Source organism: Anolis sagrei, chromosome 1 (genome assembly GCF_037176765.1).
Source record: "Anolis sagrei isolate rAnoSag1 chromosome 1, rAnoSag1.mat, whole genome shotgun sequence".
Lineage (NCBI taxonomy): Eukaryota > Metazoa > Chordata > Lepidosauria > Squamata > Dactyloidae > Anolis > Anolis sagrei.
This window is the reverse complement of record NC_090021.1, coordinates 126207830-126330439: the sequence shown is the minus strand read 5'-3', so window position 1 is coordinate 126330439 and position 122610 is coordinate 126207830. Positions and strand designations below refer to the sequence as shown.

General features: G+C 39.3%; 1 protein-coding gene across 1 annotated transcript; it reads right to left on the bottom strand.

The window, feature by feature from the left end:
- Positions 1–14328: 14328 nt before the first annotated feature.
- FAM83B (family with sequence similarity 83 member B) lies at positions 14329–77886 on the bottom strand. Its single transcript, XM_060788133.2, has 5 exons — positions 77591–77886; positions 54594–55097; positions 29179–29343; positions 20466–20590; positions 14329–17150 (listed from the first exon to the last, which is right to left on the bottom strand). The coding sequence occupies exons 2-5, from the start codon at positions 55035–55037 to the stop codon at positions 14693–14695; spliced, it is 3192 nt and encodes a 1063-aa protein (XP_060644116.2). The 5' UTR covers positions 55038–55097; positions 77591–77886; the 3' UTR covers positions 14329–14692.
- Positions 77887–122610: the final 44724 nt, after the last annotated feature.

The following is a 122610-nucleotide window of genomic DNA, read 5'->3' as shown; positions in this document are numbered from 1 at the left end:
TTGATTCAGAAACTGTGGTAAAGCTTCTATTTATTTATATCTACTCCCCCCCCCCCCCCCCCACACACACACAGAATCTGTCCATTGCCATCTCCAGTACATTTGGTGCTGGACTTTCAACCATTGGCATAGATTCAGAAACATCAAAATGTATGTTAATAAAGACAGTTCTGCATCTGATAAAAAAAAGATAATTGCAGTGTCATTACAAGGCATTACTGGTTGCCTGAAATGGCCATCAAGGAAGCACGCAGACACACAGGAGACAAATGCTTGTTTATGGCCACCCAGTCATAAAACAAACCCACACGAATTTGCAGTTATATTACAGAGTTGTTAAGCCTCCTAATACTGGAGAAGATGGAAAGAAAGGCAGAACACAGGAGGGAAAGTTCACACTCACTCCTGGATCACAGGGAAGTGAGCATGAAGGAATTATCTCTTTCTCAGTGTGACAAACAAAATAATACTCTGGAAGCCACGTTGCTGTTGTCTCTGCTGGTGGTTAGGAAAAGTGGTAATTGCTAGGAATTCAAGTATTTGCCACATGATCCCAATGGTGTATTTTTCTAGTAAAAAAGTGGTCTTTTAATAGTGCTTTTTTAAAGGGTGTGTGAACACCATTTTGATAATCTTTATAAAATCTGGCAATTAATATTGACTTGGACCCAGATTACAATTGTGGATGGCATGGTTTTAATAATAGATGTAATGTTTTTAACTGTTTTAATGTGTATTAATTTTAATCTTAATTTAAATGTTTATTTTAATGATATGTTGTTTTTAAGACATTTATTAGTTGCCTATGTGTAAAGCCGCCTTGAGTCCCCTTCAGAGATGAGGAGGGCATGATATAAATATGGCAAATCTATATAAATAAAAATGTAATGTTCATTTGTGGGAGTAACATAACTCAAAAACCACCGGAGGAATTGACACAAAATTTGGACACAATACCCCTAACAGACCAACGGGTGACCATCACTCATAAACTCACCCCCCCCCCTAAAAAACAACGGAAAGTATGTAAAAACCCAAAAAAGCTAAATGATGAAAAGCTAAATGACGATACAGAAAAAAGGGAAGGAAGAGGAGAAAGAAAGAAAGAAAGAAAGAAAGAAAGAAAGAAAGAAAGAAAGAAAGAAAGGGGGTGGTAAAGAAAGAAGGAAACATGGAAGCAAAGAGCGAAGGAAGGAAGGAAAGAGATAAAAAAGGAAGAAAGGAGGGAAAGAATAAGGAAAAGAAAAGGGGAAGGAAGAAAAGATGTAGAGAAGGAAGGAAGGAGAGAAGGAAAGAAAACAAGGGAAGGAAGGAAAGGGGTAGAGAAGGAAGAAAGGAGAGAAAGGGAGGGAAAGAAAGAGAGAGAGAAGGATGGAAGCAAAAAGTGAAGGAAGGAAAGAAAGAGGTAGAGAAGGAAGAAAGGAAAGAAAGAAGAAGGAAAAGAAAAAAGGGGGAAGGAAGGAAAGAAGTAGAGAAGAAAGGAAGGAAAGAAGAAGAAAGAGGGAGCAAAGGAAGGAGAGAAAGAGATTAATGCCATTAATATGGCATTAATCCCTTATCTGGAGACCTGAGTGGTGCAGTGGGTTAAACCCTTGTGCCAGCAGGACTGAAGACCATCATGTTGGAGGGAAGGTTGGCCACCGCAGTGTGTGGTGGGTACAGCTAGCAAATAAATAAATAAATAAATAAAATAAAAAATAAAAAATAAAATCTTTTAGGCAAGTCAACAGCTTCATTATCATGAATACCACATTATGAGACAGAGACAAGAGATGGATAAGACTGAATATGCAACCTTTCTGTATAAATTAACTTGCAAGCTCATCATTGAGATCAGATCTGAAGTGCTGGTAATGTCCAATGTCTCACATTCTTAGCAATGACACTGTACACTCAATTGAATTGTTCCAAAAACACTAATATAAGATAATTTCAGAGGTGTCCAATTTTTTTTGTCGTGTCAGGAGAAACCGCTCCTGTTGTGAGAGAATTGGCCGTCTGCAAGGACGGCCAATTAATATGATGTCCATTAATATGGCATTAATCCCTTATCTGGAGCTCTGAGTGGTGCAATGGGTTAAACCCTTATGCCAGCAGGACTGAAGACCATCAGGTTGGAGGTTCGAATCCAGGGAGAGTATGGATGAGCTCCCTCTGTCAGCTCCAGCTCCCCATACAGGGAGATGAGAGAAGCCTTCCACAAGGATGGTAAAATATCAAAACATACTGGCATCCCCTGGGCAATGTCCTTGCAGACAGCCAATTCTCTCACACCAGAAGTGACTTGCAGTTTCTCAAGTTGCTCCTGACATGGAAAAAAAATTCCTTATCTGCCTAGATTAACTTTCTGCTTTGGGACACCACATAGCCATTTAGTGGCCAAAGTACAGAAGTGGCCAGCCAATGCATCCAGCCCTCAGAGAGGTTCTTTGGAGGTCCAGAAGAATTATGTGGGCTTTATATATCCGACAGCAGAAATATAACTGGATGATGCTGAAATTCAGGTGGATACTACAGAAAATAATTATAATAAAACTATTGTTTTCAAAGAGACAAATGATGGAGATACTGAAGAGTGAGTGTAACTTGTACAAGAGGCCCTATGCAAAACTGCATATGTGAGTTCCACAGATATGGGAGTTGTACTGTAAGTATAAATAAGAGCCAGGGCTAAAGAAAGTTGTGGCTGAATGTTATGGTGAACAATTCAAAACGATGCAATTCAAAACTTTCTTCATTATTCATTCTGAGAATGCTCTGCAACGTGATTGTATGTTGTAAGGATTTAAATTAATTTTTGTTACTGAGGAACTTATTATACAATTAAACAAAGAGAGACTGGATAAAGCAATCACCTTTTGACTGTCTTTCATCCGACGCGGTGTACCATGTAATGAACTGATCAAAATATTTCTTTTTACAAAGCTGGCGGAGAGACAGAATAGCATATTTTGTGCTCTTTTGTAAGGAAAGAATGATATATGTTGGATTTTGCACTGATGCATATGCAGAAAAAAAACTAGATTAAAAGTCTTCCCTTGAGTTCATCATAATCTACAGTGCATCTGTTGTCCAGACATAGTTGTGCAACTTTTTATTTTAAGGTGAATTACAGAATGAAACTTAGTGTATAGTAGAACATTTCTAAGCTGGTTCACATTCCGGTGAGAACATGCCAGCTCTTTTGCAAGTCGTATTTTCAGATGACTCAGCAGGGAGTTTTCTCAGCTTCATAAACAGGAGCCTTGGTTCATAGGTGCCTTAGCCAGTATGGGTGAGGCATTAACAAAAGCCCTTTTTTTGATGTGTAACAGGGTGGGGATCATGTGGTTGCAATGAAAGCAATTTTCTATTGCTCCTTTCCTGAGAGAGAAACTTGGTTGGATGTCTAACAAATTTTCCTTCCGTTACGGAAGCCCGGTTTTTATAGTCAGTCTTCCCAAGAGTCTCTCTTAAGAGCATTTAATTAGTCATCAGTCAGATAGAACAGTGATTTCATCCAACTATTCTTAAGTTTGTGAAGGCTCATCAGAAAGATTATTTCTGCATTTTGGGGGTTATTTCAATTTATTATTACTTATTTATTTACAGTATTTATATTCTGTCCTTCTCACCCTGCAGGGGACTCGGGGCGGATTATAATGTATATAGACATGGAAAACATTCAGTTAAACATACAACATATATAGACAGATGCATAGGCAATTTAACATTCCAGCTGTGCCCAAGCTTTTTGGGTTTCATGAGGATATGCTAGATTCTGGCTCAATTCCGGCCACAGGAGGAGCTGCCACTTTACTGTCCATTGTGACACCAAGTCCTTTGATGGAGTACTTCCTCGTTCTTCTGCACACTGCTGGAAGGTTTTATGGTGCCGTAAGTTAGTTAAATTAGCCTCCCCGCATAAAGCGGTACCTAAATTCCCTACTTGACAGATGCAACTGTCTTCCAGGCTGCATAGGTCAACAGCAAGCATATAGGGAGGGACAATTTATTACCAGTACTGCACAAATTGGTGTCATCTGCCTATCTGCAGAAAGTTTCTACAAAATAAAGAAATAATTGTAATAAATGGACATCAATATGATATTGCTTCCTGGTATATTGGAGATGACAGTGAGGATCATCCAGCCAGCAGAATGTGTTGCCATAATAGCCACTGTCTGTCTCCATGATGCATGAGAACTTACAGGGACTGTCTGGCTTTAACCTGACCTTAGCTCACTTTGCGCAAAATAAGAGGATTTACAGAAAAGTCCAGAACATCCCAGCACCCCTCCCCCCTTTATTCTGATCATGTCGGTGGTCCATTCTAAGATAAGCAGGTGCAACAGGTGAAGTCATGGAGTTCTGTGACTGGCAGGGAGCAATTTCAGCAGCATGAAAGATGAGATGTTGTACCAGCAGAGTTGATACAATAGTGGTCCTGTTGGAAATGGGACACCTATGTGCTGGACCTGGAGCTGCTCCGGGACAGAAAAACAATGGTTTAACCTGCAAAAATGGTATTTTAAAATAGAAATGTAGTTAAATTGTGTTTTAACTTTTGATTTACGAGCTTTTAAAATTGTTTTGTACTTTTAAATCATTGTTTGCCTCCTTGGATTCTGTGCTCGGGCAAATAAATAACATAAATACATCATAAACCTCTAAGGTGGGTCCATAGTCTTACTAAAAGTGAGACTTGGGTGTAACTTTATGACTGGGCCTTGCACCATCATACACCTGACATGTCGCCATTTGCTGCACATCACTATCCCAGGAAGTTATTATTAAGAAGGTATCATATGTATATATAACCTTCCTTACGCCTTTAGGATAAGATGAGGGATATCATAGAATCATAGAATCAAAGAGTTGGAAGAGACCTCATGGGCCATCCAGTCCAACCCCCTGCCAAGAAGCAGGAATATTGCATTCAAATCACCCCTGACAGATGGCCATCCAGTCCCTGTTTAAAAGCTTCCAAAGAAGGAGCCTCCACCACACTCCGGGGCAGAGAGTTCCACTGCTGAACGGCTCTCACAGTCAGGAAGTTCTTCCTCATGTTCAAATGGAATCTCCTCTCTTGTAGTTTGAAGCCATTGTTCCGCGTCCTAGTCTCCAAGGAAGCAGAAAACAAGCTTGCTTCCTCCTCCCTGTGGCTTCCTCTCACATATTTATACATGGCTATCATATCTCCTCTCAGCCTTCTCTTCTTCAGGCTAAACATGCCCAGCTCCTTAAGCCGCTCCTCATAGGGCTTGTTCTCCAGACTCTTGATCATTTTAGTCGCCCTCCTCTGGACACATTCCAGCTTGTCAATATCTCTCTTGAATTGTGGTGCCCAGAATTGGACACAATATTCCAGGTGTGGTCTAACCAGAGCAGAATAGAGGTAGCATTACTTCCCTAGATCTAGACACTAGGCTCCTATTAATGCAGGCCAAAATCCCATTCGCTTTTTTTGCCGCCACATCACATTGTTGGCTCATGTTTAACTTGTTGTCCACGAGGACTCCAAGATCTTTTTCACACGTACTGCTCTCGAGCCAGGCACCCCCCATTCTATATCTTTGCATTTAGTTTTTCCTGCCAAAGTGGAGTATCTTGCATTTGTCACTGTTAAACTTCATTTTGAAATGCTGACTCAGATATTGTAATCAATTTAATTCAACCTTTTTATCTAATGCTTTAGGGAAAATGTAATGTTGGTGAACAGGAAAAGAGATTTAAAGATGGGCTCAAAGCCAACCTTAAAAACTGTGGCATAGACACAGAGAACTGGGAAACCCTGGCCCTTGAGTGCTCTAGCTGGAGGTCAGCTGTGATCACCAGTGCTGTGGAATTTGAAGAAGTGTGAATGGAGGGCAAAAGGGAGAAATGTGCCAAGAGGAATGCACGTCAAACCAACCCTGTCCAGGACCTCCTTCCACCTGGAAACCGATGCCCTCACCTATGTACCCACCACCAGGACACCTAAGTAAATAAGTAAGTTTAGGGAAAGCTATTGCCACTGAATAATAAAATCAACTACTGCTAGTGCTGGCTTTCAAATACACACACCTTTATGAAAAATGTGTTCTTATCAGCAGTAGCATTTATCAACTGACAATTCTGGGAGAAGAAAATAAGGAACTGCTTGAGGTGCCTGTAATCATCTATCCCATTTATTTTCATTACAATTTGATTTTGGGATGCTTCATTAAGCACTGCAATCAAGATGGTTCCAGTCAGTTAAGTTGCGTACTCATCCTTATAATACCAAACTTCGAAGTAACCTGTTTTTCAAATAGCACCATGATATAGTTTGAAAAACTGTTTTGGGATCACAAGTTCCAGAACCTCAAAGCTAGTGTGGCAAGTGTGGTTGTAATTTTACTGGGGTGGGCTTATGGAGGCACTGTCTTACAGTTTTTCCATTCCGATCTATAGGACCAGTTCCAGATAATAGCACTGGCAATTCCTGTTTGGTCCCATGCTTATTAAACTATAGTGTAAGATTCAATCTCATTCCCCTGCTGTGCAATAACCACATGAAACCAATGGCTGAGATCATCAGATGCTTTGAAACTGGAAGCTATCAGTATGTCAATGACACTCAATTCCATTTCTCTATTGGAGTCTGCTAGTGCAAGTAGCAGTATAAGTCTAGTATCTGGATGTTGTAATGAACTGGATGATATATAGATGGTTTGTATTAGAGCCAAGGACTGGGAAACAGTCTGTCCTGGATAGATTTGTTCTCCACCTGAAAGATTAAGATGCTATCTTTGTCACTCAAGGCCTAGGAGACTTTATGGCTCAAAATGTTTGGCACCAGCTTTGAGTACAGCATAATAATGCCCTTTCTTGGAAAGAGGCAAACTAGACACAGTAGTTCACACATTAGTAACCCAATTTACCAGCTGTAATGTGCTTTACATGGAGTGTCCACGAAGATGACTCTGAAGATGTACCTAGTGCAAATGCAGTGGCACAACTGCTAACTGGAATACCAAACAGATGGGACCACTCAGTGGTGCAATGGGTTTAACCCTTGTGCTTGCAGGACTGAAGACTGACAGGTCAAACGTTTGAATCTGGGGAGAGAGCGTATGAGCTCCCTCTGTTGGCTCCAGCTCCCCATGTGGGGACATGAGAGAAGGCTCCCACAAGGATGGTAAAACATCGAAAACATCCAGGCGACCCCTGGGCAATGTCCTTGCAGATGGCCAACTCTCTCACACTAGAAGTGACTTGCAGTTTCTTCAAAACAGAAGGCTTAAAATAAGGGCACTGGCTGCCAATGTGCTTTAAGTCTGAATTCAAGGTGTTTGTGATTACATTGAAAGCCCCGTGTTTCTCCTATGTGGCCCATAAGTGAGATTTGTATAAGGATATGAGTGTGGCCTTATCAGCCATGGCATCCCAATTGTAAAATGTTCACTGCTTGAAAACCCAACATGTACCCAAATTGCTTGCATTTCAGTGACTAATAATATGGCTGCTTCTGAGCATTTCAGAGCCTAATTGGTTGCCTTCTAAATGGTAATGCTCATGATTTTAAAATATATTTTATCTTCTAAACTCTATCTTGTCAATAGTTTCTAGACTACTTAAATTATTTGTATTGATTTAAATTATTTAAACTCATTTGCATTAATTGTAATTGTATGCTGCCTGCAGAATAGAGTTATCCCAATAAAGCAAACATTCAAAGTTGCATTTCCAAGCTGTACTTAAGTCCTGTAACTGCAGTTCAACAAATTGGATGCAGTTCATGAGTTGTGTACTGACACTCCCCCATGGCTTTATGCAGCCTAGTAGCCATGTGTCAGATTAGTCCATTGAAAATCTTTCATTCATTTTTAAAAGTTACCTATTTCAAACAAAACTATTTCCAAAAACCCACATGTGGTAAGCAACATGAAAAATAGTAACAAATGCCATTTCATGTATATCTGAATGGGCTTGCTCATATCCATGTTGTTTTAGCATTGTTTAATAACAATATATATGAGGGTTATCTGGAAAGCAAGATTACAAGCTTTCTAAAATGCAAAGAATGAATATATTTTAATAAAACTTACATGGATTGTAGCATAGGTATTACACTATTTTTCCACATAATCACCATTCAGTTCAATACATTTTGTCATCCATGGGATGGGTTTTTGATGCCTGTGTCAAAGAATTTTCCCACCACCTTTTTCAGCCAGTTCGTAACTTCAATTTTCACCTCTTCATTGTCAGAAAAGTGTTTTCCACCCAGTTGTTCCTTTAATTTAATGAACAGATGATAGACCCTGGGTGCAAGATTGGGGCTGTGAGAGGGGTAGCTTAAAACACCCCAACCAAATGAAGTCAACAACTCTTGTGTTGCATGAGCGGTGTGCGGATGCACACTGTCATGAAGGAGACAGACTCCTGCTGTCAGCATCCCACAATGTTTGTTTTGGATGGCTCTGCAAAGTTTCTTCATGGTCTCACAATGTACTGTATTCTGTACCCATTTTCTCACATGCTGTCTTGACATAAACTGAAATGATTTTGCGATAAATCGCAGCGGCGTTCATGCCCTTAGCATTTAGAAAGCATATTACAGCATGAACTTCACACTTGGAAAGAAATGGAATGAGGACGCTCATCTCTAACGTTCACAATGCCAGTCAATGAGCTACTGAAGACTGGCACTGCTTGTTCACTTCTACTAGCTTCCCTCTACACACCAATTTCCCCTGTGAAAATTCCCCATGAGAGAGCTACATGCCTTGTAACCTTAATTTTCAGATAAACCTCTTAAATTACCAGGGTTGGAAATGAGCCTCATAGCAATTGTTTGCAGAAATGCTTTATAGATTAGTATTCAATTCATCATGCGATTCTCTACTCTTCCTTCTTTCAGGTGGATGAAGTATATAATCCTGACAATTACTCATAAAGGTTTTTTTATTACCAAACTTACAACGAAATGATAATTTTTTTGCAGTACAATTTTAAAATATATTCTATCACAGTTTTGCAAGGTGTGATCAGTACCATTTTTCACAGATACTCCTTTGTTTAAAATGTAGGTTTTCACCTAAAAGAGCATTAATATAATGTAATACATTTTATAGCTAAAGAAGCTGTAATTTCAGAGTCCTATAAGGACTTGTCTGCAATGTACAATGTGCACGTCAGACAGTAATAGCTTATTATGCCTTGTTTGCCATAAGAAGACAAATGAGTACAAGACTGGGTATAGTAAAATATAATTTCTTAAATGCTTTCTTTTAACCCACTTCAAAAATGGAAAGAAACAAGTCACAGTACAATTCTGTACATTGCTACTCAGAAGAAAGCTTAAAAGCGTTTAATTGGGCTTTCTCCCAGGTAAGTGGGTAGAGCTGAACTTAAATCATATGTTTTAATGAATCACTAAAGCAATAGCATGTGCTTGAAAAACTTCTGAAGGAATGTCATTTCTTCACTGAGCATTCACTCAGAATATGGATTGACCGAATGACTGAAAGGTCATGAGTTCGAAGCCAGCCCGGTCAGAGTGAGCTTCCGGCCAATTTGTGTAGCTTGTTATCGACCTTTGCAACCCGAAAGACAGTTGCATCTGTCAAGTAGGAAATTTAGGTACCACTTATGTGTGGGGAGGCTAATTTAACAAATTTGCGAGGCCATAAAAAATCTCCAGCAAAAGCATGTGGGGAATGCGGAAAGTACTTCATCGTTGTCACAGATGGACGATGAAGCGACAGCTCCCCGGTGGCCAGAAAATTGGAATGTTAAATAGCCTCTGACCGTCTGTCTATATGTGTTGTGTGTATATGGAATTGAATGTTTGCCATGTATGTGTACATTTTAATCCGCCCTGAGTCCCCTGTGGGATGAGAAGGGTGGAATATAAATACTGTAAATAAATAAATAAATAAATATGTGCAAAGACCATCAAAACCAACCAATCTGCTTTCTATAACAAATTGTTTGCACTTAAAAAAATGGAAAACTGAGCATGATATCTTTTGCTGTAATAAGCAGAAAAGTGAAACTTTAGCTGTGATTGAGATATTTTTGTGTATGAAGAACATTTTAATGCTGTGTACAAGGATTTCCTCTATTGAACTGGTGGGGATCATGCATCTTGTTAAGTCTCCTCTTCCATCATCCCTCATTCTTGACATTGCTAACTAGATATGACCAGAATTATAATCCATGAGCATCTGGATGACCACTGGTACCCTAGCCTTAGGCCCTGGTGTCAGGTTGGGGGCATGGAGAAGGCAGAACATCTGTTTTGCATGCTGGTGGTCCCCAGCTGTTATCACTGGCATCCCCAGCTGCTGCACTGCAGTGCAGATACAAGTAAATGAGATAGGGTTCATAATCTGATATAGAAAAAATATATATAGTTACCTAGTCCTCCACTCTACCACTCCCCAGTTCTAGTCACTACTGGCAGCTTTGCAAGTTCTCATCCACCTTTTGTTATCTTTGGAAAGCTGTAGAATTGATTGATGTACCATATATACTCGAGTATAAGCTGAGAATACCATAGTGATAACAATCCATTATCCAGTAGAAGTGAATTGTGAATGTCAAAATAAATCTATACTGCTTTGAATATTGGATAGATGAATCAAATCATTTCTCTATACTGTGCAATAAAAACCAGAAGACCTTGAGAGAATCACAGAAATCGGAGTTGGTGGGTACAAACACAGATTTCAATGGAAAATGGTAGGCAATGGAGAATGATGAAATGGGAGTGCAGTTATGTTATCTTGCGCTCTTGTGTTTTCTTGATGTACAAGAATGTACTATGTATTGTACAATGCATGCTATTATTGAGTTAGTAGCCCAAAAACTCTGATTTCTGTGGTTCTCCAGTTTCTGTGGTTGTTATTGTACAGCATAGAGAAATGATTTGATTCATCTATCCAGTATACAAAGGAGGAAAGATTTAGTTTGACATTCACAATTCACTTCTACTGGCTGTGATAATGGACTGTTATTGCTATGACATTCTCAACCAGTATATCTGAACATTATGCTTATCCAGAAAATGATACTCCCAACTGTTTTTGTTTTGACCTACTGCGAACATTTTTGATCAAATGCTATTGCTAATGTTCATGGTTTTCAAAATTAATATAGGAGAAGGCTAGAAGTGTGATCTAGCTATATGTACCTTTAATGCTGGTTGATTTTCCAAGACTTAGGGTGCTATGCATCCAAGCATAAACACAATGAAGTCACACCAGTGCAAAAAGGATCCTGTGTTTATATCCATGTGATGTCAAAATGTGTAAATACGCTTCCATGTTGTATATGCTAACTATACAATATCCAATTTTGCAATATCAGGAATATAAAAGAAAAGGCATTAGGCATAATACAGGGCATCTGAAGTCAAGTTATGCATGGATTTTTCAACTCATAGGCTGGATCTATGCTGCCAAATAATCTAGTTTAAACTGCATTACATGGTCAGTGTGGGCACATATAATGCAGAATGAGCTGCATTGAACTGGATATATGCCGTATAATTCTGGAATTGCATTATATGGCAGTGGGGATCCAGCCAGAGTTTGCAGACTTGAGCTTGTATGTTCTTTCCCTTTGCTTGAGGATCTTCTCCACTTTCCCTACTCTTCATAACCATACTTTGCTGTCATTTCAAATTTAGTGGCATTTGAGATTAATCACTTGCCTCTACACCAAGATTTGAAACAACAGTTTGTAGTAGATTAGTAATCCATGATTGGGAGGTGACAACTTGGGTGTCCATGTGTACATTAGGATCAGATAGATGTGAAAACCTCAATAATTATTTCTGATTTGTTCCGAGGTACAAGAATCCTCTTAAATCTGAGTACAGAGAAGTTACAGGCATGCCTGGTTGAAATAAATGCATATATGTGTGATTGTTGAACACAAGTTCATTATAAGGTGTGATCCCTAACATGAAATTGTTCCTACAGGAAATTTGGAAGGGGATAATGTGTGGGTAAATTCTGAAGGAGAAGTGAGGAAAGAGAAGAGAGTCAAAAAGCCCAAGAGAAGAGTATAAAAGACTGTGTTAGCAACTCCAACGCAACCTTTGTCTGACTGTAGCTTTGAATGTGGATAATGGTGGGATAAGATCTATTTCTGTGCACGCCAGCAAAGAAATGTGTAGCAGCAGACAAGTCTCGAATCCTAAACAGGCACAGGATTTCTGTTTTGTTTGAGACTTAAAATGTATTGTTCTCTAATCTGTTTACTTTTTGCTCCTCTACTTTCCCCTTGTCATTAACTAAATACTTTTCAGAAAATAATTTTGACTTGCATTAGCATTTTAATTTTGTTTTATAACTGTGTTTTCGGTGAGTAAATAATTCTTTTAAAAACTTGATACAAACAAATTATTTATAAGGGTTTAGATAGAACTAATCATTTTTTCCAAGAAATAGAATGCTATCGAACCCCTTTGAGATTGTGCTAAGATTTATTTCTGTGTAAAGTAGCAATACTTTTATGAATAAACTTCTTAATGAAAAAAAAGTTTCTAAAAGATTGCAAAATTCCTTATTTTTACTGCTCGTTAATCAAGATGTTTGAATATGAAAACAGCAATATAAATATAAATCTCAAAAGGAGCATCTGTACATTCTGATGAATGTGAATAATAGAAGTACATAGATCAGCAACCAGTGCATAAGGCAACAAACTCTACCTCTGCATTGAGCTGTCTGTTTACAGACAGAAACAGAATATACCCACGTTGAATCTAACCTGTGAATGTTGCTTTATACATCCTTGCAAAAAGTAGGGAGTGTAGGGAGATACACCAATGTGGAGAGACAGCAACAGTGGCAAACCTATAACAACACTCTAACTCTCACAACTAGTGTTTGTAGAATCAAGATTGTGATATCTGAACCAAATGAAAAAAAATATATTTTGTTTCATGGGGTCATACGTATCAACACTGAAATGGATACAGGTGTAGATGTAGTTCATTTTTTCAAAGTATTGGCTTGGAACAACACCCTACATGTACTCTCACACACTTTTCCACATGTACTAATGAAGCAATTTTGCTAATTCCAATTCTCCATATTGAGGGCCATGGGAGGCTTTGAATTAATAGGGAAGGAGACTGGAAGTTGAGTTCCATTTTACTTCTAAAATAAATAAAGGCCTCTCCTTGGCCTTTATTTCTGTATATATTTTAGATTTCAATATTAATGTCAAAATGCGTATTATAATTTTACATAGGAACAGTAAGCATTAGAACAGTAAAGATTAGAACAGTACAACAGAACAGTAAACATTAAATGTTAAATAACCAGAAAAATAAAAGAAACGAAGATGGGGTGGAACATTACAAAATTACCACCTCTGAGATGTGGGAATGTTTTGGACAAAAACAATTTTTTAACAAATTAAAGGTGGAAATATTCTTACAATGAAGCTGAAGTACAATATACTCCCTAATCAATGGCTGTTGCTTGCCTCGGTCAATTCATAAATCAACCTCATGTATTACTTGAAGTCTGATTTTGGGGCCAAAATCATGGATTTGGTTGCAACCCATTGTTAAGTTGAGGGTCATTCTGAAGACTGGGAGGAAAGGGCAAATGCTACCACAGGGGGCTAATCACTCCAGGTCATCACCATCGTTTTCACATCTAGGCATTCAAAAAGGCTAGAAGCCACATTGCAGTGGAGAAAGTAGAGCAGTGGTTCTCAACCTGGGGTCCCCAGATGTTTTTGGCCTACAACTCCCAAAAATCCCAGCCAGTTTACCAGCTGTTAGGACTTCTGGGAGTTGAAGGCCAAAAACATCTGGGGACCCCAGGTTGAGAACCACTGAAGTAGAGGCAGCTGGTGGTTCTTTTGGGTTCTCCAAGCTCTTGCTATTTGACATTCTACTCTGAGAAGCAGCTGGTTCCTTTTTTGTTGAATGTTAAGGTACTGTACTAACATTGATCCATGGATAGGTTTTTGGAGTCAATTTGTTTACTGAAATTTCTAGACTTGCACATGAGTATATACAGTACATTCCTTTAGTGGGGTGGTTCTTAACCTGTGGGTCTCCAGATATTTTGTCCTTCAACTCTCAGAAATCCTAACAGCTGATAAACTGGCTGAGATTTCTGGGAGTTGTAGGCCAAAACACCTAGGGACCTAGAGGTTGAGAACCACTGCTTTAGTGATTAAACATATATTAACACTGGGTGTTATGATGTACAAGTGATTGCTGCTGAAAATGGCAACCACATAGATATCCTGTGGCTAGAAAACACAAGTATTGACTTACATTGCATACAATATGAGTGTTCAAGCAATGTGAAGCACAACTTTAACAGCAAAGCATTTAGAACACAAGTATAAAATAATAACAAAAAAACATTTTATTGTGCAGGAAAATAATAATATACAAGTGTCCTGAAACATTAAAAGTAGCTGAGGTTTTAAATGCTTCCCTTGGCTTGTCCAGTCATCTTATTGAAATTCATAAAATATTCAGTCTTGAGGTGATTCTGACTATATCTCAGATACCATAAATACATATAAACATGTCCAATTCCAAAACTTATGCTGAAACATAGTTTTGGAGCAATTAATATTATACACAGGTATAGCAGTAATCTAAACCCTGCAGTAATTTTAGCTAAGCTTTACAAAAGCTGCCCATTAGTCTATACTTATCAAGTATCCACAGCACTGATATGTACACATGCCATAATTTTCATTTGTTTTTGTATATAAAATTGCCAAATCTTTGCATAATTCCTCGAAACTTGTTTTCATTTGGATGCAACGGGTGGTATACACCAGGGTTGTAATTAACTACTGGATTATTCCTTGCATAATTATTTCTTGCGGTCTTGCTACTTGCCTCTGAAAACTGAGCACTGTTGTTTTGGGTGCTGTTTACTGGCTGAGTTATTGCTGGCTGAGAAGGGCTTTCTAAGTTGCAGAATTGTTCAAAGCGACTGTAAATCCGCCTTTCACCCAGGCGAGGCCTGATGAGCTCAGCGGTAGGCTTTGTGGCAGAAGAGTGACGGGACACTGCATTGACTCTTTGCGAAGAAACTGTAACAGGAGTAGAAGGGGGTACCCGCTCACGGCTTGCGTTTGCATGCCTCTCCCTGACATCTTGGTACTGAATCTGTTCAGTGTTGAATCTGGGTGCCGATGGGTCACCTGGAGGTACTTCTAACAACCTATTTTCCAAGGGTTTCAGAGTTGGACTTCTTTTAATAGTCTCATCAGAGGGAGGTTGTAGAGATTTTGGAGATTTTGGTGACTTTGGAGGCTTGGGGGATTTGGGAGGCTTGGGAGATTTAGGGGATTTAGGGGGCTTAAGGGACTTTGGAGACACAGCAATATCCTCTTTGCTTCTATGCAGGCTCACTTGTGAATTGGATGAGGATGTTCTTTTTCTTATTGGAGAACAATCAATCTTGATTTCAGACACTTTGGGCTTTTGAATTTCTTCTCCTTCTGATACCAGAGTGTCCGAACTGCTACACATCCTGTAGAAAGCAGGAGCTTTGTTTTTTGACAAACCTTCTTTCTTGTCTGGTGAAAGATTCAGCAGTGATCTTAATTTCTGTGATCCTTTTTTCAGGAAACTTGGGGATTGTTTGCTCTCTTTTTTTGCTGAGGCATCTTTACTGGGGTCTTCTTTACTAGACTCAAATAATTCAGCCACAGAAATGGTATTGGGTGTGGTGGGGCTTTTTGGTTCATCTTTGGGGTTTGTATTGTCCTCTGGAAGATGATTGGTTACACTGTGTAAACTTTTACCATTTGTTACGTTGTCCTCTGGGCATGGCTTTATAGCTGCTGGTTGCTTTAGTCTGTTCCTGTTTAGTGTGCTATAAACATAGCTGGACACCTCTTTCGCATCTCCATTATCCAAATTAGATTTTGAATGGTCAAATATGGGAAAGCTTCTCCTTTTTAGTATGTTTTCATTCTGTTGATTCTTCAGAAATTCAACTCGTCTACTCATACTTGGAGTGGAACAGAGGAAGGGGGATGTCTCCCTATTAACGGGTGGAGTCTTGTTTGGTTTTCCATCTTCTGAAATATGATGATTCTGGCTTTTTATTACATCAGGTTCCAGTGGAACATTATTACTTGGTTCCACTTTTGTGTCATTAACCACATCCTCTAGTTTGGGAATATGATTTGGTGTTGCTTTCGGTGTTATACTACCCTCTGAACCAATGATAGTTGAGTTTGAGGAACCTGCACCGCTGTTTACTTCTTTCTGTTCAGGCAGAGTTGGCTTAAAAACAAATGAGGAGCGTAGGCGAGAATGGGTATAAAGAGCAAGGGCTTTGATATTTTCTGCTGCATCGTAGCCGTCACCTCTCTCACCTGCCCCTGAACCATTTGCATCTTCTGGAAAATCTGATTGATCATTTAAGTATGATTCAATACGCCAATTACGTAGAAACGATTTTGTGGTGCGCTCAAGAGTTGGCATTTTCTGCTGGAGAAAGCGAATGTGATTGTCTGTTCCATTGAAAGATCTCCGTACAACTGAGTTCCTATCTGCAATGTTGAGCTTTGGCTGTGAAAGACGATCAGCTAAACCCTTTTGATGCCCATTGTGACCAGTATAGCTTCCATGCAATGATGATTTCATGCTGAGACTATCAGATGGTACTTTCCAAGTATTTGGTGGTTTATTTGCCCGATTAATTGCTCTGTTGAGCAGTAAATATGGAGTCCTTTCTGGTTTCTCTCCTGCATAACTGTGTCTTTTCCAATGTTCACTTACTTCATTGGGTTGATACTGCTGGATTCTATTTTGCATATGAAAGCCTGGTGCAAACTGTGTTTTTTGAAATTGCTGGTTTCTAGTCCCAAATTTGTCATTGTCATTTAATCCATATCTGCCAGTCACTCGGCTTTTCAGAAAGTTGGGATCTATGTTATGAATCCTGTCTTGTTTCCCCAAAAGGTTATGCTGACTAGAAAGTGAAGCTAAGGAAGAATGTGAATGTTGGTATGCATCATTTTCCCATAGCATTCTGCGACTATTAATCCTAACTAATTCTGGAGCAAATGAACTGGGAATAGAAGAACGAGCATATAATGTCCTAAATTCTTCATCAAAAGATTCAACAAGTTGTCCCGTAATAATCTGGACCATGCTGAGGTTGGCTTTTTCAAATGACCACATAAAGCTGAAAGATGAAGAAAAGAACATTAACAATCCAACTCAGGAGTAAGAAAACACTTTCATTTATTATTTTTTTTAGTTATTTTTAAAACTAACAATGTGTTGCATATGATAATATATCTCTAAAGGGGGAGGAACCATTTTTCTTTGTAAACATACACTAGGAAAATAAAGCCATTATTATTTATTTTTTTAAAGTAGATTACAATAATTTTACTAAGTACATCTATACATTCAACACCACACTTATTTCTCTTAACACATTCAATGTGTCTTGGCTACCTGTAATGTTATCTAATATGAGGACATTTTTCACCAGTTGGAATTGTGTGTGCAAATGCAAACATCTCCTATATATGTGCTTCTCTTTATTATTGTCCAAACGCATCTCCCTCTATGATCCACCTCGGAGGTTAAGAACGTCTGGGGAGACCCTGCTCTTGGTCCCACCTCCTTCACAGGTGTGACTGGTGGGGATGAGACAGGGCCTTCTCAATGGTGGGCCCTCATCTATGGAACTCCTTCTCCAGTGAAATTAGATCAGCCCCCTCTCTTCTGACCTTCAGAAAAAACTTGGCTTTGGGACCAAGCCTTTGATCAGTAATTGGAGCAGTGCAATAAGTGACCACTAATGAATTTGATTGACAATTGGAAAGGTCCTGGATTATGATTTGGATTGCATGATTTTACAACCCAACTGCTTGGGTTGTAATTGTATTTGTTTTTTAAAGACTTATATATGTATGACATCTAATAACTCCCTGTTGTAAGGCATCTCTGAATCTCCTTCAGGGTGAGAAAGGTGGGATACAAATGTGATAACTAAATAAATAAAGTAAATAATTAGAAGGAACACACCACAGCACTGCAAAGGTTTAAAAAGTGACAGCTTTCCATTTTTTCAGGGCTTACACATTTTGCATTAGGATGCTATAAACTTAGAGAGCCATTGCATCTGATGAGTCTAAGAAATACAATGCTAGAAATTTCTTTTTTTCAATTACTCCCAAAGGTAATACAGGATTTTTTTTATCTCTCTTTGTGAAAACAAAAACCAAACAAAGACCAAAGGCACATCTGTGTAGAATAACTTTCTGAAGCTGCACAGAAATTTTCTTTTTTTTTTCTGCAGTAAGGAGAAATCTGTGGAAACTATCTTTTCCTGCAAGAATGGAATGCCTCCAACAACAAGTTGTGCCATCAAAATTTGTAGATTCACTGTTTTGACAGCAATCCTTAATATAATCTAATTGATTTCAATCCGCACTGCACCTTCAAATTATAATACTTTTGCAACCAAGCTCTGACGCATAAATTATGCCGAGGGACACTTTGTGTGTGAAAGCTGGAACACAGATTACCTTACCTTCAACTGTTTCATCTGAATGCAACAAAAGAAGAACCAAATTAAGAACCAGAAATCCAGAAGATTTTTACAAATGTATATCATAGACTAATTTTTAAAAACTCTGTAACCATCATTCTTACAGTAAGCAGAGGCAATCGGAATGTAGCTTTTAAGTAAATTATGGGAAGACCTTGAAGTCAGTAATCAACTGTAGTTATTATTGCCTACTACTCCACTGGCTGCCTCACCAAGACTATCAATTCTAACTATCCCGTGAGGAAAGAAAACAGCAGGCAGTGAGGTGAAGTGCCATTTTTGGTATAGTGCCCTGGCTTTATAAAGGATTGTTTTTAGCTAAATATGTTATTTTACCCATCTTCTTTGCTATTTTAGAACCCTTAATGGGAGAGAGGCAGAATATAAACTGAAAAAGCAAATATAATCTCCGTTTGTTTCTGCTGTACTGGGCTTTTCATCTCTCTTCACAAAGGCCATTTCTAGGAATGTTTATTTAGTAAGCCTCCACACTTAATAACGTGACATTCCTAGCTGCGTATTCTATTGCAACTGGCCTTCATAACACATTAAGAATTGCTCCATCTTTCTTTCTTTCAATGTCATATCATTTTACATTGTGAAACAGAAGGCAGGGATTATTCTCTTTCCATTAATGTAAATATCATTCTGGTAGCCAGCTTTTGTAAGCTGCTTGGAGGTGGGATATACATTTAAAATACAAATAAATAGAAGTCTTTCCATGTTGTAGTGTTAAAGGTTGAAAATTAGTGCTTCCCAAACTTGGATTCACTAAATCTTGTTGGCTTTATGAACTAAGAAGCTAGACCTGCGATTCTGGAATCTATAACTAAACTTTGGCAACCACTGCTCTCAATAGAAAGGTTTTTTTTAAAAAAAAAACCCAATAAATATTTATTTTTAATATTTAGTTTTATTATTATTTGCCCAAAGAGTTCCAAACTGCAAAGAATAAGGTGCATGTACAGCCCTATATGTAAGACTATGTTGTGTCCCACTCCGATCCATAAGAAGAGGCAGGTAATAAATAAAGTAGTAGTAGTATTAGTAGTAGTACAATACATGTCTAATAAGCACATGAAGGAAACTCTCTAAAGAAATACCCTAATGGAATGTAGCTGCATTACATGGGCCTTATATAATGTCCCATATAAAAGAGTTTAACTGCATGATATGGGTCTACAGTGACTAGTGCAGATTCAAACAGTATTTAAAATCCTATCCATTGTACTTGGCCTGCCATTTGGTTTAATGTCCTTCTTATTTTGTTGTACTCTGTATTTTGTATTACTCTCCTAATTTCTTTCCATATATTTTATTGTATTTTAATTTATGTATTATTTTATGATTGTATGTTGTATTCATTAGCTTTGTTGTAACTATTAGGCTCAGGCTCATGTTAGATGCCCCAAGTCCCTTTGGGGAGATGGAGGCGGGATATAAATAAAGATGATGATGATGATTATTATTATTAAAAAAGAGCATACCTACTGAAATTCCTAGGATAAATAATATAGAAATCCCAAATAAAGCAATTGATATAGCATGAGCTTTAACATCATGTTCAATGTTTCCTGTAGTCTCACTTATCTAATATAAATGGACCGGCAGAATATTAGATAAGTGAAAATGTTGAATAATAAGGAGGGAATAAGGAAAAGCCTATTGAACATCACATTACATTATGATTTTACAAATTAAGCACCAAAACATCATGTTTTACAAAAAAAAAACAACAACAGAAAAAGCAGTTCAATACACGGTAACGTTATGTAGTAATTCCTGTATTTACCAATTTAGCACCAAAACATTGCAACGTGGATCCGGGTGAAAGGCAGACTGCATTGGATAATACAAAACATTGGATGAGCCAAAGTTGGGAAAGTGAGACTCTACTGTATCTATATAGATTACCCCCTGTATGTTGGTTCTTACCTATATGTACCATACATAACTTTCTTACAGTCAACAAGAAGAAACCTCTGCTCCATTTTTCCATGGAATTTTGCCCCCGATTTAGAGAAATAATCTTGTCCTTTTACTGTCCGTACCCTCATGTTCTGAAAAAGATGGAAATGGTACAACAATTTAATATAACACATACTGAGCAACTTGTATACCTTATCTTATGCCAGGGGTCCTCACACTTTTTAAACAGAGGGCCAGGTCACAGTCCCTCAAATTGTTGGAGGGCCGGATTATAATTTGAAGAAAAAACATGAATGAATTCCTATGAACACTGCACGTATCTTATTTGTAGTGCAAAAAAAGCCACTTTAAAACAATTCAATAATTAAAATGAACATTTTAAACAAATATAAACTTATTAGTATTTCAATGGGAAGTGTGGGCCTGCTTTTGGTTGATAAGATTGTTGTTGTTTTTCTTGTTGTTGTGTGCTTTCAAGTAGTTTCAGATTTAGGTTGACACTGAGCGAGGGCTGGGTAAATGATCTTGGAGGGCCATATCCGGCACTCGGGCCTTAGTTTGAGGACCCCTGTCTTGGATTAATATGGCTTACATTACCTAAAGGCATCAGAATCTGTCTGATTTTACAAGCTGAAAAGAGTCACTCCTGGTCAGTACTTGGTTTGCCGATGAATAACAGCTGCCAGAGGCTGTATTTCAGAGGAAGGACCTAAAAAATCATCTCTAAATATTCCTTGTCTATAAAAAAATCTATGAAATGAAAGAGGTTGCCATAAATCAACAAGAAACTTGACGGTATGTATGCACACCATATGCACACATAGGATGGCCTCCTGTTGGTTAATCCAAACTAGATTAGAACAATTTATTCAATTACTGAATGGTGAATTAACACATAGACACATTCCATTAATTTAATGAGTCTATTCCAATTGAAACTAATAAGAAAATGTAGGCTATAGTGTTTCGGCAATAGGTGTTACTTGTAAACAGAAATATCTGAGACCAAGTTAGGGGCCCAGGAATCCAATTGAAATGGGAAAAGTGTAACTATAAACCCGCCACCAACATGCATGCTACAAACCACTAGCCCGCTCTAGTCATTCCCTTTTCCACCTTTTCTCCATAAAGCTTCAATCAGATTTTAAAACCCTTTCTCTCAAATCTCCTTTCATACCTTGTTCCTTCTGCTGCTTCATTTACCTGTCTTTCCATGTCCTGACAGGATGACAAGCCTACCACCTTCCTACTGCATAATCTCATTCCTGTTAGAAGGGCATGGAAGAACAGGTGGTGGGGCACCAAAATGAGAGAGGTTAGGAGATGGGTTTTTGGGAAAGGGAGTTAAAATCTGATTTAATCTTTATGGTGGGTAGGTGGTAAATGGAATGGTGAATTGGTAGTGCTAGTTGGACATGGAAGGACAAGCAGAGGGGCAGCAGAAGGAGTGGGACAAGGAAACCTATCTGAATACTCAAGTACTGTACTCAAACAAGAAACCCATAAATGAGGGGAGGGAATAAACTATATTTTTATATTTAAAAATGAAGATCTACACTATTCAGAAGTACCTCTTCAGGATTTGTGACAGGGACATTTTGTAGTCCAACCTGAACATGCTGCACCCTCTAAAGAGTGGATCACTGGTAAGATATATTAACAGGAATGAGACTCAATGGTCAAAAACAGCCACAAACTTCGCCTTATTGACCATTGGAATAAAAGCAATAAATATGCAAGGGAGCAAATGTTTAGCAACAATCAGGGGAAATGTTCTGACTTTTCTACAATGATCTAAATGTCTGTTACGAAATGCCTTCAATTTCTATACAACTCTGGCTCCTTTTTCACTTTGTCATAATTTTTCAATATGGAAAGAAAGAGTTACCAAATATTTCAAACACTATTTGCTATTTCAGTTATAAGAACCACAAACAATTATTTTATATAATAACATTACAGTAAAAGTATGTTTCTTTATTGTAATCCTATATTAACAAAGGACAGCTAACATGTTGCACATTTCTCATTTTAATTATTTTTCTGCTTTCCCGTGTCTCTTTCTGTGGATGCTATTGACTTTTTTCTTCATTTTCAGTAGTGATTTGAGAAACTGCAAGTCGCTTCTGGTGTGAGAGAATTGGCTGTCTGCAAGGATGTTGCTTAGGGGATGCCCGAGAGTTTTACCATCACAATTGGTAAGATGGGCTAAGATGAATCAAAAGCCTGACTCATCCTATGGTCTGAAGATGCCTATAGAAGGAGCTCCTCTTGAGTAATCCCATCTCCTTGTCATCTGGGTTTCTTCTGCCCAGTTACTTGCCCTGAACTTCTGAGGTCTATCCAACTCATGGTTCAGAAGGAGTCTGCAGCTAAACAGGCAAGAACCCACACTTGGTGCAGGTAGGTGGACAGGCAGTATCAACAATCAGCAAGTTCAAAGTCAGTACGTTGAGGGCAGCTAGTGTTAGTCCCAACTTTCTTCGATTTTGATCTAAGTATTCTGCATTCCCTGCTACGACTGCTATGTGTTTTCTAGTCTGAGTGTTGAGTGGTCTTTTGGCAGCAAGTGTTTCTGCCCATGAAGATGGATAGCAGCTCTTTCCCTGGAGGTCTCAAGGTGTGCTGTCAACACAATGGCCTTTTGCTTTCTAATACCATGGAGGTAGCAGACAGTAAACCTACTGAAATGTTTGAGTTGATGGTGCCATACAGTCTTTTCTGTCCATCCCAATCCCTGAAAGCGAATGTGCATACAATTATTCTTTTTTTTTTTTTTGCACTGATGTGATAGATAAAATTATTCTTTACACAGGATGTTCCTGTTTCTTTTATGAGTTTTAAAGGCCATTTTAGCATATTTATTGTATTTTAATTCTGTTTTTACCACACTGTTACTATGTAATTGTTTGTTAACTTTTGTATTGCACTTTAAGACTTGCCTATGTGGATTGTTAGCCGCCTTGGGTCCCCATGGGGGGAAAAGTACGCTATCATCATCATCATCATCATCATCATCATCATCATCATCAACAGTCCCATACAACAAAAAAGAAACTCCATGAGGCCTTTTTTGTCAGAATGACAGGCAGAGAGTTCAAAGGAGGCAGGTTGAGGTCTCACTTGCTTCTACTACCTTTCTAACATACCCAGGGTTCCTCAGACAGTCCTCAGGTTTGTATGCAACCTTTGCTCCTAGAGTTCATGAAGCTTACCCAGATACTTAGCTGGTACTCTTTGGTGAGGCTTTTCTTTCCTGTCCTTCCACTATAACTCTGCCTAGGCATTTATTTATTGCAACTGATTAGAGCTATGTCCGTATTGTAGAATTAATGCAGCTTGATATAACTTCAACTGTCAAAAATCAAATCCTGGGATTTGTAGTTTAATGAGACACTGGGACTCTTTGGCAGAGAAAGCTAAAGAATTTTAAAAATTCGCAGTTCCCATGATTCCATAGCATTGAGCCAGGACAGTTAATGTGGTGTTAAACTGTGTTAAATCTATGATGCAGATGCACCCTAAAACAGTTATATGTTAACTTCTTCAAAGTGAGTCATAGTAAAATTCCAACATGTTGTTGTTGTTCATTCGTTCAGTCGTCTCCGACTCTTCGTGACCTCATGGACCAGCCCACGCCAGAGCTCCCTGTCAGCCGTTACCACCCCCAGCTCCCTCAAGGTCAGTCCAGTCACTTCAAGGATGCCATCCATCCATCTTGCCCTTGGTCGGCCCCTCTTCCTTTTGCCTTCCACTTTCCCCAGCATAATTGTCTTCTCTAGGCTTTCCTGTCTCCTCATGATGTGGCCAAAGTACTTCAACTTTGTCTCTAGTATCTTTCCCTCCAGTGAGGAGTCGGGCTTTATTTCCTGGAGGATGGACTGGTTGGATCTTCTCGCAGTCCAAGGCACTCTCAGCACTTTCCTCCAACACCACAGCTCAAAAGCATCGATCTTCCTTCGCTCAGCCTTCCCTAAGGTCCAGCTCTCACATCCGTAGGTGACTACAGGGAATACCATGGCTTTGACTAGGCGGATCTTTGTTGCCAGTCTGATGTCTCTACTCTTTATTATTTTATCGAGACTGGACATTGCTCTCCTCCCAAGAAGTAAGCGTCTTCTGATTTCCTGGCCACAGTCTGCATCTGCAGTAATCTTTGCCCCTAGAAATACAAAGTCTGTCACGGCCTCCACGGTTTCTCCTTCTATTTTCCAGTTGTCAATCATTCTTGTTGCCATGATCTTGGTTTTTTTGACGTTTAGCTGCAACCCGGCTTTTGCGCTTTCTTCTTTCACCTTGATTAGAAGGCTCCTCAGCTCCTCCTCGCTTTCGGCCATCAGAGTGGTGTCATCTGCATATCTGAGGTTGTTAATGTTTCTTCCAGCAATTTTCACCCCAGCCTTGCATTCATCAAGCCCCGCACATCGCATGATGTGTTCTGCATACAAGTTAAAAAGGTTGGGTGAGAGGATGCAGCCTTGCCGTACACCTTTCCCAATCTTGAACCAGTCTGTTGTTCCGTGGTCAGTTCTGACTGTTGCTACTTGGTCCTTGTACAGATTCCTCAGGAGAGAGACAAGGTGGCTTGGGATGCCCATCCCACTAAGAACTTGCCACAAATTCCAACATAAAACTGGTAATTATAATAAAAGAAAAGTATCTATAGAAAAAAATTACAAAAGCAAAACCAAGAATCGGATTAACAAAATGTGTTCTGCAGTAAGGGAATGTTGACACTTGTTTTGACCAACATGGCAGTAAAAGTACGTCTATGCTGCCAGGTCAGGAGGCACAAAGAAGGTTTACAGGAAGGAGGTGGTCCCTCAAGTACAGGCAGTCCCTGAGTTCCAAACATCTGACTTACAGATGACTCATAGTTACAAATGGGATGAGACAACAGAAAGTAAGAGAAATCTACTCCTATGAAGGGAGATTCATTCCTGGAAGAGTTATCATGGGGAAAAGGTGTCTTCACTGAAGCTTTCTCACCAATCCTTGGTTCCAGAGCAAACCAATATTTTCAAAATCCAATTATCACAGGAACAGAGAGTGCAGTGAAATCTCCTGAACAGCAGCTCCAGCCAATACTCGCAGAGTGCAGGAATATCTATACACTGACAGATCACTCCATGCTAGAATACAAATTACTTTCTACAGGTCACTGACTTGATAATCTTCTGAACGTGCTGTAAGAAATATTTTCTCAATTTGAACAGCAGTCACCCATGAAAGCTCTGATATGTAGCAATGTTTCACAGATTTTTGAGACACAGAAGTGTGGCTTGCTTTGAGATGTGGTCAGCCCTGTGTATCCCACAAATTATGTATCCACAAATGCAACCCATCTATGACTTCAAAATTACTTTCTAAAAATTCCAAAAAGCAAATTTTGCAATTTTATATAAGGGACTATGCTGCTGTATATAATAGGGCTTAAGCACCCATACAGTTTGGTACCCAGTGAAATTCCTGGAATATCAAGGACCTACAGTAATATCAAGGACCTGGAATATCAAGGACCTACAGTAAATATATTTAGAATGGTTCAATGATCAGCATTCAATGGATATGGACCTAATGTAGGCTATTAAGGCTTCATTCTATGCACATTGTGTGACATCCTGTGATACATACATTTGGATGACCACAGAGATTTTGGGTGTATGTCATATAATGAAGTCAAGAACACTTATATCAGCAAGAGCACTCAGATAGCAAATTCAGTTGAGGCAAAATGCTGTGAATTAATTTGAACTAAAATAGCTCACAAAATAGACAGGTTGACTGAAAACCTGTCTATTTTACTAATATTAGCTATATTGTGCTAAGAAGCCACCACTCTCCAAGCCTTCCGTATACAGCTGAAGACATGGCTCTTTAGACAAGATTTTGATCATACCTAGAAATTCAAGGACCTACAGATTTTTCACCGTGCACTTTATGAGACTGATATTGATTGCAGTTTGTTTTGTATTCTGCAGCTATTATTGCATTTTATTGATCTTAATCAGGGGGATTTTGTTAATTGTTGTTTTCTGCACTTTTTCTATATTGTGAGTTTGCACCTTTAAGTGCTTTGTGAGCCACCCCATGTACCTCTGGGAGATGGTGGTTGGGTATAAATAAATAAGGTGGTTATTATTATTATTATTATTATTATTATTATTATTATTATTATTTCTGTGTATAGCAGCTACTATCAAGCAACAATAACTTAACACACCTACAGTACCAGCATAGGTAAAGGGAAAAGGGAAAAGTTTTCCCCTGACATTAAGTCCAATCATGTCTGACTCTGGGGGTTGGTGCTCATCTCCATTTCTAAGCTGAAGAGCCAGTGTTGTCTGTAGACACTTCCAAGGTCATGTGGCCAGCATGACTGCATGGAGCACCGTTACCTTCCTGCTGGAGCGGTACCTATTGATCTACTCACATTTGCATCTTTTCGAACTGCTAGATTGGCAGAAGCTGGGACTGACAGCGGGAGCTCACGCCACTCGCCGGATTCAAACCTGCGACCTCTCGGTCAACAAGTTCAGCAGCTCAGCGGTTTAACCCTTTGTGCTACTGGGGGCTCCTTATTATTTGCTAAAGAATTTGAGCAGGCAGTCCTTTGAAACTGAACTGGAAAATATCCTGCAATAAACTGTTTTCAAAATTTCGATTAAAAATCACAGAAAGCCAATGAAATAATAACTCAAATTGTGTTGTGTCACTACAGTAGTATAATTCTTAGGCAACACAATTCTAAACTGAGAAAATGTAAACTGATTAAAGACATTGTAAATTCTCAACAGAATGCTGACCACACAATATGCCATCAGCCTATCTGGACAGTTTCAGAAATAACATAATCTTAACTACATCACTGAAATGAGATCCGATGACGTCTTTACAGATTGTTGATTGCAATCCGATTCTTGTTGATTACCCCAACATAACTGGAGCAGGCAGAATGGGTCATCTCAATGTGCGGGGGGGGGGGGGGGGGGTAGTTACATGTGTGAAGGAGAAGAAATTGCTGCTGCTGCTGTTGTTGTTGTTGCTGCTGTCATCCTGATTTTCTTTCTTCATTGAAACCCAAAACAGCTCGACCAATATCGGAAGCTCTGCCTTGTGAGAGTGTAGGTACTTTTTGTTTAGGTACAGCCCATTGGAGACAAACAATGTATTTCCACCACATTTCTGGAAAAAATATCTAGACACTTCTGATGTCATGCTGGAGGCAACAGTCTAAGCTAAGACCCCTTTACACAGTGCAAAATTTGGGGGCAGCGACAGGTTTTTGCCTTTTCACTACAGAGCCTGCTGACTCCCATCACTCAGTAAAAGTGTTTCTTTGATGACTCTGTGGCCGAACTTGCGCAAAAATTCTGCCACCGCCAAAAAATTGCCAGTGGCGCACAACAGGAGGCCACTGGCTCGACTCATCTTTCCATTAGGAAAGATGAGTCGAGCCAAATTAAAGAAACTTCACCCCGGTGTAATGAGGTAGGGGGGAAGCAAGGATGTTGTGGGGCAACGTGTCCCCACACAACCTGGGCGGGCACTGCAGGAATCACCAAGATCCATGGTAATATTGGGCAATTCCGGCAACATTTGTGACAAGGTAGTTTTTCCTAACATACCAAAACTAACTGAGAGAAGACATGTCACACATATTCCAGTTATTAATATTTATACCCTGGCCCTTCCACAGTAACCATTTTATAACATAAAATTGCCTTAATTATTAGATCATTTCAGGACATTCTGTGGGATTTTCCAAATGCATTTGGAGTTTCAAAAAGAAATAAATGAATCAAAATTGCAGAATGTAATGCAGTGTAATCAGAAAGTCCAGACACAGTCAATGAGATTGCATCAAATTGTAATCTTGATCACATACTTCTTACACAAAATAAAATCCAGTTTATTTTAAAGGGATTTACTTGCTTGTCAGTGAGCAAAAAATTGTAGCCTCAGCAAGTGGTCCTAAACATCCTTAGTGGACAGAAAAGCCCCGCTTGGCACAGTAGGGTTTATTGCCAAGGAAATCCAGGGGGCTGTCAGTAAATCTTCCTGGCCTTGTCAGCGTCATACTGTGAAGGCAGTATTCACAATCTGGAGGTGGTAATTTAAAAACCCAGTTGAAAATTTCCCTTGTCCTACTTTGATAGTTTTACTTTACAGTTGTTTTATTTCTGAGGATTTTAAAAGTAACATTTATTGTTTTCAGTTAAAAATGTTGGTATATTGGTCATGGTTTTCTTCATTTCTGCATTCTGAGTTTAAAATGAAGGAAGCTAACTTATAGAATAAGGAAATCTATTATTTATATATTTATTTAGTTATTCATTTATTGGTCTGTCAGTTTGTTCTTATATTTTATTAAGTGTGAAAACATATACAGTAAGACACAGATGATATGTTCCCTGACTTTGTGTGGATATGCAAAACCATAGATAACAGTACTCTATTGAAATTAAAGACTTCTAACCCCAAAATACCATAGAGTTATACTGGAGGAGCTAGAAAATGTCTAGCCATTACCTATTTTGTCAGGGGTGAATACATTGAAACATAGATACTGGTCACTTATTGCATGCTATGGTAATGTGTTTAGGTTCAATTGTACATCTGTATAAAATTGTGACAAAAAATAAAATAAACATAAAATATTATTGGTTAGTTAGAAATGCTAACATTAAGTATCTCTTCCATTGAATAAGTGACTTACCCTGAGCCTCTGGACTTGGCAGCCCTGTTTCTCTGTCATCTTAAGAAAGTGGTTGAAGTTAGATTCGTCCAGTAGAAGATACACCGAAATTCCCTTGGTGGATGCTTCTACAATTTCTTTGAATATATCTACATCCGAAAAAATATCCATGACTATAGCAATGACCTGTAGAAAAGAAAAAAAAGATATAAAGGTTAGGTAAAGGTAAAGGTTTTCCCCTGACATTAAGTCCAGTTGTGTCCAACTCTGGGGAGTGGTGCTCATCTACATTTCTAAGCCAAAGAGCCGGCATTGTCCATAGACACCTCCAAGGTTATGTGGCCAGCATGACTGAATGGAGTACCGTTACCTTCCCGTTGGAGTGATACCTATTGATCTACTCACGTTTGCATGCTTTTTAACTGCTAGGTTGGCAGAAGCTGTGGCTAACAGCAGAAGCTCACACCGCTCCCCGGATTCGAACCCACAACCTTCTGGTCAACAAGCTCAGCAGCTCAGCGGTTTAACCTACTGTGCCACCATTAGGTACCTTTTAATAGAGTGATTCTAAGAATATGAAATATATGAGCTGTACGTGAGGTGGCTACTGCTCAAATGTGTTCATTACTCGTAAAAGCAAAAGCTGTTATGTCAGTCAATGAAACCTATAGTCACAGAATTACTTTATTATCAACCAACTAAAATGCCACAAAACTATGCATACAAGATTTCTAAAACCTTTTCCAAGGGACAAAAAAAAAGGGGGGGGGGAGTAGAGGAAGAAACATGATACAGTTAGCCCTCTGTATACATTGATACTGGATACTGGGAAAAACATTTTTTGAAAAATCCAAAAAACCAAACTTTGATTTTGCTACTTTATATAAAGGGCACCATTTCACTATACAATGGTATATAATAATAGGATTTGAGCACCTACAGATTTTAGTATATACAGTAGGTCCTGGAACCAAGCCCCAGTGGATAGCAACAGCCTGAAAATTTGGCTGGTTATTGCACCATTACGGCTGTTCAGTACCAAGACAGAGATGACAGATTTTCATGTGTTTATAGGCCCCTTTTGGAACATTGTATATACTTGGAAACCTACAGAACAGAACTAAGTCACAATACATGGAAGCACATAAAATCATTTTAAACAAAGGTTGGATAGCAAGGAATACAATTAATGAATGTCAATGTAAATTCTTCCAGAGAGACTTATTCATTTTCAATCTGGAAATATAAGACTTAATTAATTCACCCCAAACTTTTGATTTTAAAAAATTCACCTGAACACTGGTAGAGTTGTGGTTGCATGTCCCTCAGTGGATCACAGTGGAACAATTTATAAATTATTTCCTTGGTTTGCTGTGAGCCACCATGACTCACATTTTTGGGAGAAAGTCAGGACGTAAATCAAAAACCAGGTACTATACTGATAAAAAGACCGAAATGAAAAGAAAAGCTTATAAAATATTACATAATATTCAATACTATGGGAGATGCTATTGGCCATTTGGAGGTTAAAAGGTAATTTTTCAACCACACAAATCTGGAGCGCTGGAGATGCCGGAAATTATAAATGGGGGAGAAGGTTTAAAGATCACACAAGGAATGATGTTGCCCACATTGTTCGCTGTATGAAAAAGACTAGATACATTAGGGACAGAGGGACATGAGGCTTCAATACTTCCACTTGCTACATGTTAGTGCTGTGGAATTTGAAGGGGCACGAATGGAGGGCGAAAGGGAGAAATGTGCCAAGAGGAAGGCACATTAAGCCAACCCTGACCAGAACCATCTTCCACCTAGAAACCGATGTCCTCACTGTGGAAAAACATGTGGGTCAAGAATAGTGCTCAAAAGTCACCTATGTACGCACCACCAAAACACCACACTCGGAAGGCCATCATACTTGGACGATGAGGGATCGCCTAAGTAAGTAATAAGTACGGTAAGTATATGTTATGCTATATATTATATGTTATGCTACATATTCTAAGGACCCAAATGTGGGTCCTCAAATGTTGTTGGACTTCAATTTCACAATAACCATTGTCCATGTGGGCTGGGCTTCTAGGGGCTGAAACAAAGGCATCTGAGGACCCACTAAACTAAATTGCATTTTTCAGCTGGAGTCATTTTTTTTCTAATTCAAAATGCAAGGGAGATAATTCAGCACTTGTCAAAAGTTTTCCTTAAATTCATAATTCCAAATATATTCCAACAAAGGTTATGGCATTTCAAAAATGCAGTGAGTGAGGAGTGCTTAGCTTGGCTCATTGTTAGGACAGCTAACAGTGGAAATAAAAATGTATTCAACAAGCATCACTCAAGGTTCGTAAGGCTAAAGCGCAAAATGAGCTCAGGCTTACCAAGGAGATGAAAAACAATAAAAAGAGGTTCTTTGGTCATGTCAGTAGAAAAAGGAAGAAAAAAGAAATAGTAGGGCCTCTGCATGGAGAAGGTGAAAAAGATCTTGGAGTGGGTGATGCCTGGCTCGACAACAGTCCATGCGAGAAAGATCTTAGTGGGTAACAAACTGAACATGAGCCAGCAGTGTGATGCAGCAGCTAAAAAGCCAATGGGATTTGGGACTGCATCAAAAGGAGTATAGAGTCTAGATCGGGTGACGTCATGGTTCCTCTATATTCTGCTTTGGTCAGACCTCACCTGGAATACTGTGCTCAATTCTGGGCATCAAAAGAGGTATTAACGAACTGGAAAGTGTCCAGTGGAGGTTAACCAAACTGACCAAAGGTCTGGAGACCAGGCCCTATGAGAAGCATATTAAAGAACTGGGCATGTTTAGCCAGCAGAAGAGAAGGTTGAAAGGAGACATGATAGCTCATGTTATTATGCCTGCTGTCATATGGAAGAGGCAGCAGGCTTGTTTTCTGCTGCCCTGGAAACTAGGACTCAGAGCAATGGGTTCAAATTACAGGAAAAGAGATTCCACCTGAACATTAGGAAGAACTCCCTGACTTTGAGAGCATTTCAGCAGAAGTACTCACTGCCGCAGCATGTGATGGAAGCTCCTTTTAAACAGAGGCCGGAGGGCCATCTGTCAGAAGTACTTTGATTGTGCTTTTCCTACATAGCAGGGGGTTGGACTAGATAGCCCATGCGGTCTCGTCCAACTCTATTATTTTATGATTCTAAGCACTTCTAAGTGTGCCAGAAAATCTAAATGTGTGTATCAAAACTGAATTAAATATCTCCCCTGAATATTTTGAGAGCTAAAAAAGCATTCAGAAGAGGAGTTTGGAGGCAACTAATTATTATTTTTTTAAGTTTTATGGAAGGATGCTAGAACTTGTCAACTCTACATAATAACATATGATATATAATCCCTCTAAAATGCAATAAACTATTTGCATGTGCTAAACGCACCTAAAGGTTTCATTCAGAACTGTACAACAGCAAACATAGAAGGGGAAAATAATAAATCCATCTATTGCCAGTGATTCACTCTGTTCTGACTGCTTTTCTACCCAATCTCTGTTCTATCCCCTGATGTATTTACCTTTAGTTGCGTTAGAAGATAATTTTTAGGTGAATAAGTAAGTTGATAAATCATATTTAAGTACTAACTGAAGGCTGAAATGGGTTGACAACAACACTGTGATGATTATGAGAAGATTAGTGGTATCGAACAAGATATGTTGCATGCAAAATTTGTACAGGTTGTTTGGCACATGACATTGCTTTTTCTGATTACAAAACAATTTATTTCTATGGAAATAAATATACACATAAATGCTGTTTCCTCTGTGGGCAATTGTATAGTTGTTTTATTCCATTCACAAAATGTTGTTTCCTCTGTATTATAGTTGAATTATTTTGCGCAAAATTTGGTTGTTTTGTATAGAAAAAAACATATTTTAACATAGGAAGCAGCTTTTTCTGATTTGGAAAATGATACCTGTAGAAATATTATTTTCTATGCAAAACAAAAGTGCTGGAACCAACACAAATATGATATATGTGTATTTTATGCTTATTTATATCCTTGTAATTTGGGTTTATACAATGTGTGTTTTAATGTTTAAATGTTGGATTGTGGGACGAGGGGTTTTGTGTTATATATTATGTACCTGCTGATCTTATGCCCATTACTTTGAATCCCATTCATGGGACAAAAGTGGGATTAAATAAATAAATAAATAAATAATGTTGTTTCTGTGCAAAATCACCATATGATAATTTTACACAAAATATGTCCCAAATTCTGAATAGTGTTTAGAAACTGTTTCTTGCAGCAGGAAGAAAACTGAGAATAGCTAAGAATGACATTCCTGTCTGTAGTTGATGTGAATGTAAAAACTATTTGCCAATATTCCTTTGTAGATACTGAGATATTATGTGGAAAGAATGATCAACTGATTTTTCATATTTCAGGATGTTTTTTGTGATAATAATTTGTGTTCTGAGTGAACAATGAAGCTTTTGAGCATTTCACTCATGTGTTGTAGGAGGTATATCTGAATGATGTTTTTTGACTTTCATGTGAGGCTGCAGTAAGCCGGTCCAGATCAAGGGTATAAAAGGAATACACCAAAAGGGATCATATCTCAGCATCAAAAAAAAGCAGTCTTCCTTTCCATTATCTATAAATGATTTTCTTCCAAAGCTATGGCAGTGGGGTTTTCTTTAATGACAACTTTGAGATAAGAGTAGGAAAAAAGAACTTCTTAATGGATATGGAATAAATAGCATAGCTCTGCAGAAACTTTATAGCTTATCAAGAATTTGGATCTCGGTTTTTCCATATCTAGCAGCGCATACAACACACTGACTTTCTACTTCGTGCATCTACAACAATTTTAAGCAGTTGAATATAACTCTCATTCAAACCAATTAGACTTTTTCACTAGTTGTTAGGTTTTTGCATTAGGCATCAGAACAAGTGATGTTCAGGTAATACATTATTCTATGGATATTAATTAACTATGCAGGACTCACAGTATATTTTCCTGTCATATGCACGGATTCTGCATCCATGAGTTCAATCATTCATACCTCGAACAATTAAAAAAGTAAAAACAAATTTTGATTTTGTAATTTTATATAAGGGATACCATTTTACTATAATGGGACCTTACAATCCACAGATTTGATATCCATGGGGATCCTGGAACCAAACCCAGCAAATACCAGTTATTGAGGAGCAAACAATGAAGTCATAGAACATATTTACAGTGGAGAATTCTGTTCCCCTCCAGAAGAAATCAATGCTTACTCACACAGTTCAGTGATTATGCCTGAAATGAAAATTAAATCTTCCACTAAAATATTATGTTGAAAGAATGATCAACCGATATTTCATATCTCAGGATGTTCTTTGTGATAACTTCATTGGTGCCCACTGGTGCCCTGTTTTTGTATAAAACAAAGCACTTTGTGTAAAATCCAATGAGCTTTTCATGTTCACAAAATGCAAGTAAACATCCAGACCGGAAAAAAATTATTGAATAATTTATAGTTATGCCAAGTAGGGGAAACATTTTGAAATTCTTTCTTCCTATATGCAAGAAGAAAAGAAGTGAAAAATACCTCCCTAATGGTATTCTTAATGTATTCTTAATGCCATCATTCTACATATTCATAAGCCTATGAAGTAGGTGTTTTATAGAAGCAAATTTGGAAAGTCAGCAGACGTTACATGTCAGAAATGGGTAGGTGACAGAATATTCAAGTTTGAGTAAAGACGCATGTCAAAATTGGTAAGAAGGAAACTAAAATATCTAAAATGTAGATTACATCTTCATTTGAAACTTAGTCCAAAGAAGACAGAAGCCAGCTCAAAGTTAGGCCATGGCTCTTAATTCACTTGCCAAAGGGCAGTGTGTCATGCGTTCATCATTTTTCTTATGCTTGAAATCCTTTAAACTACTTTATGCTTTTAAGAAAGAGTTTGTTTAACTTTTAAAGTTTTGTATAATAAGATTTAATTATTTTGTACAACACCTTGGCTCACATTCCAGAAGAAACGGATAGAAATTAAATAAATGTTTTGATGTTATTTGGAACTAAATGCATTCGGACTAGTCAAAAGACACTAAAAGCATCCATCCGTTTTCAGTTCACTTCTTTGTCTTCACAAAGAATATTTATGTAAGTTTGAAAATCAAAATAAAGAACAGGCAAACATTAAAAATATGATTTGTAATGTAGGTGCAAACTTGTCAATTCTTTCTGAAAGCTGTAACTTGAAGTAGATTCACTTTGAAAATTCAACAGAAGCAATTTCTTCAAGAAATGTGGTAAGGTAAAGAAGGAGAACTGCAAGACCCGAAACCAGACTAGATGGTGGTTCCAGTTCTGAGAGAGCATCAGTAAATTGTATATAACAATCTTTATTTCTAGGGGAAGCAGGAACAGTAAGCAACTGACAATTTTCTTGTACCATATATTTATTGTTGTTGTTGTTGTTGTTGTTGTTGTTGTTGTTGTTGTTGTGTCTTCAGGTTCTAACTTGGCAATCCCAGGTGAACTTATGAGGGATTTTTCTGGGAGTTTGTGCCCTGCACAATGTCACCCAGGGGGTTTCCATGGCCAAAAGAGGGAACTGAACCCTGATCTCCAAAGTTATAATGCAATGCTCAAAGCATCGTGTATAAGTGCCTAAGTCAAATTTCTTCTGCTGCTCCTCTGTGGATTTCTCAGCCCTCCAGAGTGTGTTTTGGAAGGATGCAGGAAGATAGAATGTGAAAGGCAAATGGCTCCCCTGGTTTAAATTATTTTACGAACAGAGGTCCAGTGTGAAATGCTGCCCCAATGATGCACTCCTACAATGTGATTTCCTCCATCTGAGTCAGATCTCATGCCAAGGCAGAATCAAGATGCTCAAATCTTTTTGTCCCTGGTCTCTATAATGAGTCTGTGGGTGGATCTACACTATAGAATTAATGTAACATCACTTTAGTTGCCATCACTGACTGCTATGAAACTACAGGAGCCTTCTCTATAAAAGAAGGCTGGTGCCTCGCAAACTACAAACCCCAGGATTTCATAGCATTGAGCCATGGCAATTAAAGTGGTGTCAAATTGCGTTAATACTACAGTGTAAATGCATCCTATGTCTCAGGAAAGAACCTGAATTTATCAGCCTCTCATCTCGGTGTCCCTAGGCAGTAAGGCAATTGCTTTCAAACACTTTTGGTAGGTAGTTTGGGGAACAAAATGTTCATATAACAAAGTATTTAATCTGTGCCTCAGAAAACATATCCTGACAAACCAGAAAGAAAATAAGGGCAATTATGAGATATTAGAAATAATTGGGAGATTAGGGATAACTGAAAGACTGAAGTACAATAGTTTTCGGAGCATGATAACATAACTTGTTACTGTCTTCACTGTGAAAGGTCTAGGAGAGAGAAAATCACTTTCTTCACTGCACAAATCAGAAGATAAGATCATGAACTGAAACTCCCATCATTGCCAAGAAGCCCCTTTCATCATGTGAAGACAGTAGCTGCCCAGAGGAGTGGAAATTATGTTTACAGCTAATTTTCCCATAAGAAATTACCTTATCATCAATTAGTCGGCTTCCCTGGTAAATCCCTACTGTTTTCTTCACCTAGCATATAGTTCAAGGGATCTTAGACCTGTTACCTCAACTTCTTTTATTATCAACACCATGAATTGGAAGTGGCAAGTTCTATATTTCCAAGGAAAGGTGTGGTATGAGGCATAATGTGATTCTTGACAGTTTAGGCAGTGTATTAGAAAGTACACTGACATGATATATTGGTAAGATAGGATTTCCAGCTTGCATATTTTTACTTGTGTTCTTCCTGTTGCTATACTTTCAAAGCAAACATTTCTGACTTGCAGGTCTGGTGCTAAACTGGCTGAAGTTCTTATTTTGAGGTGAACAGTAGGGGTATTATAAATGAAACTATAAGAGCTGCAACTAGAGTTCCCTGAATATCTCATTGTCTGTCATTGTGAATTAGAACATAAAAGCACACTTAAAACAAAATACTGAGTGGACAAAATTCTGTGAGGTGATTCATACATAGATCTAAGCTACTAAGCTTGTAAGCCACCTTTATTTCAATGAGAAGTTTTAGATAAAGCCTACAATATGGGTACCAACTTGCAAAAGCACTATGAAATATTTTGAATCATTTTTCTTGCAATCGCTCCCAGTAATATGATGGATTGCTTTGCCAAAAAAATCCCAGTGACAATATTACATTCATGTGTTCATACAAGACAAGCTGTCATATGGATGTTATGATAATGCATGAAGAATTCATTCAGACAGGCCTTAACTTTCAAGAAGAAGCATATCACAAGCTGAGTGCCAAAACTCTGATGTGCCCAGTCCTGCATATACAGAACAAAATTCTGAAGCATGGTATTTGCATATAAAAACTAAGAAATAATTAGCTCTGATACATAAACAGAAAGAAGAACATAACAACTCTTACGGACACAAATGCCTTTTTTATGTCCTTCCTATCTTGCAAATGCAGCTTCTCTATTTATACACGAACATGTTCTCTTTTGATGTTTGTAAGAGTGATAGCAGGACAAAGAGGGAGTTATTTACAAGGTTACTAACTGAAAGGGAACTAGTCAGTTAGCACCAGGGAAAGACCCTAAACTTTATTATGTTGACTGTGTTTTACTCCTTTTTCTTCGGACCATAAAAGAGCAACAGACCTTTCTGGGACCCAAGCCATAACTATATTCAGGAGATGAATGACAGTGACTATTGGTTAAGTATTAAATATACTCACAAAGGCTTTTTAAATATTATTTGTTTTCTTAGACTGATAATATTTTTAAAGATGCTGATACATAATGTCCCCTATTGTAGGTCATGCCTGGCAAGGAGTTATCCTGAGATCATACAGTATCTGCAAAATGTGGTGCCCCATCAAATTACAACTTCCCAGATTCCATAGTATTGAACCACTCCAGTTAAAGTGGTGTCAAATTGCATTAATTCTAGACTATGCTCTACGCAGGAATACACACCTGTAGAGTATAGATAGGCCTGGGCAATCCATAGTTCTAAATGGTTCTAAAATACTTACAAAACTAGATGGTGCTGGTGCTTTGCTACTACAGTGTTGCTAAAGTTCTGGTGGTGAAAATTTCAGAATTCTAACCAAACTTTCAAAATTTTGTTATAAATGACAGTTCCTAATTGATTTTGTCATAGAAATCACCAATAACGAAATAATAATGAAAATTTGAAAGTTTTGTTAGAGTTCTGAAATTTAGAAGCAAAGCACCAGCGCCCCCTAGTTTTGTAAGTATTTTCGAACCATTTAGACACATGGATTGCCCATGCCTAATAGTTACCTACATGGATAGTTAACTTCCTTTTTTAAAATAAGCTTGGCTCAAATGCTGTGGCTGCTCTCTCATGTGTTCAAGTACTTCCCGTGTGTGGAAAACAAAAAGAGAAGGTCTCTAGGAGCCTGGAGTACAACTCCTGGATGTCGAAGCATACTGGGAATACAAACCTACACTAGGAGTTACTGTTCCGTGGGGCCATTGAACTCTTCCCTTTTCATTTCAAATGGGAGCCAAAAGATTTTAGCATTATACTCTTAGTCAATTTTACAAGGCAGTCAGTTTGATTAGGGCTTTCTGGATCCAAGATGCAGATTGCCAATGGTCATAATTTTGAAGTGGGTGCCATAAAGATTTTATTGATCGTACAGCAGACTTTGGAGTTGTGTTGCTTCTTATAGAGTTTATAGAGCAGTAAATATTGCATTTCCATGCGGAAGGTGTCCATTAATGCCAACCTTGATGCTTTAAAAAGAGAAAAACACTTTAAATTACTGCAGAAATCCTGAATCTCAGCACATTTACACCAAAAAGCATTTCATCACTTACAACACTTCTGTTAATTTCAATAGGCATTGTATCTGGTTCTATAAGTCTACTATTACTGCATTTTAATGCATTTTGCCATTCATCCATATTACTACCACTATACTTTCAGAAATCCAAAGGCTGTAGTTGACCATGATAAATAAAATAAAACTTCTGCCAAAGATATATTATGGTAACTCCCTTGACATGTGCTAAGTAATATCCACCTCACTTGCATTTATTTATGTCCTTAATCTATTTAGAAGCATACTTCCACTCACAATGTTCAAAGCAATCTATAATAAAATTGTAAATCAAAAATTACAATAAAAGACCAATAAACTGAATATTACAAGAAAATAGAAGAATTATTTAAAAACAATGAATGGTATTATTTCATGAATGTTGATCAGAATAATATACATTGGGCCAACTGTCGGATCAATGCTGAGGTTGACAGTGGAGTTCCACAACCAGGATGTTGCTACCAAGAGGGCTCTGTCACTTAATTCCATCTCATTTACTTTTCCAGGACACACAACAGGAGCCCACAAGCTCAAAAGCAAACACAAATATAAGGAGTTGGAATAACCAAAGGCCACAACTCGTTTACTGGTTACAATGAAAACAGAGTTGGCAGCCATGCATGAATCAAGTATCAGACAGCCAATGACCAATGCCACTTCACAACAATAGGGGTCACAAGTAATGAGCTGACCAGTTCCGGCCTGGGACACTGGTACTGCCACACCCCTACACCACCAGGACACCCCAATAAGGGGGAGAGGCATACAAACTGGATCCAGAAACCATGACATATGCCACATAAGGGAGGGGCGCCACCAACCCTGAACCATTGCAGCCCAATAAATTAGGGTGCCTGCTGCCCGGCCAAGCATGCCAATACATGCGGAGCATGGGGCTTTCTGGGTAGGAGAACCCCCAAAGAGAGGGTGGCAGGTGGGGAGCACCAGCTGTTGCAATGTCCCTGCCCAATAAGTTGGGAAGACCATTACCACAATTTATATCTATCTATCTCAGTCAAAAATGTCTGCATTGTCAACAGGGAAGAGAGAGTAAATGGATGGATGTTTTCATGCTTGAAGTTAAAAATATTTTGAACTTAATTCCCAAAGTTATTGGAACTAGATTTAGACACATTTATTGGAAATGCAGCATGCTATCTGGAAGTTGTTCTGTGGAATGGCTAGAGCAATAATTAGTGTTCAGAATAATGCAACCAAAAATAAATGTTTATGGACTGAACAGCAGCCAGTATTACACTCCTTTACGTCAATGGTATAAATGGATTGTAACAGTAAAAGGAAATGGATTGCAAATAAATTAACAGTATGAGACTGACGGATAAGTGCTAAAGAGCATTTCCATCTTTTTTCACCCTTTAGTTGTAATTATGGACAGAAGGTGTAAATCTAGCAAGGCAGCTGAACAGAGAAACACAGATCCTGAATTAATCAATTCTGTATAACATTACTTAATGCTCAAATTTAGGAGAAAGATAAGATTTAAGGTGATGAACAAACAAAATAATTAGTCATGTAAATGTGTAGAAGGAATGCACTGTGATATAAGGTGTAACTTACTGTTGGTAAAATATCAGAGAATTTGAAAGGCAACTGTTTGACAAATTCTTCTTTGAACTCAAAATAGCTCAAAAGAAAAACTAGCGCATCTTTTTAAAAAATCTAGAACTTTAAACAACTTTAAACAATGCTCGGTCACTTGAATTAAAAAAGATAACTGGCTAAATAATGTCTTGGAACAATCCCAACAATATGGTGTCATTAGATGAACACATTTAGCATGTTCACTTGGTAAAGTTTCAAGACATTGTATATAGCTTGCAGGTTGCTTTTAAAGAAATTTTCAAAATGCACAGCTAAAGAAAAGAAATGTTAAAAGCAGACACTGGTTCAAATCTAATAGTGGCCATATGCTTGTCCAGCAAGTTGTAGAAGCATTTGTGTATTTTCCAAGATTGTGTGAGGAGGCAAGTGATATCTCATTTTAGCGGAAGTACTTGCTATTTGCCCCACATGAAAAAGTGAGGGTCCTTATACACTGCCCAATATCCAGAGTGTCCAAACTGAAAATTCCCCAAAAATCCACGAAAGTGAAACATTCTGAAACTTGATGGGCTAACAGTGGTAAATGTGTTCTACCATTGCCACAAGTTTCACCCCAATAGCTCTAAAAATGAGGGCAAAAGGAGCCCCTGAAGTTTCCCCACTTGCTCAATTATTATAACAAAAAAGTAATGAAATTTTGTAACTCTCATTATAGTGATAAAAGTTTTACTAATTATACTTTAGAAACGCTTTAGAAATGAAATGCCAGCACCTCCTAATTTTGTAATTACTTTTGAAACATTTTTACTGATCACTCTAGTACAGGGGTCCTCAAACTTTTTAAACGGGGGGCCGGATTACTGTCCCCCGGGCCGTTGGAGGGCCGGACTATAGTTTTTTTAAAAAATGATGACCAAATTCCTATGCACACTGCACATGTCCAATTTTGCTACTGTTATGAATTGTAATGTAAATATCTGACATGCAGGATGTATTTTTATTGTTACAATCTGAACATAAAGCATAGTTTTAGCATTTCTGATTAAAATAGTTCCAATTAAAAAGAGGAAAACATTCTATTTTCTGTCTTTTTGAAAGTGGTTTTTGGAATATGTAAGCATGAGTCCCCTTGTGGGGGGGGGGGAGAAGGGCAGGGTATAAATATAGAAAATAAATCTATATAAATAAAAATAAAATGTTCGTTTGTGGGATTAACAGAACTCAAAAACCACTGGACACCTAACCACCCAATGTATGTCCTTCACTCAAAAAAATTGATTTTGTCATTTGGGAGTTGTAGTTGCTGGGATTTATAGTTTACCTATCAAAGAACATTCTGAACTCCATCAACGATGGAATTGAACCAAACTTGACACAGAGTTCTCCCATGACCAACAGAAAATACTGGAAGGGTTTGGAGGGGAATGTCCTTTGTTTTAGAGTTGTAGTTCACCTACATCCAGAGATCACTGTGGACTCAAATGATGGATCTGGACCAAATTTGGCACTGATACGCAATATGCCCAAATATGAACACTGGTGGCGTTTGGGGGTTGTATTTGCTGGGATTTATAGTTCACCTGCAATCAAAGAGCATTCTAAACTCCACCAATGATGGAATTGAACCAGTCTTGGTACACAGAACTCCCATGAACAACAGAAAATACTGGAAGGCGAGGAAGGTGTCTCTCCAGAAGGGCCCCACGGCGTCCCAGCTGCCACCCTCCCTCCCTCCCTCCGCCCACAGCAAGTGAGGGAGTGAGTGCGCGCGGGACCTCTGGGAGGGGAGGGGGGAAACCGTGGAACTGCGCTTCTCCCTCCACAGGAATGGTGAGGAAGGTGTCCACGAATGTTGGGAGGGAAAAGAAAGAGGGAAAGAGAGAGAGAGAGGGAAGAAGAGAAGGGGAGGAAATACCTGGCTGGCGCAGCCTGGGCCCCGTCTGTGCAGCCGCCGCGCGTGCCTTGCATTGTCCTCCTGGCTGTCAGGAGGGAAACGAGCTGGGGGAAGGAAGCGAAAGAGGGACAGAGAGAGAGAGAGAGAGGGAGGGAGGGAAGAAGGGGAGGGAAGGAAACAGCCTGGGCCTTGTCTGTGCCACCCCCGCGGCGCGTGCCTCCTCCTTCCCCTCCCTTCCTACCCCCTCCCTCTCACGCTGTGTGCGCCTGGCTCCCCGCCCCCCTCGCGCTCGGCCGTTGCTGCTCCTGCGCGCTCTCAACGGCAGCCCCCCTCCGAGCAGCAACGGCTGAGGGCGAGGGCGGCGGGAAGCCAGGCGCACGCAGCACGAGAGGGAGGGGGTAGGGAGGGGGAGGATGAGGCATGTGCCACGGCAGCGGCACAGACAAGGCCCAGGCTGTTTTCTTCCCTCCCCTTCTTCCCTCCCTCCCTCTCTCTCTCTGTCCCTCTTTCTTTTCCTTCCCCCGGCCCGTTTCCCTCCTGACAGCCAGGAGGACAATGCAATGCTGCCTTCCCACCTGGCACGGCCTCCAACATTCACGGACACCTTCCTCGCCATTCCTCGTTGCAGAGCAATGGCGTCCGCTCTGCTTCGCTCTCTGTTCTCCGCGGGAGAGCAGAGAGCACTTATCCCACCACAGGCTTCTCCCTCCCGTGTGGAGAAGCGCAGCAGTGGCGTCAGCTCTGCCGCTCCGGAGGGAGAGAGAGAGAGAAACGCTGCTGATGCAAGCGGCGAGGGGCTTTGTGCACAGCCAGGAGAGGCCGCGCGGGCCGGATAAATGGCGTTGGCAGGCCGCATGTGGCCCGCGGGCCGTAGTTTGGGGACTCCTGCTCTAGTAGCTATTATATATACCCATATACGAGAGTTGAATGAAAGTAACAAAAGTACCTTTGTTACTTGGGTTTGGATGGGAATATTTTAATAAATCAAATGCAGAAATAATCTTTAGAACGTGCTCTTTAACTACCACTATTCACTTTTCCACATAATCACCAAACAATTGGATACATTTCTGCCAACAATGAACACGTTTTCTGAAGCTGTCACAGAAGAAGCCAACACTGTTTCTGAACCCATTGTGCACAGATTTTCTGATAGCCAAGCAAAGCAATAATGTGATATGCCGATTATGCTTGAAATTTTTCTCTGAGTGATACGACGATTGTCCTGAATCAATCTGTCAACCTTTTGCTTGTGAAACTCGGTGGCTGCTATCACAGGACATCCAAATCTTTGTCATGCAAGTCAGATGTTCCCACCTCAACTCGCCCAACGATGCACAGTACTCACATCAACATAATTACCTTAAACAGCTTGCATTCTCTGATGAATCTCCTTTGGGGTGACGCCTTCTTCTGTCAAGAATTCAATGACTGCACATTGCTTAAGTCGCATTGACCGACCATCTGCGCAGGGTTCCATACTTTGCACTTTAACAACACAACTGTTCAATGCTAATGTTTCCCACCAAAATGGAACTGTAGAGGAGAGTCTACTGAACAAGCCAGTACCTGCCACATAACAGTACGGCCATCTGTTGAGGAGTTATGAAGATGGAGGCATTACTTTTCATTCAACCCTCATATAAGTTGGCTTCATGCATAAATCAAGGGCAGGTTTTGAAGCCAAAATTATGAATTTCAATATGACCCTTGGATAAGACATAGGTTATTCCACAGATAGGGCAAAATACTAGTGTTATCTCAAGGGGCCAGACACCACAATTTTCACACACTGGCATTAAAAAGACCAGAAGCAGTGCCATGGTAGAGTGAATAGTGGTAATGGTGAAGGGAAGACAAAACTTTTAACTTTTGCCACTCTACTCCCCGCTGGGGGAGATGGTGGTGGGATATAAATAAAGTTTATTATTATTATTATACTCAAAGAACAGGATGGTTCCTTTTTGATAAAAATTAAAATGCACTACTTACATTGATCTGTGGATAAGTCAACACAGGGATTTTTGGTCAATTTTTGACTAAAATATCTAGATTTATATGTGAATACATAGGGTATATGCCCACAGGGATTCTCTTTGCAAGCCTTGTTTTCTTAGGCTTTATTATAAAGTTTTGCTACACTTTCCCCACATTTCTAGCGTGTCTAAAAGGAGTTTATTCCTGCTGAATGGTGCAGGAGTCTAAAGTACATTCGAAGTCAAAAAACTACAAACTCATGACACACATTCTTTCTGGATTACTTCAAGTTTGGTCTTAATTGCTTTTCTGATAAGAGTACAAGGTCAGTACTTATGGCTTCATCCCAACACCCAAATGAAGTTTACAGATAAAGAAACTCACTAGATAACTACTTCAATAAATGAAACATCTCAGACATAGCTGGACAAGTACTATTCACTGAATGTAGAACTCTACACGTTTGCTAGCTCTCATGTATTTTCACCAAAATATACAATAGTACCCTAAATATACAGGCTAGAATTGTATTTGTGCCTACATTCAGTGCAATTATAGCTTTCCGATGACAGAACAAATTTTAGTAGAGACCAATGAAAAAAGGACAGCTATATAATAGGTATGTTTCTCAACAGGTTTCACAGAGACTTCATCGTGGATAATAGAAACAATGCAAAGTTATTCAGAATGAAATATTTCAGGAAACAGCTGTGAGTTAATCCCCACAAAAGGTCTTCGAAGCAAAACCCAATCTCAGAGGATGGCTTTTATACATTCCACTGCAATTAAATAGGTGCCGGATTGGTCCCTACATATGCCAGGAAAAAAAACCTTTATGCTTTATCACCAAATCAGTTATTGAAATGATTCAAAATAGGACAGATATTAGCTGCAATTCATCACATTTGGAATGTGTACAAGTAATGTTTAAGTCATACTGCCTTAATATGCATGCAAATCTCCATATTATTATTTTTTCCTGCAGACTGAGGACTGCATTATGAGAGCAGAGGAATTTACAGAAAGATCAATCATGCCACTAAAACTTTTATGCAGAATGCAATACTCAAAAGGGAATAATACTATTGTGGAGATTTGCATTCTTACCTATCCTTCATTATAATACCATAAAACTGATTTCAAAAAGCTAGCCAGACATTTTATCTTTAGCCGGTTTTAATTGTTTGTTCCTTCCTTAAATGTCTTTTCTCAAAGTGAAAAAGCTGAGAGAATATTTTCATGTGCTCCATTTTACTCCAGGTTTCAAGAAGGAAAAGACAGAACAGAATAATTGTAAATTTGAAAGAATCCACGAGTAAATCTTAGATAGTTACTTAGAAGAGCATCTAAGGTTGAATAAGTGGTATATATTCAGCCAAAACATAAGAATGGCATTTATATGATTTCAATATACAGGCAGCCCCCAAGTTATGAACACAATAGCTTCTGTGGATATGTTTTAATTTGAATTTGTACGTTAGCTCGAACATGTACATTTTTAGTGTAACTCCATATATATGTGTGTGTGTGTGTGTGTGTGCGCACGCGCGTGTGTATGTATGTATGTGTATACATACACACACACACCTACATACACATATTTTTATCTCTGGATAGCATCATCATCATTATTATGTTTATTATTATGTTTATTTCCCCCCCACTCTTTCTCTCCACAAGGAGACTCAAAGTGGTTAGAAGACTCAAAGCAGCTTTACATTCCTTTGGTGTTTGTTTTGCTACCTGTTGCCCTGTTCAGAAGATTTCACCCCACTTCCTGTACCTGTGATAATTGGATTTGGCTTGCTATGGAAACAAGGATTGGTGAGAAAGCTTCAGTGGAGACACCTTTTCCCCATGATAACTCTTCCAGGAGTGAATTTCCCTCTCTAGTGGTAGATTTTTCTCATTTCCTGTTGTTTCACCCCCATTCTTAAGTATGAGTAATTTATAAGTTGAATTTTTAAAACTCGGGGACTATCTGTACTGCACAAAATAGAATATATTACTAATACATAATATATAAATATATGCATTATATGTACAACATACAACTGTGATTATATATTAATATATTAATAGCATATATGCACTTAAATGTTATTAACAGCATTGATATCATTATACAAATTATCATAATATTATAATAGAACAGAAATTTCACACATCAAGAGTAACAGACCACCTGCTTCACAGACCTGTAACTGCTTATAAAACTCTTTGAAGGTTTATGGTGTAGGTTGCAAACTGCATCTTTCTGTAATATATTACAATCTGATCAAACTCATCATTCATGTAACTAATATCTGTGATTTCAATATTAAATCCATCAAGTCTATCTGAGAAAATGGACTGAAATTTGAGATAGGTGATGCCAAAATAGTTAATTAGTCATAAAGGTGTGACAGATTCCTCCTTCTCCAGCAACCTTTTGTAGTAAAGAAACTGAAAAAGATTAATACCACTGTTTCTTTGAAATAGCCATGGGATAGTGAGTATCTTACAAAGCATGAAAAATAAAGAAGATTAACTCAAATTCTTAATACAACAAAATAAATGTGACAGAAACTGTGAAACTAAAACTAGTGAGACGATTGCAATTTAGTATTAGGGAACTATAGCCTATTTCAGAGAAACAGACCAAAATATATTAAATCTATGAAAAGATCAATTACATAAATCCTGGGAGTCAAGTTGGGAGCTTCTGGGTAAAATTTAAATGGAAGAGAAACAACAGGAATGTCACTGTGGGGCCCACTACAGAAGCCCAAACTAGACCGTGGACCTGGATGAAACATTGGACCAAAATATTCAGAAAGGTTAGATTGCAACCATCCTGATATTTGCTGGAAATCAAACTCTGCCAAGAATATAAGGTATGTCAAATCCCTCAGTTGTTTTGCAGACAATGTCATTGTCCAAAAGATGGAAGAGACAATAAGGGGATTGGTGGTTTGTGAGCTGATTTTAATCAAAAGGGGTTATTTGGTTAATAGGGTGGAAATGATAGGATGCATCAATAGGTGTGATCATGTTGTCCTGGAGTTTATTTTACAATGGAAAGGGGAAACGCAGTTAGACTTTTTAAAAGGTGATTTCAACAAACCTGGGGAAATGTTGGGTATGATCCTGTGATCAGGAATACTAAAAGAAAAGGGAATTCTCAATGAATGTGAGTTTTTCAAAAGTAAGATATTGAAGGCACAATTTCAAACCGTTCAAATGAGAAAAGTGGGAGTTTTCTAAAGAAAAATGGATGGATGGCTAAAGAACTTTCAATTAGATTGGGATTTAAAAGTGTCATGTACAAAAAAAAAGGAAAATAAAGAAGAATTCTAACAAATAGCCAGCATGTGTAGGGAGAATTCTTAACACAGCAAAGTAAACGTGACAGAAGTGGTGACACTAAAAACTAGTGAGGTGATTGGAATGTAGTACAGTAGAGTCTCACTTACCCAACATAAACAGGCCGGCAGAATGTTGGATAATAAGGAGGGATTAAGAAAAAGCCTATTAAATGTCAAATTAAGCACCAAAACATCATGTTTTACAACAAATCAACAGAAAAAGCAGTTCAATACACAGTAATGTTATATAGTAATTAATGTATATACAAATTTAACACCAAAACATTACAATTTATTGAAACTGCTGTGGATCCGGGTAGGAGGCAGACTGCGTTGGATAATACAGAACGTTGCATGAGCCAAGGTTGGATAAATGAGGCTCTACTGTATTAGGGAAGAAAGGCAGAAAAATTAAAGTGCAGAATGAGCAAAAACATGCCAGAGATTATAAAAACAATTAAAAGGGGCTTGGGGTTATGTTCATAGGAAAAGAAAGTCCAAGAAAATGGGGTTTGTGTGTGTGTCAAGAGCCTCGCTTCTGGTGTGAGAGAATTGACCATCTGCAAGAACGTTGCCCAGGGGACGCCTGATTTTTTTTATGTTTTACCATCCTTGTAGGAGGCTTCTCTCATGTCCCTGCATGGGGAGCTGAAGCTGACATTGGGAGCTCATCATCGCTCTCCTCGGATTCAGTCTTCAGTCCTGCCAGCACAAGAGTTTTTAACCCATTGCGCCACCAGGGCTCCTAAGAAAATGCTAAAGCCACCACATGGAAAAGATGGTAAAGTGCTAGCAGGGGACAGAAAAAAGGCAAACCTCCTCAACAACTTCTTTCCCTCAGTCTTCTCTCAACAGGAAAATAGTATTCAAACTGAAGGGGAAAGGGACAGATTATACATTAGGGTAAATGCAGCACAGAATAAGTAAAGAAGTAGTGCAAAAATACCTTGCTACTCTAAATGAATTCAAGTCTCCAGGGTCAGATGTACTACAATTAAGGGTATTAAAAGAATTGGCCAAATCAGATGATGGAATAGAGGTAATGCTTGACAAATTTGCAAATAACATCAAATTAGGAAAGGTAGCTCAAACTGAAAAGAACGACATCAGAATTCAAAATGACTGTAACAAATTAGTCCAAAGGTAACAACATTAATTTCAACAAGGAGAAATATACATTTAGGTAGAACAGTTGGAACACACACAGGATGCGTGGCACACACATTGACACCAGTAGGGGATCTAGGAGACTTGGGTCCACACTGGCTGACAAATCCTTCTGGGTACAAAGCATTTCCTTTTAACACACATGTAAAACTTTTACGATGAGGAGTGTTTGAGTCAAACCAAACTTTTGAGTTTATAAAATAAAAGAACAAATGTCAATGAGTGGAAACTGCATTTGTGTATCAGACCTCAGAAAACTGCATACAAATCAGTTTCAAATGCAAAAGCAAACCTGCTCCCTTCATCTATTTAATTTTTAAGAGCTTTTTAAACTAGATTGTTATGCTGACACTACAATCTGATTATAAATCTACTTAGCTTAACAAAATCACAAGTAGCTTTATTCTTGCACAGACTTGCATCTCTGTCAAGTCGTATCAGAGATGGTATTTCTTTTTATGTCTGTGTACTTCTGTCATGCTTCCAAAAGTACATTTTAAAAATATTTATTTTGACAAACTGAAGGCATTTTACAGGCCCAGACTGTTTGTAAAACAGAACTGACAGTAAATAGAATTACCAACTCATGGGGGAGGGCTGCTTTTTAAAGCATGGTGCATTATTTGAATGTGTCTTCATGTCACTTGTCAACTTATGTCACTTAGCTGCCAAGATCAGATGGGATCTGTTGCAAACCTACCAGTACATAGTATCATAATGAAAAAATAGTTACAACCAGAAACATTTTTTCAGATGGGAGTGGGTATTGCAGTTATATGTTTTTTCTTACTTAACTGAAGCATTTCAAGTCCTTGCCATTAAAAAAAAACCAGTAAAAGTTGTCAGGAATCACATTTTCTTCCATTTTCCCACAAAGCCCTTTTTTACTGGAAAAAAAGAAAATAGGAAAACCAAAAAATAGCCGGGAAGAGAAAATTGAATGATTTATTTTAGAATTTTAAAGAGAAGAAACGGAGGCAAAGGAGAAAAGGAATGTGGCAACATCTTTAAGACTAATTGGCTTTATTTTAGCATGAGCATTCATGGATATAAAACCACTTCTTCAGATGTAGCATAGAGTGAAACTGATGCCTCAAATATAAAGCATGTTTATAGAAATGCACAAGTCGGATAGAATGCAACAGAATTTCTAAAAGATACATTCCTCCTAAATTGTAATTTCTTATGAATAAAATGTTTAAGACAAGGAGTGTGTATGGGCATGCAGTTATGTGCATGTGTCTTCAAGTCACTTTTTTTTTTAACTTATTGGGACCCCATGATTTTCTTAGAGTCTTCTTGGGCAAGTTATACTCAAGGATTGCCAGTACCTTTCTCTTAGGGCCCCATCATCCTGGAGTTTGTTGTTTAGGGAGGAGCCTTTAACAGTCCAACTAAACTACAAACCCCAGAATTGTGCAGGAGGCAGAAACTGGATTTTTTTCTAGTGTGATGAAGTGGCAAAACAGTGGTTCCCAACCTCTTTGCCTCTTTGCCTTGCAGAGCTCTTTTTAGAATCAATTTGTATAACAGATGCCTTGGGCCTACCCTATGTCTTACAAATTAATGATGTTTAGCAGTATTTAGTAGTGTTAAGGGGGGATGAAAAGGGGATATATAGTAAAGGGATGTAAAGTAAAGAGCTATCTAAACAATTTTATAGAATCACAGAGTGGAAAAAGACCTCGTGGGCCAGCCAGTCCAACCCCCTGCCAAGAAGCAGGAAAATCACATTCAAAGTACCCCCGACAGATAGCCATCCAGCCTCTGTTTAAAAGCTTCCATAGAAGGAGCCTCCACCACACTCCAGGGCAGAGAGTTCCACTGCTGAACCGCTCTCACAGCCAGGAAGTTCTTCCTAATATTCAGGTGGAATCTTCTCTCCTGTACTTTGAAGCCATTGTTCTGTGTCCTACTGTCCAGGTAAGCAGAAATTTTCAATATCCATGCAATGAAATTGTATTTTTAAAAAATTGAAATTCAAGTGGTGTCTTGTATTTTGGCCTTCTTAACATCCATATACCACAATGTTACAAGAAAGAAAACTAAGGCAGAATTTGAAGGTCAGGAGTATGACATGTGAACTCTCAGAACATGCAATACATCATGGAGGTTGAATACAACCACACATTTAATTAAGTACAGAAAAGCTGGAAAAATAAAATATGTTAATATTGTATTGCTGCTTCTCAAGGAAGAAAATGGCTAGAATAAGAAGTGTTCTTATAAGATAATCTTTACTTTTCTCATTGTCTTTGAGAGTGCTGGAAAGATAGAAGCAACCTTGACATATATATTATGTCTTCCCCTCCACATTTAATTTATTTCAAAGAGCTTATATTTTACACAGTCTAAAGTCTGGAAAAGTCCTAGTTTTAAAAGATCATTGGCTTTGAACTAGTATAACCTTTTTTCCAGTCCTAGCTGATATATACTCCCCAGATGGACATATTTTTTGCTTTAAGAAAAAAAAACATGGAGAAGGACTGCATCCAGGTATTTCATTTAGGACTCTGCCATACACAGATTTGCAGTATGTACTGTATCTGTAATGCTACTTGTAATGTACACAGAAATCAATACATTTTAAATCAATGGTTCTCAATCTGTGGGTCCCCAGATGTTTTGCCCTTCAACTCCCAGAAATCCTAACAGCTGGTAAACTGGCTGGGATTTCTGGGAGTTGTGGGCCAAAACACCTGGGGACCCACAGGTTGAGAACCATTGTCTAGATGCTATACACTCTAATAGTCTCTCTGCACCTTTATGTATATTAATCCAATACAAATACACCAACACGTTGAAAAGGAGCTAATAAAACTCATGTGAATATTTAATAACCGGCTATGATAAAGTCATATTACGTTGATGAAATGTCAAATTCACATGGTATATTCAATAAATGGAATAATTATTTGCAACAGTAAATAGTTATTAAAGTAGAATTTTACAACATACAGAACAAAAGGCAGGAAACTGGAATGGAACACAATTAAGATGTCAAAGGCACAGATATCAGGATGGTGTGGGATGTGAGCAAAGAATTCACGAGAAAGTGTTTTCTATGACAGAATAAGTATGGTTGTTTAAGAGAGACATGAGAAAATGCAGATGATTTTGGATGAGACAAAAAGTGGATGAGATAAATAAAATGAAGATTTTACGGACAGCTATATTTGGGCACATTTTTAAACTATGTACTTATTTAACACACTCTCTTCTCGTGAATGGAAAAATATGGATGAATATTATGGCATGTGAACATTGCAATAAGAAAATCATACTCGGAACAGTGAAAAAATACCTACAAAGAAGATCAGCTGTTAAAAACTATACGATATAGCTGAACTGGACAAACTCTCTGTTTGGATCAGAGAAAAACCATTGGTAACATGATTGAAAAACTGGGATCCCCTGATTGTCTTTTTGCAGAGAAAAAGAGTGACAGTAGTATGTGATAGTAATAAGATTTATAACTATCACAAAGAAAGGAAGAAGGGATTGTAAATTTTCTTCCTTTTGCTTTTGGGTGTATTTTTTTCTTTTTCAGTGTTTGTTTATTTCTTTTGTGTGTGGTGTGTGTATCTCTTTTTATGGAAGTTTGTGATTTCTATTCTGAAAACAGAGGCTTACAGAGAGAAATGAGTAGGAATATTGCAGCTGCCACCTCAATCACGGAAGAGATAGCTGGCAGCAAAGCTTTTAGAGATTTTGGATTTCCAGGTCACAGGAGCTCAACCTGTTTTTAGGTTTTGCCAGCTTGTTGCCTATTTTGTTTGGCTCATTTACTGAGCCCCATTTACTAAAATACCGACATTTGGCATTTCACTCCCTTCAATAATATTACAACATGACTACACAAGGATGCCCTTTGTCATCATTACTATTCAGCATATGCATAGACACCATGACAAAACAATTTAAGCAATATGAATACATTTTATGGGGTAACGCAACTATGTGAAAGTAAGTTTATGCTAGGTACATCTGATACCATGTTTACATTGAGAAATTCCAAAATATCTAAAACATTTCCAGTGGTCTCTAAAGGACATAGAAATGAAAAAGGCACATTTGTCCATAGGATATTTTGTGACACTATCCTCTAGTAAAACAATGACCATGATGATAACTGCTATCACAAGAATTATAGATCTTGATTTACAACTAAATCCACGCAGTATACTGTTAAACAATATTTCAAGCAAATAGGCATAATCTATTTTAAAAAATGATATCCTACATGTTGACCGTCTTATGTGGTAAATTCCTATAATCAATCAATAAAACTAAAGGAGGTTATGCATAATGCCAATCATGATCTATTCAATCTATTCAATTATTGGTTGAATGGGGTATATCATAGGTTGAATGGGGTATATCATAGGACAAGATATACAGCAAAAGCCATTTTTTACGCACTTTATCAGTACTTTGGATTATTATGACTGGATAGGAGTAAGCAACAGTACCTTGAGTAAGGCTTTGTAATTTTAGCAAGTTACACCCATATTTTACTGCACTTTAGCAAAACAAGCATATGGGTCTTCATATTAGTTCAGATATTTAAAGAAGCCACCATATGGTAAGGAGAAAGATCGGATATAAATTAAATAAATAAAATTGCAAAGCTAAAACTAGATAGACATTGACAGTGCAATTGTCCTATTTATAGAGCTACGTATGAGTAATATTTTGCATGACCAATCTAAATACAGTGACATTTGCTTCTTTTGTATGACGGACCAGTTTGTATGATGAATACAGCCTGCCTACTTCTTCCTGTATTACAATTTATTGCTTTCATCTTCCAACAGTAATCAAATTTATATCCGATCGATTTTGCTGCAGGAGAGGTAAACACATGCTTCCTCCACAGAAATCAAAAGGAGTTACAGGTACAGATTGGGCATCCCTAATGCAGAATGTAAACATCTAAAAGCGTTCATGTGAGTAGTTGAGATAGCGACATCTTTGCATTCTGATGGTTCAGTGTACAGAAACTTTTTTTCATGCACAGAATTATTGGAAGTATTGCATTTAAAATTAACTTGAAGCTATGTATATAAGATGTACAGTATATGAAACATATTTTTTTTATTTAGACATGGGTCCCATCTCCAAGATATGTATGTACATGCAAATACTGGTAATCCAAAATCCAAAACACTTTTGGTCCAAAGTATTTCTGATAAGCGATACACAATCTGTACTTTCATCATTCAGTCAAATAAGCAAATGTGAATCTAATTTGGAGCTGCTGTTATAACATTTGACAGCTGGTATAACATTTCCCCACCATGCTGTGGGGCATCCCACAAACTTCTCCCAAAACATTGTCTACAAAATGAAACTTATTTGGGAGCTCCAACAGAACATAAGATTTGCCCCAATATTTCTTTTGCCCCCCCTCCCCCACCTTCCTGTTACATGTCTGAATCCTTTGTATTTTTCTTTGAAAGAATGCTGGATACAAGCTCATGAGCCTTTTGCACAAATCCTCCTGATGTCTGGAAGCATTTCAAGCAAAATGGTATATAAAATATCCTATAGAATTGTTAGATTGGAATTCCCAATTACATTAAGATGGATATTATTTCCAATTATTTTTACCTTTCTTGCTTCTTTTATCATCTTTCGAATAGTTTCCTTTATTGTGTAGGGTTGTATCCGTGGAGGATGGAAGAGCAACTCAATATTTGTACCACCAGAAATCCCAGGCATCACATAAGGCCAACCCAAGTCAAGATTAGGAGCTTCCACATCTGATTCCATGGGCCAATATGTTCCCGATGAAGAGGCATCATCAACTGTATTGTCAGTAGCATAAATTGTGTTTTGGGGAATTTTCTGAACAGTACTTAGTATATAATTCATCTCATCATCTGCAAGGAACTCTGAACATCTTTCCTTGGCAAGGAATTCTTGATAAGCCTCAGAACCACCTTCAATCAGTGCATCAATGGCCAGCCTGTAACACTCCTTGTAATGTGGCTCAAGGTAGTTGTCCGATCTGCATTCATCGTGCAAAGACGACAGCAGAGATGAGGTTTCCATTTTCACAGTTCTTTAATGGCCAAGTTTGTCAGATTTCCATTCATGAGCTATGGAATATACCTAAAAAAAAAAAAGATGAATAGCAGTCAAAACATGCAATATATGAGCTGTTTTCAATATTGTTGAGAAATGTCATAAAGCAGAGAAGAAGAAAAATCTGCTGCATTACTAGCTGTTTAATACACGTTCTCAAAGTGCGCTTTGGGGAGCTCTTGGGGCTCTGCAAGAGGTGCTCAAGGGCACCATGGGGCCTCCACCTCCTCTGGGGTTTCTATTATTATTATTATTATTATTATTATTATTATTATTATTAACACAACAAGATTAGTACACAGCAAACAAGATCATTATGCTGGCTGCTGTATATTACTAGTAATATTAATATTAATTATTTCAAAGGTTGCATGGCCATCTATAGGGTGTGCTTTAATTGCGTTTTCCCTGCAAGGCAAAAGGGGGTAGGACCCTGGGGGTCTTCCACTGTCAAGTTTGTGTTTGTCAAAATTGCTCTTCATTTTAAATGTAAAAAAAATTGCACTGTTTTAATTAGTTCACACAAACACTCTCCATCCATTTGCCACTGACCCGGCCCATGCCTGATATACATTATATATAGTATAACATATAATATAAACATTTCTTGGGGCTCCACAAGAAACTTTTGCTTCAAAAAGGGTTCCATGGCTGAAAAAGGTTTGAGAACTCCTGGATAGGCAAAGCTTAAACCAATTCATTCACCTCCACATTTGTAGATTTGAGTTTTGTGGATTTGATTATCTGTGAACTTGATTAAAACATTATCTCTAGGTATATCTAGATTCTCTGCCACAATGGTTAACTTCCAGTTGAGGTTGACCATAGTTATGATGGAAGACCAAAAAGGTGCTATCTCAGTTTTTAAAAACCACAGTTTTTGTATTTACAGTTTTGCATTTTCACAGCTGCCCTCTACCTATAATCACAATGAATGTACTGCATTGTAACCCAGGCATTAAATAAGAATTTCGCCCAGGGAAGAAGTAGAATAATCCCCACATAGCATTTTTATGTCCTTGGTAATCACAACTTTCTATATGTGTATATAATGTACCTTATTTAGCTTACATCGTACATTTTTCTCCCCCCCCCTTTTAAAAACCACACATATGTGTTGTTGCTTTGAGAATGCCACTTACTTAGCCAGTAAAAAGGGAAATCTAAATGCACCAACACACTTCAGTGAGATTAGCCTTCCATTAGTTATGCTGCAAAATCCAGCCTTTCTTTTTTCTTTCTTTCTTTCTCATGGTGGAGTACATTCTGGCTATAAAAAAGATACACACCTCATCTCCAGTTACACCGAACCTGTCTGTGAGTTTATCAACCAGTTTTTCCCATGCTGATCTAATCCACTTTCTGCTTGCATCTTCAATCAACCTACACCACTTCCATGAATAATTAATACACCAACTCTGAAGAATGTTCTTCTCCCACACCTTGAATCAAATACGTAATCAGCAAAGTGATAATAGGTACCCGCCCTGTTCTTGAAAGCAGCAACTTGTATTTGTAGTGTTGCTGGTTTATTGAACAAGCATGGTTTTTTGGCTGTTGTCCAAAGATGAGGCCAGAACTTCAAAGTGGCTGAGTGCTAGGCAAGTGCTTAGATTTTTTTTATTTCTTCATGTGCAGAAAGCAGAGATTCACATTTAAAATTTGCTTTCTTTCAATTAACATTCCAACAACTAACCAATTAAGAAAATATGATTGCTTGGTTGGTTATTAGAATTGCTGTGTATCAACAACAACAAACTACTCTGGGACTTCCAAATTCAGACTGGCAGAGTTTTTGAGCACAATACGCCTGGCCTCATGATCACGTTAAAAAACAAAGTATGGTTCATTGATGTTGCAATCCCAGGCAATGGCAAGATTGAAGAGAAACAACTGGAGGGGCTGACACAAGGATTTAAAGATTGAACTCCAAAGACTCTGGCACAAGCCAGTCAAGGTGATCCTAGTGGTGATCAGCACACTGATACACACACACATACATATATTCTACAGACACCAAATGTTAACCATGGCAATTCTCCAGCTATGAAGGTTAACTTGATCATCTTACTCATCAGAATAGCCAAGATGGAAACTAAGAAGGGTGCCATATAAAGATGAGGCCTATAAAAGTTATATAATTTATGATTTATATATATTGAAAAGCTGATTGGAGACGAGGGAAGTCACAGACGAACAGCTGAGGGATGTGGCTTCCTAGATAATGTTGAACAACTTTCATCAGCCCCAGTCAATATGGATGGTAGCTGAGATGGTGGGCTGGATGTTTAAGAGAATCTGGAGGGCTACTGCTTCTTCATTCTGGTTCAGAACTACATCTAAGCCAGAGATGGCAAACTCATTTTCACTGAAGGCTTTATGGTTGACTTGATAGGGCCATTGAAACCGTAGATGAAGAACCCAGGGATACAGATAATCAACTATAATTATTTTACATAGTGGACTGTGCTCTTAAGTGTTTACCCAATTTGGGTCCCAGATGTCATTGAACAATAGCTCCCATCACTTCTGATTATCTGCCACAAAGAATGGGAATTGTAGCCCAATACCACTTGTTGCTGAGACTGGGGAAAGGTTAAAGGATATTATAAAGTCTGACATTACATTCACAAGCCTTGTATCGAAATTCAAACCTCACTATCCTGACTGAACAGAACAAACTGCAGCCTTCCAGATGTAACTGTATTACAACTCCCATCAGCTGTAGTCATGATTTCTAATAATGAGGAATACAGAGTTGTAGGAGCACATAAAATGACATGGCATGAATCTGGCCTGCGGGCCTTGAGTTTGAGACCTGTGATCTAAGCACAGTGAACGCCTGAATTCTGTACCAGCTGCAAGTTTGCATGATCTCTCAGTGCAAGTGAAGTTGCAGTGTGCGACTTGATGGCACATATACAAATACATTTTGCAGAAATCAAACCTTTTTTCAAAAAGCTAGAAGAAAGGCAGCAATATCAAAAGGAAATTTAGAAAACAGAAACCACATTTTTAGCCAGTATGATAATCTAATGCACTGTGGTGCCAGCCATCATGACCACAATTTTATCTACATTCAGGTTCAATTTGTACACTTGTATGAAATGTCTAACCATAGCCAGGGAGTGCTTAAAAATAATAATGAAACCACAGGATTAGATATCACCAGGCAGGACCTCATTCCTTCACACATTCTCAACAAATGACATCCCCATTTACGCAGATGTGGCAGAGATCCTGTTTTCCGCATCCAATTTCAACCCCAACATCCCACATACCAGGATATATATGCATTTGAATTACTAATTAACTAAACTGGTTCAGGCATATCCCAGTCAACAAAGACTCTGACAAAGAAGCTTCATTTTACAAAGTCTTAATTTGTTTTTGTTTGTTGTTGTTGTTTTGATAGCATTATGACTGGGAGATATGGAGAAACATAGACTTTCAATGTTGGGTTGCAGGAGCATTTCTGAAGTGAGAATTGGATGAAATCTCAATCTGGGAAACAATGGTATTCAACTCAAGCTGATACAGGGAAGGTAAAATAGATGTTCCCAAAATTCCTTACATGAATAGTAATGAAGAGAGAAAAGGGAAGGACATTTATGCTTGCTTTACCAGATTGCCCCAGCAACTTTTTTGAAAATAGATTTGTAACCCTGGACACTGAAATTGAAATCATAAGTTCACGTTGACAAAAGAAAAAGTAATCCCTGGATGCATTTTTGGGAATAAGTCTTTGAATGGTCTCTAGAAGGTTAAAAAATAGATATAAGATTCCCAGTGAGTAGTGATGGAAATCATAGGTAGTGGGTTCACAGGCGAGAGGAAGGAAGGAAAGGATTTGTTGCAATGTACCTGTTTTGCTAGTTAATGTAATTTTTGCTTTTGCTTGTGTCTTGCATACAATAACATTAAAAATTTGAACACACACACAAATTTAACGCAAAGTTTATTTGACTTGTTTCATTCAATATACATATACAGTTAATTTTGATATTTTTTTAAAAAAAATGGGAACACGTGTACAAATATATCTCTTTTTGTGGTACACAAATGTATCCCTAACCTTTCCATGTTATTTCTACTTCCTGTGCAAATTTAGTAAAGTAATGCCCAGGAACACATTTATTCTGTTAATTGAGGTGTGCTTATATGGAATACCAATCTCGCTTCTACTGTTCAGATGTTAAATCCACAACACCTGGCAGTAGTGCAACATCAGCTCAACCTATAACAGATCCCTCTACTATAGGGAATAGTCCAACTCAGGCTTATTCAAAAGTGCACCATTTAGTATACTGGGTCTTGAATCCAGACAAGACAGAGCTGCTTCTGGTCAGTCAAAAGGGAGATCAAAGAATAGAGAATCCTCCTATGTTGGTTGAATTTAGACTGCCCTTAAAATTGCAAAGCCACTTAAGTGTTTTTCTGGCATCGATCCTAAATCTTGACGTCCAGGTTTCAGAAGTGACCAGGAATGCATTTGAACACCTAAAACTTGTGTGTCAGCTGCACCCATTTCTTGAGATATCAAATCTAGCTATGAAGACTTATTTACATCCTGTTTGGACTTACTTACTTAGGTGATTCTCCTTGTCCGAGTATGATAGCCTCCCAAGTGTAGTGTCTTGGCAATGGGTACATAGGTGACAGTGGAGCCCTAGTCTTGATCCACATGTTCTTCCACAGTGAGGGCATTGATTCACAGGTGGAAGACAGTCCCAGTCAGGGTTGGTTTGATGAGCCTTTCTCTTGGCACATTTCTCCCTTTTGCCCTCCATTTGTGCCTCTTTAAATTCCACAGCACTGCTGGTCACAGCTGACCTCCAGTTAAAGCACTCAAGGGCCAGAGCTTTCCAATTCTCAGCATCTATGCCACAGTTTTTAAGGTTAGCTTTAAAATCATCTTTAAATCTCTTTTCCTATCCACCAACATTCCGTTTTCCAACATTCTTGAGTTGGGAGTATAGTCACTGCTTTGGAAGATGGTGATCAGGCATTCGGACAATGTGGGCAGTCCAGTGGAGTTGATGGAGCAGGAACATTGCTTCAGTGTTGATGGTCTTTGCTTCTTCCAGCACACTGATATTTGTCCACCTGTCTTCCCAAGATATCTGCAGGATTTTTTGGAGGCAACACTGATGGAATCGTTCCAGGAGTTGAGTGTGACGTCTGTAGACAGTCCACGTTTCGCAGGCATATAACAGAGTTGGGAGGACAATGACTTTATAAACAAGCACCTTGGTCTCCCTACAGATGTCCCAATCCACAAACACTCTCTGCTTCATTCAGAAAAATGCTGCACTCACAGAGCTCAGGTGGTGTTGTATTTCAGTGTCAATGTTGACTTTTGTGGAGAGGTGCTGTGACTTGATTCTCACAAGAGCCATGACAGGCGTTGATGACTGTGGACAAACGGCAGGTTAATCCAATTCACGATGGTCATCAAGATCATCCCCAAACGCAGACTCCAAAGAAGAAAGATAAGGCGCAAAATTAACACCAAAGTCCTTCAAGAGCCCGCCAAACAAGCCCTTCTCGAAACAACACTCAAGGATCATCTACCCATAGAACACCCTGAAAATGTTGAGGAACACTGGATCAAACTGAAGACCTCCTTCATCACACCCTGCAAAGAAACCATTGGATACTAAACTAAGAAACATCAAGACTGGTTTAATGAAATTGACAAAGAGATTCAACAGTTAATTGAGAAGGAAAGGAAAGGAAAGTCTTCCAAACATGGCAGAGACACCAACTGCACTGCTAAGAAAAAGATCTATGCCAGTGAAAAAGCTGAGGTCCAAAGAAGGAGCAGAGAACTCAAAACACCTGGACAAAAAAGGATGAAAAAATCCAACACTTTGCAGATACCCATGATGCTCAGGGATTTTTTAAAGCCACAAAGGTAATCTATGCACCAAGAAATCATGGCATACACCCTCTATGCTCATCAGATGGAACCAAACTCCTGAAGGACCAAAATCAATTGCGCTACGTTGGAAAGAGCACTACCAAAACCTGAATCACAACCCCAACATAGCCGAAGAGGTTCTCTCACAAATCCCGCAACAACAAACCAAGGATGAGCTTGAACTACCCAGTTTGGAGTTAGTCAGCAATGCCATCAGCCAACAAAAAAAAAAATAATAACAAAGCCAGTGGACCTGATGCCATTCCTGCTGAAATCTTTAAAGTGGGAGGACGTAAGCTGACACAACAACTCCACGAGCTCATTGAAAAAGTGTGGGTGACCAAAAAAAATAATCCCAGGAGACTTCAAGGATGCCACCATCATTACCCTTTTTCAAAAAAGGGAAAAAACAGACTGTGAAAACTATCGAAGTATGTCCCTTCTAACCTCTGCTGGGAAAATCCTCGCAAGAATCCTTGCAAACCACCTTCTACCTGCGTCAGAAGACATCCTCCCAGAATGGCTTCTGCCCATCCAGAGGAAAAATGGACATGATCTTCAGTGCACGGCAGCTCCAAGAAAAATGCAGGGAACAAAATAAACCACTGTACATGGCATTCATTTGACACAGTGAATCAAAGTGCTCTCTTGACCATCTCAAAAAAAAAAACTGGATGACCTGATAAATTTGTAAACATTCTGTGGCTCCTTCACAATGACATGATGGCAACAGCAGTGGCTCCCAAAGTGACCCATTTAAGGTGGAATCAGGTGTCAAACAGGGATGTGTTATTGTCCCAACCTTATTTTCCATCTTCATCGCTATGATACTTCATCTTGTTGACGGGAAGCTTCCCCCCTGAATGGAAATCACCTATCAGACAAATGACAAGCTATTTAACCTCAGGAGACTGAAAGCCAAAACCAAGGTCACAACAACATTTGTTATAGAACTCCAATATGCTGATGACAACATAGTCTGTGCCCACTCAGAAGAAGACCTACAAGCCACTATAAACACCTTTGCAGAAGCATACGAGAAGCTCAGCCTGTCATTGAACATCAAGGAAACCAAAGTACTCTTCCAGTAGTCACCAGCCAATCCCTCTCCAATGCCAGAAATACAGCTTAATGGTGTAACATTAGAAAATATTGACCATTTCCGCTACCTTGGCAGCCTATTTGGACTATTCCAATGCAGTCTACATGGTGTTTCCTTTGGAAACTATTCAGAAACTTCAGCAAGTTCAAAATGCCACACTCAGAATGCTGACCTAAGGAGAATATAACTCTCTCGTTAAAACAACTGTGTCATTTCCATGCACAATTCAAAATGCAGTTCATGACCTAATAATACCTACATGGTTTAAATGCAGATTATCTGAAATACTGTATCTCACTGTACAAAGATCAGGGCTCTAAGATCTAAGAATGCTTGCCTTTGGATCCACTTCCATCACAGTCTCGCTCGGCGAGGACGGGAGAGAAAACTTTCTCAGTGGCTACTCTCATGTATGAAACGCTTTTCCACGGGAGGCTAAACTGGCCCCCTTCCTGCTTTCCAGCATTCAGAAACCTTTTTGTTTTAGAACATTTATTATTGTGCAAGCAGGAGACCTTTTTATAGGAATGAATGATTTATCTTTTTAATTTATGTATATGTTTTAGGCTGGAGTTAAAGAAATATTAAAAACCTTAGATATGCAGATGATGCCACTTTGATGGCTGAAAGTGAGGAGGAGCTGGGGAGCCCTCTAACCTAGATGAAAGAAGAAAGTGCAAAAGCTGGGTTGCAATTAGACATAAAAACCCCCTATATTATGGCACCAGATTGATTGATAACTGGGAAATAGAGGGAGAAAACATGGAGGCAGTGGCAGTCTTTGTATTTCTAGGCTCAAAGAATACTGCAGATGCAGACTGCAGCCAGGAAATCGGAAGACATTTACTTCTTGGGAGGAGAGCAATGACTAATCTCGATAAAATAGTGAAGAGTAGAGACATCACACTGGCAATGAAGATCCGCACAGTTAAAGCAATGGTATAATTCCCCATAGTAACCTACAGATGTGAGAGCTGGTTCATAGGGAAGGCTGAGCGAAGGAAGATAGATGCTTTTGAACTGTGGTGTTGGAGGAAAGTTCTGAGAGTGCCTTGGACCGCCAGAAGATCCAACCAGTCCATACTTCAGGAAATAAAGCCCGACTGCTCATTGGAGGGAAGGATAGTAAGAGTCCAAAATGAAGTACTTTGGCCACATCATGAGAAGACAGGAAAGTTTAGAAAAGACAATTGTGCTGGGGGAAATGGAAGGAAAAAGGAAGAGGGGCCGACCAAGGGCAAGATGGATGGATAGCATCCTTGAAGTGACTTTTTTGACTTTGAAGGAACTGGGGGTGGTGACGGCCAACAAGAAGCTCTGGTGTGGGCTGGTCCATGAGGTCACAAAGAGTTGGAAGCGACTGAGCGAATAAACAACAACAACATGTTTTAAATGATTTTATACTGTTTTATGTGGTGATTTAATTTTTTTTAAAAAAAAACTTGTAGGGGTTTTGTAGTTGACACTGTCTGAGACTTGTCTTGGGTCCCATTCTGGGAGAAAGGTGGCATATATGTGAAATATATGATATAGAAATAGCACATTCCACTCCTGAAGAGGAGGAGGAGGAGGAGGAAAAGCTAGAGATTATTATCATCATTCATTATCCCTATTATATGTGCTTTGAAGTCAGGAAAAAGAGAAGTGCAACTGCTATCTTCTACTTTAGTAATGACAGCCTTGAAAGAAATAATAGTTATTCTTTTACTTAAAATATCTTACCAATGTGGTGATTCAGTGGTTAAAGATAGCGTGGTATATAGTGGTTAGAGCATAGAACTAGATAAATCTACATTTGAATCTTTGTTCTGCCACAAATCTTAGTCTGTGATCTTGAGGTCATCACAGATTCTCAACTTAAGCTACCTGTTTGGATAGTTATTATCATATATGGAATAATCACCATATATGCCACTAGCTCCTTGAATACAGGAACTGTAAAGACTATGATTTCTCATAGTCTCAGATACAAAATGACACAAAACGTGTGAGAATCACACGTCCGCCTAAATATTTTTGTACTATTTTTGTGTGGTAGAGATATACATAGTATAAGTTGTAACGGAATGATAAGAAATATGCTTAAAGATGTATTTGATTATTTTTACTGTTAGATTGTATATAATATGACAAATTCTTCTATCTAAGATGTTGTAAAAAGAGGGAAGAATGTATGCTTATACATGTTGTTTGATAAATGTATAATAAAAAATTTAAAATGAAAAATAATAATAATAAATAAATAAATAAATATTTTTGTACTGTAACTCCCAACGTTGATCTCCAATTTGATGACAGGGACAGCCGAGAGTTGCAAACCAATACATGAAGGTCTGCATGATTTTCTATCCTGTATGAGCCATGATTTAAAATTTAAGGTGTGTATTTTAGTTAGTTTTATGGTTCCACAGAAACAACTTCAAATTCAAAAGAAAGATACAAATCAAATGAAATCAAGGGGATCCTTGATATTTTCTCTAGCTTGGTTCCTGACACTATAATCCTAGCCCAAGTGCAGGAGGAAGATTACACAGACTCCTGCATAAACTGACTTCTGGGATATCTTTAGAAGCAATGTAAAAATTCCCATCTTGTTATTTTGTTATCTGGCATATTTGTGATATGAATATTAATACAGAATAAAAAAGACAGCCTATTAACTCCATTGTGTGCTACTTATATGTGCAACTAAGACAGCAAACATAAACATCTGGTGAAAGCTGATATCTGGGAAAAATAATTACACATCCAATATGAAAGTGGTTTTTCAGGCAAACTAAATTCAATAATTTCAGTAAAGATGATGATTATTTATATGAGGAACATAAAGTAGGAACTGAACAAAATCAAACCAATTTGAATTACCCAGAGTCGGTCACAGTTATTTCTAAAGCATTCATTAGTATTGGCTTCAAAATGCCAATATGAAAAGAAAATTACAGTTCCACTTTATTTGATTTTCAGCCCTTCAGCTACACTGGAATTCACCTTAATATATTACATTGAATTTAATATTACTTAAACATTTTAAAGTAAATTTGTCACATCTTTCCAGACAATGGGGCGGACATCCTCAATTTAATTTCAAATGTACAGTGGCTAGCATGTAAAGCTTACCTCATACTCTGACAAACTGACTAGATTTTTGAACCAGCCTAAAGTTGGTCCTTTTTTCCAGTTCCTTATTTCCCTAAATTTTGAAACATAACTTAATCATATAGATTAAAAACATGAGACCTAAATGTTCCTTCTCTAATGCTATCCCTAACCCTAACCAACCCCACACCAACACCAACCCCAACCCCCTACTCCTAATACCCTAACCCTAACCTGGATTAGATGGCAGTGTGGACTCAGATAATCTATTTCAAAGCAGATATTGTGGATTATCTGCCTTGATATTCTGGGTTATATGGCTGTGTGGAAGGGCACTAGATCATTGCATTAATCTCCCAGGCCAGGAAAATAATGACTGAAGTTTTACAACAATAATATCTACCTTATCTGGAATGAGGACTGCTAGAACTTTAAGCTGCTTTCAGAAAAAGGAAGAAGCACTAAAGACCACATTGCAAACATACGTTGCAAAAGAGAGCCCATCAAAAAAATTCTGAAGAAAATCCATCTGTGCTGTATTGATTGCACCAAAGCTTTCATTTTTTTTTTGGTAGTTCATGGAAAACTAAGGATTTACTTAACTCAATGGATGCCACAACATTTGACTGCCTTGGTGTATAATCTATACATAAAATAAGGGTCTGCTATATTAGGACAGAAGTTCTTTCTGGAAGAAAAACATTAATGCAAAACTGATAGGGAAAGGGAAAGGAAGCTTTTTAACTGACAAGAGGGTTGGGAAAGGTTGTAGCTCACTTTATATGTTTAATTTATACACTGAACAGAGAAAACTAAATTAGACTCAAAGGAATGAGGTATGAAATTTGGATGATGGAACATCAACAATTTAAGACAGCCAGATAACACCATGCTAGAAGTAGAAAACAGGCCAAAGTTTGAACAATTATTAAGAAAACTCAAGGAAGAAAGTTCAAAATCAGGATTGCAACTAAATACAAAAAGAACAAGAGAATGGCAACTGATGATGTGCATAACTTTAAAATAGATAGTGAAGGCATAAAAATAGCCAAAGACTTTCTATTCCTCGACTCAGTGGAAAGTGGAATGTTGTAGTCAAGAAATCAGAGGACGAGAACTTGGAAGAGCAGCTGTGAAGAATCTAGATAATATATATTCTTCTCAAGTGTAAAGATCTATCATGGAATGTTACACTTCAAATTGTCCATACTAGTATTTTCAGTTTCTGCATATGGTAATCATTGAATAGTGAAGTGAAGAAAAATAGAATAGCAAAAACAGAGACTGAAAACAAATAAGTTCACTTGAAATGTGCTGGAGAAGAGTTCTATGGATGCCATGGACTACTAAAATGACTAATAATGGTCCTTAGAGCAAGTCAAGACTTACGTCGAGCCAGTTGGTACTGGGTCACTTTGAAAGTTTTGTGGCTTTTCACCTTTTTGTCTTTATGGTTCATTGCACTGACAGATTGAGATGTTCTATAGAATTTCGTTTCTAGCACTGCCCTTTATTGTATTACCCTACCTTGCTTTGTACCGTGCAGCCATCAATGTAGTTCAATTTGCTCTTCATGCTTCCCCACCCTTCATGAATATACTGAGTTTCAAACCGTGGGTGTGAAGCCTGGGAGTTTGGCAAAGGAGCTCTGTCAGTCCCAGTCAATTATCCTGGCTGCTTGTTCGTGCAAGAAATAGTACGTTAGGTAGAAATATAAGTTTATCTTCTCCTTTGACTGTTTGTTTATTGTAAAACGGCCAGGAGGCATAGGTTTATGGATTTACGATTTCTTCTATTTCTCCTTGTGGTTCTTCTTTTTAATAAAAGAGACTTTCAGCTCGTTGTTCCTTTACCGCATTTATTATGACATAAATATGTACTCACATTATCTTTGGATTATGGGGCCAAATATATCAGAAAGTAGTTGTTGCTTAAATAAGCACATTTCCAGAAAGTCCTGTAGAAACTTTGCAGGAGTTGCAAAATGGGATAATATGAACACGTCACTTGATCCTAAAGTTGCCAGAGTAAAAAATGTAGAGGATGCCTCTACTTGTAATGGTTATGTAGGAGAGGGAATCCAAGCAGATATGGCTTGTTGCATGACAAATGTCACTTTCTGAAATGTTCTCATCCAATTTTTGCTCTGGCAACCCTAACACTGGAACACAAAACATTCCTTTTTGCCCAGCTGAGTAGAACTGTGGAATATGGAAGGATATGGTCATTGAACTCACATGGAGGAGATGAATATGCACATTTAGATACAGAAAATTATAAGAAATAACAATGAATGATACTTCAAGCTGTTTAAAGAATTTAGGAAGAACTTCCTGATGGCAAAAGTTGTTTGCCAATCAGATATACTGCCTGGGAGTGTGGTAGAGTCTCTTTCTCTGGTAGTTTTTACATAGAAGAAAGGATGGCCATCTGTCGGGAGTGTTTTGAATATATTTTCCTACATGGCAAGAAGTTGGGTTGGATGGACATTGTCATCTTTTCCAACTCCACGATTATATGAAAGGGTGATCTCACACTAAACTGGACTAGATCCAGACTTAGTCATGCAAGAGCAGACACCTCCCCACCAAACTCAATACGACATGTTAGTTGCGAGTAATCTAATCCTCAATTTATTCTGCTGCTCTCCTTCAAAGCATGACTAAGCTTGAATACATCCCATTATAAAATTACTAGGACTACTCTTAAAAACAAAGCCAAAATCAGTGCATCTTAGTGGGAAGTGGGAAGTTTCTCCCATAGCAACTGAATTTCTTGGCAGTGATACACCAAACTGTACCTGAGAGATAAACACCTGTATGGCCACAATTACCTTTTTGTCCCAGTGCAAATAAAGCAAAAAACCTCAGAGGTGTCTAAACCTGTCATCAGAATATCCTAGTACTAGGACAGATAGCAGCAGAATTCAAATGTTAATCTTTTTTAGAATCCTACTGCTAAATCCAATCTGTCCTAGTACTAGGATATTTTCATGTAATATCCAGTGCAATTTTCTGAATCAGCACCCCAAATAATCCCTGGAATAGACTGAAAAACCAAGGCACCAAGAAAAAAAATCTATATTCTATCATTATTACAGAACACCAGTTAAATCAACCGCAACTAAAAGTTCTGTTTCCTTCCTTACTTTTTTACCAATTTCTTCAGAAAAGCAAAGTGGGGTGGAAACTGTGTTTGCAATGTATGAAGTTACTTTTTCTCCTTTCAAAACTGTTTTGACTATGTTGATGAACAGTATTTTCTTTTCTTTTTTAATTTTCTAAAACTGTACTGACAGCAATTAATTGTTCTAGTTTCAGAACATAGACAGTTAATGTTTTTTTAGGGCATAAGCCACCATCCACAAGTAGAATAAACTTAAGTCTATTGAAAACAAAAGTTAGAGCTCTGGGTAAACTTGAAGACAATTGTGCAGTAAGGCTCCCATTCTATACATTATCTTACTATCTCACTTGAAGCTTAAACCAAAAGGAATCTACCACAAGAAGAAGAATACAACTAAGGCAAGGAAGAAGGAATCCATGGGGGATGAATTACTGCTTTCCTTGGCTAGGCTCATGCCCCTTATCTTTTAGACACTTCAAAGCTTTAACTGTAATGGCCCAATGCCATGGAATCCTAGGAGCTGCAGTTTGGTGAAGCACTCATACTCTTTGGGAAAGTAGGCTGAAGTATGCTAAAGACCTTGTAAAGTAACAACTTCCAAGATTCTGTAGCGCAGAGCCATGGACAGCTAAAGTGGTGTCAAACTGAATTAAATCTACAGCATAGAAGCACCTTACAATTCACAGCAGTCCTACAACTCACAGCAGTCCTGAGAGGCATTGCAATTCAACAAGTAGAAATCTTTTTGTCATTAATGTTGTCAGAGTATCAATGTCTTGCTCTACAAGGATACTTCTGGAAGTGCAAAAGTAAACGTGCTATATCCAGAGCATTTCGGTTACCCATTTACTGATAATAAGGCTTCATCCCCCGGTCGCGGAATGGGTTAAACCTTTGTGTCAGCAGGACTGCTGACCAAAAGGTCAATGGTTCAAATCCAGGGAGTGGGGTGAGCTTCCATGTGTCAGCTCCAGCTTCTCATGTGGGGCTATGAGAGAAGCCTCCCACAAGATGGTAAAACATCCAGGCATCCGCTGGGCAACATCCTTGCAGATGGCCAATTCTCTCACACCAGAAGCAACTTGCAGTTTCTCAAGTCGCTACTGACATTTTAAAAAATCCTGAAAAGCAACCTACCAATAATGGAGAATGTGTTCTGAGTTCATATGAATGGACTAAAGCTGTTGTCTTAAACATACCAGTATTCAGCAAAATATGTGTTGTTGTTGTTGTTGTTGTTGTTGTTATTGTTGTGCCCCTTCAAAGCATTGTTGACTTATGGCAACCCTATCATAGGGCTTTCTTGTTCAGAGGTGTGTTCGCCCTTTGTCTCTGTCTGAGGCTGAAGGAGGCAAAGTAGCTGACTTGCCTAAGGTCACCAAGTGAGTTTCCATGGCTCAGTGGGAATTTGAACCTGGGTTTCCAGAGTCATAATCCAATGTTCAAACCACTACACCATGCTGGATCTACCCACGGGTATTTGAAAACTAGGTCTCCTATAATGGAATAAGATTATGCTGCTCTGGAGACTAGGAATCAGAGCAATGAGTTCAAATTCCAGGAAAGGAAATTCCACCTGAATGTTAGGAAGAACTTCCTAAACGTAAGTGCTGTTCAACAGTGGAATTCTCTGCTTCAGAGTGTGGTGGAAGTTCCTTCCTTGGAGGCTTTTAAACAGAGGCTGGATGGTCATCTGTCAGGGAGTGCTTTGATTGTGCTTCTCCTGCATGGCAGGGAGTTGGAATGGATGGCCAGTGTGGTCTCTTCCAACTCAATGATTCTATTATTCTATATTTTCTTGTTGATAATCTACTCGATAAATCAATACTGAGACATATAAAATCCTTTAAACACATATTCAACTTACTGTATATGAAATAAATTAAGCTAACTGAATCCTGAAGCTAGATACAGTTGTCATCCACATGATGCCCATATTTTCAATGTACCACAGGTTACATTTTGGGACCTTTCCCATCTCCTCCTCCATCCCCTTTAATCAACCAGAGAGAGATTGTTTCTTAAATCATAAAGTGTGAAATTAAGGTCAAGTCGACTAGACCTGGAAGGCACTGAACTTTGTCATATCTAGGTGGAGTCTTCACTAATATCTGGCTGTTCTGTACTCATTTCAAAGAGATAAGAAGATTTGCCTAGCTTGGCTCCATTAAGCCTTCCATAACATAAACATCTCACTTAAAAGTAATTTACAAAGTCCATAAAAGACATTCCATCCAGCAACTGCTATGAATGTCAATGCACACTTCAAGGCCTTGCCTTTCTCATCAACCACCTTTCCATTTTTCATTACTGGTAATAATGAAAATCTTAACCTGTTGACCTATCTTTAAAATTATTAACCAAATGTTTAAGGCAAGCTGCCTGTAATATATTCATGTGTGAGTGATTTCATGTCGCCTTTCAATGTATGGCAACTCTTTGAATTGCTTAGGGTTTCTGATGCAATGAATACTCAGGCCTCTTCTACACTGGATCTGATCCCAGATTATATTCTTATCCCAGATTATATGGTATTGGAGACTCATATAGTACAAATAAGATAATCTGGGATCAGATCCTGGGAAATAGGGCAGTGTGGAAGGTGCTTCAGAGGTGGTTCACAGCTCATTTCTGACATATAACCACAAAACGTAGTATTTCTTAATGGTCTCCCATTGAAGTGCAAAACAGGGCCGATCTTACTCAGCTTCCAAAGAGGAATTGCTGCCTTTTTAGAGCATTTAGACCCCTTAATAAGACCTGAGCTTCCTTCCTTCCTTCCTTCCATTCACACTGAAAATGGGAATTGGTTGATGCGTGCATTTTTGCAAAGCAAAAGGAACCTAAAGGCAAGCCATCCTAAACCACTTTATCCTCCAGCTTGAGCCCCTAGTGGCACATTGAGCCCCCAATGGGCAATGGGTTATAAACCCTTGTTCCGGCAGGACTGAAGACCAACAGATCACACATTCAAATCTGGGGAGAGCACGGGTGAGCTCCCTCTGTCAGCTCCAGCTCCCCATGCAGGGACATGAGAGAAGCCTCCCACAAGGATGGTAAAATATCAAAACATCCGTCCTTGCACACGGCCAATTCTCTCGTACCAGAAGTGGCTTGCAGTTTCTCAAGTCACTCCTGACACAAAAAAAGAAAAAAAAAACCCTCCTGCTGTTTTTCTTCTTAGTCAGATCCAGATGACTACAAGGAGATAAGGAATGCAAACCCTTTTACCCTCATGAGTGCAGCCCTGTGTTGCAATGGACCTACTCCCAGGTACGCATACAGGAAGTTCTCATTCTCTTTCAAACCAAATGCCAAATGAGTAACTGAAATGCCTTGAACAAAACAAGAAACGTCAATTTGTATGTATGCATAGGATTACAGCCTGGACACATATACCTGTGACCAACATTTGCCTTCCATACTGATCTTGACACAAACCAGTTTCTGTTTCATCTAAAGGAGCCTGAGGACCCTTCCACACCGACCTATATCCCCGAATATCAAGGCAGGAAATCCCAAATTATCTATTTGAACTGGAATATATGGCAGTGTGGACTCAGATAACCCAGCTCAAAGCAGATATTGTGGGAGTTCCTGCCTTGGTATATGGGAGCCCCCAATGGCACAGTGGGTTAAACCACTGAGCTGCTGAACTTGCTTATTGAAAGGTCGCAGGTTTGAATCCAGGGAGCGGGATGAGCTCCTGCAGTTAGCCCAGCTTCTGCCAACCTAGCAGTTCAAAAACATGCAAATATGAGTAGATCAATAGGTACTGCCTCTGCAGGAAGGTAACAGTGCTCCATGAAGTCATGCCAGCCACATGACCATGGAGGTGTCTATGGACAACGCTGGTTCTTCGGCTTAGAAGTGGAGATGAGCACCCATCCCCCAGAGTCGGACACGACTGGACTTAATGTCAGGGGAAAACTTTTACCTTTACTATTCTGGGATATAGGGCTGTGTGGAAGGGCCCTACGATCCTGTTATTGGCAATTTCCTTCTCCTCCATAGTAAACGAAGGAAGGCTTTGCACTGGTGGTGTCTCAAGAACTCCCTGTGTTAGTTGCCTTTCAACTTGGGTGGCCAGGAGGGAAATTGCCAGAGCTGGCTGAATATTTCTGCCATGATGCCCCACAGCCTTTCCCTGTTGTGTGGAAACCTTTTCTCCTGTCTAATTTGGGCTTGAAAATGCCTTGTTTTCTCACTTGGTCCCATTAAAACCATATACTGTGGCCCTTTCCACACAGCTGAATGAAATCCCACAATATCTGCTTTGAACTGAAATTTATGGCAGTGTAGACTCAGATAACCCAGTTCAAAACAGCTATTGTGGGATTTTCTGCTTTGATATTCTGGGTTATATTGCTGGATGCTACTTCTCTTCCTCTATCCCTACCTTCAATGTATTCTACTGTAAGATAGAACTGGGTGCCTTTTATTTGTACTTTTTGATAATAATTAAAACACAGTTCCGTGCTTAGCGAGGCCTCAATACCCAATTTTTGTGAGAACAGGGGAATGAATAGTTGTTTCTATTTTCTGTAAATATGGTAAAGACATCTGATCCCATCTGCTTTGAGTCTCCTGGTGGAGAGAAAAAGCAGGGTATAAATAAACGTAATAATAATATGTATTGTCAAAGACTTTCATGACTGGGATCACTGGGTTGTTGTAGGGTTTTCGGGCTATATGGCCATGTTCTAGAAGCATTCTCTTCTGACGTTTCACCTGCATCTATGGCAAGCATCCTCAGAGGTTGTGAGGTCACCACACAACCTCTGAGGATGCTTGCTATAGATGTACGCGAAACATCAGGAGAGAATGCTTCTAGAACATGGCCATATAGCCCGAAAAACCTACAACAACCCAATAATAATAATAATAATAATAATAATAAATTATGTGATCTTGGAAACTAAGTAGGGTTGACTCTTATTGTTAGTACTTGAATAGAAGACCACCACTGAATACCAAGTGCCTCAGGCTATATTGTGGATAAACAACCCTGGAGTATTCCATGCCTTAAAAAAACCTGTGAGATTCATGGGCCCACTATAAACTGACAGACAATTTGAAGGTATACATATACATAGGTTTAAAGGTGCCCCCAGTGGCACAATGGGTTAAATCAGTGTTTCTCACTGGAGTCGGGACCCCTGAGGGGGCCGTGAAGGGGTGTCAAAGGGGTCGCCAAAGACCATAAGAAAACACAGTATTTTCTGTTGTTCAGGGGAGTTTTGTGTGGGAAGTTTGGCCCAATTCTAATGTTGGTGGGGTTTAAAATGCTCTTTGATTGTAGGAGAACTATACATCCCAGGAAACTACAACTCCCAAATGTCAAGGACTATTTTCCCCAAACTCCACCAGTGTTCACATTTGGTCATATTGAGTATTGGTGCCAAGTTTGGTCCAGATCCATCATTGTTTGAGTCCAGAGTGCTCTCTGGATGTAGGTGAACTACAACTCCAAAACTCAAAGTCAATGCCCACCAGACCCTTCCAGTATTTTATGTTGGTCATGGGAGTTCTGTGTGCCAAGTTTGGTTCAATTCCATCAATGGTGGAGTTCAGAATGCTCTTTGATTATAGTAACTACAGTAACTACAACTCCCAAATGACAACATCAATCCCCTCCCCAACCCCACCAGTTGGGTGTATCAGGTATTTGTGCCAAGTTTGGCCCAGTGAATGAAAATACACCCTGCATATCGGATATTTACAATCATAACAGTTGCAACATTACAGTTATGAAGTAGCAAGGAAAATAATTTTATGGCTGGGGTCACCACAACATGAGGAACTGTATTAAGGGGTCACGGCATTAGGAAGGTTGAGAAACACTGGGTTAAACCCTTGTACCAAAAGGTTGGCAGTTTGAATCCAGGGAGTGGGGTGAGCTCCTGTTTGTCAGCTCCAGCTTCTAACATGGGGACATGAGAGAAGCCTCCCACAGGAAGATAAAACATCCAGGCATCCCCTGGGCAACGTCTTTGCAGATTGCCAATTCTCTCACACCAGCATCAGTCCTGAATCATACTTAGATGGGACACCGCTATATTTCATAAGAAAGAACTGGCAAAACCACCTCTGAGTTTTCCTTGCCTAAGAAAACCCAATTAAATGCATGGAGTCATCATAAGTCAACTCACATACACACACAATGATATTTCACCTTTGTCAATTTGCAGATACTTAACTATGACTTTTAAATAGTTATAAACTGGTATGAATCCCAATGTGAAGGAAAACTGGGTCGAAAATACAATCATGATAACAGCAGCCCCCAGGGATGGATTAACCAATGAGCAAAATAAGATTGTTCTTAAAGCATCAAGGGAAAAGGGGGCACCACAGAAAATTTCCATTACAGGATTTACCAGCAGTCATATATTACAAAACTTTAAATGGTGCATCTAACCAGGTTCCACAAAAAGAATCCCCCACAATAAAAGGCTTTGCAGTTATAGAAAGTGGGAGAAAACTTTCCAAACCAAACAGAGTGGAAGTATACAAAAATAAACATTGAGTTGTTGTGAGTTTTCCAGGCTGTGTGGCCATGTTCCAGAAACATTGTTTTCCATCCTAGTTTCCATTTTGTTTCATTTCAAAAAATGAAATGTTTATCTTAAATTTTATTTTGAATTTGTGATATATGGTTGGGGGGGGGGGGCGCAGCACAATCTCGTGAATGTGAAAGGCCTCCACCAAAGGTCTTAATCTGGCTCTGCTGCCATCACCAAATTGATAGATTATCTTTGTAATAGTAAGACATTTTGAATCCCAGCCCAGGAGAAAACAGAATAGAAAATCATCATCACAGCAGTAGCACCAAATTTGGTAGTTTGTGAATTTTGAACGATGTCTTTTCAATTGTTGCAAACTGCTCTCAAGGAAAACAGGATAAAAATTATCACTACCAACATAATCACAATAGCAGCTGCTACCACCGCTAGATTGTTGCTTGTGGACAATTTTTGTGTGTTTGTAAACCACTGAGTTCCAACCTGGAGGAAAGGTGGGAAAAAATAAGAAAAACAACAACAACAACAACAACAACCAACGTTGTGTGCAAGGCCAGCAGGGAGACCAGCTTATGGATTTTTATCAATCACTTTTTAAAGTGTCTTAACCCATTTGAATCCCAGCCCAAGAAAGTAAAGTAACAACAACAACAACAGCCACCATTATCAGGTTTGGTTTCTTGTGGATTTTAGCAATGATTTTTGTAGTTGTTGTAAATCATTCTGAATCCCAGTAGAGAAAGTAGTAGTAGTAGTAGAAGAGGTAGTAGAAGAATAAGAGTAGTGGCCAGAAATAATAATAATAATAATAATAATAATAATAATAATAATAATTGCAGTAGCCACCAGGTTTGGTAGCTTGTGGATTTTTAACAATGTATTTTTATAAGCACTAAGCTCCAATCTGGAGACAAGGTGGGCAATAATAACAATAATTATGATGATGATGATAATATTATATATTATATTATAATAATAAGACTATGTAACTAAATTTGGAAAAAAAATCTATTCCTGGTTTGAAAGTGTTATTTCCCTTTTAACTGTGTGGTACTGGTAGTAGTTGTTACTCTCTGTGCTGCTCATGGACCGTAATAAAGTCGTCTTCTTGTTGTTATTATACTCCAGAAACGTCAGGTTATTGTGGTTGCCATTGAGAAACTATAGCAAAAATAGGCTGTAGGATGTCCCACAAAAACAAAGTTTTTACAGTTGAATGATTTTTTTCCTCATGTTTTCATGATGGAACCAATTAGGAAATGACATTAGTAACCCAGGAACAAAAACTGTGTTACACAATGGAATATAAAAGCAGATAGCTTGTGGATTTTTAACAATGTATTTTTAGTTGTGAGCCACTCTGAGTTCCAATCTGGGGAAGAGGTGGGCAATAATAATAATAATAATAATAATAATAATAATAATAATGCGCCAAAGAATTGGTGGGATCACAAGCCTGAAAAAGTAATAGAATATGAATATGTCAAACTACTCTAGGACTTCCGTATTCAGACAGACACAATTTTGGAGCACAATACTCCTGATATCACGATTGTGTTAAAAAACAAAGTATGGATCGTCGATGTTGCAATCCCAGGCGACAGCAGGATTGAAGAGAAACAACTGGAAAAGCTGACACAGTATGACGATTTATAGATTGAACTGCAAAGACTCTGGCACAAGCCAGTCAAGGTGGTCTCAGTGGTTGGCATACTAGGTGCAGTGCCTAAAAACCTTGGCCTGTACTTAAAAACAAAATTCCCATCTCTCGGCTGCAAAAGGCCAACCTACTTGGATCTGCACACATTATTCGCCAATACATGACACAGTCCTAGACACCTGGGAAGTGACCAATGTGTGATCAAATAGAAAAGCCAGCATAGTGATTTTATTTGCTGTGCACGAATCTTGTTATATATTTAATAATAATAATAATAATAATAATAATAATAATAATAATAATAATAGAAAAGAAAAAAGTTTGGATTATTGATGTCGCCATACTGGGTGACAGTTGCATTGAGGAAAAACAACAGGAAAAACTCAGCCGTTATTATCAAGACCTCAAAATGCAAAGGCTCTGGCATAAACCAGTACAGGTAGTCCCAGTGGTCATCGGCACGCTGGGTGCCGTGCCAAAAGATCTCATCTGGCATTTGGAAACAATAAACATTGACAAAATCACAATCTGTCAACTGCAAAAGGCCACTTTACTTGGATCTACGCGCATCATTCGGAAATACATCACACAATCCTAGACGCTTGGGGAGTGTTCAACTTGTGATTTTGTGATACGAAATCCAGCATATAGATCTTGTCTACTGTGACAAGCTGTGTATAATAATAATAATAATAATAATAATAATAATAATAATAATAATAATAATAGGTGCAGGAAGCCTTAACTGCTCTTCTCTCCCCTTAATCCTTTTCTTTCCAAACCCTTCCAATCAGAATGTATTCTTGAGGGCTCTGTTCTTTTCTTGCTGCCCCCATTTTCTCTGGATGCCTGCCTGCCTTCTCAGGATAACAAATGAATGAAAGAGCCAACAAAGCCACAACTTTGGGCGCATCTACACTGCAGCATGAATACAGTTGGATGGCCACCCCTTGGCCTTGGCTCCATGCTATGGAATCTTGAGGGCTGCATTTCATTGAGGCACCACGACTCACTGAGATAGGCAGTTAATGCTTCTATACAGCATTGAGAGAAGGGCTTCTCCTTTCCTCCTCCATCAGAGCCACTTACTTGGGGGTCCGGGGGTCTCCGCAGGAAAAGGCGCAGGAACAGGGAAGCAAGGCTGTGCGTTTCGGGTGAGAGAGAGCCAGGGAGAGAGAGAGGAATGAGCCCCGCTTCAAGTTGAGACAGGGCTCCCTCTTGGCAGGTATTTCCTGCCCGGCTCTCTTTCTCTCTGTGTGTTTCTCTTTCTCTCTCTCTTTCTCTCTGGCGTTGTGGGCAAGGCAGGGCAAGGCAGGGGCGGGGAGGCCAGTTGCAACATGTACAGGGAAGTGTGGGACCCAGCCCGAGCCGAAGCGGAGCAGGAACCAGTTTGAAGCCTGAACCCAGAGGACCCGGCTCTGTTTCCCCTCCTCCCTGCCTCAGTGAAGGAGAATCCTTTCCCCTCCTGCAACCCCTTCTTCCTTTTCAGAAGGCTCAATGCTGCTGAATCATAGGGACTGCCTTCCTCAGGGCCCTTCCACACAGCCCCATATCCCAGAATATCAAGGCAGAAAATCTCACAATGTCTGCTTTGAACTAGGTTATTTGAAGACCCTTCCATACAGTCGTATATCCCAGAATATCAAGGGAACCCCCGTGGCACAGTGGGTTAAACCATTGAGCTGCTGAGCTTGTTGACCAAAATGTTGCAGGTTCAAATCCAGGGAGCCGCGTGAGCTTCTGCTATCAGCCCCAGCTTCTGCCAACCTAGCAGTTCGAATCATAGAATCAGAATCATAGAGTTGGAAGAGACCTCATGGGCCATCCAGTCCAACCCCCTGCCAAGAAGCAGGAATATTGCATTCAAAGCAACAAAAAAAAAATACAATACAAAGCCATTATAAATAACATATCAGCAAAAATAAGACATTTTAAAACACAAGAATCCAACACTAAGGGCGGGGCCAAATAGATTATATATTTAAAACACTGGGTTTGAGCAGCAGTAAAAAGAATCTGAACGGGTTTTTAGAGGGTAAGGTAGGGTGATTGACCCATCTATATCTATATGCTTAAAGACATTGGACTATGGATTAGTATGCCAAATATATACAAGAAGTTTGTTAATAAACTTGATGTTATTTTTCGAAGAAGACTACTTTGTTTTGTCTCTTGAGTGCATGTTTTAAACAAGAGGTTTTTAAGGGAGAGTAGATGGGCAACTTCAAAGAAGCAACCGCCCTCTGCTAACCCAATATATTTTTGTAGTGGCATGTCTTCATCCTTGGCAGTTTAAAGACATGGTTCATCAGTTTAACAACTAAGTCACCTGTGTGCTATTATATTAATGCTTGTGAATAACACTTGTTCAGAGAGTTGACTTCTAACAAGATCATTCTTTTCTTGACTAGTGGTTTTCAAAAGATGGTCTCTATGTCTATGGAGATTAACATTTGCCAAACAGATGTGACATACTTTTTATCCTTTCAATAAGGTTATGGTGCAGTTATTTTCAATAGGTTATGGAATTTCCAATAGCCACAGTCTTCATTCAGCCTTCTCTGCTTTGCCAAGATGCAGCTCCCAGGGATTCCACAGCACTGAGCCATGGCAGTCCCAGTGGTGTCAAGTTGTATTTCATCCCCTGTGTACATACACCATTGTTGTCATGGTTGGAGTGCTGAACTACAGTGTTGAATTTCTTCTTCAACCAAGCCCTTCCAGACAGGCCCTATATTGCGATTCCAGGTTTTCTGTTTATCCCAGATTATCTTGTGGTGCAGACTCATATAATCCAGTTTAAAGCAGAAAACCTGGGATCAGATCCTGGGATATAAGGCTTGTCTGGAAGGGCCTGTCTGGAAGGTGATCTGGGGCAAGTCACATTCTTTTGGAGGATGTATTTCAAAGGGAGGAACTGACAAAAGCACCTCTGAGTATTCCTTGCCTAAGAAAACCCTATGAAATTAATGGGGTTGCCATAAGCCAGCTGGCAACTCAAAGGCAAAATGCATACATATGGAGGGCCACCGTTTCTTGCCTCAAGTGTGCATATGGCCAAGGGGTGCAGAGGCTTTTGTCCTCAAATGGTCCACCCTACAATTCCCAGAGTAAAGGATTGTGTGAATTGTAGACAAAACAACAGGAAAAACAAAGATTCCCCATCCCGGATGTAAGGTGTAGTCTCATTCAGCACTAGATATTACCCAACTACACGTGACATAAGAGAAAAAAGAGGAGAAAAGGTGTGTCACTGCCACTTCTCTTTCGAATGATCTTTTGCATGAGATTGGTGAAGAGAAGCAAACAAAATTGAAATGCTACAGCCTTTCCTTCTGAACTTCGCCCTACAGTACAGGCTGGAAGAAAGAAAAAAAAACAAGAGTATGGGCACCTTTTGCCAGGGGAAAAACCCTTAAGCATCATCCTCCAGAACTCTTTAGAGGCTTCTGGAAGTGACTGTGGAAGGTGTTGCCTTGAGGCAGTGTGCAAGGAGTGGAGTGATTTATCTACTCCAGGTTTTAGTCTCAAATTTAACAAAACTACCCAAGGTGGTCTGCCATACACAAATTAGTTCAGTACATTGGATTGCTCCTCTAACATTCAGGATACAACACACAGTGAATTCACTACTCTGCTTACAGGGGAAGCAGCCAGTTTTATGAACTGTAATTTCAAACCATTCACCCTTATTTTCTAAGACCCCATCTACACTTATTTTCTACACTTACCATTTTAATGCAGTTGCAAATTGGCATTGAAGAAGTGGTTCCAGTGTGCAGATGATTACATCGGAAACTGAGGAACCAGTTTGAGGCCTGGACGGTGATGACCCAAACCACAAAGCATCAATGTGCATTAAGGGCTTTCTTTTGCTTTCTTTTGTGGGAGTTTGTTGTCTGGCCACCACAGTTTAAATCTAGCATTAAATGCTCAGTGGATATGTATCCTCCTTCATCTAACTAGCAGGGTAAGGATTCAGCTTCAACTAACTCAGTCCTCAATACCATCCTATTGATTTTGCGTGTCTTTTAAAGTCTACCAACACGAAGTAAAGTAAGAAGAGATGTTTCAACCTGGTCTTGAAACATCAATGCAATTATGTAACCCCTATGCATTATTTATAAGCCCCAGTGAGAAACTCTAAGGAAGGATCCTATACCTCCTATTGAGTTCAGAAAGCGAAGTATAGGCGGAACAACATTTCTAGATTAAGTAATAATGTTTTTTCACATTAAATAAGGCCACAGTAGTATTCTTATTATGTATTTAGACAGGAATATTTTGTTCTTATGGCTCCTGGTGGCACATCACTGTTGTTGATTACCATTTCTCAAGTATTAACCAGTGCTGAACCTGCTTAGCTTCTAAAATCAGACCAGAACTGATGTCTTTTAGAGTACTTTAGCTCCATCCTTTACCATATAATCCATGAAAAAAAATTAGAAAGGCAGAATGTGTGCCTTGGACGGAAAGGAAAGTGTGAAAAGTGTGGGAGTTGACCAAATGTTTCATGGTGTGCATCTACACTGTTGAATTCATGTGGTTTGACATTACCTGAGCAGCTATGGGTTAAACTGCTGAGTTGCTGAACTTGCTGACCAAAAGGTTGGCAGTTCAAATCAAGGGAGCGGGATGAGCTCCTGCTGTTAGGCCCAGTTTCTGCCAACCTAACAGTGTGAAAGCATGCAAATGTTAGTAGATCAAAAGGGACCGCTTCTGCAGGAAGGTAACGGTGCCCCATGCAGTCATGCTGGCCACATGACCTTGGAGGTGTCTATGGGCAATGCCGGCTTTTTGACTTAGAAATGGAGATAAGCACCACACCCCAGAGTCGGACCCGACTAGACTTAATGTCAGGAGAAACCTTTACTTTAATATTCTTTGTAGCTACTTAGAGTCATTTTTAAGAAAGGGAACCAGAGTTATTGTTGTTATTATTATTTTATTTATTTAGATCTTTAAGATTGCCTGCCACTGAACAGTATACTAGATAAATAGCTCTGAGTTGCCTCCTCATTGGATGCAGGCAACTATTGGGACAGTACATATATGTCAGATTTAATGTATAATTTGTTGTGTTTAAACATATATTGAGACTTGAATTGCAGTTGTGTTTGCAATATTCAATTATATTTGGCCCCATAGATCCTAGACAGAGACACAATTAAACAGATGGAGGGGGGGGGGGAGGATAGAAAAGGAAAGGAAAACCATTGTATTCTATTTATTCAGATTTTCCTGCAGTTTATCCCAAATATACTCTAACAATAGCAGATGGAACAGATTTATTTGAGGGTGTGTCTATCCTGTAAAACTAGTGAAGTTTTTACACCGCTTTAATGGGCATGGCTTAGTTCTATGAAGTCTTGGGATTTGTAGTTTGGTGAAGCATCGGCTCTCTTTAATAGAAAAGGCCAATGACTTTGTAAAACGACAACTGAGACATAACCATTATGGTTTTGTCAAACTGCATTAATTCTACAATGTAGAAGCTTAATCAGGGCGCTTCTACACTACCCCATATGCCAGGATCTGATTCCAGATTATCTGATTTAAACTGGATTATACGAGTCCTCACTGCCAAATAATCTGGGATAAGAAAATAATCTGGTATCAGATCCAGGGATATAGGGACAGTGTGGAAAGGGCATCAGGGCCCTTCCAGACAGGCCCTGTATCCCAGGATCTGATCCCAAGGTTTCTGCTTGAAACTGGATTATATGAGTTCCCACTGCCAGATAATCGAGGATAAACATAAAATCTGGGATCAGATACTAGGATATAGGGCCTGTCTGGAAGGGGCCTCAGTCTTCATCCTTCCTCTACATCAGTAGTTTTTTTTTTTACAATCATTTGTGAAAATCATCAAATGTTATGATATCAGTTCTTGCTATCAAGTAAATTTAATTGATATGTTAGAAGGTAAGAAGGAGGAAGGAGACAGGGGAATGTAAAATATAATCAGGTTTTAAAAGCAGAATATATTTTTTCTGGATGTTGAAATGCAAAGGACTTTTCTACTAAGCGACTGATTTTTATGCATAGAGAAGCTCTTAATCTATAGCAAGCAAATTAAAACAACAGAATGGTTTAATTAAATTATTTGCATATGTAACATGCATATGCAACACTTTTAATAGCAATTTCAGGAAAGGGTGCTTAACTGTCATCTACCAGACAGGATAGTTTAGTTCACCAGACTTTTAATTTTGTTGCAGAACTCAGTCTGAAGATAGTCATTTTACAACATTGGCACGTGGGAGTTTTAAATAATGTCTTCTGTGCTGAGAAAATTGTGAAATGCTCAGAGGTGAGAAAGCAGCAAATGTGCAGTCAGTGGATTCTATCCAGAGAGAAATGAGGAGAGATTTGGATGTCATGACAGAGATGGAAGGACCTGGTGCAGACATTCACAGATGGTTTATCCTAGGGCAGCTGGAGATATTTGGGAATGCCAAACAAAGATGCGGAAAAATGAAGTTCTCTAAGAAACTATCCTTTGCTGTGTGTGTATATGTCTTCAGATTGCCTACCAATTTATGGTGATCCCATTAATTTTATGGGATTTTCTTAGGAACATAATGATCTTACGTTTATTTTGCCAGTTTCTTCTTTTGAAATACAACCTACAGCGTCTGCTATTTGTTGATGACCATCTCTCAAGTATTAACCAGTGCTGAACCTGCTTAGCTTCCAAAATCAGACCAGAACTGATGTATTTTAGAGTACTTTAGCTCCATCCTTTACCATAGGTAAAGGTAGTCCCTGACATTAAGTCCAGTCATGTCTGACTCTCGGGTGTGGTGCTCATCTCCATTTCTAAGCCGAGGAGCCAGCGTTGTCCGTAGACACCTCCAAGGTCATATGGCCGGCATGACTGCATGGAGCGCCGTTACCTTCCCGCCGGAGCGGTACCTATTGATCTACTCACATTTGCATGTTTTCGAACTGCTAGGTTGGCAGAAGCTAGGGCTGACAGCGGAAGCTCACGCCGCTCCCCGGAATCGAACCTGCGACCTTTCGATCAACAAGCTCAGCAGCTCAGTGCTTTAACCCACTGCGCCACCGGGGGCTCCTAATATCCTTTACCATATAATCCATGAAAAAAAATAGAAAGGCAGAATGTGTGCCTTGGACAGAAAGGAAAGTGTGCAAAGTGTGGGAGTTGGCCAAATGTTTCATGGTGTGCATCTACACTGTTGAATTCATGTAGTTTGGCATCACCTGAGCAGCTATGGAATCCAAAAAGCTACAGTTTCACAAGGTCTTTAGCCTTCTCTGTCAAAGAGTGCTGGGGTCTCACCAAACTACGACTCCCAGGAGATGAAATATGGCAGATATTGAGGTCAAACTTCATTAATTCAACTATGCATGGACAATGTAAAACTTTAGAGGTGTTGTGGCATGCCATCTCAGGGCACAGCAATGAAGCCGAAGTTATTTTGTGCATTAATGAAGTAGGACTGACAACAAGGAGTTGTGTGATGCATTGAGTCTGAAAAACTGAAATCCACACACACACATACATACAAAACTAGCTGCCTAGCTTTCCTGACCGAATGTATCTCTCCCTATAAACCATCTAGGAATTTAAGATTTTCTGTGAACGCCCTGCTCTCAATCCCGCCATCTTCACAGACGCATTTGGCGGGGACGAGAGACAGGGCCTTCTCAGTGGTGGCCCCTTGGCTGTGGTACTCCCTTCCTAGGGATATTAGATTGGCCCCCTCTCTCCTGACTTTCCGAAAAAAGTAAAAACCTGGCTCTTTGAACAAGCTTTTGGAAATGCAGTGCAATAGACAAACATGGAATTATGTAAGTTTGAAACATGGAACGGCTGAGACAATGCTACTGCAAAGTGAGATTAACAGGAAGACATTGGTTATTATATGTTTTTAATGGTTTTTGTATTGTATTGATTTTATATTGATTTTATAATGCTGTTTTGAATGTTTTAATTGTATATTGTGGATTGTTATGGCATCAGATTGCTGCCAATTTGTAAGCCTCCTTGAGTCACCTTCAGACTTGAGAAAGGCGGGATAGAAATATCGTAAATAAATAAATAATACACTTCAGATGATAGGTCTGGAGATAGGTATTTATGCCTCGTTGGTCAAATTCATTGGAACAAATTAGGAAAAATATCACCTAAAAGTATAGTGGCTCTTCAGTACAAAGATGTCATATATTATGTGGAGAGACACCCACAGTCCGGTACACCATAAAAGGACAGGTCTGGTGTCAGCACTAGGTGAACGATATCTCCATGTTGGATAAAATGTGGTGAAGAAAACTTTTTAGCTGGTTTAGAACTGACAAATGATCTAGTAGACAAAGTCCTAATGTACATTGTCACCATTCGACAGTATGAGTTGCTCTCCGAACACTCCCACAATGAAGCAGTAGATTAAAAAAGCTTTAGACACTTGTGGGAAATGTTCCTGTAAAGGAGTGCTGCAGCATTCGGGTGACACGTTATGGTTAGTGACTGGTAGAAAGAACAGTTCTTCCTTGGAGAACATTTTCAGCACCAGGGATTATTCTGTTACGAGGGTAAAAAGTTACACGCAGTACCATTAATACTATGTCTTTCTGTAATTAAAGACACGCCTTCAGCATTCATGGCTGTTTTATGACATGTGAGTTTTACAGCAAGTGGGGAATGGTTTGTCTTCAGTTGGCTGAAACAGTGGTAGTATTTTTAGGACACTTAATTATTATTTTGTCAGAAAAGATCTGTCAGCTTCTCTGAACAAATGTTCTCCCTTGAGTTAGCAAGTTTTTTTCTGTCTGTCTGGAAGGATATTGTAGAATATCCTTTATTCTGTAACCACAACCACCATTATAAGTAAAGGTAAAGGTTTCCCCTGACATTAAGCCTAGTTGTGCCTGACTCTGGGAGGTGGTGTAAACAACAAAAGTTGTAAATTAAACTCAAGAACTCTCATCAGCAAGAATAAGAAAGGACAGGATCGCATAAGCAAGAAGACCGAAATCTTATATTCATCCATATAAGTGTAATGAGTTATAGCATGTTGCTCAATTAAAAGCATTAGGTAAAGGTAAAGGTTTTCCCCTGACATTAAGTCCAATCGTGTCTATCTCTGGAGGTTGGTGCTCATCTCCATTTCGAAGCCAAAGAGCCGGCGTTGTCCGTAGACACCTCCAAGGTCATGTGGTCAGCATGACTGCATAGAACACCGTTACTATTATATCACTATTATAGATGTTCATTATTCTCTGAAATAACCTTTAAGGCTTAAAAACAAACCAGGAATCACACAGTGTAAGATGGATCTATTAAAATATGTTTGGAGGAGGGCTCTCCAAGAAACAGAAGGTAGGTGATGCATTCTTGTTCTCAGTTTTCCCTTTATTTTTAACTATTTTAGACATTTGGAGGATCTGTAGTGGAGTGTACTGTAAAGACAGCCCTGGAGCATGTCTATTCATTTTTGTGGTACTATATGGAGAGAGAGCAGAGATCTAGCAGGTGCTATGTAGACATTTCAGCACAAGGTTTTTATCCAAAGCTTGATATGACTCCTCTTTAGACATCAAATAAGAGAAGGGGAGAGTGTGAGCTATAATGCTTTGCTTATCCTTTAAATGCCTCTTCTCACATCCCACAGCCACATCTGTTTATATCTCTGTTTACAGAGGCTTCACTGCATGCTTAAGAAGCAGTGGACTAGAGTCTAGTGAGCTTCGAGATGACGTATATCCCTTGGTATCAAAGGTTCTGCTAGATCCCTCCCCAGCATTTTCCTTCTTGCCCTGAAAAACAGATTTAGCACGTCGCTCTGCTTGAAAAGAGCCAGATAACCTATCTGGAAAACATTTGCTGTGATCAACTTCATTCTGCTGAGTCTTTTTGTTAGCTGGATTCTGTTTTACAATGTTTTTAATGCCCCTTGTGGCACAGTGGGTTAACACCACTGAGCTGCTGAGCTTGCTGACCGAAAGGTCGCAGGTTCGAATCCAGGTAGTGGCATGAGCTTCCACTGTCAGCCCCAGCTTCTGCCAACCTAGCAGTTCGAAAAGATGCAAATGTGAGTAGATCAATACGTACCTCTCCAGCGGGAAAGTAACAGTACTCCATGTTGTCATGCCAGCCACATAACCTTGGAGGTGTCTACGGACAACGCCGGCTCTTTGGATTAGAAATGGAGATGAGCATCAACCTCCAGAGTCGGACACGATTGGACTTAATGTCAAGGGAAAACCTTTACCTTTACCTAATGCTTTTAATTGAGCAACATGCTATAACTCATTACACTTATATGGATGAATATGAGATTTCGGTCTTCTTGCTTATGCGATCCTGACCTTTCTTATTATTGCTGATGAGAATTCTTGAGTTTAATTTACAACTTTTGTTGTTTACTACATTTTAAATTTTCGGGGGGGGGGGGGCGGTTAAATGTTAAATGTTGACAAACTGTCTTGAGAACAAAATTCCTTGGAAGCTAGTTGGATATAAACTAATTAATAAAAAGCAATTAATACATTTATGAGTAAAATATAGATAGCCATAGCATCATCCATAACGCAAAGTTCATATATGTTTCTTCCTGCTTCCCTTTCTAGATTACAGATCTATTTATTCTCCTGGTATTTATGGATCTGTGGATTTTCTAAGCACTTCTGTGCTTTGCAAAGAAATATTCAAACCTGTTATCTCGACTGGATAATTCTCTAAATTTTGAGTGAACTACCTGTCAAACAGCTTGTATTAATGCTCTTAATAAGTGCAATGCAATTAATTGTTGGGTGGCTGCATAAGTAATACTGATTCAAATATCTTGTCTCATGTGCCAGGGAAAAGGTAATGAGATAACTTGCTTGCTTGTGTAGAATATATACTATGCCCCTCCCAAGTATGGATCAAAAGGGATTAGGTTGAAGCCAAAGATCTTTGCTTTGGTGACCAAGCCCTTCCTTAATTTGACCCATCTTGTTTAATTGTGTGCTAATGAAGCTAGTCCTCAAAACACTTCCAGTTCCTGATGCTGTCTTTCCAAAGGTAGAAGCCACTATTTACTATCCAGGCCAGGGTCAATCTTAAGAGTAAATCACCCCAGGCACTAAGGTAAAGGGGGCAACTTAGCTGAGCTCAGTGACTCAGTGGAGTCACCGAGCTCAGCTAAGTTGCTCCAATGGTTGAGTGTATTTTCTAAAGTGAGCTGCTTGATGAAACAAACAAAAAAGGCAATACGTATTCTCAACCTTCCCTCCAAAGTTTCACTTGTGGTTGGTTAATGACAGCTTGAAATCCATTATGATGTAGTAGTTTGACTCTGGAGGTAAAAGGCAATAGAGTTCCTCTGACATTAAGTCCAGTTGTGTCTGACTCTGGGGGTTGGTGTTCATCTCCATTTCTAAGCCAAAGAGTTGGCGTTGTCCGTAGACACCTCCAAGGTCATTTGGCTGGCATGACTGCATGGAGCGCCATTCCTTCCTGCAGAAGCCATACCTATTGATCTACTCACATTTACATGTTTTCAAACTGCTAGGTTGGCAGAAGCTGGGGCTAAGAGAGAAATCCCGAATTTGGTTAGCAAGTTCAGCAGCTCAGTGGTTTAACTCACTACGCCACCAAGGGCTCCTTGACTCTGGAGACCAAGGTTCAAATCCCCACTTGGCCCTGGAAACCCATTGGGTGACCTTGGACAAGTCACATCCTCTCACCTTCAGAGAATGACCAAGGCAAACCACGTCTAAAATCTTTCCACAAAAACTTTTTGATGCATTCATCTCTTAGTTGTCATAAGTCAGAAATGACTTGAGGCACATAACAAACCAGTGACAGAAATGAAGTCCATCACTTAGATATGAGTTACAATTTATTTTTTGTTTTAGTTTGGAATTATTCAGCTGCTCTGTGCAACATATATCTTATAAACAGTCATTTTTCAAAAGAAAGCCATAAGATGATGTTGGGGTTGCCACAAATGATGTTGCTAAAGACACTTCTATCATAGATGTTATCCATCCTAAGCCTGGTCCTTACCAAGTGTTTCCAAAAATCTGATCTTCCAAGTGTTTTGAACTTCAACTTCCAGAATCCCTGATTATTGGTCAAGGCAGCAGAGGCTACTGGGAGTTGAAGCCCAAAACACTTTGCAAACTAGAGATTGAGAATCACTGCCCTAACCCATCCATTCAATTTGCAGCGTTTGCATTTTGTGAACTTGTCACAGGCAAAAACTATAACTAATCCAATTTTGAAATGTACATTTAACATCTAATCTGAGTTAATTGTTTGTCAGGCATGGAATATTCTCTGTGCTGAAATAACAATGTTGAGTTCTATACATGGAGCTGTCTATGAAAAGTTAAAGCTAGAGTTTGGGAAGTTGTTTTAGAAAGACACCAAAGCCAAACACCAAAGTTGTTAGTTGCCATCATAGCCACAATTTTAAATAGTAGCACTGTTCTCCTGTTTCCTAACAGTAATTATGATAATGCCTCTTAATTACTTTTTATTAAAAAAAACGAAAGGCTACGAGCCATTAGCCGATGGTACATTCTCCCAGCCACATAATAATTGTATCAACACACCAGCACCACAAGCCAACATTTGAACCATGTGCTATTCCTCCTCTAGTATTTCATGAATCCATACTGCATAACATAAAAGTTATAGAGCAAGAGCTTGAACTGCAGCCCCTTTGTACCCTTTTAATGTGTAATGGGGCTTATGAAATGTCCTTTATCTGTTACACAATAGTACTCCCCATTTCAATGAGTCCTTCTACTGAATTGCTATTATGTGTTTGACATCTAGCACAATTTCTTCATATACTTGCATCCATACATTTAATATGTACCTGATAAAATTGTGCCCTTGAATGGATTGCACATTAGCTTAACTCTGCGTCATGACATGAATAGTGACAGGAACAATGTCTCCATAAAGTGGGAGCCCTAATAACTGTTCATAAGACCAAACGTTGACACCAACTCATTTTAAAACTATGACTCATAGTTGAAATGGGTCAAAATGATACATTTAAAACAATTTTAAATAACAAAATGTAAACATTTATTCAACACAGAATTTTCCACTCATAAGAACTCTAGCAAATGGTTCGGGTTCTTTTTTTATGGTTTGTAATTATTTTATATGGAGCTCCCGGTGGTATTGCAGCAGGTTAAACTGCTGAGCTGCTGAACTTGCTGACCGAAAGTTTGGTGGTTCGAATCCAGGAAGCGGTGTGCGCTCCTGCTGTTAGCCCTAGCTTCTGCCAACCCAGCAGTTTGAAAACATACAAAAGTGAGTAGATCAATAGGTCTGACCAGAAGGTAACAGCGCTCCATTCAGTAATGTTAGCCACATGACCTTGGAGGTGTCTACGGACAACGCTGGCTTTTGAGCTTAGAAATGGAAATGAGTACCACTCCCCAGAATCGGACACAACTAGACTCAACGTCAAGGGAAAACTTTACCTTTTTACTCAATTATTTTGCAGTTTGCAGTTATTCTATAGGAGAACTGAACAGATCATATTTTAAAGGAGAGATGAGAATGGTTCAAATAGCCATGGCATTCCTAAATTACCTATCATTCTATAAAATTGACATCTTAAATATATAGAGTGCTTTTGTTCATCACTAGAAACTTTGAACATAGTGACCAAAACCAGAAATATTCAAGGTTAATGCATGGATTTATTAATTGGAGGTTTAGTTGTGTTGCGTTTGTGCTGTTGTCACTTACCCCTTTCTATGACATTATCATCCTGCAATGCTTCAGGCAATTTACTGTCTCTCTTTAAGCATAGCATTGACATTACTAAAATGCATAAACAATATTCCTGTATTCTGCATAATCTTTAGTTAGTGACAGTCAGTTGGCTCCTTGGTATTTGAGTTTGTGTGAATAATCATATTAATCTTATCATAGAAGAATATTATCTTTTAAGCACTGAGATATCCTGTTCCAATTGGAGTGGATATATGACTGCAGATAGTCTTATCTCAAGGTCAGAAGGAACATTTCAAATACATAACTGAAATTTTGAATTTTTAATCTCTGTTTCGTCTCAGATCACAAGCTGGATATGAGTTATGTGACAGCTTAAAAAGCCAATGAATTTCTAGGCTGCATTCGGAGTATTGCACCCAGACTGAAGTAAGTAATAGTACTATATTCTGCTTTCATTTGGCATCACCTGGAATCTCACCTCCTCTGAAATCCTAGAGTTTGTAGTGTGAGGTTGCCGGAGCATTATGGCTCCAGAGCAGCAGCACTCCCTCTTTTCTCTCTAAGTCATGCAGGAATCTTTAATGACATCTGCAAAGACACCAGTGGTGGAAAGTGGCTCTCTGGAGCCAATGTGATGACAAACAATGCAAAAGAGAAGTACCATCACCTTTGCCCCGTGGTACAGAGCACAGGCAAAACAGAATGGTGGCACTAGAACAGTTCTTCGAAACCAAAAATGGTCCAGCTGTTAACACATATCTCAAAGTTGTGCCCGTACCTTGGGAAGTCAGACTTGGCCATGATGGTACACACTCTTGTTACATCCCGTATAGATTACTGCAATGCACTATGTGGGGTTGCATTAGAGGACTGTTTAGAAGCTACAAATGGTCCAATGGGTGATAGCCTGGTTATTAATAGGAGCAGCGTACAGGGAGCATACAACTCCACTATTACGTCAGCTCCAGTGTCTGCCAGTCTGCTACCGAGGACAATTCAAAGTGCTGGCTTTGACCTATAAAGCCCTAAATGGTTCTGGCCCAGCTTACCTATCCAAACATATCTCCCTCTACATTCCACCACGGAGGTTAAGATTTTTGGGGAGGCCCTGCTCTCAATCATGCCTTCTTCGCAGGCGCATTTGGCGGGGATGAGAGACAGGGCCTTCTCAGTAATGACCCCTTGGCTATGGAAGTCCCACCCCAGGGATTTTAGATCAGCCCCCTCCCTCCTGATCTTCAGGAAGAAAGTTAAAACCTGGTTATGGGACCAAGCTTTTGACTAACAAACTAGTGCAGTATGAGTATACGGAATTGTGAAATGGCTAATGGAATGGCCTTGGATTTGACTCTGGATAACGTGACTTTAATAATTGTTGTTTTTTGAGTTTTACTGCATCTGTTTATTTTTATTGTATTTCTGTATTTATGTATATGTACGGCATCAAATTGCTGTCTTTTGTGAGCCACTCTGAGTCCCCCTGCTGGGGTGAGAAGGGTGGGATATAAATGTAGTAAATAAATAAAGTGCAGGGCTGCTCCAGAGTATCAGGGAATTTCTAGAGCATTCCTTGACTTCAGCTGACATGGGGCAGAACCATGTTAACAAGTTTTACCCCATGGTAAGGGATAGAAATTCCTGGGCATCATCTGGATACCCCAGTGGCACAGTGGGTTAAAGCCCTGTGCCGGCAGGACTGAAGACCGTCAGGTCGCAGGTTCGAATCCGGGGAGAGGCGGATAAGCTCCCTCTATCAACTCCAGCTCCTCATGCGGGGACATGAGTGAAGCCTCCCACAAGGATGATAAAAAGATAAAAATCATCCAGGTATCTCCTGGGCGTCCTTGCAGACAGCCAATTCTCTCACACCAGAAGCGACTTGCAGTTTCTCAAGTCACTCCTGACACGACAAAAAATAATCTGGATACCTAGGAGCAACATCTGACCCAGTTCACAGTTTGTGACCCATGTAGATGGGCCTAGAGTTGACTCAAAGAAACATAATAACAATAACACATATTTCAGTGTTCATGACCAACAAGTTAATTGGTCTTTCATAACTTAAGTGTTTAATTTTGGAGCACTGTTGAGTTTGTTTTCCTATATTTGTATTGCTTTTGATTGTATGGTTTTGTTTGTGCATTTCAATGTTTTTTATGCATGTAAAAGAGAATTTTATAATTTTCAGTTATGAGAGTGGCATAGAATGTTCTAAGTATGCAAGAGTATCCACATTCATTGATGTGATTGTTGTAGGCTAGCCCCAGCCAAAAGAATTAACACGCTCGTAAGATGGCAATATGCCTCCTAATTAGATCATGATTTAGAATTTAATACTCTTAATAATGGTCTATATTAGCAAGATGTTGCAAAACCCTTTTTACAGTTGTGTTTATTTGTATAGCAGTCACAGTCGGACACCTGCCTGTTCAATACTAATCAATTTAATGAAATTTATTTCTTCATAGACATGCAAATGCATTTAACAAATATGTAATGTGAAAAAGACTTTCTCATATGTAAGGTTTCAAAATCTCTTTTGTGATTGAAGGTGTTTGGGTTTATGTCAATTTTCATAATACCTACGAGCCATGAGGTGAGGCAGGTAAGAAATAAAATTATTATTTCTTCTTTCTAAGCTATTTTCCCAATGGAGAGGTTAGCATTGTGGCTGTCATTTCCACAGGGCTTTGTTTTGGGCATCTTCAGGTCTCAGGTTGGCAGCACGCATGACTTTGTTGATGGTGTTCATCCATCTCTTCTTTGGCCGTCCATGTAGGCATTGTCCTGCAATCTCCAAATGTAGTACTGTTTGTGCTGCTCAAGTTAGTTCTCTTCTCATGACATGGCCATAACGCCATAGTCTTGCTTCCTGCATTTTCTTGCTGATTGCTGTTATGCCTAGTCTTTGACAGATGTCATCATTGACACATGGTCAAGAAGTGTCAAGTCAAGTGTCCATCTCAGCATCTTCATGGGTCAGCACTTTGCCACATAGAGGGCTACTGGACAAACAACTGTAGTGGAGATCTTAACCTTGAATTGTTAAGGCAGTTTTTTGAGTCACACAGAATGCCAGTAGTTTGCTGCCATTTTAACCAGGCTGCACTTATTCGTGATCGTATGTCTAGCACTGTGTCGCCATCTATCTATCTATCTATCTATCTATCTATCTATCTATCTATCTATCTACTGCATTTGTATATCGCCTTTCTCAGCCAGAGGCGACTCTAATTTTGTTTATTCCTGAATTGTTTTATAAGTACACCCCAATGTTGTTTATTTTATTGTTTATGATTTTATTTGTCTATTATGTTATGCTGGCATTACTTGTCACTGCAGTGCCAGTATTTTGTTGTAAACCACCCAGAGTCCCCCTGGGGAGATAGGGCGGGATAAAAATAAAATTATTATTATTATTATTATTATTATTATTATTATTATTATTATTATTATTTGAAACACAACAAGATGAGTCCACAGCAGACAAGGTCACCCTGCTGGCTATTGTATTGGATCACACGTCGGACACTTCCAAAGTGTCTAGGACTGTGAGATGTATCGGCGAATAATGCATGCAGATCCCAGTAAGGTGGCCTTCTGCAGCAGGCAGATCATAATTTTGTCAGCACCGACTGTGTTTGAGTGCATGCCAGGGTCTTTAGGCACTGCACCCAGTGTGCCGATCACCACTGGGACCACTTTTACTGGCTTGTGCCAGAGTCTTTGCAGTTCGATCTTTAAATCCTCATACTGTGTCAGCTTTTCCAGTTGTTTCTCTTCAATCCTGCTGTCACCTGGGATTACAACATCGATGATCCATACTTTGTTTTTTAACATGATTGTGAGGTCAGGAGTATTGTGCTCCAAAACTCTGTCTGTCTGAATTCAGAAGTCCCAGAGTAGTTTGATGATGATGATGATGATGATGATGATTATTATTATTATTGCTACTGCTACTATTACTACTAGTAGTAGTAGAACTATTCTTATATCTACATTTGACTTTGTTAAGAAAGCCATGTTTTTAGAGCTATTTTAAGGAAACACAGGGGGTGTTTTTTGAGCTTTCATATTGCATTTGCATTATGAAAGGCAGCATAATCCGATTTGGTTAGCTTCCTTAGCTGTGCATTTACCTCCTTCTTGACAGTACAATATCTGGCCCCAACATGTTTCAACTAAATTCCAAACATTTTATAATTCTCTCCTACCTTTGCCTGAAGCTGAGATAGGAGTTGCCAGTATGTGTCACAGAAACTTAATTACTCTGCCCACCCTTTCGATTTCTCATTCATAACACATATTTATTCATTTTAATCAAGTGTATATTTATTAAATGGACAGTAATAATTAAGTGGACTGGGGCCCCTACCACACAGCTGTATAAAATCCACATCAAACTGGATTATATGGCAGTGTGCACTCTGATAACCCAGTTCAAAGCAGATATTGTGGATTAACAGTCTTGATATTCTGGGTTATATGGCTGTGTGGAAGGGCCCTGTATGCCAAGGCATCAGATTCTCTCTGATCTTGGAAGCTGAGCAAGGTCAGCCCTGGTTAGCACTTTGGTGGGAAACCATCAACAAGTACCAGGTGATATTGGCTATATTTGAGAGGAAAGAGCTGGCAAAATCATCTCTGAGTATTCCTTCACTAAAGGCCCTTCCACACAGCCATATAAACCAGAAAATCAAGGCAGGAAATCCCACAATAACTGCTTTGAACTGGTTTATCTGAGTCCACACTGTCATATATCCCAGTTTGAAGCAGACGTTGTTGGATTTCCTGCCTTGCTATTCTGGGTTATATGGCTGTGTAGAAGGGCCCTAAGAAATCCTTATGAAATTCATGGTGCCACCATAAATCGACAGGTGACTTTAAAGCACACACATGCATGCAATCATCAAAACTATACAAAACAACATGCACAAGTGATTTAGTGCAATTGGCCCTACACATTCATGCTTTTGAATTATTCATAAGCTTGTACCAAGACCTCAGCTTCCAATTTCTGTGTCCCCCTCCTTCCGTCCTATCAAGAGCACCACTCATACTGGTATGTGTGCTTTTTTTCACAAAGCAACCCCAGACTCAGCAGGTGGGCAAGTGGGAGGCATCATTGCCGCCTCCCAATGCTGGAGCTGCCAGATGAACATTCACATATTATGCCACCCTCAGGAGGGGACAGTCATCCATGTAGCTCCTTTCTCCTGAAAATGGGTCCACCCTGTGAACATTCACACAACAGCCTCAGGCAAGTCACCTTCATTGGGTAGCCCTACCTTCAGGAGGTAAGCACAATACTGATATGAGGCAACATCCTCCTCCACTTCCTAAGGACAGGACACATTGCATATGGCTCCAGATTTAATGAAGGGACAGCTGTGGGCATTTTTCATGCTTTCTGCGAACCAGAGGGGTCTGCCTCCTCTTTAAACGATTCATGTTTTTTTTCCTCACCTTTACCAAATTTCTACCTTCCCAATCCCTGCAAATATGGAGGTCTGACTGTAATGCATTTGCAGCAAATCCTGATTGTTCAAATCAGCAGTTGCTCAGAATAATCTATAGAAATAAAAATGTAATATTCCGTTCTTGTGGGTTTTTTCGGGCTATATGGCCATGTTCTAGAGGCATTTCTCCTGACGTTTCGCCTGCATCTATGGCAAGCATCCTCTGCTTGCCATAGATGCAGGCGAAACGTCAGGAGAAATGCCTCTAGAACATGGCCATATAGCCCGAAAAAACCCACAAGAACTGAGTGATTCCGGCCATGAAAGCCTTCGACAATACAATGTAATATTCGTTTGTAGGATTAACAAAACTCAACACCACTGGGCGAATTGACACTAAATTTGGACACAAGACACCTATCAGGCCAACAAGTGAACATCACTCATAAAAACACTGAGAAACACAGTGGAAGGGACTTAAAAAGCCCCCTCCCCCCCAAAAAAAATTACAATGCATGCTCAAAACTACATATATACGCAAACACACATATATACACATATACACAAATATATACACATAATATATACACACAATACACATATACACATATACAATTTGGGCCACAGCAACGCATGGCAGGGGACGGCTAGTCTATATAAATAAAAATGTAATGTTCGTTTGTGGGATTAACATAACTCAAAAATGGCTGGACGAATTGACACCAAATTTGTATACAATACACCTGTCAGGCCAACAAATGACCACCACTCATAAAAACACTGAAAAACACAACAAAAAATAAAAAAATACATTACAATGCATGCACAAAACCACATATAAAAAAAAACACATATACACAGACTGGGCCACAGCAACGCGTGGTAGGGGACGGCTAGTAGCATAATAAAATGGTATTAAAACACAACAAACCATAGCATAAATTTCACATGGATAGGGATAGGGAATTTTGGGCTCTGCTAATAACTCCCATTAACCTTACATATCACTGCCAGGAATTACAAATCGTGGGCTCTCTAATCTAAGACATCTGGCGAGTCAACGATTCTCTGCACCCACCGTAGCAAGTTGGTAATGCATATCGTCTGCCATCTCCAATTAATTATTAAAAGGTAAATAAGAGGTCCACAAAGGAACTTAACAATATCATAATCATGTCTGGTTGTTATATTTTACAAGGCATGTGAGCAAAGTAATAGATGTAGTAACTGTATGAGGACGCAACCTCATCAGCAGAGAGTCATCCATGATAGACAGTTCATTAAATCTAGGACACACACCAAAGCTGGGTGTAAGTCACTATGAAATATAGATATATTTTGCAATAATATCTTCCCAAACTATCTGGAAATATTTAAATTAACCAAAGAAGCATATTCAGCTTTGTAAAATATGTACATAATTGGCTGAAAAGATATCTTGGCAAAGTATAGATCCTAAAATAAAGCTATAAATATATCTACTAATTATGAGCAGAAAGAATAGTCTGTCATTCTTGTCCCAGGGAGCCTCTCAGGAATTGCTAGCTTTCTTAGTGCTTCCCTGTGGCTCATCTTGGAATGTAATGCATGTAACTTTGATCTTGCCCAATTGCTTTTAACTTTATTTTGGACCTTTCACAGTAACGTCAGCACAATAAATCACACCAGCTTTTTCTCAGTTCTCTTTCAGTGGAGGTTCAGCCTGCTTTATCTCTCTTCCTCAAAATCTTCCTCCTTAGACAAATATTAAAAAGTTGATACAATATGTAAATATTTTATAAGTTCTCCCGCTGTAGTTCTGTGAAGGTAATCTGCCTGAGTTATATATGGGCAAAGTTTTAGACTTGTTAATAATCTTATAGTAGGCTGCTGAAGGAATCAAGTTGCTAGGCAGTTAAGTACTTTTTGGTAGTCTCCAAAAGAAGCTGGACAGCTACCTGCTAGTGCTACACTTGCCTTGAGTAGATGGTTGGACCTGGTGGCCTATAAGGCCTTTTTCAACTCTTTATACTTTCATGATTCATGGATCCTATGCAAATACTCTGTATTGTTTAGAGGGACTAGTGTGGACCCGATTATAAATTATTATTCATTGCTAGCATTATCGTTGTCAGGCTACCAGCTAGATGAGTTAATGCTCACCTTTGTAGCTCTTTGCTTCTGTTTTTGCACTTGTTTTGTCATGTTATTACTCAGCTGTTTTCCATGCCTCAGGATTAACAAATTTCATGAGAAGGGACTGATGGTACAGGCATTAATCATACCATGTACCTAATCCTTCTACCCATTACTTCCAAAACTAGGGCAGTATTCAATAAGGAAATGCAGCACTTTAGCAGTTGTCAGATTTGACATGCATTCACATTGTCCTATTGTCATTTAGAAGTCCTTGGCATTCAAAGGACTTTTAGAACTTAGTACAATGGATTTTGTTTTATAACATTTTCCCTCATAGTACAATTTATGATACATAGAATGAGGTGAGAAAATTATCTTCATTATTTATGAAACAGTTCTTAAATATAAATATTGATGCAATATTAGTTGATTTATTCCCAAGATGAGAGAGAAATTTCAAAACAGAGGAAAAGATAGATTGGCTTGTTTGGATTCTTTTTACTTGACTATGCAGTAGTCATAGGCCTAATATTTGTCTCATTCATTTAATCCGTGTTTTCATTACATTACATTCATTTGGATGGCACAGAATAGGAAGTCCCCTCCTGGAACGAAAATTAACTCGATACAAAAGGAGGCGGGAGCGGGTACCAGCTCCATGTCTGCTTTTTGGCATCATAGAGAGAAGACGGAGTGCGCTGAGGTTTCTTCATCAGAGATCCTTGGCACAGGGCTGGTTGCTTACTGGTTGCCGGGGCTTGTCCACAGCTTGACAACTGTGCAGACGCAGAAAGGCCCGAAACATTTTCTAACAATGCATCTGTTTTCCTGTTAACTTATTTTGATATATTTTGTTGAATTGGCTGTAATTTAAATTGCTTCATACTCAAAAGCATTTCATTCCCTGCAAAGAACGATTACATTTCTTGTTGAGATGAAATTCTCTGATGAAAATTATCTTTTTTCCTAGAATTTCTGTAGGATTATGTGATGTGCCACAATTGTCAATTCATGCCTGTTTGTATTACTGCAGCTATTCCAAGTAAGAATGACTTCACAAATATCTGTGCATCCAAAATAATAGTTTACCATTCCACTCCACAGTAACAAAATACTAAATACAGGCATTGCAGTCCAAGAGCGATGACTTAATGCATTGAAGTAGTCATGTTTTGCACTGGGACCTATCCACTCAAACAAAGGCTATACATATTCGTATTGCCTCAGTCTGTTCACAAACTAGGTTTACTCCCCCTTCTTCATCTAATTCCAAAACACATGATACTCACATCCGGGGATTTTAGGACTGTGACCTGTATGAACCATACAATCAAACTGTCTCTTTCCAGAACCAAGAGAATAATTCAGAAATTGAATAGACGCAGAAATTCAGCAACCAAAAATGCACATTTAACAACAAGGTACGCTGGAGAATAAACAGCAAGAAACAAAATAACAGGAAAGGAAAATGAGCAGCACTTTCTGTTTGGAATATATAAACACCAGAATCTGTTAGCATTGGAGGATACATTTTTATGATATTCTGAATAAACTGAAAAAGCAATATAAAAAGGTGTGTCTATCATACATTAACTCATTTCAAGACGTATTTGTTAACATTTATTTAATAATGGTATTTCCTCAAATTAGCTTTCTGGATTCCACAGGTGTATTTATACACACGTCTCCATGCTTTCCATAGTCCCCACCATTATTTGATAACTAAAACTATGAATAATTAACAATTGCAGAAAGGAAACCTTTGGCCTCTTTTTACAAAATAGAAACTGCCGTTGTCCAATCCTATGGGTTGTTTGAGAGCACTTTATCTCTCCAGCCCTTGTTGAAGCGAAAGAGACATGGGCCTTGATCTGTTACTAGATGGGATGTTTTTAGGATCCACTGGAAGCGGCTGTGAGCTTTCCAAAGACAGTGTAAGCTATAAAAGACACATTTTACTATTTAAAATTTTCTTCCACTTTGGTATGTATGTGCACTTCCATTACTATTTTTGTTTTACTTCTGGACCCCAACAGAATGAGATTTTCCAAATGTTTTCTCTGATTTCTTGCAAGAAAAATTACTATCATGATTCTTCAGGTTGGTTTTTCAAAGTTCACATCCAATATTCTCTGCTATCTTTATTCTCAAGGAGCTCCTTGACATGTCATAGTTAAAGACAATCAAATACACTATCTTAACATTCCAGAGGAGGGGAAATTGAAGAGAGAACAAAGAGCATGGGCCATGAGAGGTATGTGCTGTGAAAAAAGATTTGTAGATGGAGGGTAGTGTGTATCAGTAAGGGCATATTTGTGTGCGTTTGGGACATGGTGACACACCAAGCCAAACAGGAATTGTGTTGATGCTATTGTTGATCCAAGTTTGGTTTTTTTAAATTTACATGTCAGGTGTGAGAAAATTGGCTGTCTGCAAGGGGATCCCCAGATGTTTTGTTTTTTTATATTTTACCATCCTTTTGGGAGGCTTCTCTTATGTCCCCACATGGGGAGCTGGAGCTGACAGAGAGAGCTCATCCACACTCTCTCCAAATTCAAACCTCTGACCTGCTGGTTTTCAGTCCTGCCAACACAAGGGTTTAGCCCATTGCACCACTGGTAGCTCCTGTTGATCCAAGTGGACTAGGAGAATTTATAAAGGTATATCTGATCAGGTTAAAAATTGTTGTATAACTCTTTTCTGTGTCAAATAATAGTCAAAAGATATAGTGATCTTTTTAGTCTGCTACCAAGCACAATTCAAAATGCCCTAAACAATTCTGGCCCAGGTTACCTGTCTGAACACATCTCCCTCTATCAACCATCTAAGAGTTTAAGATCTTCTTGGGAAGCCCTGCTCTTGATCCCCTTCGCTGGTCTGGTTGGTGGGGACAAGGGACAGAGCTTTCTTATTGGTGGCCCCTCATGTTTTGGAACTCCCTCCCCAGTTAAACTAGATCAGCACCCTCCCTCTTGGCCTTCAGAAAAAAGCACATGGCTGTGGGATCAAGCCTTTGGTTAGTGAGCAGTGAAAGAAATGAATAAGGACATTTGGAATGGCTTTGGATTATGATTCTGGATTATGTGATTTTAATGTTTATATTAATATGTTTTAATGCTGTGCCTTAATGTCTAAATGTTGCCTACGTTTCATGGTTTAATATGGTTTTAATAGTTTTAATTCATAGAGAAGCGGTCAATTATAAATGGTTGCATTTTTTCAATTGTATTTCCGTTTCTCAAAATATGACATTTCTGAAAGTATAAGTGACAGATGTGAAAGTGTTGATTAGGTTAATGTTTTCAAGCACATGTTTGTCCGCAAAATGAGAAAATGTTTACAGGAGCATTAACCATGTACTAAATTTCGATAGATAAAATAATTGAGGGTTAAAGTACTTAACTCGTGTCAGATTGACACGAGTCAATTTAGTACATTAACCATGTACTAAATTTTGATAGATAAAATAATTGAGGGTTAAAGTACTTAACTCGTGTCAGATTATGTCCCAAGTGGCTAATCCAGGCATGGGCAAACTTCAGCTCTCCAGGTGTTTTGGCCTTCAACTCTCACAATTCCTGGCCTCAGGCCCCTTCCTTTTTCCTTCAGCCACTTATATATGAGTTATAGGGAATTAAAGAAGATAATTGCTGACCAACTGATGAGGCCACACATGTAAATTGGATTAAAATATGGGCCACTTTATTTAAACTCCTGATTAATTATTTCTAAAGATGAGCAAATAGTGAGGAGTAACCTAGTTTGGAAACGGCTGGGGCAACAGGTCTCTCCCAGACCTGCTCTCCAGCTTCCCTTGGATAAAACCCCTGAATCCTAGGGCGGAAAAACCAGTATGTTTTTTTTTTACTAGCCATCTTCCTGGAAAGCCAACTTGAGGGTTGAACCTGAAGTTATATTATTTCTATCAAGGATGAAACCCACAGGCCAGCTCCAAGATCACTTTCCTTCCCAACCCCCATACTACGTGACATGTGAGGACAGTTCCCATGATCTACCCAGTGCCATAAATGTTCACTGTGCTCTTTGTTTTGTCCCCCACTACCTGTGGAAGGACCACCTGGTTAGGACACCACCTCAGGCCAATTGCCAGTTTAGTGTAGGTGAAGATGGGGGAGGAATTGCCACCCAGTTTTAAAGCAACCAGAAGTCCTACATGATGTATGAGGTAGAAGGAGGGTAGATCAAAAGTCCGAAGGCCAAAGAGGTCTAAAGAGAGCAGAGCAGTCTTACATAACCTCTGTTTCCATCCACCACACACACACTATAACATCATCATGCTAGGTGCATCATATAATTATTCATGGCCTCTTTTCATTGGAAGCCAGCAAAAAAACAGTGATCCCAGCTAGCAGGCATGCTGGGCCAATCGGGTAACTGGGCACATGGGCCAGGATAGGAATATAATTGCCTTCCCAAATAGGAATATTGTTCTCACAACCTCTGAGGATGCCTGCCATAGATGCAGGCAAAATGTAAAGAGAGAATGCTTCTAGAACATGGCCATACAGCCTGAAAAACCTACAACAACCCAGTGATTCCAGCCATGAACGCCTTTGACAATACATTGTTCTCCAGTGAAATTGTTCTTGAGCTACATTTCTAGTATTGTAGTCAGGCATTCCCTGTTCTTAACAATGACTCATTGTTAAGAACAGAGGTGATACAACAGGAAGTGAGAGAAATCTACCCCTAAGAAGGGAAATTCACTCCTGAAAGAGTTATCATGGGAAAAGGGGGTCTCCACTTAACCTTTAACACCAATTCTTGTTTCCATAACAAGCCAAATTTTTCAAAATGCAATTATCGCAGGGACAGCAGGTGAGGTAAAATGTCCTGACTAGGGGCACAGACAGCAAAACAAACACCACAGGGGGTTAACCCTTCCCTATACTATCCAAAGCTTTACATACAAAATCACCTACAGAACCTATCTTGTTCGTAACTTGGGGACTGCCTGTAATTGTCCTTTACTATTTAAACCAAAAGAGCAGACAGAATACTAAGGAAAGATCAGCATAGCAAATATAAGAACTCTATGTGTAAGTAATTTTCAATGTCTCCCTTTCTGTGATTCTGGAAGTTTGAAAAGGAAAATCTTATTGGATAGGCAATTCCACATTTGGCTTCCCCGTAGTACATTCCTGGTCCTAACAGATGGTTAAGCAAGCTGGGAGTCATAGCAGTACTGAATTCAATAGGAATTACTGAGGAAACAGGTATAGAATTGTAGATGTATGTGCACCCAAACTTGTTTCATTGGGCAAAGTCTGAGAAGCTTCAAGAGTAGATGATTCAGGAAGAAAATGCTACCTGTGGCTATTTAAAGTCTTAATGAGTAGAATACAAATTTAAAAGCTGCCAGAGCAGACACCTTTGAATAATTTAGTCTTTGTTTTAGTATTGGCTCTTGGGTGACTTATTCTTAAGGATAGAAGTACAGGTATATATGATCCTAGAGAAGACATTGAGACACTCAGGAATGTAGTTCTCCTCTCCCTTCAAATGGAACTTCTTTCTCTTGAAATATTGTGTTTTCTGGAAGTACACGAAAAAGTTGACAAAAATGAAAAAGTTGTCAGAAATATAGGCAATGTTAGGGCTATGTGAGTTATGACCTGTATCTGATGATGGAGGCAGGTATTGTATGAATCAGGTGGAGCAAAGGTACGATGTAGCAAGAGAACAAGGGAGCAGCAGAAGACAAATTACATGAGTCTTCCATTAGTGCTTTTGACTTGGGAGTAGCCGTGTCTGTGCATTTCTTAGAAAAGCATATAAAAGTAACAGACAAGGTAACCCTCAAGACAGTTTCAATTCTACTTCCCATTAGTATTTTAATGAGTACAGCTCTGCTGTATAGAAATTAACACTGTTGTTGTTGTTGTTGTTGTTGAGTTCCTTCAAGACATTTCCAACTTATAGTGATTGTAGGACAAACCTATCTGGATTTCTTGGCCAGATTTGTTCTCAGGGGGGGTTGTCTTTGCCTTCCTCTGAGCCTGAGACTTGCCTAAGGAGGGTTTATTGTGAAATAAAAAGAAAATGATTGACATGGATGTAACGGAAATCTGTGGTTTTGCAATAATTTTATTTATTTATTTTATTTACAGTATTTATATTCCACCCTTCTCACCCCACAGGGAACTCAGGGCGGAATAACTAGCTGCACCACAGCCTAGTCCTAACAACAACAACAACAACAACAACTTTGTTTTTGTAGCCCACCACCATTTCCCCGAAGGGACTTGGGGTTGCTTACACACGGCACAATATGCTTAAAAACTGAACAAAAATTAAAACAATTTAAAATACAATTAAATTAAACATGTAAGCATATAGCCAACAACTAAAACTCAGTTAAAACTGCTCTCATAACAGTTGCCTCTGCTGATACAGTATTCTCATAATGCAACAGGCAAAGTACCAGGAAATTCAAGCTGCTTCTTCACATTGAGGTCTCATCCTGGCAGATGAAATCCCACAGCATGGGAAAGCAGACAGGTATGACAGGTTTGGCTTCTGCTTCAATATCCTTGAGGTAAGGCTAGGTAACTGGGCTTGCCTTGCTTTGATTTCATTTCAGTTTCAAAAGTCTGGCATTCAGTTCTGGAAATAAGAACCTCCCCATTCCTGCTAACTGTAACAGAGGGCCCTCCAGCAATCCCAGCCTTATTCAGATACTACAAAACAAAACTTGTCTGTGGTATTCAAGGCAATGTTCTACCCACTCTTTCTAATGTGGTTAAGATGCAGATTTTTGAAATTAAAGTGGATGCCACTTATTTGAATGAAATTGTAGCTATTCCTTTATGTCAAATATCTGCACCCTGGGCTTTATCCTAGATTCAAGAGAGGTTAAAAACATTAGACAACTGGAATCAATCATCAGTAGAACAACTTGTCAATGCTTGTGGAAGCAGCAGAGAAAACAGCACTATAGGCATGCCCAAACTGTTTCAGACAGGATCCTATCATGATTTAGGAGGGTAGTGATTGGATCTCCCAGTCTAAAGCTTCACAGTCCCAAAGGCATGATTGAAAAGACTGTCTCCATGTCCCAGCCAACTGCATTTCTGATAAGGGAAGGGCATGGAGCAGAGTCTAGAAAGTCCTCCTCCTGAGACAGGAATCATAATGTAGTAGGGAGTGTTGAATTTGTCAGTGAGAGCACTAACCTAAGTTTGGCCACATTTGGATATGTGAAAAAAGGTGCAACAGGAAGCTGCTTTATCTTGAATCAGGACCATGCTCTCACCTAGCTCAATGTTGTTTTTCTACACCAAATGTGCTGGAGTCCCCGGTGGTGCAATGGGTAAGCCCTTGTACCAGCAGGACTGCCGACTGACAAGTCAGCGGTTAGAATTCAGGGAGAGCAGGTTGAGCTCCCTCTGTCAGCTCCAGCTCCCATCAGGGACAAGAGAGAAGACACCCACAAAGATGATAAAACATCAAACATCTGGGCATCCCCTAGGCAACGTCCTTGCAGAGAGGCCAATTCTCTCACACCAGTAGCAACTTGCAGTTTCTCAAGTCACTCCTGACACACACACACAAACCAAATGTGATGCCTTTCAACTGTTGTCCCATTACTCCTAACCATGACTGATGATGTTCAGGTTTGATAGGGTTGTTGTCCAGCAAGAATAACCATGGCTTTTCAGGATTTCATATTTGAGTCATTTCTTGCCTTACCTGCACATGACAGTATTTGAATACCAATATGACTTTAGTGGAGCCCCCGGTGGCGCAGTGGGTTAAAGCACTGAGCTGCTGAGCTTGTTGATCAAAAGGTCGCAGGTTCAATTCCGGGGGGTGGCATGAGCTTCCGCTGTCAGCCCTAGCTTCTGTCAACCTAGCAGTTCAAAAACATGCAAATGTGAGTAGATCAATAGGTCTACCTCCAGTGGGAAGGTAACGGCGCTCCATGCAGTCATGCCGGCCACATGACCTTGGAGGTGTCTACGGACAATGCCGGCTCTTCGGCTTAGAAATGGAGATGGACTTAATGTCAGGGGACTACCTTTATCTTTACCTATGACTTTAGTTCTATTATTTTACTATTTTCTTTTCTTGTTTTGCTTTATTGCATGTTGTGTTTTTTATCCTGGCTTTTACTCACATTGGCCCCTTCCACGCAGTTGTATAAAATCCACATTGAACTGGATTATATGACAGTGTAGACTCAGATAATCCAGTTCAAAGCAAATATTGTGGATTATCTGCCTTGATATTCTGGGTTATATGGCTGTGTGGAAGGGCCCTTTGTTATCTTGTGTACTACAGCATTGTTTATCAATTTGGCTTTTGTGGACACCTCTTCAGAAGTTCTGGGGAGCCCTTTTTACCCTTCCTTTTTCGAAACTGGTAAAACCTCTTTATACTGGGGACTTTTCTGTCTTGCTGAGCAATTTCAAAGAAACAGCTCTATGGGCCACACCCAAGGCACTCCCTATAGGTCAGGAGGGAAGTGTTTTCACCATGTAGCGGAAAGCACCATTTGGGCTAGCTTCTTTTCACTGAAAAATGAGAGCTTTCTTTTTCTAGGGACTTCCCTATTCCGATAGCATGTTTTCTATTTGTTCCATCCTTTTCACACACTTTCTTCATTCTCATACATATATGTTGAATGGTCCTAGTATTCTCTATGTTACAGTGGATGAGGCTATGTGTTGAAAAGTCTCTGAGGCAATATTAGGTGTAGTTCCCTTGCTACAAGATTCTAATGCCAATATAAGGAGAGTAATACTGATCTAAATTCCACTCTGTTTACTTACATGCAGCCCTTCAGATTATGTTAGACTACAACTCCCGGCATTCCTCACTGTTTGCCTGTGCTGGTAGGATTGCTATGATTTGCAGTTCAACAACATCTGATTGACCATATGATTGCCACTCCTTTAAAAAATTACATTCACTCCATTAATTGTTATCCCTAGTTTGGTTTTTTTTTTAACTCAGTGTAAACTCAGTGCTCAAATACAGTGGTCAGGTTGTTGTTGTTCATTCATTCAGTTGTTTCTGACTCTTCATGACTTCATGGACCAGCCCACGCCAGATTTCCCTGTCGGCCGTCACCACCCTCAACTCCTTCAAGGTCAATACAGTCACTTCAAGGATGCCATCCATCCATCTTGCCCTTGGTCGGCACCTCTTCCTTTTTTCTTCCATTTTCCCTAGCATCATTGTCTTCTCTAAGCTTTCCTTTCTTCTCATGATGTGGCCAAAGTACTTCATTTTTGCCTCTACTATTCTTCCCTCCAATGAGCAGTCGGGCTTTATTTCCTGGAGGATGGACTGGTTGGATCTTCTCGCAGTCCAAGGCACTCTCAGAACTTTCCTTCAACACCTCAGTTCAAAAGCATCTATCTTCCTTCGCTCAGCCTTCCCTAAGGTTCAGCTCTCACATCTGTAGGTGACTATGGGGAATACCATTGCTTTAACTATACGGATCTTCGTTGCCAGTGTGATGTCTCTACTCTTCACTATTTTATTGAGATTGGTCATTGTTCTCCTCCCAAGAAGTAAGCATCTCCTGATTTCCTGGCTGCAGGTTAGGTTAGTCCAATGTAATGGTCAGGTTAGGTTAGTCCAACGTAATTCGAGCCTGAAGGAGCCCCAGATCCAGCAGATACTTGCTAAATATCCAGACCACTGAAGACCACATCTATTACACTGAGGCCCCTTCTACACTGCCATATAAAATCCAGATTATCTGTTTTGAACTGGATTTTATGGCAGTGTAGAAGGGGCCTTAGTTTTCACTTGTTCCATGTCACTGCTGATGCTGCTCCTGGTCAGCCATTGAACTCAGTCTGAATACCTGGCCGCCCTGGGCACTTCTGATGACCTCAAGCCTCTTCCACACAGCCATATAACCCGGAATATCAACGCAGGAAATCCCACAATATCTTCTTTGAACTGGGTTATCCGAGTCCATACTGCCATATATTCCAATTCCAAGATAATGTGATATTTTATTCAGCTGTGTGGAAGGGGCCTCAGAATGGGGTGTCCACATTACCAGCAAGAAAGAGGGGTTCTTGCTGGTCTCTATTGGCACTCCATTTGGATATCACAGGTGTAATAGATGAAAGCCAGATGCATGGCTGGTTAGGATCAGTGGCAACACATACCCAGTCCACTCCTTTACTGATCATCACAGGCAAAGAGTGGTGGTGGTGGTATCTATTTGCATAAGAGATTGTGTTGAAATTTAACCAATTCAGTTGTTCCAAGTGCTCCAAAGTCCTGGGAAATTTGGAGTTTCAGACAAACTCCAGAGTATCCCTAGACATGGCCAAAACAAGTCAATTTAAAGTGCAGAACCTTAAGATATTACCAGAAACTGTTGTGCATCATGAAGACTGCGAGTAGTCCATTTGTGGTGAATATAAGTATTTTGCAGATTTCCTGCTACAAAATATGGTCATCACCACTGGCTTTAAACATGGATGCAGCTATTTCTGGAGAGATATGGAGTCTGTCTGCAAGATTAGCCATAATATCATAATCAAGCTTCCATGTTCTGAGAAGAGTAGACTAGATGTCACAGAATATGTTCCTGCATTGGGAAGAACAGAACAGCAGGGAGCAGATGTTGCCTTCATGTTCACTGCATGTTGACTTCCATCTGGAAACCTCTGTGGTTGCTGTACAGAAACAATATGCTCAAAAATTGCCTGTTGGGAGCTGTCCTGAGTCCCTATTTGGAGGTTGGGAAGGATGGGGTATAAATGTTCTAAATAAATAAATAAATAGGACATAAAATTTGTGCAGAAATTCATGCTGATATGAAATTCAGCATATGCTCCAGCTCTGCCCTTTTTCTGATTGTATGTCTGTGGCTTGCTGCACTTCTTTATTATTGTTGCTATTGCCCATCCATTTTACAAGTACAGTGAGATTTGGAAACATTACTTTCCTGGTAGCTTTTAGCAAGAGGTTCCTCACCCCAACTGCATCCAGCTCCACCAACTAAGCTCTACTCTTTTATCTATACAGCCCTCTAGTGACCACAAGGAGACTTTCTCCTGCTATTCAGTAAAGGTGCTCCCCCAGATGACACAAACCTGTTTTAAAAAAAGAGTGTTTGTCACTGTAGTGAAGTCCCCGAGACATTTAAAAAGAAAACAATATATATTCTTTGGCAATTCTGAAAGTCATCTCCAACATTTTATTCCCACTCTCAAGGTATTTGTTTAAAAAAATGTGGAGACACATCAACACAAAACTGTATCCTTCACTTCTTCCTTTTTTAACAAAATGTTTTTAAGAGTTTTGGGATGTAATGCAAAAGTGCATCACTGGATCAGTGAAATGGAAATAAAGGTAGTCCCCAAGTTGTGAATAAGATAGATTCTGCAGATTTGTTCTTAAGTTGAATTTGTATACAGGTACATTTTTTAAACGTAACTCCGGCCATATATAAGCTTTGGATATCATAGGTAAGGGTTAACACCCTGTGGTGTTTGTTTGGCTGTCTGGGCCCTTGTTCAGAAATTTCATCTAACTTTCTATCCCTGTGATAATTGGATGTTTTTTAAAAATGGGTTATTGGAGAAACAAGGATTGGCACTAAAGCTTCAATGGAGACTCCTTTCCCCTATGATCACACTGTCAGGAGTGAATTTCCCTTCCAGAGGGTAGATTTTTCTGCTTTCCTGTTGCCTCACCCCCGTTCTTAACTGTGTTGTTTGTAAGTCAAATGTTTGTAACCTGAGGCATGCCCATATATCAGTTTTTTTTAATGCATTAGTATCACTTCTGTAAACAAGATCAGGTTACTTCAGAATTTCCAACCTGAGGGAAAATTTGGACAGGGGAGTTTTATAAATATCCCTTCTTCCACGATTTAATTGAAGTATCTCAAATTGTCAGGTGAAGAATATGAGTGTCTGTGTTACACTCTGAACATTTTTCCCATCAATATATTAAAGCAACAATTATATATAGCTGTCCATAAAGCACATGAATACAGATTGTATCAATTTAATCTAGCACAAAGAATACTACAAATGAAAGTGGTCATTCTTAACAAGTATTTTAAGCCATAACCTTTAGTCAGGTTTCCCTAGCTGTTTATGTCTAACCTCATGGGGTCTGAACTTGTATTCTAATATACACTGATCTATAATGATATAAAACATACAGACATGATCACCCAGTCTGCAATCCCGATCTTGAGTCTAGCCACAGTATCTGACCTGATTTTAAAATTTTCTGTTTATTCTCTTCTCTCTCTTTTTCTGTTCTTTTTTCATTCCTTCTTTTCCTTCTGTGTTTTGATGCTATACAGTCTGATTAAGAAGAGTTCTGAAAGAATTCTAAAAGATCTCAATTTGTTGCTTTTTTCTTTTTGATCCTGATAAAAGTATTGTCCAACTGAAAACCATTCTATGAAATGATTGCCTATTTATGTCTGTGTTTTTGTTTTTAAAAATTGCATACAGATTCCATATTTTTTCAAAATCATTCGTATAGCAAATTATTTCAGTGATTTTGGAAACAGGAATAATAAAAACAATAACAAAGCTGTACACCTTGCGAAGAGGGGATAACTTAAATGAAGCTTATGTTATCATGGTAACATTTGTGTTTAAGAAAAGCACAATCATAACTTCTTATACCAGACATTCAACAATGTAACATATGTTTTTTGGAGGGAGCGGGGTGCATTTAATTGCCAAATAAGAATAATATTATAATAATATATAATACATAAGATATAATAATACAAAAATAATACTTTATTTGTAATCCACCCTATCTCTCCGAGGGGACTCAGGGTAGTTTTCAATGAGTAACAAAAATGGTAAAGATTCAATGACAAAAACGGACAAATGACAAAAGCAATGGGGAACACAATCCCACTATAAACTTATAAAACTAACAAAAATAACAGAGGATTAAATTTTAATAAATATAATATAACAAACACACACATTTACCACATGATAAACCAGTGGTTCTCAACCTGTGTGTCCCCAGGTGTTTTGGCTTACAACTCCCAGAAATCCTAGCCAGTTTACCAGCTGTTAGGATTTCTGGAAGTTGAAGGCCAAAACATCTGGGAACCCACAGGTTGAGAACCACTGTAATAAACTCATACAGAATAAACTAAAAGCATTAAAAGCATAAGATGGTTTACAGCATCCAGCAGGCTGAGGTAGGTGTCCCCTATCTATGCGAAGATATATGCTGAGATGTACTAGTCCTCCTCCGCTCTCTACACTGAAGTGCATAAATGAGTTTTTTAAAGGAGAGGGGGGAATTTTTAGCTCTTTAGGCGGGGAGTTCCAGAGACCACAGAGAAGGACCTCTCTCTCATTCCCTGGGACAGAGGTGGAACGGAGAGCAGGGCCTCCTCCGCAGACCACAGTGCTCATGCTAGTTTGTATACAGAGGTGCAGTTTTTCAGATAGTCAGAGTTCAAACCATTTAGGGCTATATATTTACCAGTCTCCCACAAATACAAGGGTAGGTATTTACCAGTCTCCCGCAAAATAAAATCAAGGGTTGTGCATTTATATATATACAGTATAATGCATGTATTTTATAATAATTGCACATGCTCAAGCAATTGAAAAATAACCCGAGGGAGTTGGAAATTGACCAGTGTCAAGCTATCCCTTTAAAATTTCCCGGGAGGCATGCAGCACAAAATTATAGACTGAAAAAATAATGAAAGGCCTCTTAGCGAGACAGATTGCATTAGCATTGAAGCCACTGTGCTGCTTTTTATGCTTGGAGCAATAAATGAGGTAGATCAAAGAACACTCCATTCGGCTGTCATCATTACTCCAGGTGCTAAGTTTATGGCTTAAATAAGACATACAATCAAAAAAGCACTTGTAAAGTTTACAGTGAATGGAATAGTTTAGTAAAAACTCCCATCTCCTTCTGTGTCATTTGATTTCATTTGACACAGACGAAGCATGTAAAGCAAAGATCACTTTACAATATGGAAGCCTAATGTTCAAAGTTTGCTTTCACTAGATATTTTTGGCAGAAAATTATAAAATAAAACATGAACATGCACTCTTGTGTCAAAGCAAGCGGAACGAAGATATGTGCTTTATTCAGTTTATGCACAGTGCTTTTATAGCTAAAAGTGTTTTACAAATATTATTTGCCAAAGAGGGAATTGGGGAAAAACATACATGTTGAGTTGAATCACAGGCCCCATTTATACTGCCACATAACACAGAGACTGAATCTGTGTAGAAGCACCTGAAGTATGTGTCCTACCATTGAGGCATGGCTCCACTGGCTATTTGTTTTAAGAAACCAATAAATAGGTAGCTGGATTCCCCCCCCCCCCCCAGTTTTCCTGCTCTCAGATAGTTTATTTTTACATTGTAGCAATTATTGTTGTTGTTGTGTTTATTTTAATTGTAGCATTATTATTATGTTTATATTAATTATGTTATTATGTTTATTTATTCCCCACTTTCTCACTCCCCAAAGGAGAATCAATGAAGCTTACATTAAAAGCATTTCAATACAATTAAAAATCTACAAGTATACAAACACTAAAATAGAATTAAATATCAATGGTATTAATATCAATGGTACACTTAATGGACACGACTCTAAGATCTACAGGGTGTGCTTTGAGAGTCACCTCAAGTCCCTCTAGGAAATGGTGGCAAGGTATAAATAAAGTTTATTTTATTATTTTCTTCTTGTGCCAGGCTCAAAATAAATGACTGGTCCAAGAACATGCCAGGGGTGCTTATGGCTCACTATGGACTTGTTGGCAACTGTATAGCAACTGTATACTAGAGATCTGGACATGTATATATGTGAAATATCATTAGATTTTTAAAATATTTTTCAGGAACATCGCTGCTCTTTTATCCTTCTCTTCTACTGTCCTTTTGGATTTAAATTTTGTAACTCTGAATACACAAAGGAGAGGCTTAATAAGTGGGAGGACTTTTGATTTAAAAAAATTCAATTATTTATACTCTGCCCTTCTCAACCCGACTCAATTCCAAGTTCTTTTGTGGAATGGCAGACCATCTTCTTATTGTTTTCAAGTCTGTCTTGGTACTATAGAAAATGACACATTTTTTTATTTCTAGGAGTCCCCGGTGGTGCAGCGGGTTAAAGTGCTGAGCTGCTGAACTTGCTGACCAAAAGATCATAGGTTCGAATCCAGGGAGCAGCGAGAGCTCCCACTGTCAGCCCCAGCTTCTGCCAATCTAGCAGTTCAAAAACATGCAAATATGAGTAGATCAATAGGTACCTCTTTGGTGGGAAGATAATGGTGCTCCATGCAGTAATGCCAGCCACTTGACCTTGGAGGTGTCTACAAACAACGCTGGCTCTTCAGCTTAGAAATGGAGATGAGCACCAACCCCAGAGTCGGACATGGCTAGACTTAATGTCAGGGGAAAACCTTTACCTTTCTCTTTGACCTGCATTCATTATAAACATGTAGTGAAGAGCATACTTCCAGATGTTTTAGTATTGTATCTTCTATAATACTTTAACCTTGGCTATGCCAGCTAGTGCTGATGAGAATTGGATGCCCAAACATCTGAAAGCAACATGTGTTCCATCCTGCTTGAAAGCAAGTGTCCCATATCAACTGCCTGAGTAACAGATGACTGCAGTAACTGTGTAAAATATTTTTTTATAAATTACTCTCACCAGAATCCTATGTGACCTGTTACACTGAATAACTTTACATATATCTAACTTCATAGCAGACATGTTAAGGACCCCCTTTATTGATTTACAAAGGTGCATAACAGACCACCAGCAAGAACATTGGTGCATGATACATATTAATATACAATGTACATCAATGCACACACCACACACACTGAGGCACATTGCACACTGATGTGTATTGCATACCAAGGTGCATCAGGCATTTATAAGATATATAAGTCCACTTATTAAAACATAAAGCTCCAACAGGGTTCTGGCATATGTAAGGCTACCCATGCAAATATTCAATACTCATATTTTCAGTTGGCCCAAGATATCTCACACTGGCTAATACCAGCATGTTCAATTTAATAAGACATTTTAAAATATATTTTTGCAAGAGCCTAACCTTGCTTCAGTGTATAACCTTCCATCACAACAGAAACCAAATAAAAGCCTAGAGCTGCCTTGAGGCAAGCAGAAGTTTGAGTTGACATCCTAATATATTCTCAGTAAACATTTTATGGCTCTTGCCTTGGTTGACAAGTGATTCATAGCAGCTAAATAAATAAATAAGCCAGATCTTCAATTTTCAAATGTAAAGACATTTTAAAAGCTTTCTATTTCTTCTTTTGACAGACTGAACAAATATATTTTAAAATAAATAGAATAAATATGTGAAATGTCATGAAGTTGAGCAGTTGTTTTGGCCTCACACATTTGACTCTCTTTCAGCTAATTCCCCTTTCATTTGCTTGTCTTGCAAAGCTGTTCCTTTTAACATTGAAAATTAACACTCAGAATGATGCATATCACCTGGGAAACATGTTTACAAGTAAGTGTTCTCACAGCCAAAGCAACTTGAAATGATACTTGAAGACAGTCTCTCCAGAGAAAATGGAACATATGATCAAAAGTTCGTTTCTTTTGCAACCAATACACAATGTCACTTTTGCTGCTCTTTTATCATCCTTAGAGTATTCTCCCAATCCAACTGTCCACATAACAAAAGAACACAAGGACCCTCTAGGCTTTCTGCCTTGACTTTGCTTAACTCAAAGCAAGTCAAGGTAAAACCAAAGAAGGAGAGATTCCCCCAGGAAGTAGCTGTATGACATCTAAACTGCCAGCACCAGCTTTGGATAAATCCACCTTTTTCCCAAGTGTAGACATGGTCCAATAGAAAAAGAATGAGAAGGGAAGAGCACTGAAGAAGCAGCTTTTTCTGGCTTTTTTTCATGTCAGAAGTGACTTGAGAAACTGCAACTCACTTCTGGTGTGAGAAAATTGGCTGTCTGCAAAGACATTGCCCAGGGGACGCCCAGATGTTTTACCATCCTGTGGGAGGCTTCTCTCATTTTGCTGACTGAAGGATGGGGTTTGATTGCATTCCCCACTGCTGTTGAAGTTTATTTATTTATTTATTTGCTGCATTTGTATACTGCTTTTCTCACCCCTGGGGGGACTCAAAGCAGTTTCACAATAGCTATTGGTTTCAGAATCAATGTGTGGTATTGCTGATCTATAATTTTCAAGTCCATGGAGCAAGCCAGTATTCAGTCACAAAGAAACAAATATATGCATTTGCTTGTCCTTGCTATTCCAAAGGAATAGAATTGGCAAGTGCTGCAGAACTGATGGCGTCCCAAAACTCAGGATGTAGTACCTATGGTTGTGAAACGGAAAGAGCCAAATCCCAAACTGAACTAGACCATTTTGGGACAATCCCTAATAATGTTTAAATCAAATTTGTCAGGTTTGGTTTCTAGTTAGCTTTGTTAAAAGAGATTTTGACTGATTTGGAAATTCTAACATCATACTAGAGATGCATAAATTTTGGAAGGCAAATGAAAAGGGAGATTTTTGAGTGGCAGGTGGAATTACTTGATTCAATATTGGTAAGGACTTATGTATCTTTAAAGGTTGTGTAAAGTATGGAATTTCCAGAAGTGTAGCTTGTTATGCAAGAACGTAAAAAGCAACACCTGCTGGAATTTTCTCTTGAAAACAACCATTAGGGATATCAAAGCCATTGTATTGAAAATCATCCTGGCCAAAACATTAGTCCTTATGAGAAGTGAAGCCTAAAAATCCTATGTTGAAATGTGACATAACATTCCTCCAGATAGAACACCGCATCCTACACCTCCCACCCTACTCCTCAGGCCCTTTATATGCTGCCCCTATATCCCAGGAACTGATCTCAGGTTATCTTCTTATCCCAGATTATTTGGCAGTGGAAATTCATATAATCCAGTTTAAATCAGATAATATGGGATTAGATCCTGGCATATAGGGCAGTGTAGATGGGACCTCAGACATGCATCATTTACTTTTGGCTCCCTTCAACATAGTCTTGCAATAGCAAGATAAAGGTAGGCAGCATCCAAGGGGTTCCTCAGGGCTCAATATTGTCTCCCATGTTGTTTAACATCTACATGAAGCCGCTGGGGGAGATCATCCGGAGTTTCGGGGTACGGTGTCATCTGTACGCGGATGATGTCCAACTCTGTCACTCCTTTCCACCTGCTACTAAGGAGGCTGTCCAGGTCCTGAACCGGTGCCTGGCCGCTGTGACGGTCTGGATGAGGGCGAACAAATTGAAATTGAATCCAGACAAGACAGAGGTACTCCTGGTCAGTCGCAAGGCCGAACAGGGCATAGGGCTACAGCCTGTGTTGGATGGGGCCGCACTCCCCCTGAAGATGCAGGTTCGCAGCTTGGGTGTGACCCTGGACTCATCGCTGAGCCTGGAACCCCAGGTTTCAGCGGTGACCAGGGGAGCATTTGCACAGCTAAAGCTTGTGCGCCAGCTGCGCCCATACCTTGGGAAGTCTGACTTGGCCATGGTAGTCCACACTCTGGTTACATCCCGTTTAGACTACTGCAACGCTCTCTACGTGGGGTTGCCTTTGAAGACAGCTCGGAAGCTCCAACTAGTCCAACGCTCGGCAGCCATGATTTTAACAGGAGCGGAGCGCAGGGAGCATACAACCCCCCTGTTGCGCCAACTCCACTGGCTACCAATCTGCTACCGGGCTGAATTCAAAGTGCTGGCGTTGGCCTTTAAAGCCCTAAACGGTTCCGGCCCTAGCTACCTATCTGACCGCATCTCTGCCTATGAACCCACGAGGAGTTTGAGATCTTCCGGGGAGACCCTGCTCTCGATCCCACCTGCTTCTCAAGCTTGGCTGGCGGGGACGAGAGATAGGGCCTTCTCGGTGGTGGCTCCTCGGCTGTGGAACGCCCTTCCTACGGACATTAGACTAGCACCATCTCTAATGGTATTCCGCAAAAAGGTGAAGACCTGGATGTTTGTGCAGGCGTTTGAGTAATTTAGTGCAATCTGGTAATGGAACATAGGAATGGAACAATGGACGACGAACCTGGACTACGCTTGGATGATGAGAAGATTGGGTACGGTTGTTTTTTGTAATAATTGTGCATTGTAAATGCTTATTGGTAATTTATGGATAATGTGTTAAGTCAATTGTTATATGTTGTATGGAACCACTGCTGTTTCTACTGTTTTTACTGTTTGTGAACCGCCGTGAGTCGCCTTCGGGCTTGAGATACAGCGGTATATAAGCAAAGTAAATAAATAAATAAATAAATAAATAAGGGTCATCCAGCAATATTGCTATAACCAGGTATGAAGCAATGAAGGCATTCTCCCAGCACACATCTACATTGACCACTTAAGCAAGGCTGCATCAGTCCCCTGAGTTATGGGTATCCAAGACAGCTGGCCGTTGGGTAACTGGAAACAGTGGCAGATGCCTTGACTGCTATCCCACACTCCTTGAGATCAGGATAACTAATAGCACTGCCCCTTCTTCCCTACCAGCAGGTCATCAGATCAGCCCCACATTATTAGTTAAACTTTGCAGGCCACCCAAGAGGTCCTGGGGAATGATGTTCATGAGTCTCTGGAGGAGCTCTGAGGAGGATACTTATTAGCTTTATTGTGTCAGGAGCGACTTGAGAAACTGCAAGTCACTTCTGGTATGAGAGAATTGGCCATCTGCAAGGATGTTGCCCAGGGGACGCCCGGATGATTTTTGATGTTTTTATCATCCTTGTGGGAGGCTTCTCTTATGTCCCCGCATGAGGAGCTGGAGTTGATAGAGGGAGCTCATCCACCTCTCCCTGGATTCGAACCTTCGACTTGTCGGTCTTCAGTCCTACTGGCACAAGGGTTTAACCGACTGCACCACCGGGGGCTCCACTTATTAGCTAATGTGGCAACTAATTTGCCTTGAACTGTGAGAAGATCTTCAGAAACTGCACTGCTTTTCTTGCAGTGAAGAGAGAATTGATTAATCATCGCTGTCCCTGCAGGAATGAAATGATGAAAAATGACATCCTTAGACTGCATGGGTGGGCGGGCAGAATAATTAGGACTAGATGGTGTGTTTCTAAAATGCTGCAGAAAATCACCTAAAAGAAAACATCAGTGTGAGGAAGCTGGTGAAACGGAACTGTGAGAACTTAATTGTATGGTTGGTATTTTTCCAGATGCTCATTCACAGTTGTAGCTTCCAATATGGAAGAAGGAAGTCAGAAGAAACTGGAATATTCTCCAGTCACATTGCTTGGGGGTAGAGGAAAGGTGTAGTGCTTTGTCTCCCATTGCTTTGTGTTTACTTGTTAGTTTTCTTTAAGCAGCAAGAACACTTTTGAGAGAGATTTGTTGGAATTTGGTGGCAGTTTTGTATTTATTGTAGACTAGCTTGGGTACTCGTCAATGGCTGGGTTATTTGAAAAAGGGCCCATCACCTGGCCAGATACATACATATCCACAGCACACTGGCTTGTATTATATAGATAGATAATGTTTCTCTTTCCTTTATCCAACAGTACCCAGCCTTTCACCCTTTGCCAATTTTCCAGTGCCATCCCTCTTTACTCATTACATTTTTGTTAGTTTGAGCAAGCCTTTGTGTTGGTCTCACTTTTGTTTTAGTAGCAGTAGTTTGAGTAGCAATGACATTCCCCACACCACTATTTAGGATCTAGTTTTTTTGTGATTTTGTTTAATTAGGGTAAAGTTTGATTTGTATCTGTACAGTCAGTTTCGTACATTTGTTTTGTCCTTTTCTTACTTGTCAGTATATTTTGGGCGAACAAATTGAAATTGAATCCAGACAAGACAGAGGTACTCCTGGTCAGTCGTAAGGCCGAACAGGGTATAGGGTTACAGCCTGTGTTGGATGGGGTCGCACTCCCCCTGAAGACGCAGGTTCACAGTTTGGGTGTGATCCTGGACTCATCGCTGAGCCTGGAACCCCAGGTTTCGGCGGTGACCAGGGGAGCATTCGCACAGTTAAAACTCGTGCGCCAATTGCGCCCATACCTTGGGAAGTCTGACTTGGCCACGGTAGTCCACGCTCTGGTTACATCCCGTTTAGACTACTGCAATGCTCTCTACGTGGGGTTGCCTTTGAAGACAGCCCGGAAGCTCCAATTAGTCCAACGTTCGGCGGCCATGATACTAACAGGAGCGGAGCGCAGGGAGCATACAACTCCTCTGCTGCACCAGCTCCACTGGCTGCCGATTTGCTACCGGGCTCAATTCAAAGTGCTGGCGTTGGCCTTTAAAGCCCTAAACGGTTCTGGCCCAACCTACCTATCCGAACGTATCTCGGCCTATCAGCCCACCAGGACCCTAAGATCTTCTGGGGAGGCCCTGCTCTCTATCCCGCCTGCTTCACAGGTGCAGCTGGCGGGGACGAGAGACAGAGCCTTTTCTGCGGTGGCCCCTCGGCTATGGAACGCCCTTCCCATGGAGGTAAGATCAGCCCCCTCGCTGATGGTGTTCCGTAGAAGATTAAAAACCTGGATGTTCAAACAGGCATTTGGTTAATTCGGTGCAATGAATGTAATGATTAAAGGATTGGTAATATGGACGACGAAACTGGATCACGATTTTAGTCAGGAGATGCATTGGATTGTTATTGATGTGCGAATATTGTGTATCATGCTTTTATGGTTTTAAATTGTATACTGTTGATTGTTGTATTTTGTTGTAAACCGTGTTGAGTCGCCGGCTAGGCTGAGAAACAGCGGTATACAAGTATAGCAAATAAATAAATAAATAAATAAATACATTTTGTGTGTGTCAGGGAGACAAATGTGTGATGCCAGTTGTTAATGAGCAAGCAATACACACACATTACAGACACAACCATAGTTCTGAAAAGTAGCACACATACTACCAACCTTTTAAAGAAAGTTTTTAAGCATAAAAAAACCTCTGAAGCAAGCTGTGTATATTTTGACAGCAATCTTCTCCAGTTGAGCTATCAGATCTCTAAATTCATATACTTTTGTGGGAAACAAAACAAAGTTATGGCAATTTTGGCTTCTCTGTCCAAGTCAATAGGAGATGCAAAGTGTTGGTTCAGATTGGGGTGTGAATTAGATTGGGTGAAATCTGTATTGGTCTGAACCAAAGTGGAACCCAGTATGAAGCCTTGAATATGCCTAACTGATGCAGTTTTCATGTAGTCCTTGTGGTATATTGTCAAATGTCTTACCAATAAATACAGGCTGTTGAGCACAATTACTATAAAACACAGTTCATCCTTGGATTACGTGTTTGAGGCATAACAAAGATGATAATCAACTCTCTTTCTTCTAGATGCTGCCCCCTCCCACATTCCTCCTCCCATGAGAGGTCACCCATAATATTTGGAAGAAAAAAAATGATGTCAGATGTTGTATATAAAATTATCAGAAAAAAATATTCCTCTCAACCCTGTAATTACTGTTTCTGGAAGTACCTTTTTCTGTTTCCTTCTACATATGCTTTGATTGTTATGAATATTTCATACATTTCCACACACAAATATACACTTTTCTTTCTATAGCCATCAAAGGCACATCAAAGGTGACATCAGGAAGATGGTGGGCTATATATTTTTGCTTCATTCTATTTTGAATTTTGAATTAGAGGGCAGAGTTCGTTACTATGACTCATGAAGTGCCACCTGTTTAAAAAGAAATAAAGAAACAAATTTGAACCTTGAATATACTCATATCTGATTAATGCAATTGAAACGCCAGTCAGCTCATTTATTTTTAACCAAGCTGTCAGGACTGAAAGATTTATTATGTCAGGAGGAAAGCAATTGTGTCTCTCATTCAAGCATTTGTTTTGTTCAAAATCAACATAACTGCTGCCTGAATTCATCAGAAGGAGTGTCTCAAGATGTCTTGCTGCTTCAGGCCAAGGACAAGAGTCCATTCACCAAATACAAAAGCTAGTTAGGTTGATTGAGATTAAGTACTTGCAAGCAACAGAGGCTTCACCTAGAAGTGGAAGCGGCAAGACAAATTTAGGAAGGGAAAAAACAATATGGAATACACTCATTTGTTCTACATAAGTCATGAATGGAAGATTGTCACTGTTGTGCACTATATCTCTGCTTTTGGAGGTTGCTTCACTCAGCTCATTGGACCTTCTTGCTCACTTGCTGTCCAGCTTTCCATTTACCTCACTTCTTCTGTCAAGGTGAGCGTCTCTTCCTGATCCACCATTTTGCAGTTCACGAGTAGGATTACATTGGATCACTTGATCAGTACTGTTGATATGGCAAACTGCTAGGGTGAATAAAAAAGACAATGGAGCCTCTCAATCTGTGTTCTTGCTGGCGGGCTATCCAGGGAGAAGATGCAATTACCATATTCCATCGCTTCTAAAATGCCATCAGTTATAAGGCACACAGAAATTTCAGTACCACCAACAGAATATATATACAAACAACCCCCAAGTTATGAACAATATGGGTTCTTCCCATGGTTGTTCTGAAATCGAATTTGTATGTAAGTTGAAACAGGTACATTTTAAATATAACTTTGTCTCACAATTCAGCAGCAGATCAGTTGCACAACTTCAGCACATTCCAGTAGCTTCTTCCTGCACAGTATTTTCAGTCAACTGCTCCCACAAACTGCAGTCATTCTGGAACTCTTTACAGGCACTTGAGCACATGCCCAGCTTTGTCAATTTTACTATTTTACTGCACATGACTTCCTTATATACAATTATGGACATTTACACATAGCAATCACTGATTGGTTTCCAACTCATTAACTTAACTCAAACCCAGGATTGCATCATTCACAATCACCTGGATCAGGCTAGAACACATTCCCCAAATGATTCCCTATATACAGTTAATGCATGACTCAGCATTTCCAATAGAAGCCTATTAGCAATGCATGACTCAGCTATATTATATTACAATACATTGTAAAACCTGACAGATAGATAGATAGATAGATAGATAGATAGATAGATAGATAGATAGAGAGAGAGAGAGAGAGATATGCTTCGGACAGCATAGGGAAGAGTCTACACCCTGTGGTGTTTGTTTTTCTGTCTGCACTCCTGTTCAGAAGATTTCATCCTACTTTCTGTTGTTATGGTAATTGGACTTTGAAAAATTGCTCTTGTTGTGGAAATAATAATAATAAATTTTGGCTGCAGTTCTTTGAGCCAACTAAAATTTCTAAACAGTTTCAAAGTCAACCCCATATAGAGCACATTACAGTAATCCAAATAGGTTGTCATGGGGAGATTTATTCAGAGGTTTGCCATTGTATTCCTCTAAAGGTGAGAGAGAGTAGCCTGTGCAAAGTCATCCTATAGGCTTCCCTGACAAAGTGGGAGACTGAAATCTGGTCACCTAGAATCCTAGTTTATCTTAGTCCAGCACATAAACCATTACAATCTATTGGCTTTTGATTAAATGTTAACTACTTACAAGATGAAAGAAGAGAAGGAAGGAGAAACAAAGCCTTGGTTTTTTGTATAAAAAATAGACTTCACCAGCAGACTTTTGATTTGTTCTTATAAGGATTTTGATTGTTCTCCAATCAGTGTAATGATATACTTTTGCATTTTACTGAAAGGATGGTGAATTATTTCTTGCTTTTCAGATGTAGCCTTCCAAGTTATTACCACCACCACCACCACCCCCTTTGGAAACTTTTGTGTTGCACCTAAACTTTTTAATAGTCGGTCTTCTCAATTTGTCAGTAAAAGATTTAGTGGGGGTTTTATAAGCTGTTGTTTCCACTTAGGCTTAATGTCAGAGAGTTTCAGAATGCTATTTTGATCTGAAGAC

Excerpts from the sequence above, each read along its gene's own strand:
- FAM83B (XM_060788133.2), bottom strand. The coding sequence starts at position 55,037 with ATGGAAACCTCATCTCTGCTGTCGTCTTTGCACGATGAATGCAGATCG. Across the intron at positions 29,344-54,593 it reads TGATAAAAGAAGCAAGAAAG|GTCATTGCTATAGTCATGGA; the intron begins GTAAAAATAATT and ends TCTTTTCTACAG. Across the intron at positions 17,151-20,465 it reads GTTATGTATGGTACATATAG|CTTTATGTGGTCATTTGAAA; the intron begins GTAAGAACCAAC and ends TTCATCTTTCAG.